Source organism: Camelus bactrianus, chromosome 1 (genome assembly GCF_048773025.1).
Source record: "Camelus bactrianus isolate YW-2024 breed Bactrian camel chromosome 1, ASM4877302v1, whole genome shotgun sequence".
Classification (NCBI taxonomy): domain Eukaryota; kingdom Metazoa; phylum Chordata; class Mammalia; order Artiodactyla; family Camelidae; genus Camelus; species Camelus bactrianus.
The window spans coordinates 147,495,373-147,639,551 of record NC_133539.1 but is presented as its reverse complement, the minus strand read 5'-3'; positions in this window follow the sequence as shown (position 1 = coordinate 147,639,551).

Genomic DNA, 144,179 nt, shown 5'->3' with positions numbered 1-144,179 from the left:
GAGGCACTGAAAGGCAGAGACAGAGAGAAGGAACACTGGAGCTGGTAATGAGTGGAACTCACGCACATTTTCACAAGTCAGTCTACATGTCAGAACCTGGTCCCAAAGTCCATCCACCTTCCAGGGGAGGGTGTGGGGATCACACAATGGCGTGGGAACAGAAGGCAAAAAATAGGAAACCATTGTGGGGCAGCCCACCACAGAGGCCGAGATGAGACACTGGACCTGTATGTCAACATGACAGAATGACCTAGGTGGCTGTATGCCAGAGCGGACGATGCCAGAGTTGTATTTAATTTCAGTCTCACGACTGGGAGCTGGGAAGCATGTAGCAAGGAAAGTGACTTTCTCCAGACCCCAGGGCAGACCCCGGCCGGTGTGGCATATTCTCTGCGCTCCGCCAGCCCTCTGTGGGGTCCTTCCTTTGCTGAGTCTGTGCAAGAGCTCCCTGTGATGCCAGCCCATGGGGGTGACAGATGCAGTAGGTGTTTCTAGGTCTAGAGACAGGATGGCTTCACTAGGAATCAGGGGCCAGAATGATCCCCACTGTGCCGATGGGGGTTTGGGGAGACCCTGAGAGGCACATGGCTTGTCCAGGGTGACAGCACTGCTGAGTGGGGGGAGCCAGGTCTGACCCCACGTGTCTTCAGAGCTGCGGCACTGGCTGCATCCAGGCCTCCCCAGGGCTATAGGGGAGGCTGAATTGGTATCACTGTGTGTGAACATGGCAAAAAGTGAGAAATGAGAGATCGGCAGCCCAGAAAGGCCCTTGGGGAGCTTTGTGTCAGGAGGAAGCTTGGATAAGTGGACCCCAGTAAGTGACCTCAATTCCCTGGCAATAGAGCCCAACAGAACTTGGAACTGAAGTCACCAGGCACCCACTCTGTACAGAAGTCCCTACTCAGCTCACCTGGTTGGAGACAGAGGCATGTTCTGCTGCATCCCATTATCCCGAGGCCGCAGCTCCCGGAAAACCCGCAGCGAGGGGCTGTACCAACGCTACTGGCGCTGGGTCAGGTCTCACTCAAGGTTCCTCTGGCCTTTTGGCGAGAGACACCCAAAGGTAAAACAGGGAGGCCCAGGGCAGACCTGCCCAGGCCGGTCCACCACTCAGATCCCACCCAGGTAGAACCATGGCCCTTTCCTGGCTGGTGGAGGTGGAGCAGTCATGTTGGGGATGGGTTTCTGCCTCAAGCAAGAGCAGGTCAGAGGCCTAGGGGGCCGGTCACATCCCCAGCCCAGGTCAAAGCTGGCTGGCTGGGATGTGGAGAGCCGGGGAACGGTCCTGCTGCCCGAGGTGGAGCCCACGCTCTCTGGGTATGTCTTTTCCCTCCTGGGTGTCTGAGCTGAACAAGGTCCCAGTCTGACCTGGCAGCAGAGGGTCGAGTGGACAGAATCAGGAGTGTTCCTGGCCGGGCAGGGCTCTGAGACTTCCAGGCCGAGTCAGCCGCTGGTCACTGTCATTGCAGAGCCAGATACCACATACTGAACAGAAGCTGATGAATAAGAACACCAACGCTCCCTCCCCAAGTGAAGGGCTGGTGTGCCACTATTCTGAGGGCCAGCACAGGCACCAGGTGGGTCTGGATATTGAGGGGTACCCACCACCATGGCCCAGAAATCAGTGGGGCAGGCCTCCGACCCATACATCACCCAGGGCTCTCCCCAGGGACCTGTCCAGGGCTGACGGGTAGCTCAGCACACCCGGCTCTGACCTGGAGCACCGTGCCCACCTCGCTGCAAGTCAGGTGGAGGACCAGGGGCCGCCGAAGCAGAGCCCAAAGGTCAGAAAGGCAGGTGTGTTGCATGTGTGTAGGTGAGGGAGGGGCAAGGGCTGGGCCACACAGGGAGGTGTCCCCAGAGGCTACTGTTGGGACCAGAGCAAAGAATGGCCTCAGACCACCTGTCTGGAAAAATTCTGTCACAGAACACATCCTGTGGGCACTTTCTGGGTGGGAGCTGTCTGGAAAGCTCTGGGAAGGTTTCTGTCCTTGAAGAGGCACATGGAAAGGGAGGCAGGTGGGTCAATTTTTCCTCTCTCACAGCATGAGCACTTCCACAAGACTTAAAACTCTCTCCACATCCAATAGTTACACAGGAGGCAGGGGCAGAGGAAGATGTCAGAGACCAAAAAAGGATGATCTGGATCCAGCAGTAGACCCCGAGCTCCCTCCTGCATCTCCTGCAGCTCCTCCTGAACCTGCATCTGCAGCTGGACTGCTGGGCAATGGAGAACCAGTTCAGGCATCACCACCCCCTGGGGCAGAGCCCCCTCTGCACCCACCCACAACTTCTTCTCCAAAATGTTCTCCAAATTCCCACCGTCAGTCCCCTCCCCCTCCCAAACTTGACTTCCCTTCCGCTGGAGATGTTTTTGTTTGGTTTTCTTTAGTTTCCTTTGTTTCTTTCTCATCATTTATGGCATCCTTTATTTTTCTTTTTAGAGTTTCATGTAATAAAATATAGACATTTCCTCTTTTAAATTGTGCAATTCAGGAGCATTAGGGGCATTCAAAATGTTGTGCGACCATCACTACCATCTAGTTTCACACTATTTCTTTCCTCAAAGTGAAACCATGGATCCAGAGCGTGCACTCCCCTCCCTCCTCACCCAGCCCCTGACAACCCCAAGTCCTCTTTCTCTCTGTGTGTCTTTACCTCTCCTGGGTGTTCCCTGTCAATGAAACTTTAAAAAAAAAAAGGTGTTTTTTTTTGTCCCTGCCCACATGTTTTAAGCTGGGGCTGGTGATTTTTTTTTGTTTTCACTTGAAACAGCATTTTTATTATTTTAAGGGGATATCCAGAGATATCACATTAAAGATGTGATGTACAAAATGAAGCCGTTTTAGTAACTCTGTGCATAATCTCAGGGTAGACACTGCTGTTCCCCCCTGAGACACCACAGCCAGAAGACATAAGGGAGATGCTTAGCTCTTCCTGTGGCAAAAACAAAACCAAACAAATAAAAAAAATTAGCAAAAGCCCAGAAAAACAGCTGGAAAGACAAACCACAACCTGGAAAAAGCATTCTTCATAACCCAAGGTTGGCGAAGGGTTTCCCACCCCTGTAGTCCAAAAATCTTTCCAAACCCAGTGTTCTAAACAGAAATAGAACAGAAATGGGCAGTTCCAATGAGAGGCAATGCAGGTGGCCAGTGTGTGTTAGAGAGGCTTGACCACTCAGGTGAGAACTCAGGCAGACGGAAACACTGCAGAGACAGCACCGGTCACCATCACACTGGTGGGTCTTTAGTCAGGTGACAACCAGCCCTGGCGACAATGTAAGCAGGCAGAGGTTCCAGCTGATCCCCTGGAGGGAAGAGTGAAGGGACGCTCCTCTTCAGGAGAACAGGGTGCAGGACGCATCAAAGGGCCACAGATGCATCTCTTCCCCAGAACTTCTGATCCTTACATTTCATCCCACTAAAATCCTTACACACCTATTCAAAGATGCCTTTTCAAGGGTGTTCATCACAGCACTGGCTGAAACAGTCGGAATTAAGGCAACACTAATGTTGATGGAGAGGGGATGGGGTCCATTCGTTCTGGTTGATGTGAATGAATGAATGCTGTGCAGTTGGAAAAGTGGGTGCCTGGTCTCAATCCAATGTCAAGGGAGGCCTCAGGGTGGAAGTATGCAGACCCACTGTCTGCATCCAGGGTCCCATCTGCACTACCACATATGTGTGAAATCAATATAGTTGTAAATTGATCTGATTGTGAGTGTGTGAGAGGCAGAGATGGAAATAGACATACTGAGAGACACAGAGACTGAGACCTAAGCAACAAATCATTCATGACAGTCACCTCTGTGGGTGGGAATTACAAATCTCTTCTCTTTTAGGCAATATTTCAATTTTTTGTAATGTGTCTGTATTACTCTACTAATTCTAAAAGGATTAAAATCCTATGTTAATGTGACCCATTCATTATTCATCTATGGAGTAATTAAAGTACACTAATCCTGTTTTTGAAAGAATTTAAAGCCTTTTCAGGACTCAGCTCCATGTCAGCTCCGTGGCAGCAGAGGTTCTCCAGGAGGTCGTGTCTTTTCTGAATCAGCGTCCAATAGAGGTGAGGAAGAAGTATCAAACTTGGGCACTGAAGACTACAATAGATGAGAGATTCTGTTGAGAGAAATTAAGACCTACATTCACAGAAAATAATCCCATATTCATGGAGCAGAAGGCTTCATTCTACTAAGATGACAATAGTCCACAAATAGATCTAAGGATTCAAAGAATGCCTACCCAAATCCCAGGTTCTGTTTTGCAGGAACTGACAATCAATCTAAAATTCACGTGGAAAATCCAGGGGCTCAGAATACATGAGTGAATCTTGAAAAAGAACAAAGCGAGGAATGGAAAGTCAGATGGAACCCACGGTTAATACAAAAGCACTTTAAGCTGAAGATACCTGAGATTCAATAGATGTAGAAGAAAACCTGTCATGGAAGCCAATTCTCTCCTCTCCCTTTGCCCTATTAAGTTAGGTTGATAAAAAGCCTTTAACTTTCACCATTTAACATGGTAGTTACTTTTCTGGTTGGCTCCTGCATGTGTATAAATAAACCTTTTCTCTCGTTCGTCTCCTCTTTACTTCTGTGGGCCCTTTGGAAGGGATTCTGAATGATGGGGACCTGCTCTTTTCACACCTTCTTTAGTGACATCTTTTGTCCATGGTGAAGTGCTTAAAAAAAGAAAAGACTCATTGGTTTTGGGTCAGATTTGGAACATATATAAATTTGGAGACCCCCTGAAGGAACAAGGGGGTTCAATACTGCTGGCAGAATTTACTGGTTGTCTTGCCCAAATGCCTAACAAGATGCTATTTGCAAGGATTTTTTTTTTTTTTAAAGATACTTATCCTAAAACAAAAACCCTATCTCAACCTCTTGGATGATCAAATAGAAGAAATTAGAATCATGTCTGGCCTAAGAAAACTTCCTTAACAAAACAGAAGGACAGAATCAGATTCAGAGCAAAAATTAAAATCCATTTATACCATCAACCCTTCCATTCTTTGGACACTTTCCTTATGTAATCTGCCAGATGGCGTCCTGAAGAAGGCCCTTTGCCCGGAACTCGTGCTCATTTTCAGAGCTCGGCCAAGCGGGAAGTTGGTCCCCAGGGCCTGAGAGGGTCTATTTGTGAAATCTCTGCTGAGACCCACCGGACTGAAGGGAACTGTGTGCTCTGAGGGAGAGAGAGCACACTGAGCATCTGTGGAGGCATCTCTGAAATCATCCCAAAGGCACACAGCTCTAACTCTGGACACGGGGATTTTTGATTGGCATCTTATTTTGAAATCTCCTCCTGGATAGAAAGAGGCAGATTGAAGATGTTGCAATTGGATGGGCACGTCGGCCTCTCGAAATTGTCCATGAGGAAGACACGCAATTCTCTGCAGAAATAGGAACACCCATCCCTGCTCTGCTGACTTCATCTACCGAGAAACAGAGATGCGGCTCTAGGGGGAATTCAACACCCACCAACTCTTCTTACCAACGTTAACGTCCCCACTTTATTCTCCTGTCAGGTCTCTGCAGAAAAACTGTGAATCAGCCCCAAATATCACATACCCATCACCCTGAACCACTCTGTGTCTGTGTGCAACTTGAGCATTAATGCCTGTGACCGTTACTGTCACATCGTATCCCCCTTTCAGCCTGTCTCCCGCCATCATCCCAGCCCAACCTCGGTGTCTCTCTCCAGGTCAGCAGCACTCTTCCCATTGGCTTCCCATCAGCTTACCTTGCCCTGCTTCCATTGTTTATTCCCTATATGTTACCCACAATGGTCTTATTAAAGTATGAATCAGATCAAGTTGTTCCGCTTTGCAAAATACTCTCGTGATCTTCCATTGTATTCAGAGGGATATCCAGAGTCCCTACCAAGGCCCTGTGTGATCTGGTCCCTCACCCGTCTCTGAAGCCTCTGTTCTCACCGTTCTGCTCCAGCCCATCTTCACTGCCCAGATGATCCCCACCAGGACAGCTGTGTTTGTAACTCCAAGTCTTGTACTTACACTTCTGCTGGCCTGGGAGGATTTTCTTGTCTGTTACCTACGTGGCTTATTCTTTTGCTTCATTCAGGACATTGTTCAAATTATTTTACCCTCAGAGAGGACTTATCTGACCACATTATTTAAAATAGCACGCACATATTTCCTATTCAATCATTTTCTCTCCTAATATGCTTTATCTTTCTTTGTGGCAATTATTAGTACCTGGCAGTACATCATATATTTATTTGCTTACTTGTTTATTGTCTATTTTTCTTACTATACCTATATTCATGGAACCACAAATAACTGTTTAACCAGTAACTTTCAAACTGCCTTTAAATGAATTCTTTCATAAAATGAGAATTTCAGTAGCTTCCACGGGTTGCTTAGGGGAAAAAAGAGAAAGGATTCAGGTTGAACTAGGTAATTAAGGACCTGGGAGTTGGTTATTTATTTAATACATAGTAGTTTGTATCTGTTAATCCCAAACTCCTAATCTAGCAAAAGACCGAGCTGATTACTATTATTAAAAGACTTTAATTTTTTCTTTTTAAACTTGGGTTGTTTGAGATCTCTTTTCTTCTTTGTTCTTTTTCTTTTTTTTGAAGATTTTTTCTTATTTTTTTTTTACATTGAGGTACTGAGAATTGAACTCAGCATGTACTCTACCCCTTGAACTATACCATCCCCTCCAAAGACAGTTATTTTTATACTTTGACAATACCATATTGAATTAAGATTTTTTGTTCCATTTTCCCTTCATAGAGTTTATAACTGAGGGAGAGAGTCAGAGGAAGCCCTGGGCCATCCCTTCCTTCTCAGCAGGTTACTACACAGCAGAGGAGCTTGGCTGTCACCAGGTCCAGCTCACCTTTCTGCTCTGAGGGCCGACTCAGGCCACTTCTCTAAACAGAGGCGTGTTAGAAGCAGCAGAAAGCCAACTAGCGAGCAGCAATGACAAAACTGACCCACCTGCAGTTGGACATAATCTGCTCTGAAATGAACATCTTAAAACTCTTTTTCCTATTAGTGGATGGTTTTCAAAAATATTCCCAAGGAGATGAATCTCAATCTATTTTTCTGGATTTTTTGGGCCTTCTATGACTTTAACTGCAGGCTTGATTGTCTGCAGAACGTCTTCAGGGAAGCCAGGAAGAACACGTGAACAGATCCTGCAGGCCACGGCTGAGGCCTCTGGTCAAAGCATCCTTGTGCAGAGCCTACGTTCATGGGACCATTTTCATGACTGCTGTAATTAGTTCTCATCCAACTGTCCCACTGAAAATGTTTCCAGATGGAAGGTGGTCTGACACAGTTGAGCAGTGGGGATGTGGGGTGCAGATGGCAGACAGACTGGAAGGAGAGAAGGGAAATGTTTCCTCAGGCTTCAGTTTGGAAGACTTATGATATTTATATGAACATTAAACTAGGTCAGGCTGAAGCGCCTTTTGCTCTAAGATGGGGTGATGTACGCGTATCCCTACAACTTCTAAAAAATATGTTGAAGCTGGACGTGACAGCCTTGGGGACACACAGCTTAGAGTGACACCTTCGTTCCAAGATGCCTATGATCTCAGGCTCACAAAGAGGAAAGGAATACACATATTTTGCCTGTGTAGTTCTATGTGAAATTATTTTGACCCTTGCCGGATGGTGTAAGATCAGAAATCATGTAGTCTTTCTTGCATCGCAAAGACAACAATCCTTGATGAGTCAGCAGACTGTTTCCGATGGCCCAAGGTCTGCGCCAGACATTAGCTGTCTAGAAAATACCACACAGCCCCCTATCCCTCAAGGAGATCACAGTGTATCGTGGAAGAGACAAATTTAAATAGATTTTCAAAACAATGTGGTAAGAGTCACTTGGCATCATGTATATTGTATGTTCAGAGGGGCTCTTGCACTGCCTGGGGAAGGGTTCTAGAAGGTAGGGAAGGTGTCAGAGAGGAAATGCTTTCTGCACTGACATCTGAAGGATTCCAGCAAATCTCTAGACCAGGAGAGTGCGTGCTGGGCACGGGATTCTCGCCAGCTTGCGTGTCTAGTGCAGAGGTCTGGTCGTGTCTAAGAGCACTTTGCACTTAGGGAAGGAAGGTCAGTGAGGTTAAAGGCTGTGAGGAACTAATGGAAGCTGAGGCTGAAAAAAAGCAGCAACTAGCTGATGAGAAGGTGTAACTTTAAATCAGGGAGCATGGACTTCCTCACATATGCAGCGGGGAATTCTTTGGGGTTTTAAGGAGGAGAGTGACACAAATTTGTCATTAAAAGTGAGCAAAGTGGATTGTTCACTCTAAAGAACAGCACTGGGGATACTAGCAAGGGGTGTGAGTTAATGCAGTGGGGAGCGAGGGGCAGGGACTTAGCTGGGGGACATTAAGGAATAGAATTGTAATACTGACGGGAGTGAGGGAGTGGAAAAGTAAAGGAAAACTCCCAGATATATAGCACGGAAAACAGATGGGATAGTGATGCCATTGTTTGAAGATGTAAACCTAGTTCTGAGCAAGTGTAAATTCAAACATACAGAGCTTGAGATTTTTATGGGCTAATCAATGGGAATGTCTACTTTTCAATTACAAGTATATTTCTGGGACTGAAAACATTTGACGGTTAATCAGTGGACAGAGAGCAGTTGAAGCCACAGGAATAAATGCCACCCACTGACAGTTTATCAAAGAGAAGGGAAGGAGGGCACTTCTGGTTCAGAAAATATGGCAGACCAGAAACTTGAAGACCCACTCACTGAAGACACATAAAAACGTAGGACACAATGCCGAGAATCTTTTCTTTTCTTTTCTTTTCTTTTTTTTACAGGCACATTTATTGTGGTATGATTCCTTTAAAGTAAATTACACATATTTCACATGTACTATTTGATGAATTTGATAGATGTCTACACCCAGAAAACCATCACCACAATCAAGATATCTATCATTCCCATCACTCCCCAAGAGGGACACTTTTTGAATTCCCGTATTTATCCCTTCCCATCCCCTTCTCTCCCTGGTAACCGTAAGATTTTTTCTCTATGTCTGTGGGTCTGTTTCTCTTTTGTAGTTAAGTTCATTTATGTCTTTTTTTAGATTCCACGTATAAGTGATATTATATGGCATTTTTCACTTTTTCTGGCTTACTTCACTTAGAATGACTATCTTTACGTCCATCCATGTTGCTACAAATGGCATTATTTTGTTCTTTTTAATAGCTGAGTAGTATTCCTTTGTATAAATATACTACTAATTCTTTATCCAGTCAGCTGTCGATGGACACTTGGGTTGTTGCCATGTCCTATCTATTATAAATAGTGCTGCTGTGAGCATTGAGGTGCATGTGACTTTTTGAATTAGAGTTTTCTCTTGATATATGCCTGGGAGTGGGAGGGCTGGATCATGAGTTAAGTCCATTTTCAGTTTTTAAAGCAACGTCCACACTGTCCTCTCTAGTGACAATGCAGCCCGTTTTATTAAAGCAGAGCCATGCTCAGAAAGTAACGTGTATTTCTAGGGGCCAGACATGAAGTGCAGTGAGTGTGGCCTGTTGAAGAATCAGAGGGCAGTCTGGCAGGGCTGGAGGAGAGTGACAGGGAGAGTGTGGTACAGGCAGCATTCAGACCATGTGGGGACCTGATAGGCTGGGACAAGGAGCCTGGACTTCCAGTCATCCCTTGGTAACCATGGGGCACTGGTTCCAGGACTCCCCCAGACGTCAACATCCATGGATGCTGACACCTCTTGTATAAAATGGCATAGGACTTGCATGGAACTTATGTGCTCCCTCCCATGTACATTTTCTATATATATATACAAACTTTTGTTTTATGGAGTTATAGTCATTTTACAATGTTGCATCAAATTCCAGTGTAGAGCACAGTTTTTCAGTTATACATGAATATTCACGTACATTCGTTGTCATATTCTCTTTTGCTGTGTCCTCCTGTGTACTTTAAGTCATCTCTAGATTATTCATTGTATCTAATACAACATGAATGCTATGTAAGTAGTTGCCAGTGTATGGCAAATTGAAGTGTTGCTTTTTGAAACTTTCTGTTTTTTCCCGAACATTTTCAATCCACAGTTAGTTGAATCTGCTGGATAGGGAGCCTCTAGATATGGAGAACCCCCAAGCTCTTCCTTTCCACCTAAATTTCCACTGCAAGCACTGAAGGGTTCCAAATATAGAAGAGCGCCATCTACCTGCTATAAACGCTGAAGAACTCCTTCAGCGTATGTAGAGCAGGAGAGAAGGTTTAGGGCCAACTAGTGGGAAAGGAGGGCCTGCCTGGAGAGGAAGGAGGAAGGACCGCAGTGGAAGCCAGCTTGTACCCTGACTGGAGCTAGTTGATAGCAGTGAGGGACGCTGAGGAACTGGGGACAAGCCACTTGGGGGGCGATCCTGGCCGCCTGGTGCAGGGTTCACATAGCTGGGACCCAGTTTGCAAGATCAAAATAACAAGGGAGGAGAGGACCTGCCTCAGCCCCGGGATCCTGACAATGGCCACAGCGCCGTGACCCCAGCTAATGCGGCTCCCCTAGTAAGCCAGAAAAAGGAAACTCTGAGCCAAGATATTGCAAATTCCACCACAGCCACACGGATAACTAGATCTCTAAGCTGACAAAATGTAACCACCAGAAACAGGAATCTTTCCTTTTCTCTTCCTTTGGACCTTTGGACAAAGAGCCACATATCTCTGACGGGAACCACCTTTAATCCGATAGAGACCTCACTTATTCAGGAATAAGCATAGATAAAAAGAGTGGGGTGATGGTTTAAAGTGGAAGTCAAAGCGGAAGCCCAACTGAGAAATGGTGAAAACATGCATGTCATTGAATCCGAGTTATGGCGAAAAGATGGAGGAAGGTTAAGGAAATCTTTATTCACCAGACATGACTAGGCAGTCATAAAAAGACAGCACTTTAAATCAATAAAACATTTTTTGTTGATGAAAAACAATGCCATATTTTAAAACATGGCTTGGGCCATCAATAACACGCTGAGAGTTGTTGATGAGGAGAACATAAAGCTGCATATAGACATGTAAGGGTTCCAAGCTCACTGCTCAAAAAAACTTAGCTACTCATGTGTCCAGTGATTTGAAAATCCCTATAAGTAAATTACTCAAAAGTGGGAAAGACATAGGATTAAATAGTGGTAGTGAGCAATGAAATCCAAGAAGTTTATACCTATAATTTCATTGTTAATGTAACAAACTGAAAGTAACTGTCTAAGAAATAGTAACTGGAGGAGAAACACACACACACACACACACACACACACACACACACACACACAATCTGGAACAGCAGAGAGGTAAAATATGCTAAATTTATCATTATTGAGGAACAGGATCTAATAGATTATTTCATTTTTGAGACTGTTATAGAAATACTGGTCCAATTACATATAAAGTTATGAAATTAGAGATGATTTATAAAAATTTAGAGAGAATTTTCATTAAAAGGCAATATAGCTTCCAAATCATTGAAGAGAAAATTAACAATAAAAAAGTAATCAATCCAGCTAATATGGAGTAACAGAGACAACATATACCATCCTAAAATAAACCACAAATTGGATGCAATATATGAAGCAATGATTTTTAAACCACGTGAAAAATATCCTCCACAAGGACCCTGTCCTGACACCTCCATAATAAGGCTGCTAGGCCTCCTACTGACATCACCAAGAATGTCCTACAGGAGGCGACATTTCCTTCCTCTGCTCCTACTGCAGAGCCAGTCCTGCGCAGTCCTTTTCCAGGTTTTGGCAGGCAGCTCCCAGAAGTGCTCTTCTGGGCCTTGGTCCCTTTTAGCCACCAGCAAAGGGATAAAGGATGAGTAGTAAGCCTCCTTACTCATTGAAGACCTAGGAAACTATCTGATTTCTGAGCAGCCCTTCACTCATGTCTGCTGTCTGTTACTCCCCGCCCGGCTTCCCGAGTCCCCGGCTTGGGCAGTCTGCACGCTGGCCACAGCCCATCAGAATCTGTTCCCCCGCCAAGAGGCCATGCGTGATCGTGAGCAGGGCTCCAGGACTCTGGAACAGCATGGCTTGGACTGCGTATTGGCCCTGGGCTCGTGAGCTCCATGCCCTTGGTTGAGTCATTTAACATCTCTAAGCTACAGTTTCCTCATCAGTAAAATGAAGACATAATCAATATGGAAAAAAAAAATCAGAATCTGTTGGGGAATAAATTTCTGGTGATTGAATATTATTTTAATTTTGAATTATACAGCAAAGGACATCACACAATTTTTACTACTTCAGAATTCTAAAGGACAGCTTCTACAAAACTAATGCATGCACGTACACACAAACACATGTGCAGACACACTGGCTCTGCTTCACATACATCCCCACGAGCACACACACATGGACTCATGTACCACACACGCACATACCATACAAAAAACCACACACGTCCTCAGGCTCAAACACACACATAACATACACACAACCACATACATCCCCAGGCGCGAGCGCACACACACACACACAGTCACAGTCATGTACCACACACATCCCCAGGTGCGCGCGTGCACACACACACATCATACACACCTTTGGCGTTATTCTAAATCAATTTACAATTGAGGGTCTCAGTGTCCATTGTTTTATCCGCTCAGAAGATCCTGACTTCGGAGCGTGAAGCAGGAGCCCCTCCTCTCTGGAGATGGTCTTTGCCACTTACAGTCTCAGCAGAGCCAACATAACTGCTCTGGACCTTTGGAAGTGCAGGGCCAGAACATACCTGGGAGCTCACATCCTATATATCTAAACATTTTAAGTGCAGTAGGTTCTAAAGTCCTGCCTTTACAAATATACATTCATTATAAGGGGGAAGGCCAGGTTCAAATTTAGAATTCCCAGATTCAGGAGAGTCCTGCAAAGAAAGTGAGTGTGTGGGGAGAGCTGATTCCAAGTCTCTGATCACTAGCCTGACCCTTTTCTTCCAAATGCTGGGTCCATCCCTTGTCACAAGGGGCCTTGGATGTGCAAAGGGGGACACTCAGAATTCACGTCTGTGCTCGGCTTATACCCTCCATGCAAACAGCTGCCCTTTGGCCTCTCTATGAGTCCTGGGAATCTGAAATCTGGGGAGAGCCGGTGCATGACCTAGAAATGGGTCAGGGTCTGCAGAGGCAAGGCATTCGGGATCCTGGGTTTCCAGATCACGGGATGGAGCCAATGACCGTGTCCCCTTGGCCCTGCTGACTCCACCCCATGGAGGGCGTGGCCAGAGGAAGTGTCAGGGCCAGGGGGACCTTCTGTAGTGCAGGACCCAGGGCAGCGGGCCCCCTTGCCGGGGACTAAGGGCAGAATCCCTAAGGCAAGGCCTGAGGAGACTGTAAGGTATCTTCATTCCCATTAATTAAAAAAACAAAAGCTCACCACAGATGTGAGTGGGAAGGGTTTTGTTATAACAAGGGAGGGCACTTGCCAATTTCTGGCCATAGAGGGCTGGTGGGTTTGCCAGGATGATGAGGAACTGAGAGGCCGTTAGCCTCCCCTGGGTCTAAACACCGCCTGAATTCCTCCAGGTGACACTGAATTGCAGTGAGACATGGAACCCTCTCAAGTTGTTAAAATATTCATGGTGAGCCATGCAACTCTCTCCTCATTCTTGGCTATGAAAACAGGATAAACACAGGCGGGAAACTCATCTGCCTGTTGGTTGGTTCACTGTCCATCTGGTGCCCCTTCTTGTAGGAGCCTTTATCATATCACCCAGGGATGACCCGGCTCAGGATTACAGCTGATTTTCAGCAGGTGGCATCACTTGCTGGTGACACGAAGGAGGCATGTGAACCACCTCCCAAACACTGAGGCTCCTCCTGGGAGGAGCCTGCAGGCCCCCAGTCCAGCCTCTGCACCATGATGCTCCTTAGTGCCACTCCCTGCTTGCTGTCCTGGCCTCTAGCTCTGGACAGAACATCACTGGGTTGTCGATAAATGTCACCCATGCACCACGTCTAAGCTTGGTGTCCAGATGTGACCATGGTTCTTATTTTCTTCCCATCGATTGATTGTTTGATCTTCGTGTAATCGTGTTGGCAGGAAGGCCAGTACCGCCCTCTTGAGGCCTCTCCAAGCTGCCTCTGCCTATAACTGCCCTAGCACCCCAGGGGATAGGTTCTGAATCCTGGCAATCAGACACGAGGATGAGAGCTGGAGAGACAGGAGTCCACTCCTGCTGTGGTTTCTGCTGAGGCTCGATGTGGCCATAAAAATGGATCCCACAGGCCCTGACATCAATTGACTCGCTGCAGAGATGCTCCCTCACTGCCCCATTCACCTCACAGACCGAGGGCTTTTTGCTTGTTCCAGAAGGCCCCACCCCGGAGGGGGCACTGGGTCCAGTGGAGTGCCCAGCCTGGTTCCCCGCCAGCCCTTAGGGCCTTGGTGGGGACAGGAACATCAAGTACCCTCCCCTTAGGGGCCCGTTTGTCCATTCCAGCCAACAGACCGGGGTCATAAGCACTTTAACTCACCTGAGGGTGTTTGCCTCACTTCAGGGGTAGTGAGGAACGGGCTTCTTCACACCCCAAGTGCCCCAGGTCTGGATTCAGACAGCCTGGCTCTCCCCTCAGTCCTGCAGGTCCCCGCCACACCTGCTGCTGGTCACTGAGTCTGTGCTGTGTTCTCTTCCAGGACAAGAGGTGCACTCTGCCCCCACCCCACCCCCACCAGCGTTGGCAGTGGTGGCCGACAGGCAGGTGAGCTGGGGTCCGAGACCATGCCCGGAAATCAGTGCCCCAGAGGCCGCTGGTGACTAGAGGGACCACGGGGCAGAAGGCATCATGGGATGGGAGGAGGAGGAGGAAGCTTCAGGATAAGGAGATGAAAGGGGGAACGGATAGCACTGTGAGGACCTCGACCATGAAAGGGAAGAGAAAAGACAGTGACAGCTAGAGTGGTGTTGGCGTTAAAAGCTGCGGGCGTTTTTATTTAATTTTATTAATTACCATTATATATAGTGACAGATTTCTTATTTTATTAAAGATTATGTGCCATGTCATATAACAGGATATAGTATGTTATTATTTATTAAATAATACAGAATAGTAGATATACTAGCATATTTTGTTCTGTTTATTTATTAGCAGATATTATATAATATATATGTAGGTGTTTATATACATAGTATATAATTCATGCATCTATATAATATATAACACATAACACATAATGTAAGATTATGATTAATATATTTTATAACAAGATTACATAACAATAATGATGTAATATTACCCATTGTATGTCTTGGTTCATGACACATTCTCACCTTAGGTGCCTGTCAGAGGTATTTATGTATTAAAATTAATATTATAAGAAACAGTTGTGAACGTATCACCCAGCATCAGAACAGGACTATTGACAGTGACATACTGTGTCCTCTTTCCCTATCCTGCTCTTGGCCTCTTCTCACAGGAAGTAACCAGCATCCTGAATCCTGGTTTACCCTTGTCTTGTGTTACTTTCACACACACAACATTTAAGATCAGTTAAAACAAATGAGCTGCAGGTACATGCAGCGAAGTGGATGAATCATACACTCAATTTTAAATGAATAAAGTAAGCCCTAGAAGGTAGCCTATAGTGTGCTATGCTTTTAAATGTGTATATATATGTCAACTAAACTCACCAAATTATGAACAACTACAGCTAGAGTCCAGGTGGGTGAGGGACAGAGAAAAGGTGAGGTGAGCAGATCTGCTGCAGGTGAGCGAGTTCCTTTCCAGTAACATGCCATTCTCTCTGAAGCAGGAGGCAAGGCCATCCGCTGGGAGTCAGGGAAGAGACAGAGGGAAGGATAGAGGTGTGCAGAGAGCAGAGAATGTTGACACCACTGAGTGATAAGTGGGGAAATGTGCTCACTAGAGAAACCCTGGAGGATTACCTGGCAGTGGCAACATGGTGGGCATTGATTTGTAGTCTTAGAAATCTGTGCTGGGAGAGCCTTCTGCTTGCAGGCTCAGAACAAATAGAGCTGGGTGAACCGAGATGGAAGTCGGCCTGGTGAGGAACTGAAAAGATCAAGGGTCAAGGGAGTTTTGTTTGTCATAAAGAGAGTGCTGACTGTGGATGCAGAGCTAGAAGGTGGGGAAATGGAAGTAAGAGGAACGTGGACAGGCAGGAAAGCAGAGGAGTCAGCCCATGATGCCCCAGTGAGGGTGAAGGAGGGCCAGGGAGGCCAGTGGTGAAGTAGCTGGATGGCTAGATGTGGGCACTTAAAGGAGAGAGCATGGATCTGGGGTGGAGTCAGGCCCGGGTATGAGCCCATGGGTAGGGTGAATGGGGGGTGGCTGGCTCAGGCTGATGGAGAAGACCCTAAAATGACCATACTGGGTGGTGGAGGGAGAATCAGCTTTGACGTCTTGATGGTAGGAGGCGAGGCAATACAGAGGTGGTGGTCCAGGTGCTCCTGACTGAGGCAGATGAGCACGGAGGACAGGGTGGCAGGCACTGCTAGGAAAGGATCTGGGTTTTCCAGGTGCTCCCAAGAGAGGAGGAGCAATGATCTGAAGGTGGAAAGTGAGCACAAGGAGGTCAACCCAGGCTCCTGATCAAACGGGGGTTGTGAGGGGGCAAAGCTTCAACTCCAGAGATGGTTGCCCAGGAAGCAGGGACCAAGGGTGAAATGATGGGACACTCAGAGAAGAGAGGGAGGAGAGTCTTCTGGGTATAGGGGGAAGAGAGGCCCCAGGACAAAGGTGCACAGGGGCACAGTGATGAGGATGTACTGGCTCCACGGTGACACTGGCGGGATGGCTGGATCTTTGTCCTGAGGGCTTAGGTTGGGGGACTACTGGCCTCATGAGGATCCCCCTTTCTGAAGTCTGGACAGAGGCTCCCGCTCCTGAGAGCTGTGTGGCCACCACTGTTCCCGGAGGAACTCTGCCTCCATCATCTCCTATCAGGCTTTCCTGCCCAGACCCCAACTACCAGTGAGGGAGCCTGGGCCTCGCAGCTGTTTCCCATGGAGGGACACAGGCTCCTGGGAGAAGCAGGCTGATCTTAGTTTGCTCCGTAACCCAGGGCCTAGCAAAGCGCCAGCCCATGAGTGGGCCATAAAGGGGCTTGAATACTTACTAAATTAACCCAAAGCAGTAGAATATCAGAGCTGGAGGAAATGACAACTGAGCTCACAGAGTTCACTGCCCACACCCCCATTCTACAGATTAGGAAATAGAGACCAAGCGGTGAAGCAAACTTGGCCAAGGACACACAGCTCTTAAATGCTGCCCTGTGTCGGGCATGCCAAGTGATGAGCTGCAGTGAAGGGGCTGAAAGGGGGCTCTGGGGCCAGACAGCTTGGGTTCAAGTCCCAGCTCTGCCATTTATTAGCCGTGTGATTAGTGAATATCCTTACCTTTAAAGTGGAACTCACAGTGGTGCCAACTCATTGGATTGTCGTGAACACAGCGTTCCTGGAACAGCAGGACAGAGTTCTGTAAGTGTTTGCTATTACTTTGGTTACTATTATTATCACCAAGTGAACCCTGAAGTGAAGAACAAAGGCAGCAAGAATTTTTATTTTAAAGGATTTTAAAATCCTCTGATGAATGTTTCATTTCATCTATTCAAGTCTGCATTTGACCCTTATTAACAACTACACAATGGATGACTTTTGAGGCAATCTTGCTTCATGTCTTTAATTCTCACTAACGACAGAGGCTATTAAACAGGCAGCAGTTTCTTTTCCAGGAAGAGGGACAAAAAGTTAAAAATAACTCAGTGCCTCTTGGTCCCCAGTGAGTTGGTTGTGACCTGTCAACCCAGCTTTGGGGAAGTGCCCGCTCCCTCAGGGCTCACTGCGCTGCCCCGCTGCCTCCAGGGGGCGCTGTACCCCCACACGATTCCAGTCTCTTTGTTCCTATCTTTGCTTCAGATCCCTCAAGGACTGCCCATGCCCCATGGCCCCATCTGCCCCGCCAGCCTCGCCTGCTGGACTCCAAGACACCATCCTGGGTCTCAACCATCCTCTATTCCTACGCCCGCCCCACTACTCTTCACTTTGTCCTTCAAGTGAGGGCTCCTGTGGCTCGCCACCCAGCAGGGGTCTCCCGTCCTCCACCTCGGGTAACTGCATCGTCCTGCACGGTGCCTCAGGAACCCGTGTGGAGGCAGGAAGAATACAGAACAGGTGCTCAGAGGGGCTGCCTTTCCCACTACAGGGGCCCTGGAGAGCTTTCTCCCAGCTGGTTATTCACAGGTGCTGAAGCTGTGGAATCTCGATCTCACCAATATAAAGGGCATTATCATTAATTACAAAATCAATCATTTCTTCAGGAGCAAAAGGAGAAAAGACTTTGTGTTCCCCGCCTCCACCTTTTTTTCTCCACCTTCAGAAGTTTCTCATCTATGGGCAAGGGTAGAAAACAACACACAGAATATTATTTTTCAATTTTTTTCCCAATCTGAAGATTGCTTTCCCAGAACTGATGAAGGCTAAAATGGTTTGGCTTTCCTGAACTGAGGATTCAGAGGCGTGGGGGTGGGAGGGGAGATAACTCAGCAATATTGAACCTAACAGAGACATTAAAAGGTTCTATTCTAAACAGAAAGGAAGTAGGATGCTATAGAAACAGGAAAACCATAGCTGGAAATGCAATAACGTGTTACAAGAGAATAAACATGAAGATGTGAAAAAGAAAAAGGACATCAAAATAAAAAAAGGTGGGAATGGTAGAGGGGAGCAAGAAAATATAATTTTTTTTCTTTCTTTTTTTTCTAAATTACTCTTAGGATGTGTTGGAGCCTACGTGATTATCAGTCTAAAGGAAATAGATATAGTAATGGGTTGATAGAGTTGAAAAATAAGGTAACCAGTAATCAAAAGCGTACAATAGAGTCACAAAAAAAAAAAAAACCCAAAAGAAACAAACTCAAAATGGCTTAAAGACTTAAACATTAGACAGGACACTATAAACTTCTTACAAGAAAACATAGGCAAAACATTATTTGACATATATCACAGCAATGTTTTCCTAGGGTAATCTACCCTAGCGACAGAATTGAAAGCCAAAATAAACAAATGAGACCTAATTAAACGTATAAGCTTTTGCACAGCAATAGAAACCATAAGCAAAACTAAAAGACAACCTATGGAATGGGAGGAAATATTCGCAAAAATGAGAATGACCATGGCTTAATTTCTAGACTATATAAATATTTCATACAACTTAATAAGAAAAAAATAAACAACCAAATCCAAAAATGGGCAGAACAACTAAACAAGCAATTCTCCAATGAAGACACACAAATGGCCAATAGGCATATTAAAAAAATGCTCAATGTTGCTCTATTATGAGAGAAATGCAAAGCAAAACTAGAGTAAGTTATCATCTAACACCAGTCAGAATGGCCAGTATTCAAAAATCCACAAACCATAAATGCCGGAGAGGCTGTGGAAAAAAGGGAACCCTCCTTCATTGTTGATGGGAATGTAGTTTGGTGCAGCCACTGTGGAAAACAGTATGGAGATTCCTCAAAAGACAAAAAAATAAATAAATAAATAAAAAAGACTTATCACTTGATCCAGCAATTCCACTCCTGGTCATATATCCAGAGGGAACCTTAATTCCAAAAGATACCTGCACCACAATGTTCAATGCAGCACTGTTTGCAATGGCCAAGACATAGAAGCAACATAAACATCCACTGACAGATGACTGGATAAAGATGTGGTATTTAGATATAACAGAATATTTCTCAGTCGTAACAAGAAGGAAATAATGCCACTTACAGCAACATAGATGGACCTGGAGATTATCACACTAAGTGAAATAAGTCAGACAAAGACAAGTATCTTGTGATATCACTTATATGTGGAATTTTCAAAAATGATACAAATGAAATTATTTATCAAACAAAAACAGACTCACAGACTTAGAAAACAAACAGGAGTTTGGGATTAACAGATACAAATTACTATATGTAAAACAGACAAACAACAAGGATTCACTGTAGAACACAGGGAACAATATTCAGTATCTTGAAACCTATAATGGAAAAGAACCTGAAAAAGAATAGACTATGTATATGTACAACTGAATCACTATGCTTTATACCTGAAACTAACAAAACAGCTGTATATCTGAAACTCACAAAACATTGTAAATCAACCACATTTCAATTAAAAATTAAAAAAGAATGATAAGTTCTAAATACCTTTATTCAAAGAAAATCTTCAACCCTTACCTCTTACAAAAATTAAAATGGGAATCTTGAGCAGGACCAAATTATACTGGATGGGCAGTTACATGTCTTCTGCAGCATGTGGCCCATGCTACACACACATCGTGTTTTCCTACAGGAAAGAATGGCCCTGGCTGCACAGGGAGCGAGTCCTGCTGGGACAAGGCCTCTGTGGCAGTGGCCTCTTTGTCACGCTCCATCTCACCAGGAGGCCAGGATTTTCAGAGGGGAGGGGACATAGAGCTCATAAAATTCAAATCGATATCCCGAGAAAAACTATGGGAACAGCAAATTTACCTGCAGTGTGGGAAACATGAGCAGGGCCCCTAAGCAGACCAACAAGCCCAAAGCAAGATGGCCGGATGTTCAGATCGGAACCAGAACAATGACCACCTGTCTCCAGTTAAATGACCACCACCTCACCTGCAATGAACTACTCATACTCAATGTCGGGGATGTTTCTCTTGAGACTTGGGAGATCAAAGAAGTCGGACCAGAGAATCTGGACCTGGTTGATGTTGGGGCTCCTCCATTGGTAGAGGTGGCCCCAAGGGGGGAGCACCAGTACCGACTCCTCCATCTTCAGCAGGGTTTTCAGAAGGAAGGCAATGTGGATGCAGACATTCCTATGGTGGCTAAAGCCCTCTGGAGGGTTGATATCACACAGAAGTTACCTGGCAGGGAGCAAAGGAGATTGGGTCTTCAGGGCCAGGCCTCTGCACAGGAATCCCAGCTTAGATATAACAGATAGAACAGGAATCCCTGCACAGCACATGGCCTAGACTCCAGACACGTTCAGCAGCTTCTGGTTTTTAAAGTGGAGGCACTGCCCACCCATCTCCATGTGGCCAATTACTTCGAGTCCAGGAGCAGCTGCGGAAGATATCTTGGCATCCGTCTAACACTGCTAAGCACCTGACTAGCACCTGAGCACCCGTTCTCCAGGGGCTTTCAAACTTCTTGGTCTACAGAACCATATACACTCTTAACAATTACTGAGAACTCCAAAAGTCTGCTATTTATGTGAGCTAAATCTATCAAAATATTGTGTGTTAGAAGTTAAATAAGAACTTAAAAAAGTGTATGAATTCACTTAAAAATATTAACAACCTACTACATGTTACGATTAATACTCCTAAACAAAAAATAAGTCTATTTTTCAAAACAAAAATCATTAGTGGGAAGAATAGCAGTGATTTTAATTTCTGCAAATCTCTTTTGGACTGTTGAGAGCTGAATTCTCCTATCTGCCTCTGCATTCCTGTTTTGTGATATCACAGGCCAGGTTTTCCCTGGAAAACCCCACAAGAACTCAGAAGAGCAAGAGTGTGCAAAAGACATTTGACATCCCGGGGTTTCTACGAAAATAGTCTTGCACCTCAGGGGCCTCGGACACACTTTGATAACTGCTGCCTTACCCTAGGCGAAACTCTTCTACACAAGAGCCAGGCAAGGGTCCTAGCTTCTGTAATGAGTTACAGCCACCACATCCCTCCCTTCTCAGTGTGTTTCCCACAACCTCCATTACTGCAGATGAGGATGTAATCCTCATCTGGGGCCTCTAGTCCTAGAAGACTGCTAACTTCGAGAGGGAGGGTCCCATCTACCAACCCTACACCGCGCACAGTCTATTTTGAGTCAAGCCCTAGATAACTGCTAATCAGCACTGACCCTTGTGACTTATTCCTGAGTTTTACTGAAGGAATCAACATCTGGATGGAGCTCAAATTTCCCTGCAGATAAACAAGGCTGATAAACCACCCCATTCCAACATCTGATTCTGGGGCTCTTCAAAACCTGGGTAAGGCCCCTCTTCATCTAAGAGGGGTCCTCTGCCTGCCCTTCCCGGGGGGTTCGGGAGGCCGTGGCCACCCAGTGTGATCCAGACTCGCGGCCCCAGACCCAGGGCCTGAGGGGGAGGAAAGCCTGAGGCTGTGCCCCAGCCCTGTCCCCCCCACACCAACCCGCTCCCCGGCACCACAGCCCCTCACCGGCCACCACCACAACCCCGATCCCACCGTGGTTCATGTCCACCCGCCCCGCCGACGGCACAGCCATAAGTTTACCATCTGTGGGATGCCGCCCCAGACAGGATGTCGGCGGCCGACTGACCAGGCCAAAACTAGTCTCCCGGCCAAGCAAGCCGCCATCCCCAGCAGCAAGCACCGCCATGGTCCCTGGCAGCTACACACTTCCAGAGCCCGCTCCCTGCCCCAGAAGCTCATGCCGGCCCCCCGCGGAGCATGGCGCCTGTAGCCATGGCAACGCCGCTGGGCCCTCCCTTAGCTCTTGAGTCGTGCATCCTCCCGAGGCTAGATGTGCGAGGGCAGAACTTGAGGAGCCAATGGGAGCCGGGGCACGGCCAGGACTGGGGTCGGTGGGAGGCTTATGGGGCAGCTGAGCGAGACTGTGATGGGTGGGGCCGCACGGAAGTTCTCACTTGCACGTGGCGCCGGCCGAAGTCTGGGGCATTGCTGCCAACAGTGGTCGTGTCAGCGGGGCGGGTGCACCCTCACCCGTCCGTATGCGGGGCTCAGCCTGGGCTCCGTGGCCTCCACTTGCACTGGACGTGGACCCGGGCTGCGGGTGGGCAAGATAGAGGACTGAGCCCAGGCACGCAGGGCTGGCCAGGTTAGGGCACCTGAAGTGCAGATCTGCCAGGCCCGCTGCCGGCCTTGAATTCGCGCTGCTGGGCAGTTTCGAAGAAGACAGGGTCTGTCCCAACAGGGGAGGTAGGGCAGGGGTGCCAGATGCCGGGTTGGGTGCGGTCTCTCAGGAGAGCCATGGTGAGAGGGCGCAGAGTGGCCCCTGTGTTGGCGGGGCTAGGAGTTTGGGGTATAGGGTGGGGATGGTGTGTGCCATGCTCTGTGGTCTCCCCAAGAACCCTCACTCCAGAGCAAGGGGCTCTGCTCCCAGCACCCTTCACTGCACTCCCTGCCTTCCCCAGCACCACTGCCCCTGCCCCCAGAGTGTCCCATGACCTTTCCCCACACCGGGTATGTCTCTGTTAGAGGTACTGAGCTCCTGGTGGCTCCAGCCCGAGGGTGAGGGGCTGTATCTGACCAGTTAGGACGCCTGAATCCTTTACATGAAACCTCAGACCATGATTCAGGCATGCATAGAGGGCCCTCTAACAGGATTCCCTGCATGGCCCTCACCACCACGCACCCACAGCGCAGCTGCCACACCGGGCCAAGCCTGCCAGAGAACCGCTGGTCCCTCTCCTCCTGTCCCTGATCAAGAGTGCACCGCCCACACTGCTGGGTATTTAGGGGGCCTTAGAAGAGCAGCTGGCATTTTCACGGGCAAATACTTGCTCTTTGGGGAAGATTTGAGTGCAAAGGGATGTAGGGTATGCTTTTTCTGTTGCCCTGGAACTGGTGACTGGGATACAAATGTAAGTCAAAGCAGTTTTTAGAGAGAGCCGCAAAACATCTCACAACCAAAGATCACTGTTCCCCAGCAAAGGCAACACCACCTGGCAGGTGGGGGGCCTGGCCTCTCTTTCTGGAGGTTGCGGATTGCATCCTCCAGCTGGGACAGAGCCAAAAACAGCTCTGAACACACTGGGAGTCGCTTCTCACAAGACCTGTGGTCTCCATTGCAGGTCCGGCTCCAGAGCCCAGAGCCAGTATGGTGACTCTGCTCCCGCTGTCCATTCTGGGAGGTCTAGGTGTCCTCCACGGCCCTTCCACCATTGTTTCTTTTGGAAACAGCCTCCGGATGAAATGGGTCTGAGAATAGGAGTGCTGGATGCCAGCAGCCACTGCCCAGTTTGTGGCCCCAGGGAGGGGCATCTCCTATCCTTGGGCTCTGATCTCTCCTCTTCTCTCCCCATATCCTCACCCCTCTTCTCCTTCATTTCTTGACTGATCCCTGGATAATGGTCCTTACCAGGAATGACCTGGGAGAAGTTTTATGAGTCCTTAAGGAAAAAAAACAAGAAATCTATAGACGTATTACTGAAAGCAACTTCCGTCTTTCCCAGGAAAGTCTTCTTTCCAATGTTTAAGGCTAGTTGACAGGGTGTCAAGTGGCCTGACCAGTCACATCTGAGCAATTGTTAACTCTCCCTCCAGCCACCAGCAGCATCCGTCTGTGGCAACTTAGCCACAAGAACGCAATAAAGCTCTTTCCCCATGCCAGTGACAGCGTGGCTTTGGAGGCAGTGGAGGCCGAGAGAAAGGGCCCCGCCCTGAGGCTTGGGGGATCTCCAGCCACAGCCAGAGGAACTGGAGGTTTTCAGAGCTGGCCCAGCAGGGAAACCAGGCAAGGCCGCCTGACCCAAGTCTTTCTTGCCCAGAGAGCCCCATGAACTGCCCTGGGCCCCACTCCCCAGTCGGCCTCCCTGCAAAAAGTTACCACGGGATCCACACCTGAGAAGGGAGGAGGACGGCCCTTTGGCCTGGGGTCCCAGCAGATGTGTCCTGTGAGATCCATGGCCACATATCTTCCTTGTCTCCCCAGGTCTCTGATGGGTCCATGCTGGACATTCTGGTGGTCAGGGACACTGGAACAACTCTAAACTCTGAAGAAGGACAGAGAGACCCTTCTGGAAACAAGGATTCCAGGGAGATGCCTTGCCCAGAACGGGGGACTGTGTGCTGAGTAGACCCCTGGGAGGCACTGTGGAGCTGTGGGGTCCTCTTCAGAGAAGGGAGCAGTTGTGATTCCCAGTGAGGGGCCCTGCTTTGTTCAGTCATGTCCTCGTGTGAGACTCACTTACAAACACCTCCCAGTCCATCTAGGGGTGGACCCATGGGTGGGGGCAGAGGAGGAGAATGAAGGGGGCAGCCTTAGGACCCCTGACCCACACAGGGAGCCAAGGGTCAGTGGGAACATCTTGGGAATCAGACGCAGGAGAGGAAGACGGGCACTAAGAACATACCAAGTCATGCAATAAAGTGACCCGTGACCACAAGACACAGGCGGCCTTCCACCAAAGCAGGGAGATAGAAATTTAGACCCAGGCTCTGAGAAACTTGAGTGGGGCTGGAGGGCCACAGGAGCCCTGAGGAGCAGCTCTCCTAGGGGCAAAGACATTCCAATACACACATTTCTCATGGATGCTTTTTGGGGTGCAGAGTGAGTTACCAGAATCCTGAACTTAGTATGGAATCCCATCCCCTTGTTCATCAAGGTTCCTGGCAATAAATTGCTGTCATTTGTCCCTGGACATGCACAGGGGAGCTGACTGTTGTGGGGGTCACTGCAGGACTGGAAGCTTCTGGTGTGGGCTCTGTGACCACAGAAACCCAGGGGGATTTCTTAACGGGAGCAGCTGGAGATCATGCCTGCCAGGACCACCCTCATGGGATGGTCAAGGAGCCCATGGTACCAGGCCACCAAGTGACCAATTTGTAAGGCTGCCTGGGGTTTCCTGGGAGCGTGTAGATTCCTCTGGTCAGCACGTGGGCCCAGGACAGCAAGACGGTCTGCCCAAAGAGGGGCCTGCCCTTCTGATGATGGCTCCTAACACCTGCAGGGAAACTGCTCCCAGGTCTCCTGGAGGTCCATAGTGAGAGTGGCCTGCCTGCCACGTGGGGTCACCTTCCCCTGATGCAGAGGCACACGTCTCCCCCTTGAGGCCCAGGGGACACCTGGCTCAGGTTCCACCTGTGTGCCCTGGACAAGCAGAGCCCCAGAGCTCTGGCACAGCCTGGGGTGTGGTCGTGTTGGGGCAGGGAAGGCCCAGGGAAGGGGCTCATTCAGGGTCAGGGTCCACTCTGCAGGGATGCTGTACCTGGCAGCGATGTGGTGCTTCAGAACTCCCCTGGGTTGGGTTTCCAAGCTGTGGGATGGAAGGGTCTCTCCTTCCTGCGGTGCAGTGGGGGGAACTAGATCCATCATGAATGTCAGCCCTGAAAATGGAGGCTGCGCTACATCCATTCCTGGAAAGAAAAATCAGGCCCCTCCATCCCAGGTGACTCAGAAAGTCATTCAGTCCCCAGTTTAGGCTTTGAATTAGAGCTGAGTGGCTCAGGAGGCCAGATCCCCGTCCGTGGCTCCAGGAGTAGGCTTTCTTCTGGGAGACAGGATCCTCACAAACACCTGTGTCTTTGTGGGACACTCCCCTCTGACCAGCTGGGAGGCAGGGTGCAGTTGTGGGAAATCTTGTTTCCATGAGCAGAGGGCCACCAAGTGGTGGGGGCACAGGAGACAGTGAGAATGAGTCCCGTAGCCTTTCTGGAATCAAAAAACTGGCAAAGGTGAAAAACTGCATAATTTGTTTTATTGAACAGGCTGCTTATGTACGTTTGGAGGGCCAGGATCAAGGACTGCATCCCTCCAGGACAATAGCCTCAAGAGAAGAACAGACAGACCAGGAGGAGATCTGGGGTTTCTCCCAGGAATGAGGCAGAACTGGGATTTCTGCACATTTGCAAGGAGTCCCTGCCCACTGAGCACAGGGTTACCATCCACGTGACCCCTGTCGTGTTTGGCTTGGGCTCTGGGTCTGGCCTGACCTTGTATTCTTCCAGCTGAGTTCCAGAAGCTCAGAGGGTGGGCTTAGAGGGGCTGCGTTTGGAACCCGGTGAGGAGTTGGAGGGTCCTTTATCCTGAGTCCCCTCAGCCTAATCACTGTAGCTGAGGCCCAACACCCCTCAGGCCCCCAGGGTGGCCATGGAGGGAGAGCAAGCCTGGAAGGAGACCTGGGGGTCCCACTGCTGTGTCCCTCCCTTGTCTGTGTTCCCTTTCACCCCGGAAGGTGTGATTGTCTCATGTCACGGCAATATATTCTCTGTCAGGTGGGGTCCCCACCCCCGCTCAGCCTTCTCTCTGCATGGATGCTGAAGGACCAGGCCCACCTAAGTTCTGAGCTTGAGCAGTAAGGTGGAAACAAAGAAACCAATGGAAACAAAGAAACAAGTGATTGTGGCAAAGCTCCCCACCACAGAGAAGCTGCCCTGAGTGGAAGGGAGGGTGTGGGCATGCCCATTTGCTTCCTGTCTCCCAGTGCTCTTAGCTTTCTTATTGCAGACCTGCATGGTTATAACAAAATGATCTGCCAAACTGAAAATATTTACTCTCTGGCTTTTACGGAAATGGCTGGCCAGTCTCTGGTTCCCATACCGGGCAAGTGACTGGAGTACCTTTCCAGTATGGAAACATCTGGGCAGGCCCAGGTTTCACATGTCTTTAAGAGTAGTTACGGGGTTTTGCTTCTAAAATTTTTTTGACGGCTGTATACTTCTGAGCTGAGGTTTTGCTGTGTAAATCTGAGCTGGGATTTTCTCACACTGTTTCTCACTTCTTATACCGGACATCCCTAAATTCCAAGGGGAACTGGATATTAAGGAAGCCATGGAGTTTAGGAAAAGGATACAGATCTCATTTCCTTTTAAGCATCGGTGTACCTCCATCCTAGGCCGTATCGGTTATGTGTTATTGCTATGGGAAATAAATAGTAACCAAATTTATAGAAAACAGTGGGTCTTTAGGTATACAAGTTCATCTTTTCAACATTTTTTGTAATGTTTTCAGTTTAAGATGACCATTCCTGAGAAACCATTCTAACAGGCATCCTGTTAGAATGAAGTAGCATTTTCCCTGAGCCATACTTAATTTTTATTTCATAGACAGCAGGAAGGGCAATCACACATCACACATTTGTGGACCTCAAAGATAAAATGTGACTTTCTGGGAGCACACTCACCCCATCTCCCCCTGCTCTTTTCACTGTCCCATTCTCCCTGAAGGCTCTTTCGTATCATCTGCTCATGACTCCAGTAACTCTTTCTTCCTCCTCGTTCCTCAGCTGGTGAGTTTACTTTTTTACTTCTCTTCTGAAGCCAACAGAAGAGAACTTTCACCAGCAACTCCCAGCACATCTGCTCGCTTTCAGATGTCTGTGACCTCACTCTCACTGCCCCACCTCTTATTACAGGTGACATCAAAAGCCAGTTTCTCCAAAAGTCCCCGGGGCCCTGTTCCTCCTATCTTCTCCAGGCTATCACTCCCAAAACTATCCTCTCTCTCACTACCTCATCTATTTTGTTCTTCTGCTTGTTGGCTCCTATCAGTATATAAACGTCCATCCTCTTAAAATAAACAAACAGCACTCCTTGACCCTAATTCACCCCCACTAATTGCCACCCCATGTCTTTGCAGAAAATCTTTAAGGAGTTGTTTAAATTCACTGTCTGCATCTTCTCTTGAGCCATCCCTTTTTACACCCACTCTGGCTTTTCCCCTGATCCCTCGCTCTATGGAAACTGCTCTGTCAAGGCCATCAGTGACCCCACGTTGCTAAATATAGTGGTCAGTTTTCAGTCCTCATCATGCGTGGCCCCTCGGCAGCATTTGTCCCAGCTCTTCCATCACTCCTCCCCCATGTTTCTGCTTTACTTGGCCTCCAGCCCATCGCTCTGTCTGCTTTCTGCTTTTGGTCCACTGGCTGGTCCTTTGCCAATGTCTCCTCTTTCTTCCAAACATTTACTGTGGGTGTACCCCAGAGTTGGGTCCTGGGTCTCTCCTCTCTCTCTCTGCTATATCTTAGGTGGAAGAAACCAGCCTTGAAAATTGACATGCCATCAATTTGTCGATTTGTCAAAAACTCCCTGATTTGTCCTTTCCATTTGGACCCTTCTCCCTAAGACACATACTCTTTTTCTTTCATTCATCTTGCTTTCACATTCATACATATGTTCTACTATGTAAGTTACTTTTCCAAATTTTGAACCAGTCCATATATATCATGTAAAATGCTCAAATCTCTATTATTTCCACTAAGATGCTTATTCTACCTTAAAATATTTCTGCATTTCTGTATTTATGTGAATAAAGCAAATAGTATTTCTACAAGCCTCATAGTTAAACAGTGTGTTTGTTTGGGGCTCTTATGTAACATGAAATAATGATACATCAAGATAGTCTTTTTTCATTTATTTTTATGTAACACCAAGATGAGGTTTTTGCACTGAGGACTGGTTTTATTGAAATTTTACCCACGTTATGGACAGTCAGTTTATGTGAAAGCCCTCATTTCTCCCCTTTTCTGATATATTTTCCATTTGGCTATGTATAACATATACCTTGGAATGATATAAAATTCCAAAATCATTCACATAATACAATTAATATATATAAATTATAGTTTTTAAATGTTAAAAAGAAAAAAAAAACCAGACTCCTCTACCTATTAGGCATTTCTGTGGCAATATCTAATAGACCCCTTAACCATGACATTGAAGAACTGAGCTGATTCCAGCCTCTTTCCACCTGCTCAGACTCACCTTGTCCCATCCCCTGTGGATGGAGAGGACATCCCTCCCATTGTCCAGGTCCAGATGTTCAAACCATGTTCTTTCTCTCTCTTTCTCTTACACACACACACAGCAAATCCAGCTTGTTAGAAAATTCTGGCTACTCTGTCTTAATTAACCATCTGCTCCCTGCTCCCTGCCCTCATAAGAGCCACCTTCAGCCCCTTCTTGGACACCAAATAGCCTCTTTCTTCCATCTTTGCTTTTATACAATCTCTCATCCATACAGAGTCAGAGGGAGCCTTTAAAAGCATACATTGAGGTGGTGAGTGTAGCTCAGTGGTATAGCGCATGCTTAGCATGCATGAGATCCAGGGTTCAATCCCCAGCACCTTCATTAAAATAAATAAATTACCATCCCCCCAAAAAAAAACAAAACCAAAGCATAAATTGGACATGACCCATCCCATCAAAACTCACTAAAAGGTTCACCATTTCATTAAGAGCCAAAGTTGTCACAAAGGCTTCCAGGACCTGGAGTGCTGTGCCCCTCTGCCCACACTCTCTCCCTCAATTTGGGGGCCTCTGGCCCCTGCTCTTCCTTCTTCTTCTGGAACTATTCTGCTTCAAGTTCATTACTCCGTGAGATCTGCCAGGACTGCCTTATTCCCTCCTGCCTGCCTCCCACCCCACCACCATCACCTGAGTTTGCACATATCACTCTTTTTTTCCCAAGCTCTTGTTACCTCCAACATGCTGCCTGTTTCCTCTACTAAAACTCTGAGCCCCCAGTGATGGGGAGTCTTGTCTATTTTGTTGACTAATAAAGCCCAAGAGCCTTGGGAACGGGTTTAGTTACTAGATTCCCATACATAGTAGGAGCTTATACAGATTTGCTGAATGAATGCAGAGGCCCGGGTTCAATCCGATGGAGCACTTCTGTGTCCTGCTCAAAGAATAACTCTCCTTTCCTCCTGAGATGGGGTGACCACTTCCTTGCTGATCAAAGGCAAGATCTTTTAGCTTTATGCTGTTAACCTTAGGCGGGGGACTGGGGAATCTTCATATATATTTTAAAATTTGATTCACTTTGCAGTTTGTCTTCGGTCTATGTATCCTTTTGAGAAACGGTTTATGAGTGATCATTCTTCCATCAGATTGAACAGGGTCCAGGGGGGAGGACCAAGCCTGTTCCATCGGCCATCCTGTGTGTCATGTCCTGTGACCCAGTGGATGCTCAGCACGTAAATGAACAGAGAGGAGTGAGTGAAGAGATGGGAGCATCTCCTTATTGTGGTGGTTGCTCTCTGCCCGATGCCTTGATATTTGGTGAAGGGCTTACAAGTGCAGAGGGGTGAAGACAGGGCCTCTGTGATCTTCCTAAGTGCCCTGGCCTTACCCATTCCCCCAGCCCCCTCTGGGCAGCCAAGCCGAGGAGCTGGGCCACCGGGGGTTGTGCTGATCACTTCACCCCAAGTCCGGGGGTAGGAGCGTCTAGCACACATGGTTGTAGACACTGGAGTCAGGTCCTTGGAGGAATTCCTCACTGAATGATGTTTTGGACCTTTTATTTTTCTCTATAGCCTCCAGCTGAAGAAGCAGATTGCCTTAGATACATGAAAGTTGAGGACGCCTACTATCCCCATGAAGCCCAGTTGGGGCTGTGAGTCTGCTGTTTGTACAGCCGGTGGGCTCGTGTTGCTTCGGGCATTCCTGTGCCTGAATTCCTGCAGTACACTCGGTGGTAAGGATGGGGGTGCCTGGCAGGGAGGGAAGCGGGTCGGGAGTCTGCACAGCTGGGGATACGTTAACCTGGGGTGAGCGGGAGCCAGCTGATGCATGGCATCTCGGTGCAGGGAACTCTCCACACTCAGAGGGGTTCCCACTCCCACAGAGGCCCTTTGATCAGGGTGCTGGGCTGTCAGCACAGCAGGGTCCCTTTGAGGATCATGGTGCCTTCAGGCAATGGGAATTGAGGGGTCCAGTGGCACTTAAATTAACTGCATCTGAAGCCAACCCCCATCTCTTTCAGCCTGTTTCCTAGTCTGCAAAACTGGAATGATGTTAACCATCCCGCAGGGTCGTTGATGGGCTGGGACACACTAGACAGTCAGGAGCTGGAATTCCTCTATCCCCTGATTGTTTTCCTTCCTTCTCACTATTTGCTCTCAGTCTCTCTGCCTCTCTCTCTCTCATTCACTTGTAACTTCCTCTCCTACTCTGTTTCATTTGATTTCCACCCTCCTCCCAATTCCCAGATGAGTGAACTTGATTTCTGTGTGTCAGTTCCAAATTCCCAGGAAACATGCTCTGTCTCCCTCTGGATCTGTTGTCCAACCCATCAGTTACAGCTAGAGGAGCGATTCCCTCTGGGACCAGCGGAAGGGCTCTGCCCAGCACCCAGCCACCACTGTGGGAGCACATAGGTCTCCGAGGAGGAGGTACTGGCTGTGACTTGGTTTCACTAAGTGTGAATTTATGTCTCCTCTTGCCTCACCTTCATCCTCCTAAACAAAGATGAAAAACACTCCCAGGATTTGTGTCATGGAACACTCAGGATGGGGGCTCAGGAGGCTGGATTCCCTGCTGCATTTTAGGGGCTACAGTGACTCCCAAACGAGAGCCTGCAAAGGGAACAGCACTGGCCCCACCCGGCACTTAGGGTGCTGAGTCTGCGTGACATTGAGCCAGGCTTCTGACCACAGCTCAGTGGTCTGGTCCGACCGGTTAGCCTTTGAAACCAACCAGCTTTGGATTCCTCAATCCCTCCCTGAGATTTTACCTGAACCACCAGCTTCTGTATCTCTGAAGACAGATGATGTGGACCCTTCACGTAAGCCGTTCACACAGCCCTGTGCGGGAATTTTTGCTGCTCGGTCTGCCCCACGAGCTGACCGAGGTTGGTATTTTACTGATCTTAGAAATAGTCTGGTTTCCCGATGCACTGTTTCACTGAACAAGCAACAGAAGCCACCTCTGGCTGATAAAAGCAAAACAGGGACTTAATGAAAAGATACTGGGAGAGTACATGGAGTGGCCTGGACCAAAGCTGACCCGGGGGCCGTGGGAGGTTTTGGGGAGCCCCAGGCACCAGGCCGGGCAGGGTACTGCTGGGTCCCCTGCTGCCCGAGCAGGGACTCCCCTCCTCCTGACCCTCCACCTCACTCACTGCAGGTTCATGTCCCAGCAGGGCCAGGTCACACTGAATCCACCAGCACACACCTCAATGGGGGAGTTGGCCCCGTCTCAGCTGAGGGCGTGCCTGGTGTGGAGAGATGCCCAGTTAAAGGAAGGCGGTTCTCCTACTGTTCCGAGTTAATGTGCAAGTCAGTGCCCGTCACTCAGGAGAGCCAGGCTGGTTGGAACTCATTGTGGTGACTAGGCCGTCTGAGTTCACTTATTGCTTTTTATGTTCGAAGGCCCTGGAGGGAGCAAAACTGGAGGTTCTAGTACTTATTTTATATTTCCCATGTACCAGGTATGGTAAGCGAGCCACTTCAGACAAGGCCCAGAACAACCACGTAAATAAGCCATGGAGCAAATCATGCAGTCAGGCCTCTGCAGCCCTGAAACCCATGTCCCCATCAGCTCCGTAGTTACCAGTGGAAATTGTAGGGATTTATGGGACTGTGTGCTCCTGTGGGGGCTGGGATGTGTGTGTTTAAATCCACAGCTTCAGAAACTCGGCTAAAACCACAGCCACTGATTGTCTGCATGGAGGGAGAGGAGGGGAGGCTTCCAGCTTCTGGTCCAGCTTGTGAGGAGCTCAGAAATTGCTCCTTCTTTCCTGAAAACAACACCAGAGCTGAGGGAGCTGCAAACCCACAGCTCTTCTTAGATCCACCAGAAAACTGAGGGGAAAAGCTACTCCTAACCCAGAAAGGCAGCCAGGCAGGCTTGGAGAGTCACATCTCCCAGGGCAGAACACACTGCTGTAAGACCCGCTGGGGCAGGCAGATTTCAAAGCTCCCTGTGACCATCAGGAGGCTCAGCGTGGGGAAGTCTGAGTGTGACAACTCCAGGAGGCCAGTCAGAGGGGCCCTCTGCTCTTTTACATGCATTTTACCTCCAGGACCATGCACTGTTCTCAGAGTGAAGATCAGAGAAGAACCCCTCATGCTTCCTGCCAGTAAAGGAGAAAATATCTCTATTGAAATACACCCAGAACATTCTGTTCCATTGTGGGGGGTTGTGTTTGTTTTTTAATGAGAAATTATTTTACCAGAGCCTAACCAACCTAGGGGAAGGGAAATATCTTCTGTGTCACCCAAATTGGGGTGGGGGGAAAGAGACACACTTGTGGAGGTCACAGCTCAGGGCACAGGCTCAATGAGAACTAATCACAGGAGTATAGATGCTCTGCTCTGTCCCGCTACCCCAACACCTTACCTCCATGTCATTAGGGCCCCTGTGTGATAACAGGAATAAAACTAAAAGAAGTAAATGTCTCAGTAGTGCTAGGGAAAACCCAAAGACTGTGGGGAGATGAAAACAAGGACACAGGTGGCTTTAGCCTCTCACACCAATAGCTGCAGCAAACTACACACAGCCCAGCCCCAGTAGATTAACAGAAAACCTCACAGAAGAAACTATAAATTTTGGTTCTCTTACCCAGTGCATTCCATGGTGCATCCCCGCCTAGAATTGAGTGGAAGCAAATCCATCTCAGAAGAGACCTAACTGAAAAGGGATGGCTTTCCAGACTCTGACTGGCAGAGAAAGCACCAGCCTGGGTGAGAGCAAGGTGAGGGCTGGGGTAGGGGGTAGGCTGCCCCCTTCCCCAAATAAACTTCCTGAGGCCAGCACCATGGGAGGGAGGGCCATGGGGTGGAAGCAGCCAGACTTCTTCCTGAGAACTGATGGGATGCCTCCAAGGGACCATTCAGGTGCCCAAACTTGGCCTTGAGGCTGGGAGCCAGTCTGTCTGCCTCAGAGACAGGACTGAGGTGGGTGAACAGCAGGTCTTACTTGGCCGGGGCCATTTCACTTCCCCAAAGCCCTGTGTAAAACATGAAGCATGGAAGGCCAGGGGAGCACAGCTCTGCCCTCAAGACCATTTTCAAGTTCTCTCTTCCCAGAGTGTTATGGAAACGACCGGCCAGTCAAGAAACAAGCACCACTCGAAGGGTTGGAGCACTCAGATGTATTACGCCAGCGGGCTCAGAGGGGTTTCTGCTCCGAAGCTCTGAGCACCTCCAAGACGTGCGCATGAGGTCTTATAGGGTAAAGTGCAAGCTTGGGGTATTCGGCCAATAGGCATGGAATAGCTTTAGCAGCATTATCATCACAAAAGTGGAGGCGGGGAGGCAGCAAACCACCATTCCAAAGCCAGATATGTATCTTCGAAAACCCAGCTGGCTAGCAAAACAAAAAACATGAACAACAAACCAACACTAATTAACTTAGATTTACAAGTTAGTCCAGCAGAACTCAGATCAGTATACTGATACATAGATTTGTGACTTATCTTTTTAGACCAGCCCGGCTTTTCCTTCACACTAGTAGATCTTTTGCATTCTGATTGGATCACCAAACTTGCATCAAAATGCTTGATCTTAGTTTAGACTTCAAACAATTTATGGTTGAAAATGCAGATTCACAGGACTAAGTTTGCCAAAGAAACATACTTTTCAATATCTGAATTAAGTGTCAAAGTTTTTTCTTTTAGTGTTTTTATCTAATTTGATAAAACTCTTTCATTTTTTTAGAATTTAAAGCAAAAGTTTAACAGTTTCAAATCTGTGCTACTTAAATTAAGCAAATTCACTAATTCTTGTGTCAACTTAGCGTTATTAACATCATTTCCTAAGGATATTGCATAAATTGAACACCAACTTTAAATTCGGTCAAAACAACAAACTGTTCAACTATTTCTGATTATTTTTGCAGCCAATTTTTACAACACTCTGCATTGTAAATAAAATATTCTGTATATTGTTTCATGTTAGAGAAAAATGTAAAATCTTTATTATCAATTCATATTATTGTGGGTTCGTCACCAGTCGTGGGTTCTGGCCAGCAGAAGCCCAACCGAGACGGAATTAATTACTCAAGACTGTGGGAAAGTCAAGTGAGCAAGAGGGAGTTGGGAACCTGGAGCCTCTCAAATCTCCCATATTTGTTGAGTACAGTCAAAGGAGGAATGCAGGAATTTAGGAAAGGATAGGTTCGGATCACAATGAACACAAAGGCTTTGTTTATAGTTGGTGTTTGGCTCAAGGTCAGAAGAGTCTTTTTGGTGAATCATGTTTGTGTTGAGCCTTTCAGCTTATCTGGGCGGAACGTATGAGAATCAGCTGTTTAACAATTTGGACTCAGGCGGCCGTGCCTGTCTTAGGTTGCCCCCCTCAGGGTACCTTTCCGGTCATTGGCTAACCAGCCTTCTCACCTCTGAGTCTACAGCTTTTTACCATTCCAGCCCAAGGCTGTTTTGGGGATAGAAGACTAACAGCAGGCACGCCCAGCGTTTATAGCCAGGGGCCTTTCTCATTGCTAAAACCTCAAGGCAGTTACTAAGCACATCTCCTTTAAGGAGATAAGCGGCTGGGATCTGTTACAATTTGTTAACCCATCATGGGCTCCCACAATTATGAGAACTTTCAATTTCAACATAAATGTCTGTACCTGTGTAACTAGGTCGTAGGTACAATTTTTCTTTCTTTGGTACTTCAAGCCATGCTTGTTTACCTGTACTGAGATACCAGTGAAAAAACATAAGCACTACCATTTTTGTCTTTGATTATTGAATATTGAAAAAAATACTTTCTTGATCAGTGTTAATACAGTAAATCTTTGTGAACTTCTTCCTCTTCTCAACTGAGCAAGATACACAAGATTCTTAAATGTATTGTTTTCTATTTTTCCAATAGTTTTGCAAGCTGGTTAGGATTCTTATTATTTTCATGTACATACTTATCAGTTTTAACAACTTAATACATGCTACTTTTCATAGCTTTAGAATGCTGAGCACAAACATTTTTTCATTCTATTTTTTTAGGGGGAGGTAATTAGGTTTATTTGTATGTTTGTTTGTTTTTGATGATGGCACTGGGGATTGAATCCAGGACCTTGTGCATGCTAGACACACACTTTATCGCTGAGTTATACTCGCCCCCTCACAAATCTACGCTATGTATATCATATATTGGAGCAGAGCCATAAGAGGAATATCAGTTTCTTTTTTAAAAAATCCAATAAGTGTAGCTTTTTAACCTAACATGGCTGGAGCTCTCTATTGAGACAGAGACTAATATTTTAATATATAGCTGAAATTCTTTGGCCGTGTAAAAGATGAAAAATTATCCATGCTACAATTTTGATTTTTTTAAGGTATATATTGACATTTATTCTTAAGTTTGGAAGTTCTTTCAAACAAAATGTGTCTAAAGTTGTACTTTGGTAGTGTCTCTTGTATCACATGGCTTATCTAAAGCTAAAAGAAAAGTAATTTCTCATATTTTGAATCTACTGATTTTTGATAATGTTAGACATGTCTTCCATATGATGGAGAGTTGTTTCGTGGCTTAATTGAAGGCCTTCTACTTTTTCTATAATATCTGTTTTAGTATTCCTCATAATTTTCTAATAAAATATCTATAATTGAAATAATTTATTTACCATCTCTCTACTTAAATGTGGTTTCTTCCCTCTTCCCTTCCTTCCATCCTTCCTTTCTTTCTTTCATATCTCTCTCCCTCCCTCTCTTTCTTTTTGCAAGAATCCACACCATTTTATAGCTCACTAGATTAAAAAGCCCAGATCCTTTATAAATCTTTTAAAAATGTTTGTTGGACATTTAATTCTGATCTCAGGTGAATAAGTTTGTTGCTTCTCTTTTGAATTAGGAAACTTCTTATGAAAATTTACTATGTATTTCCTGAAAATGTCTCTTAATACTGTCTACTTTTTTTGTTTAAAATATTTTTATATAAGTAATAGTTTCTAAATTTTGCTTTACCAGAGATAATTGTGATTATTATTCATGTTAACATTGGTTCATTGTTTTCTTCTAGTCTCACTTCACTGTGCCGGTGGCAGCGCTATCACAGCATCTGCTCACTTTATGTCTTTGTGTTACATTTTAGCAATTCTTGCAATATTTCAAAATTTTTCATTATTATTATACTTGTTGTGGTAATCTGTGATCAGTAATCCTTGATGTTACTATGGCAATTGTTTTGGGGTGCCAAAAACCACACCCATTTAAGATGGCAAGCATAATTGGTAAATGCTGTGTGTTCTGGCTGCTCCACAAATTGTTCATTCTCCCATCTGTCTCCCTCTCTTCAGACCTCCCTATTCCTTAATACACAACAATATTGTAATCAGGGTAATTAATAACCCTACAGTGGTCCCAGTGTTCGAGTGAAAGTAAGAGTTGCATATTTCTCACTTTAAATCAAAAGCTAGAAACAATTAAGTGCAGTGAGGAAGATATGCTGAAGCTGAGATAGACTGAAAACTAGGCCTCTTGTGCAAATGAGCCAAATTGTGAGCAAAGGAAATTTCTTGAAGGAAATTTACAGTGCTACTCCAGTGAATACACAAATAAGAAGAAAGTGAAACAGGCTAATTGTTGATACGGAGAAGGCTTTATTGTTCTAGATAAAAAATCTAAGCCACAGCATTCCCTTAATCCAAAACCTAATCTAGAGCAAGGCCCTAATTCTCTTTAATTCTTTGAAAGCTGAGAGAGGTGAGGAAGCTGCAGAAGAAAAGTCTGAAGCTAGCAGAGGTTCGCTGATGAGGTTTAAGGAAAGACACAATCTCCTTAACAAAAAAGTACAAGGAGAAACAATAAAGGCTGATGGAGAAAGTGCAGCAAGTCAGCCTCAAGACCTCAATAAGAGAATACATTTTGGGGTTCACACTAAATGACAGATTTTCAGTGTTGATGGAACAGCCTTATATTGGAAGATGCCATCTAGGACATTCATTCGGGTCTAACATTGCTGGTGACTTTAAGTTGAAGCCAGTACTTATCCAGCATTCTGAAAACCATCAGGCCCTGAAGAATTATGTTCAGTCTGCTCTCCTGTGTTCTATGAATGGAACAACAAAGCCTAGATGAGAACACATCTATTGACAACATGGCTTATTGAATATTTTAAGCTCACAGTTGAGACCTCAGAAAAAAACAAAAAGATTCCTTTCAAAATATTTTTGCTCATTGGCAATGCAAATGATTACCCAAAAGCTCTGATGGAGATTAATGTTATGTGCCTACTAAAAAAACTTATGTTCTGCAGCCCATGGATAGAGTGACTACAACTCTCAAGTCTTATTATTTAAGATATGTTTTGCAAGGCTACAGCTGCCATAGGTAGAATTTCCTCTGATAAATCTGTGCCAAGTAAAGTGAAAACCTTCTGGAAATTATTCCCCATTCTAGATGACATTAAGAACATTTGTGACTTGCGGGAAGAAGTCAAAGTATCAACATTAACAGGAGTTTGAAAGACATTGATTCCAATCCTCCTGGATGACTTTTTGAGGAGTTCAAACCTTCAGTGGAGGAATGAACTACAGATGTGGTGGAAATAGCAAGAGAATGAGAATCAGAATTGGAGCATGGAGATGTGAATGAATTAGCTGCAATCTCAGGATAAAATGTGAATGAGTGAAGAGATGCTCCTTATGGATGAACAAAGACAGTTATTCTTGAGATGAAATCTACTCTTGGTGAAGATGTTATGAAGATTGTTGAAATGACCAAAAAGGATTTAGAATATTACATAAACTTGATAAAGTGGCAGTAGGGTTTGAGAGAATTGAGTCCAGAATTGAAAGAAGTTTTACTGTGGATAGAGTGCTATCAAACAGCATTACACATTAGAGGGAAAACACTTGTAAAAGGAAGAACCAATTGATGCAGCAAGCTTCACTGCTTAATTTTTAGAAATTACCACTGCCACCCCAGCTTCCAGCAAACACCGCCCTGGTCAGTCAGCCGCCACCAACATGGAGGCAAGATCCTCCACCAGCAGAAAGATTACAGCTCACTGTCAGCTCAGTGGGTGATTAGCATTTTTTAACAATAAAGTATTTTTTGATCAAGGTATGTATAATTTTTGACATAAAGTTATTGTGCACTTAATAGGCTATATTATATTGTAACTATAACTTTATATGTACTAGGAAACCCCAAAACTCCTGTGACTTGCATTGTTGCAACATTGACTTCATTGTAGTAGACTGGAATTGAGCCTGCAGTGTTTCCAAGGTATGCCTGTACTTGCATTGTCTTTGTGGCATGCCTCATAGTCATGCCAAATTAAAAAGAAAAAAAATTCAAACACTGTTTATGGATAAAGGCTATTTAGGAATCAAATATTTGGACACATGTATTATATTTGAAATCATGGCTCATCCCCCATTATTCTCCAAGTATTCTGCAGGAGTACTTGGGGAGTAGGGGGCATGTCTATATTCTAAAGCTGATTTCATCATTTCAGTGAAAGACCAAATGACAACAAAAGAGGGGAGTAATTTTGTTTAAGCACTCTCTCACAAGTTAAAATTTAAGAACATCTCATCTATAGAGATCTATAGATATCTCATCAGGCATACAACAGATGTTTAAATTAGGAAGTTTAATTTCAGCTGACATGGACTGTGGAAAGAGGTTAATGGAGTTCAAGTATTTAATATTCTGAGTTTGGGTAAGAATGAAAATGTTTTTTTATGCACACCTCAACTGCTTTGTGATTTTTAAAGCTAGGGCTCTCTCAACTAGTTATAGTACCAGCCTTTCTCTCACTCTTTCTTTCTTTCTTGCTTTTCCTTTTGCCTTCTTTTCTTTCTTTCACTGTTCTCCTTTGAGCAAGCCAAGCGTAAGTTCTCCATGTTTCTGATTTCCACAAAATAAATGAGTGTAAATACATATTGAATTCTCAGCCATGATCTGTGAATAGAGGGGGATGTGTAAAGACCTATTTTAAAAATCAGAGGAGCAACTCTATGAATAAAAAAAGGAATTGAAACTTGTCAATTAGAGAATTTGTCTACTAGATTGTTTCCAAATGCATTCTGTAGTAGTCACTAGAGATGGCCCTTGAAGAAAGGTTTCTGTGATTAAGTTTGAAGAAACACTGTGTACCATAATAGTGGCCTATTGATGATTTGTAAAGCACAATGGTATGTTAAAGATTCTGAGACATCTTACAAGAAAGAAACTTGTAAAAGCTTATTTATCTTTTGTCTCTTAAAATTCTTGGACAGTGGAATTCTTTTATATTTTTCATACTTGTATGAGAAATGCTGCCCTCTAGAGGCATAATTTTTTTGTTCTTTTGGTTGGGGGAGAAAATTTTCTTATATCTTATATGTCTAACATGAGAAAAAGGACAAATCTCATGGACTAAATTCCATAAATTTAATGTAATTGTATGTTTTTCATTTTTTAAAGTTGTATTTTAAAAAATCTGAGACAAGAAAAACATATAAAACAACGGTGAGAAGAGAAAACAGTAAGACCTACTGGTAATGTCTAAGTAAGAGCTGGTTAATATTTTCAAATCAGAAGTTCTTAGAAAAAATAAATAGAGCTCTATCTCTCATGTCCAAATGCCTTTAGATGATTCTCCCAATTTTCGAGAAATACATTATTTTTCTAAACATATTTTCCTTTTCTGCAATTTTACCTAAATGGTTTTTTATAAGGCTAATACTACACAGATGACAAAATTGGAGAGACGGTACTCACACAAACTTCACACTTTTATTTTATTTTACAAACACATAGAGGTTACATACCACAGTGTTATAATAGCACAGAATAGAGGTAGAAATTGACAAAACAGAACATTGTCTAGGAAAGGATCCATATAAAATGCAGTTTTGCATGTAACACATTTGGCAATTGAAATGGTGAGGAATGGCAGATTATGCAATATATTTTGGGATAAATGATTAGGAAAAGCCCATAAAAATGAAAATATTAATTTAAAACAAGTACAATTTCTAAAATAAAAGAATTACAAGACAAAAGAGAGCAAGATGATGAACACATGACTGTAAAGAAATGGAAATAGTGTAAGCATAAAAATATGCTCAGTTGCAGTCACCAGAGACACTGCAAATTAACCCAACCAGATACCAGCATCCTATCAAATTAGCAAAGAAAAAAATTTAAAGTGATAATCAACGCTCAGAAAGTTGAAAATAAACAGGTAATTTAATCTCTGCTGCAGGGACTACAGGTACAGCTTTACAGGAGGACAATCTATTAATATACAAATAAACATATACTACAAACTGGTGATTCCATTTCTCAGTGTCTACCCTAGAGAAATAGGTTTTATCTTTTACAAATTGCACTGCAGCAATTTGTAAGGGAAAAATTGAAAAATCTAAATATATATCACCAAGAAATACATATATATATATATATACACATATATAAACTTGGATATATATCCCTACACTGTGGAATATTTTGCAATGATTCAAAGGAGACATACATGCATAATATATATAGAGAGAGACAAGGAAACACAATCAAGACATTAAGTGGGAAAAAATAAGTTCAAGAACATATATTCTTCCAATAACTCATGTAAAAGTGGAAAAGAAAATTATTCCTACATATTCCACATAGACCCATATATACACACACACATACAGACATATACAGACAGACGTACATAATCGTGTTGGAAAAGCACTGGTAGAAAAACTGACAAGCAATCATTATCTGCAGGAAAGAATCCGTGACTGGTAGAAGGCAGTCAAGGAAAAAATCAATATATACATTTATTATTTTTTCTGCAACATTTAATTAGGAATATTTGCAAATACATAGAAAGGTTAGAAGAAATGTAAGTGAACATCCATAAACCCACCTAGATTCTACAGTAGTCTACTATATTTATCTTATATCTATTCACCATCTGTTTTTAATGCATTTCATGTTGCAGATGTCCATACACTTTACCCTTGAACACTCCATGCATATTAACTAAAATTGAGAAAGCAAATTATATTCAGTGAAATGCACAAACCTCCAATGTACCATTACTTGAGTTCAGCCTATATGACCCAAGCCACTATCAAGATAGAGAACATTACTATCACCCTATGAATGTCTCTCATGTCCCTACCCAGTCAACACCCACACCCACCATCCTAGAGGCAGACATAATTTTGAGTTTTTTTCAAGCACAGATACGTATTGCTTGTTTTATAATTTCATAAAAATGAAACTATATAGTAATGTTCTCATAAATAAAATACTGAAACGCTAGTTTACATATTGTTTATGGCCACTTTCAAGCTACTAATAGCAGAGTCGAGGAGCTGCAACAGTCTATGGCTAGCAAGGCCTAAAATATTATCTGGTCCTTTAAAGGAAAAGTTTGCAGCCTCCCGTTCAAAATCACTTATATAGGCTTTTTCATTCCAAACTGATACCTGAAACTATCTTATGCAACTTTTCCCTTATAGAGGAAACTAAGACCAAGAGATTTTAAATGACTTATCTAAGCTTAGGTAGAAATGTAGAACTCAAATTTAGGTCTGTATTCTGAGTCCTAGTCTGATCATCTTCTCAATATACCAGTAAATGTCTACACTTATCAAGTAAAAATATATATGCCCACAGGCTCACTTTGACTCTCATGCCCTAACTGTAAACTTCAAAATGAGTTAGAAGTTTAGAGGAACAGAATCATGGTAAGCTAAGGGAAATTTCACCTTTATGAACAAGTTTTTCCACAAAGAAGACTTTCATAGTGTGGAGCTAAACCAATGAATCCACAGTACTCTCAACTTACAAACAGGTGGATCACAGGTGGCAACTGATTAAGTGACAATTTTTTCATCAAAAAAATAGCAAGTGCTTATTATGTGCTGGATGCTGTAGGGATATAAAGTCCTGCTGTGAGAACATCCAGTGAGTAGGAGCAGTGCACAGAAAAAACTATCATTCCATTGTACAAAGTTTTAGGTGTTAGAGGTGATAAATGTGGTATTATTTTCATCTGGGCATGCCAGAGAAGGCTTAGGATGGAGCTGGAACTGAAGAGTTTATGACGTAGAGGATGAAGGGTGTGGGGGAGGGAATGAACAGGGCACCCCAGACCAGCGGGCCTCAGATACACATATCTGGCTGTGTCAGGAGGTATACCAGGAATATGGTGTAAAATAGCAGGTTATGAGGTTGGAAACGTAGTTCTAAGCCAATATGTAATACACTCAGAATGCCAGGCTATCTGGAACTTACGTAAACATTCTGAAAGCAGCGGGAATCCAAATAGTTTTGGGGTACAGGGAAGTAGCATGTGCAAAACTACAGTCTTAGAAATAATGAGAAATACTGGTTTAGGTTTGTCAGCCGTGGGAGGCTGGAGAGGGGATGCAAAGAGGTGAGCTTCCCAACTGGAAAAAAATGCACAAGGAGCTGACATAATGCGTGAGGAGCTAACATGGAGCAAAACAGCAGCTTATTGCATTACAAGCGGGTGAAGCGCGTCCTCGGGCGTATGTACTTGTCCTTTTATTATGCCCGCGCATGCGTATTGTTCATAATAATTTCTCATGCTATTGGCACATGCATACATTTACTTCCCACCTCACACACATGTAAGTTATTGTGAACTTTGACCTTGGTCCCATGGCCTACTCACTTAAGACTATCGACAAGGTCACAACAATTCCAAATGATTCTTGGATATTTCTAGAGGGGCCCCAGTATTTAAGAGACCATGCTCCCCTGTCAAAAAACACTGCACTGCTTTTAAACAGCAGATAAAAGCTAAAAGCCAAGGGTCTATTTAAACTTGGAACAATTTTGAAAGAAAGTTACAAAAAATCTTCATCTGGTGCTTAAGTTTTACAATCAGAGAATTCACATGAAAAGGCACTGCCAGGTCCTGATAAAGAGGGGCAGAACTGATAGGAATGTTAAGGGCTATGCAATTTGCAACAGGTGGTTAGCATTGCAGAGCTAGGAAAGACAAGCACCCGAGGCTCCCTGTGAATGTGCACCTTCACAAGGCATTGGAGGATGAGGCCAGATGGAAGAGTGGTGAGCAGGTCAGAGAAAATTCATTCCTGAACTGACCGTGGTAGGGTGTGCATCATAGAGGTATTCAGGAGGTGTTACGGGAAATAGAACTGGCATGATCTGGCCAGGTTTAGAGCCCAGTTGACAGCAGTGATAGTGACAGTCTTCAAAAACTACAAATACAGGAGCAGCTCAGAACTTCAGTGAAGGAAGGGGAAAGAGCCCCGCTTAATCAGTTGACGTATAAGGTACATGAGTTATCTAAGCCTCACTCTCAGGTTTACGGGATATGCAAGAAGCAACTGCAAACTGACATGATAACCAAGAAGTAAAATTTGTCAATAATCTTTGCAATTGTTTTAAGATGAAGATGAAGAGAAGACAAGGCCCAAAAGAGCACCTGGGAAATACATATTCAGGAAACAAGAGAACCAGGAAAGGAATGGCTAGAGAAGTGTGGAGTGGGGGTAAGGGCCGCTTTTTATGGGCCACATACTGCCAGCCGGTCAGAAACCATCAAAAAAAGTACCTCATTCTGTACACAAGGGCCAGTTCTTTACCATGGTATTAGCAAAATACTAAGAGGAAATCATAAATAAGAGCCAGCTCCACAAATGTCTCAACAACAAAGTTTAAACAGGTATGGGGAGGCTGTTAGGTTAGAGAACTCTTTCCAAACTTATTATTAGCTAACAGCACCATATAGGGAGAGGATGAGACTTAAATTAACCTCCACTGAGTCTGAGGGCAGGTAAGTTAAAAAATAATCAGAAGCCTCTATGAAGTTCTCATAAGAGCCGTATAAGCAGCTGAATAGGGCAATAAAGCCAGACACAGCAGAGCTGGGTAATAGCTCTGGTTCTGTTATCCTAATCAGGTGCACCACCCAGGAGTGTTAAGCTCAGCTGAGTCTCCCATGAGAAAGTAAAGGGGAGGCTTCTTCTGAACACTGAACTATGAAAACCCATTCGTGCTCTACTCAAAAGAAAAAAAGAAAGGAAAATGCCCAAACACTGGGTGAACCTTAGTGCTATTAAATGCCAATACCATCAAAGACATTAAAAATAATGTAGAAGACTAATTACAGCTAATTAGACTGGGGACACTTCATAATACTGCTCACTTATCCAAACAATTTTTATTACGTCCCTATTAAGTGCCAGGCCCCAGACTATATGTTAGGAAATTGTGAATAAGAAGTTTATGTCTAGTAAACAAGCAACAATAATACTATATGAAGTGACAAATGCTATGGTGGAAAAAGGTATCAGAGGGTACATTGAAGCACTTGACCCAGTCTTAAGGAGGTCAAAGAGGAGTTCAAAAACATTTCCCAGAGATCAGGCTCTGAAACCTGATGTCTGAGTAGCCAGGCCAAGTTGAAGGAAGGAGATGCTAAGAAGCTAGGAAACCAGCCCAGAAGGGGTGGGAGAGAACTAAGTAGAACAGTAAGGCGACAGGAGAGAAATATACCAAAGTGATTGCAAAAAGTTTGTAGGTCATGCTAAGAGCCCCAGGGGAGAGTAAAGATTTACATGAAGAGGTGACTATAAAACATCCAGTTGAAAATTTCTGGCAGGTAGTTAGAAGAATATAAAAAAGCCTTAGGGACTAGAGTTGCAGATTTGAATCCCAACATAGAGACAGTAACTAAAGCCACAAGAACACCAAAGTTTTAGCAGGAACTGTGGACAGTCTCCACACTGAGAGGTGATGGAGAGGCCCAGGGAGACTCCCAACGCATCAACTTGTAAGAAGGTGGCAGAGGGAAAAAATCATTCCCATTACACGTTAAGTGATACGACTAAGAATCTAGCTGAATATACATATATATTTTTTTTTCTTCTCCTTGACTTTTTATTTGGTCAATTAAGCTTTTCTAAAATTATACTGTTACAATTTGTCAATTTCTAGTGATCATCATAATGTTTCAGTCATACATATACACAAATATATTCATTTTCACATTTTTTATTATAGATTACTACAAGATATTGAGTATATTTCCCTGTGCTATACAGAAGAAATGTGTTTTTTAATCTATTTTTTATATAGTAGTTGTTTGCATATCTCAAACTATCAATTTATCCCTCCCCATCCCCTTTCCCCCAGTATCCATAAGATTGTTTACTATGTCTGCAAGTCTCTTTCTGTCTTGTAGATGAGTTAATAAATGTCTTTTTTCTTTTTTTAGATTCCACACATGAGTGATAGTATATGGTATTTTTCTTTCTCAGTCTGACTGCCTTTATTTAGACTGATGATCTCCAAGTCCATCCATGTTGCTGCAAATGATATTATTTTATTCTTTTATAGGGCTGAGTAGTGTTTCATTATATAAATATACCACAGCTTGTTTATCCAGTTATCTTTTGATGGACATTTTAGGTTGGTTATAGTAAATAGTGCTGCTATGAACATTGGGGTCCATGTGACTTTTTGAATTAGAGTTCCCTCCAGATGTATGTACAGGAGTGGTATTCCTGGATCATATGTTAGGTCTGTTTTTAGTTTTTTAAGGAATCTCCATACTGCTTTTCATAATAGCTGCAACAAACTACATTCCCACCAGCACTCTAGGAGAGTTCTCTTTTTTCCACACTCTCTCCAGCATTTATCATTTGTGGACTTTTGGGTGATGACCATTCTGACTGGTGAGGTGATATCTCATTGTAGTTTTAATTTGCATTTCTCTGATAATTAGCGATACTGAGTATTTTTTCATGTGCCTATTGGCCATTTGTTTGACTTCATGGGAGAATTACTTGTTTAGGTCTTCTGCCCATTTTTGGATAGGAATTCTTTTTTTTGTTATAATGTATCTGCTGACTTTTATAATATTCTGGGAATTAAGCAGTTGTCAGTTTCATCATTTGCAAATATTTTCTCCCACTCTATATGTTGTCGTTTTGTTTTGTGTATTGTTTTCTTTTCTGTGCAAAGATTATAAGTTCAATTAGGTCTCATTTGTTTATTTTTGCTTTTATTTCTATTGCCTGGGTTTACTGCCCTAGGAGAACATTGCTAAGATTTATTTCAGAGAATGTTTTGCCTATGTTTTCTTCTAGGAGATTTTTTTTTAATTGAAATAAAGTTAGTTTACAATGTTGTGACAATTTCTGGTATACAGCATATTGCTTCTGTCTAGCTGTATATTTAAAAAATTTATTTATACATTAAAAATTGCACATAGAAAAATGTTAACAGTGATTATTCAAAGTGATTAAAGATTACAGGTTTTACTTCAAAATAAATGTAATAAATGCATAATTAGAAAATAATAAATTTATTTTTGAAAGTTAAAATGTTTTTTCTTCTATTACAAACACAATGTTAAATGGTCCTTAAACAAACATGAAGACAAGTCATGGTAAAGTTGTTACTAAAGATAGGGTTTTTAAACTTCTTTGAATGCAACTAATTTAATTCTGTAAATCTTTATTCAAAAATCAACTTCAAAGAAATTAAATTATTTCAAGAGTGAAGGGAGGAGCTCTTTAACATAGTAAAGCACATACTACAGTTATTGCAAAGGTACTGGAAGGCCACAGAGACACACACACACACTCTCTCCCTCCCTTCCACTAGCAGTAAAGGAAGTGCTGCCCCCTGCTGGAGGACGGCTCAGTAAGCCTATGCGGCTGCCACTGCCAAGCCCACGACTGACCTTCATTTCCAGCCTGAGCACAGGGTAAGGCAAGTCCTGTTACTTTCCCAACAGCACACATTTATGTAAAGTATCTCCAATATGTCACCTCACAGGACAAAGAGCATCCTAGAAAACTGGGAGAATACACACATTTGCCTTCTCCTCTACAGTCAGACACCCAAGATAGGATGGAGTCTGATATCCGAGGCAGACAGCATTATCTGAGGTATGACCTAGAAAGGGAAAAAGTGACTGAAAAAAAAAATGGCACTTCATGGACCTACAATAAAACAGATGCACATGAACAAAGTGGAGATTTTAATAGTTTTGATCCAGAAATCTGACCTTGCTTGGAACCAGTAACTTGAGTTTTCAGTTAATATTAACATAAAGTGTCTATTGACAGATAACCTTAAGATAATGACAAGTGGTCGTCGTCACTAAATGACACCATGTCACGACATAATTTGAAGAGTAAAGAAAAGTTCTGTCCATAGAGGGAATTGAAAGGCCAAGGATTCTATTACTGAGTGAGTGAATTTTGATAGATCAGATCTGTGGGTTCAATGTTCACATCTATGAAATGAAGGCACAAGATTAGTTTAGTAACTTTCAAGCTTTTTTTTTTTTACCTGTGGGTCATAGTAAGATGTACATTTTACAGCAGGGTATCTGAATACACAAAACACAGGCAAGTTTCATGAAACAACATTATCTCTTAAACTTAGGAAGAATAATGTTCATGGAAAGAGAGACAAATGAGATTAAAGCAATTGAACTTTTAAGCAGGAGGGAGATGATTAAAAGAACAGGTTTCTGGAGGAGATATGGGGTAGACAAAATCAAAAGGACTGATATCAGTCTTGGGAATGATAGGGATCACCCTTTTCTTCACAGACAGGAAGGAAGGAAAGAGGAATCAAGAAACAAAAGCCTTCTAGATTGAGAGGTAGCAAATTGACAGAAGCCTAGATCTGAAATCTTCAATTATCTCGATGAGGAGAGTAAAACACTTACTGAGCAGTGTAAGCTCTAGTTGTTAAATAAACATTTTATTTTATGTAGGACTGTTCAATTTTGATTCTTATTTTGTTTTATCACAGTGGAAATTTAATAACTTTCAATATTGATATCTTTTAGTAACTTACTTTATCAGAGTTAAAATTTGATTAGGGTTTGACATTCTTAAAGTATTAGTGATGTCTTAGACACGTTACAGAGAGAGATTTAAATGAAGAAGCCAACTTAGTAATGTGTATTTTCTGTGACCAGTATTGGTAAATATTGTTTTCTCCTTAATAATTTGACATTTTCATAAGGAAAATAATCTCAAGTATAATGTCTGTAGACTAATTCTAAGGAAAAAAGCTATATTATTATTGTAACGAATGTCATCTTCCTTGTGGAATTAAAAAAGTTTTTTAACTGACTCAAAATATTTTTAATACATAGTATATATTAGAATTTACATTTAATTTAGCATAATTTTGAGATCATGTATTCTACTTCTGTTAATATAATCTGTATTTTAAAACATTATCTTCTATTTTTGTTTATTTCAAATATTTCACTCCAACTCTTTTTATTTCTTAAAGTAAAAATAAAAATGGGCAATGATTTGGTTTGACAAAGTAATTCTTAAGTGTTTAGCAACAATAAAGTTTATTTAACCTCTCAGTGTAGATTGGTTTTACTCTGTAACAGCAAATACTGAAGAACTTAGACTAGGTCTGAATAAAGCTGGTGGTGAAACTAGGATTTCTTCAATACCATAATACAGGCAGTTCTCTTGTAAAGCAATATATGTGTCTCTGGAAAAAAATTAAAGTTCTGCAAAATTATACCCTAAAAATATGGACAAGCAACTCAGAACTATGCAGCCTTGTAATCTCTGTACTAGCAAAACTGGTAACAGTTCTCATAAAATGCTAGTATAGCTGAACATTTGCACCCAATATCAGTTAGTCTTCTTTGAAATGTAGTTCCATGAGGGCATTCAATTCTGTTAAAGATAAATTGTCAAAATTAAAAATTCTGATCCAGGATATAGACTTTCTTCTTTAGATACTCCCCTCTTATTTTTCTTTTAAGTAAACATGTGAAAATATTTTCATGGCTTATTTGTATTCACAGCTCAGCCAGATAGTCTAACATTGTAGAAATCCTAGCAGTTCTTGAAGCCATTAACTGGCCTCTGTTCACCCTCTTCCACAGGATGGTCATGTGTTTTCCTTAAGGTCATCATATATTGCTAAGACTCTGTGAGAAAGCTCATCCCTCAAGGGTTTAAAACATTACTCTGCTGGAAATAATTCTTTCTGGACCAATGTGACTCACATTATACTGACCTCATCACTTAATGATGAATAATTGAACTAATTCTCCACGCAGAAGTGTGTTATGTAGAAAAAATTAGACAGTAGTCTCTAGCTGTCCCATTGTTATGTCATGATTCATGTAGTGGAATGTATTTGTGCACATTCATGTTTATATATACATAGTACCATGTAGTAAAGGAAAAGGGCTTTGGAGTTTGGCTGACTTGGCCAATGGAATCAAATTTAGGTGACTGAGTTTTGGTTATGTGAAGTAAATTCTAATTATCTGGTAGGATTCTTTTGGAGATTGAGATAATTTACATAAAACATCTAGCACAGTGATTGGCATATTGCAGAAACTCAACAAGTGCTATTTCATTTTCTAGTGATGAATCTTAAGGCTAAAAATACTGTGACTAGTTACCCCTGTACATAGCAAAAGTCAGATTCATTATGTAATTCTTATGAGAAATTCCTATACAGGCATACATACCTGTAGGTGCATAGATAAATGCAGATTCTCCTACAGATTTAAGGTTTATTCTTCCCTTAATTGATTAATGTTTCACTAGTTCATATCCTTTTCTATTCAGATATTGAGGCTGATAATGATAAAAAAAAAATTGGTAGGGAAGCTCTTTCCTTGACGTAACTTCCTATACTAATTAGACTAGGATGCTGTACTAAGGTTGTGTCAGCAGTTTAATTCATGCCTGTTTGCACTTTTCCAGTAGACTATAAAATGTTTCCCTAGCTGCCTGATAATAGTCAGACATTGGCAAATTCATTGCTTCCTTTTTTAAAAAAAATGGCATCTCCCCCAGTCAAAATAAAATATAGCAGGTTGCTTGTTTTATGTGACTGCATTATGTTGATTGTGTGAGTTTTCCTTTAGAGTAATTTATAAATGAATATGAAATTCATTAATATGAAGTTAACACCTTTCTATTTCTTTTTCAGTAAAACTTCTACATGTTAAGATGGTCAGTATTTTATTCTTTTATTTATAGGTAAAATTATAGCAACAAAATTTATTTTCTTTTCCCCAGCTTTCCAACTTTTAGTGTAAAATGGGAAGAATATCTTCCGTATTTCTATAACAGGTTTGTTTACAGTATCTGCAGTTATTTACCTCACAGCACCGTTTGCAGTAACATTGCAGATTCTGAATGCTCTAGATTTTAAGATGTGCTGTATGAGTTTGTAGTGGTTGTAATTTTGTTGTTTTATGCTTTGAATCTTTAAGAATTAGATCTCACAGGATTTGACATCACAATTTTTCATTGGCTTTCGTTAAGTTTTTGAGCTGTTATGTATAATAAAAGTTATAATAAGCTATATAAATTTACATGTGTTAAGTGATTAATTTTGAAATCATATTACATACAATAACATTTTTTAGAGTCAATCAATATGTTTGATCAAATTTAAGATGCTTGAGATACACATTTATTTTAACTATTAGAAAGGAAAAATGCTACTCTTTAAATTATGGCATCTCATCAATTTCTGAGAAGCTGAGACATGAAAACAGATATGTGCCTTTAGACTCAATGAAATATTTCAGGTGTGTATTTAGACTTGAGGGCTTTTCTTTGGCGAGGAGCAGATTTTGTGTTGCTGGTTGTTGAAAACCCTGCTCAAGCCTATGTATCTGCACAGCTATGCTGGTTTTACTTGTTCATTCATTTGTTCCCTCATTTATTATTTACTGAATGTCCTTCAGGTGCAAAGCTATGTCATGTTTCAAGTCACACAAGATTTCTTCTCTTGGTACTTCCTTTATATATCTGGAATATAACACTAAACTAAGTAATTGTTTGATGGCACAGCATAGTACTTATGTCTCCAGCTAGATTCCAAACTATCATAAAGATTGCTCTTTTTCACATGTTTTGTATCTGCTTCATGTCCTAGGACATAATTTGTAATTCATTGTAACTTCTTGATTAATTGCACTTTGTTTATAATGATAAGAAAAAAGTGTATTCTGTACACCTGACAAGTGTGTCTGTATGATTATGCATTAATATAATCAGAAGTTTTGAATTTTAGAAAAATGGAATAAAAAATTTTAACTGTAAAATGAGATACCAAAGATTTCTGCAAATAGCAAATGACTTTTCTGGATTTCTTTGACATTACAAGAAATCTAGAAAAGCCCAGTGGTCTGGCAGCTGGCAGCTGTGGCTTATTACACAGCTGCACAAGTGAATTACTGTTTTGAACACTGTGGAATCATGGAATGAAGAGGTGTCTAGGTGTTCTATTGCTTGGGTAGACTGCCCTACAAGGACATTGCTAAGATTTATGTCAGAGAATGTTTTGCCTATGTTTTCTTCTAGGAGATTTACAGTGTCTTGCCTTATATTTAATTCTTTAAGCCATTTTGAGTTTATTTTTGTGTATGGCGTGTGGGAGTTGTTCTAACTTCTTTGATTTACATGCTGCTGTCTGGTGTTCCCAACACCATTTGCTGAAGAGACTGTCTTTAATCACTGTATTTTCTTGCCTATCTTTGTCAAAGACTAATTGACTGTAGGTCTGTGGGTTTATTTTTGGGCTTTCTAGTCTGTTCCATTGATCCATATGCCTGTGTTTATGTCAATAACATTCTGTTCTGATGACTGTAGTTCTGTAGTGTTGTCTGAAGTCTGGGAGGGTTATTTCTCCAGCTTCATTCTTTTTCTTCATTATTGCTTTGGCAATTCTGGGTCTTTTGTGGTTCCATATAAATTTAAGATTATTTGTTCAAATTCTATAAAAAAAAAAAAAAAGTCCTGTGTAATCTGATAGAGATCACATTAAATCTGTAGATTGCTTTGGGCAGTATGACCATTTCAACAATATTGATTCTTCCAATCCAGGAGCATGGGGTATCTTTCCATTTTTTAGAAACTTCTTTAATTTCCTTCATCAATGTTTTATAGTTCCCCGTTGAATTTTATTAAGTGTGTTTTCTGCATCTATTGAGATTATGATGTGGTTTTAGTCCTTTCTCTTGTTGTTGTGAATTATTACTTTGATTTGTATGTGTTAAACCACACTTGTGTCCCAGGGATGAACCCAACTTGATCATAATGTATGATCTTTTTTATGTGCTGTTGCATTCTATTTGGTAGTATTTCCTTGAGGATTTTTTGCATCTATGTTCTTCTGTGATATTGGTCTTTAATTCTCTTTCTTGGTGGTGTCTTTGCCTGTTTTTGGTATCAGAATGATGGTGGCTGCATAGAATGAGTTAAGGAGTATTCCCTCATGCTTGTTTTCTTTCTATCAACTTTATAATGTTCTGGAAAGCACAAGAAGAAAATATGGTAAAGTGGCATAAGGCTGTGACTATGGTAAGTCCACCTAACGAGTAGTTTTCCCAACAACATAAATTCTTTTGTAACAAAAAGGGAGGGAAAATGACTGCTTTAAGTTGTAAGATGTGAAAGGCTATTCTACCACACACATTTCTTGTCAGTCACACAGAAGTTGTCAAATAATTATCCTCTGCAACTCAGAAAAAGGTAATACTGTGAGAACACACTGTTCACAGAACCCCCCGTCCACTTCAGCATAGGCATCAATTTTTCTGCCCTGCTCAATGAGGACACACAGCCGTGGCTACAGGAAAGTGTCCTGATGCCCAAGCACCATCACATCCCATGACAGGAGCAATTCCCTTCCCCTGGGGGGGGCAGACAAACTCAGAAAGCCCCCAAAGCCTGGGCGGATGGCCTTAGTAATGTTCGTTTTTCAAGGCTCCGAGCCCCAACCTATGTTGTTTGCATTCAAAAAGAGGCCATATTAACAGATACACACCATTATATATAAAATAGATAAGCACAAGGACCTACTGTATATCACAAGGAACTATATTAAATTTCTTGTAATAACCTACAGTGGAAAAGTAACTGAAAAAGAAAAAATATATATATATATACTGAATCACCCTGCTGTACACCTGAAACTAACACAACATTGTAAATCAAATATACATCAATAAAATGTTTTGAAAATGCAGCTCCAAAGAGCAATACAGTCATGGTTTGAGCTGCCAGGCCCAGTGAAGGAATTTTGAGAGGTGAATGTTTTAAAAATTAATTCCTAATTCCCTGAGATAACTATTTCCAGGATGGTGCAATTTTACCTTTAAAAAGGGAAAGAAAAAAAAAAACAAAATACAAAAAACTCAGACATCACCATCCTGGAATTAACCAGCACACAATTAAATTTTGGAAAAGAAAACACAAAACAGTAATGCAGTCATTCATCAAATTCAGAAAGTAAAACCAAAAATACTAGCTCCTTACTGCTTGATTTCAAACAGAAGTCTGGTATAGGTTACAGCATGAAAATGTAATTCTAATAATTAAACAAAACTTCATAAAATGAACAGGACTGGCAAAAGTATGATTCTGATAATTCAACTCAGGGGATGTCCAAATATAATGCAAACAACTCATGCAGTTTTAAATTTTCCAGAAGCACCCCCAACATTTTTAAATAAGTAAAAAAAAAAAAAAAAGGAATTGATTTTAGCAATATATTTATATTTAATCCAATAGAGCCAAAATATTATCATTGCTGCATATAATCAACAGAAAAATACATGAGATATTTCACATGCTTTTATTCATACTAGACCTTCAAAATCTGAGTCTATTTTACATGTACCGCGCATCTCAACTTCAGCTGGCTATGTATCAAGCAAGCAATAGTTACATGTGGCTAGCGGCTGCCACTTTGTTTTTCTGTGCTTTGTTTTGGTTTTATTGTTTGTTTTGTTTTGTTTGTTTGGGAGGGTAATTAGGTTTTTATTGATTTATATTTAATGGAGGTACTGGGGAGTGAACCCAGGACTTCGTGCATGCTGAGCACATGTTCTATCACATAGCTATACCCTCCCCCCTAGCAGCTGCCACTCTGGACAGGGCAGGTCTCAATGGATAATTTGCACTTATTTGTAAGTCCAAGTCTTCTCAAAAAAGAATCCCAATGGCAACCACTTAAATGGATGCCTTCAGAAAATATAATTTCAAATAAAATTTTTAAGTTTTTCCACTTCACCAAGGATGCTCTCTACTGTGATAATCAAGCAGATGGCTTCCCTATCCCTCATGGAGTCCCTGAAAGCAACTGGTAATGGGAGCAGAATGGGAGACTTCTGAACTCTGTGCCTTTGAGGATCCCTTTGGAGAAAAGAGACATTTTACTTCTGTTCCAGTCTCTTCACCTCCCCAGAAAAGTGTCTTCACTTCATCACCATGTCCTTTCTTTCCTCGAATCCACCTCTCATTCCACTGCTGTCGGTTTTAGCCTCCCCAAACAGAAAACCAGTGGTACTCCCCCATTTTTAACAAATCACCAAGCCTCAGTGTGTCCTTCTACAAAAATACCCCACTACTTTTCCTCACCCTGACTGGCTTCTCCACACCCAGTCTCTTGTAGTCTACATGTGAACTAAGATTTAAGAATTACCCCACCTCCCAGCCCCAACACATACACCCTCACTGCTGTTCATGGCCTGTTCCCACTTTCTCAGACAGTGGCCTTCATCACCCCCACACCTGTGGTCCTGGTTGTTCATGGACCTGGGAATCTACCTTTGTGGGACTGTGGAATTCTGTTCATGCTAGTTCCATTCCAGGCCATCTGGTTCTAGACACATGTCCCAGGAAACCATTTCCAGTGATTCTGGAATCCCTGACCCCACCTTTCCTTGGAGCACATGCTCATCAACAGCACCCCACCAACCCTAACCTCAGCAGGTCCACAGTGGAATCTGCACTCGGTTCCTCTCCACTCCCCACAAGCATGACTCACTCTGCTCTTCTACACATTCAGGGAAGAGGTAAGGTCCTTCCTATAGTTACATTGTGTCTCCTACCACCATTCATCCCTACCTTCCTCCAGGGTGTTTCCAAATTTGGAATAAATGACACATGTAAAAATCATCTGAACTTTGGAGAAGCTAGTGTGTGAATCAACCTATCTATCTTGCTATGGTGGCTTCAGAGATCTTTTAAAAGAACTAGATTAAACTGCATCCTGATTTTTCTTTATTGTACGTGAAAGTGTAAATAAGAAGACAATGGAAGACCTTCCTAATGTCTAATATAAACCAGGCTATAGCAAGTTGCCCGTTTTTATTAGGTTTTGAAGATTTTTATGGATTTTATTTATTTTTTAAGTGAAAGGTCTTTATTTTAGAAAACAAATCAATATGATTAAATTTAAGTTTGACAGAATCTACTGTTAATGACAAATTAATAGCAAGTAATTCATGCCAAGAACTTGAGCTACACATTTCCATCTTGCGTCTGCCAGGTACCAGTGATCAGTACAGAGACCGAGCTTGGTTTGATATTTATACTTGTAGCTGTGCTTCTTTAACTTTTTCTCAATGGAGGCAGCTAGCCCACCAAAATAATGTTTTCGATTTCTTTAAATTTTAAAGACAGAAGAAAAACTCATTATGTTATTTGTCAGATCTTGTAAACTCTTGTAATTCTAGTACCCTCAGAGACCATAGTGATGGCTTCATAAGCAGTACATACAAGTGAATATTTTGATGATGCTGATTGGTAGACATATATCTCAAAACGTTTTGAGAAACTATTTCTTTGTGCTGTGGATGTATTTGAGGTCCCCCCTGGCCTTGGTGCTGTGTTCTTCCACTTGGAGTGAGACACTCGCTCTCCTGTCACAGCTAAGATGGCTGATCAGAGAACATGGAGTGAGCATCAGCTAGCCTGAAGTCCCTAACACTTCCCTTCCATGTCAGATTTCCATGAGAATGAAGCCCACAGGGAAAAACAAAGAGTGGAAGATAGTAAATTTGGTTTGGGGTCATTGCCAGTTTTTCTCAAAATCAGTGCAAGTTTCCTCCTAACCCACTGTGATTTCATTTTGACAGTGACAGTGGGTTCATCTGTATGTGCTCTCTGAGCATTTTTGCTAGTTTAATGACAACTTTTTTTTTTACTTTTTAAAATTGAGTTATAATTAGTTTACAATGCCTCAATTTCTGGTGCACAGCACAAATCTTCAGTGATACATAAATATACATTTATTAATTTTCATATTCTTTTTAAAAAATTGACTACCACAAGATATTGAATATAATTCCCTGTGCTATACAGTAAAACTTATTTATCTATTTTATATATGTCACTCAGTATCTGCAAATCTCAAATTCCCAGTTTATCCTTTCAAAATCCCCTCTCCCCTGGCAACCACAAGTTTGTATTATATGTCTGTGAGTCTGTTTTTGTTTTACATATAAGTTCATTTGTCTTATTTTTTAGAGCCCACATATAAGTGTTATGTGGTATATTTCTTTTTCTGGGTTAATTCACTTAGAATGACATTCTCCAGGGACATCCACGTGGCTACAAATGGCAATATGTTCTCAATTTTCATGGCCGAGTAGTATTCCATTGTATAAATATACCACAACTTCTTTATCCAGTCATCTGTCAATGAACATTTAGGTTGCTTCCATGTCTTGGCTATTGTAAATAGTGCTGCTATGAACATTAGGGTGCAGGTGTCTTTCGGAATTAGGGATTCTTCTGTATATATGCCCAGGAGTGGGGACACTGCATCATATGTTAAGTCTACTTTTGGTCTTTTCAGGAATCTTCGTACTGTTTTCCACAATGGCTACACCAAACAACATTCCCACCAACAGTGTAGGGGGGTCTCTTTTCAACAACACGCTTTCCAGCATTTGTCATTTATAGAATTTTGAATGATGGTCATTCTGACTGGTGTGAGGTGAAGCCTCATTGTAGTTTTAATTTGCATTTCTCTGATAATTAGAGGTATTGAGCATTTTCTCATGTGCCTTTGGCCATTTGTATGTCTTCATGGGAGAATTGTTTGTTTAGGTGTTTTGCCCATTTTTGGATTGGGTTTTTTTCTTTTCCTTATTAAGTCATATGAGATGTTTATATATTCTGGAGATTAAGCATTGTCAGTTTCATCTTTTGCACATATTTTCTCCTAATCTGTAGGTTGCCATTTTGTTTTGCCTATGGTTTCCTTTGTTGTGCAAAAGCTTTTAAGTTTAATTAGGTCCCATTTGTTTATTTCTACTTTTATATCTATTTCTTTGGTAGACTGCCCTGGGGAACATTGCTGAGATGTATGTGAGATTATGTTCTGCTTGTGTTTTCTTCTAAGAGGTTTATTGTGACTTGTCTTATGTTTAAGTCTTTAATCCATTTCGAGTTTATTTTTGTTTATGGTGAGAGGGAGTATTTTAACTTCATTGATTTACATGCTGCTGTCCAATTTTCCCAACACCATTTGCTGAAGAGACTGTCTTTTTTCCATTGTATGTTCTTGCCTCCTTTGTTGAAGATTAATTGACCAAAACATTGTGGGTTCATTGCTGGGCAATTTTGTTCCATTGGTCCATATGTCTGTTTTGTATCAATACCATGCTGTTTTGATTAATGTAGCTCTGTAGTATGGTCTGAAGTCTGGGAGGGTTGTTCCTCCAGCTCATTCTTTTCCTTCAGTTATGTTTTGGCAATTCTGGGTCTTTTGTGATTCCATATAAGTTTTATAATAATTTGTTCCACTCTGTGAAATATGCCTTTAGTAATTTGATAGGGATTGCATTAAATCTGTAGATTGCCTTGGGAAATGTGACCATTTTAACAATACTAATTCTTCCAATCCAGGAGCATGGGATATCTTTCCATTTTTTAAAGTCTCCTTTAATTTCCTTGTAGTTATCCATGTATAAGTCTTCTGCTTCCTTGGTTAGATTTACTCCTAGATATTTTATTACTTTACATGTAATTTTAAAAGGGATTGTTTCTTTATTTCTTTTTTCTGTTGATTCATCATTAGTGTAAAGAAATGCAACTGATTTTTGTACATTAATCTTGTATTGCTTTGTACATTAATCTTGTGATCTTGTATCCTTGTATTTTGCCAAATTCTTTCATTAGTTCGTGTAGTTTTTGCCTGGGCCTTTTAGGGTTTTCTATATATAGTATCATGTCATCTGCATATAGTGACAATTTTTTAGCTTCTTTTCCAATTTGGATCTCTTGTATTTCTTTTTCTTTCCTGATTGCAGTGGCTAGGACTTCCAAGATTATGTTGAATAAAAATGGTGAGAGTGGAGAACCTTGCCTTTTGCCAGATTTTAGTAGGAAGGTTTTCCGCTTTTCACCATTGAGTTCTATGCTGGCTGTAGGTTTGTCATAAACAGCTTTAATTATGTTGAGATATGTCCCGTCTATACCTACTTTGGTGAGGATTTTTATCATAATGGGCATTGAATCTTATCAAATGCTTTTTCTGCATCTATTAAGATGATCATGTGGGTTTTGTCCTTTCTCTTGTTGTTGGGGTATATTATTGATTGATTTGCATATGTTGAACCATCCTTGTGGACCTGGGATAAACCCGACTTGATCATGCTGTATGAACTTTTCTATGTGCTGTTGGATTCTGTTTGCTAATATTATGTTGAGAATATTTGTATCTATGTTTCCTCAGTGATATTGATCTGTGAGTTTCTTTTTTAGTAGTGTCTTTGTCTGGTTTTGGTATCAGGGTGATGGTGACTTCATAGAATGAGTTTGTGAGTACCCCCTCCTTTTCAAACTTCTGGAAGATTTTGAGAAAGGCCGGTATGAGTTCTTCATTGTATGTATGATAGAATTCCCCAGGGAAGCCATGCAGTCCTTGACATTTGTTCATTGGGAGTTTTTTTTTTTTTTATGCTTATTCAATTTCATTTCTAGTGATTGGTTTGTTCTGGTGGTCAATTTCTTCTTGATTCAGTCATGTGGACTGTGTGTTTCCAGAAACTTGTCCATTTCTTCAAGGTTATTCATTTATTTTCCATAAAGTTGTTCACAGTATTCTCATATAATATTTTGAATTTCTGTGGTATTGGTTGTAATTTCTCTTTTCCTTTCTTATTTTGATTGTGCTCTGACTTTTCTCTTCTTTGTGAGCTAGGCCCGAGGTTTGTCAATTTTATTTACTGTTTCAAAAAAAAAAAAACAGCTCTTTGTTTGATTGACTTTTTCTATTGTTTTTTAAATCTCTATTTTATTTATTTCCTCCTTGATCTTTACTGTTTTCTTCCTTCTGCTGACTTTAGGTTTTGTTTGCTCTTCTTTCTCTAATTCTTTTAGTTGGTTAGTTGTTTATTTCAGAGTTTTCATCTTTTTTGAGGAAGACCTTTATTGCAATGAACTTTCTTCTTAGGAATGTTTTCGCTGCATCCTATAGATTTTGTGTGGTTTTGATTTTTGTCATTTGTCTCAAAGCAGTTTTTAATTTCTTCTTTGATTTTATCATTGACCCATTGGTTTCTTAGTATCATGTTGTTTAATTATCATGCTGTCATTTCTTTCTCCTTTGTTTTTCTGTAGTTGATTTCTACTTTCATGCATTGTGTTCAGAAAAAAATGCTTAAAATAATTACTATCGTCTTAAAATTGTTGTCTTCTTTTGTGCCCAAGTACATGATCCACCCTAGAAAATGTTCCATGTGCACTTATGAAGAATGTATATTGTATTTTTTTTAGAATGTAATGTTCTGAAATATCAACCATGTCTAATTTGTATATTGTATCATTTAATTTCTGTTGCGTTATTAAATTTGCATCTGGAAGGTCTTCCAGTGAGGATAATGGGATGCTTTAATTTCCTACCATTATTTTATTCCCAGCAATTTCTCTTTTTATATCTGTTAGTATTTGCTTTATGTATTTAGTTGCTCCTACATTGGGTGTAGTTATGTTAATGGATGTAATATCTTCATCTTGTATTGCTCCTTAAATCATAAAACGTTCTTCATCTTTCTTTATGGTCTTTGTTTTAAAGTTCATGTTGCATGAAATCAGTATTGCTACCCCTGCTTTCTTTTCATTTCTATTTGTGTGTAATATCTTGTTCAATTTTCTCACTCACAGTCTATTTTTGTCCTTTTCCCAAAGGTGGATCTCTTGTATGTGGCATATTGTAGGTTCTTGTTTTATTATCCAGTCTGTCATTCTAGGTCTTTTCATTGGAACATTTAACCTATTGAAATTTAAAGTAATTTCTGATAAACTTTAGTTTATTGCGATTTTGAACTTAATTTTGCAGGTGATTTGGCATTTTTTCCCTTGTTCCTTTCTTTTTCTTATTGTGTGTTGTTTTTTCTTAAGTTTTCCTTCCTATTATCTTGGTTAATTTTTAGTTTTTGTGACTCTCTTGTAAGTTTTTCCCTTATGGTTACCCAATTTTGTACATATATTAACCCATTACTGTATCTGTTTGTTTTAAACATATAGAAATATAAGCTCAAACCCATCCTACCGAGAATGATTTAGATGTCTTCTTTTACTATTCCATGTTTATTCTGTTGTAATTCATGGTATTTATCACCTTTCCAATTATGGTTTTCTCCTTTCAAAAGCAACCTACTTCTTTTTGATTTAGAGTATACCATTCAATATTTCTTTTAGCATAGATTTAGTGTTGCTAAATTCTTTTATTTTTGCTTGTCTGTGAAGATATTTATTTCTCTTTCTATTCTAAAGAATAGACTTGCTGGATAAATTATCCTAGGCTGAATCTTTTTTGTTTGTTTGTTTTTCATTCAGGACTTTGAATATATCTTGCCACTACCTTCTGGCTTGTAGTGTTTGTGTTTCTGTAGAGAAATCAGCTGAAAGCCTTATGAGGTTTCCTTTGTAACTAACACTGTTTTTCTCCTTATGCATTTAGAATCATTTCTTTATCTTTAACCCAGGCCATGCTGATTATTATATATCTCAGTGTGTGTCTGTTTGGTTTCTTCTTGTTTGGGTCCCTTTGTACTTCCTGTATTGGTATATCTGATTGCTTCTTTATGTTTCAGAAGTTCTTAATTAAGATTTCTTCAAATACCTTTTCATTCCCTTTTGATTTTTCTTCTCCTTCTGAGACCCCTGTTATGCATAGGTTTTGGCAAGTTTTATATTATCCCATAGGATAATTGTTTTCATTGAATTTTGTTCTTTCATTGGTTTTTGTTTTCCTCTCTTCTGTTCTGATTAGTTGATTTCTGTTGTCCTGTATTCTAAACCACTTATTAATTCCTCTGCATTAAGTAGCCTACTTTTTTTTTTTTTACAACTTTTAACTCAGGTCTTATCTCAGCAAATGTGTTTTCCTATTTTAATTCACACTTCTTTATAAAGTTTCAATTTCCTATTTGACATAGTCTTTGCCTCTATACACAATCACCTTTTGTGTCTTTAGTACTTTTATCTCTCCTTCTTTGAAATCATGATTTAATAGATTACCAAGGTCTATTTCATTGATCTCTCTTTCAGGGGATTTTACCTGCTCTTTTAAATGGGAGTTGTTCCTCTACTTCTTTATTTTACTTACATCTGTCCTGCACTATTGATTATGGAGCATCAGTTATCTTTTCTGTTTCTAAAGGTTTTCTTTTTGCTTATTTACCTAAAACAGATGCAGAAATAAAGCTAAAAAATAAATTTAAAAGAAAAGAATAAGATTTGAAAACAGATTATGAACAATAAAAGAAGTCAAAGAGAAATAAAAATTGAGTTGAGACAAATTTTAAAAGCCTTAAAATTAGAAAATAATATCTGAAAACTGATTATAATAAATAAGAGAACAAAACAAAGAGATAAACAGCAAATTGTGAGAAATTAAAAATCTTAAAAAAGAAAAAAATTTGAGAACAGAGTCTAATCAATAATAGAAGATTAAAGCAAAGAGAAATAAAAATGAAATTGAGACAAACTAAAAACAACTTAAAATATTTTAATGTCCAATTTTAAAAAGGGTAAACAGAAACATAAAAAATCTTTTAAAAGTAAAAATTTAAAAATTAATAGAAAAAAGTGAAAATATGTGGATGTGTTCTTGTGGGCACTATGTGCTCTTAATAATTTTGTCGATAGCTCTGTCTGAAGTATGGGTGGTTACTATGTCTTCCTGTCTTTTGCCTGTTATCCTTTTTGTTGGGGATTTGGCCTGTGATCTGGTAGTAAGAGTCTTCCCTGACTATTAAATGAGATCTCCTTTTTATTTTGTGGTTGTTGCTGCTCCTGTTCTCACCCTGCTACATGAACTCCAGTCACTGGTTCCAGAGGCCCTCCAGTTGTGCTCCTGATGTGTGCTTCTCCTAGTGCCATGTGTCATGTCTCCTCCAAATGCTTCATTGTGGTGGTGCACTTGTGCATGATAGGTGGTTGGGTCACTCTGTTTTTCAGTGCCTCTCTCAACTTCACTTCAGTTCCATGCTCTCTAGGTGGACTTGGATAAAATTGTCATACCAGCCATCACCCCTGCTCTGTGCCAGAACTCTGCTCCTTGTTCATTTGTCTTAGAAGCATTAGTTCACAGAGGTACTGCAGCAGAACTTTCCTATTTTCCTGGGGCTGCAAACAAATCTGACTCCCTTCTATGAGGTTGCAGAGCCCCTAGGTAGGGATTGAGATTTCAACCCTGCCTCCACCTAGGTGCACATTAGAGTATATGGTGGGTGTGGTGGAGTCCCACCCCTCTTCTCCAGAAAATGCACCAGAAATGATGCCACAAGACTTCAAAGACAAAAGCTATGGCACCCCTCCCCCCAGGGCACACCAGCAGTGTTGCTTTGCCTTTATTTTTTCATATTATATGTGGGACTCATGATGTTTTGCTCTGTATACCTTCCCAGCCATGGCACACAGCACATTGAAATCTCCTGAGGTTGTCTCTCTACAGTTGGCCCAAGTCCTACATCAGGCTCAGGCAGTCTGTTTCATCGCACACCTGCTGGTTCGTGTCTAAGCTTGGGGATCATGAGGACCCTTTTTGCCCACTTAACTTTGTTCTGTCAGTCAAGGGCTATTCTACACAATTTCAAGCCTCAGAGGTTCCCCCTCCATCCAGCTGACATCTTCATTGGAGTGGGAGAGACCCAACAAATGAGCACTATACCACCTTTGCTGCTCCCTCCCCATGGGACTAGACTGCACTATTTCCCTTTTTCTTCCTTTTATTTTCCTTTTCTCCTACCAGATTAATGGCATGTTTTGTCTTTTGATGAAGGTGAAGTTCTGTCAAAGTTCATCAGACTTTCTGATTGGATATGTGGGTAAGTGGATGTCAGTCTTGGTGCATTTGTGGGAGAGGGTGAGCTAAGAGTGTTGTTCTACTCTACCACCTTGGTCCTTCTTGATTTTTTTTCTTTTTTTAAGTGTACAGTAGTCTAGTGTCTGTATAAGTGTCAATAGTAGTGGGATTTTGTTCAGTAAGCCTGAAATCTCTACTTTGAAATAAATTACTGGGTTTATAAAAAAGAACTAAGTTAACAGCTGCAAGCCAGCATCATCCATTCAAGGGTGTTTTAAAGAAGGATGGAGGGGAGGAAGGGGAGAGGGGGAAGAGACACAAAGGGTGAGAGAGTGGAGAAGGGGGAAGTCCTACCTGCTAAAAAGTGGATGCTTGCTGCCTTTCAACAAAGGTCAGTTCAGGGGCACCCTACTTTATGCAGGAAGGGCTAGCTGTCTGGACTCTGATCTACAGACACTGCTCTCAGTTTCTACTCTGGAGTTGAGCTGGTGCTGCTGGAGGAGAGGGTGGAGTCAGGGCAATGGTGGTTGGATGGAAGCCTCTGATGTGAACAAGGAGCTGTGAGTTCAGACTTGCTGCTTAAGCCCCTAAAGGACAATGAGCAAGTGAGTCCTTCTAGAGAGACAAGGAGGGAGATGGCCCTGTGGTGCTCCCACTGACTCTCCAAGCATCCAACTTGGAATTCTGCCTCAGGCTGAAATCTTTGATCAAGAAACAACACAGGTTGCTTTTATTTCCTAATTTAATAAAAGCCTTTTGTTCACATCCATGGGAAGCATAATAACAAATCTGAGCTACTTTAAGAAGAAGGAAAATCCTCACTGAGCACCTACCCTGCACCAGACATGGTATAAGGAACTTCATGGCTGTGATCTCAGTGACATCTGACAAGTCACTAAGAACTGGGATGAAAGGACATGATCAGAAACCAGAAGACAAAGGCAAGCTGAAGGCAAATATCATACAGACAATTCCACAAGAATGAATAGCAGAAGCAGAAAGTGGAGCTTGTGTGGGACCACATGGGCAAATTCCTAGGTTTGAATTCCAACGAACTAGGCAGGGAGGTAATCCTGGACTTAAAGCATAAAGATCATTGGTTTCACAGTTTCTCTGCATGACCAATTATTTTTGTTTGTTTGTTTCTTTTTGCTGTCCTAGATTTTCCGAAATGGCAATTTTTATACTTCTTCATCAACCATTCCCTTGACTGCTTCTCTTTCAATTCATATGCATAAAATACTTCACCACAGGACCAGATAACAAATCAGTTAATAACAGGAAGGATAAGCCTTCAGAACTTGCCAAGCAAAATGAGAGATTGGTATGCACAATGGTAAATATGTAAGATGATGAATAATTGAAATTTAAATGAGTGGCTCAGAGTAGTGCTCAAAAAATTCAAAGAGGAAAGGAAGGCAGGTGGAAGTGGTCCTGTTTGTGTGTGTTTGTGTGTGTGAGCATGCATGCTGGGAAAGGAATTGGGTAATGGATGAAGACATCATGCAAGATGGTTGAAGTGTCAGTAACAGTCTTTGGAATATGAGTTGAGAAAGGGAAATAAAAAGTTGAATTTGGAAATGATGCTTGAGGCCAGAATGTAAAAGGCCTTGAAGGTCAAACTAAGATGTGCTATCATATTTTATAAGTCTTGTCTTTCACACCAATATGTGTTGACCCTCTTAGAAATGGTGAATTAGAGAGGAGATGAAGGGTTCCTTTAAAGAAGAAATCTAGGCAAACAACAGCACACTGAGGCAATGGTACCCAGCAGTTGCATTCCACAAGATTAAGTACATTAGCATTTCTAAAGAAAAATAATAATTTATAGTAGAGTATGTTTCCTACTACCTACAGAGTTAGAAAATAGCTCAGTAACATTAAATTTGAAATACTCAAAGGGTGAGCTAGACAGACACCAAGTAATCTTTCGTGTGGTTCAGTGTGTGTTTCAAAATATTTCAGTTTTTCCTGACAGTGGCCACTTTTATTAGGTATTTACCTAGAAGCAGATTTGCTGGAATAGATTTATCTATATGTTCAGGTTAAAGTGGATACTGACAGATATTTGCTTCTCAGGTGATTGTACCAATTTACATGCTCATCAGCAATGTAGCATTCTTTATGTGCTCCTGAAAGTTAGGAAGTTCTGAGCCTCAATTCAGTTCTACAAAGGGTAAAATTTTAAGCAATCTCCTTTGTAGTTCTCATGCATACCACATTTTTAGAGTTATTATCAGTGGTATAATAAATAAATTGTCTGTCCTTTATTTCTGGTACAATACACAGAACTTCAAAACTCTTGGAATTTCTTGAGTGAGAAGACCGTCTATTATGCTAATGAGGTGACTCATGGTAGTGGGCCCCAAGTTAACTTCAGCATGAGCACTAATCCCAGAAAGACCAGCCACATAATTAGAGGGTTGAAAATTAGGGACATGCTGGACTCTGGGAAGATGGGAGTAGATGGTGCTGGAGATGGAGATTAGTCATGTGTCCAATGATTTAATAAATTATAAAGCCCAAGTAAAACCTCTGGACTTCAAACTCAGTGATGCTTTCTGGTTTGTGAATACCCTGAATCCACTTGCAGCCAGTGTCTGAGTTTGGCATATACTAAGTCTGTGTAATTTATTTTTTGAACAACTTAATGCACTGATTCTAACCTAAGTCTTACATCCAACTCTTGTATCATTCTGGAAGTATAAAGTCTACGAGCTTGTTTCTCTCATGGTGAAGCTTGACATTTCTGTCCATGTAGGGAGATTCAGGAAAGGTATGAATAAACAGTGGGAATATTATGGTGTGGAAAAAGGTATCATCATAGGAAATGAAATCCTCTAACGCAACAATTTTCAGTTCAAAGCAAGCCAAAACAAATTGACTAATCCACTTGTGACCTAGGCAGTGAGCATTGCTCTCTCCAGTAAGATTTGGCCTCTCCAGTAAGATTAACAAGAGGACAGATGACTGGATAAAAAGTTGTATATTTATACAATGGAATAATGCACATCCATAAAAAAATAATAATATAATGCCATTTAAAGCAACATGAATGGACCTGGGAAATATCATTCTAAGTGAACTCAGAAAGAGAAAGAAAAATGCCATATGATATCACTTATATGTAGTATCTAAAAAATAGATGAAATTATTTAAAAAAAAAAGACTCACAGACATAGAAAACAAACTTATGTGTTCCAGAGGGAGAAGAGAGTGGGAAGGGCTAAATTGAGAGCTTGAGATTTGCAGATAATAATATATATATAATATATAAAAAACAATTCCATATTGTATAACAGAGAATTATATTCAATATCTTATGGTAACTTATGATGAAAAGGAATATAAAAAAGAATATATGTATGTAAATGTATGACTGAAACATTATCCTGTACACCAGAAATTGACATAACATTGTAAATTGACTATACTTCAATAAATAAATATAAATAAATATATATAGATATATTTTAATTATGCATTAAAATTCAACCATAAACTTTTATTCTCTAAAAGAAAGAGGAGAAGTGAGTGGAGAAGCAATTTGAAATGTATTTTGTATTTCATTATCTCATAATATAAGGATGATTCTAGTCTATAATTAATAAATAACTTGTAAGACTTAAACCCAGCAGAGAAAATACTTAAATATTTACTTTTGGGAAATTAGATTTTGCCCAAGAGGAAAAAAATCTAAAACTGATATTAGACATCCACCAATAGACATTCAAAAGAAGTGCAGTGTCTTCCAGTATTAGACTGACATGTTCACCTTTATTTCCTAGAATTATACGGATTGTGGGGGAATGGATTTAAGATAAAACTATGTTGGACTTTGGATGTCTGGCTAAGACATTTTAGTTTTAATTTTTGTTCACAGTGGAGAGTGGAGAAGTTTTGAAAGGCAGCTATGCTAACCACTATACCACCAATGGCTTCGAATGGAGAAGTTTTGATCAGTAGAGGGAAGAGAAGGAATTAGTACCACAGAAAAAGGCATTATCAAGGAAGGTAGAACAAAGATAACTGATATTGACTGTACATGGCTACCAGACTTTCCATTAGTTAATCCTTTTATTGAAAATTCATAGGATTACACTTATATTTACTTCTTCCCTGCAGAATGTGCTGTCAGTTTCTTTTAAAAATAAGAAATGTCATGTTAATTTTCAGACAGGTATACAATATCTGTCTGAATAGATCATGGAAACATTGTTTGAGAATTCTGGCCAATTATTAGTAATTTCATTATCAAATCTAAGAAAGAGGAGTCAGGAGCAGCCAAGATGGTGGAGTAGAAAGACATTAGTAGCTCACCCTTTCCCACAAATACACCAAGAGAAACACCCCAGGACCCACCCATTCACTCAGAACACCTACTGAACATTGACAGAACATCACCTTCTTCAAAATACAAAATTCACCACAAATCTGGTAGGAAAAAAGTAGAAGGAAAATAGCGTGGGATGGATTCCACAGTGTGGGAGTGACAAATAAGGATTCACACTCTTAAACTGGGGGGAACGGAGGACTCCAAGTCTTGTATCTGTGCAAAGTAGCCCTTGACCCACAAAACAATAAGTAAAATGAACACTAAATTTCCCTGTGACCTCAGCCCAAGACACAAACCAGCAGGGGGTGGGCTGGGGATGGCTGCCAAAGCCACATGGTGGACTGGGGCCAACTGCACAGAGGCAACCTCAGGGGGCTGGAGTATGCTATGAACTATGTCTGGGAGGATATAGAGAACAGAACAACCTGAGTTCTCCATAAAATTAAAAAAAGAATACAATACTGCTGGTGTGCATTGTAGGGAGGAGCACAATGCAGCTGGGCCATAGCCTTTGTCTACACAGGCCTGTGGCACCATTGCTGATGTGTTCTTAGAAGAGAGGCAGGGCTCCAGCACAACCACCATATCCCTTAGTGTTCAGCTCCCAGGCAGAGGTGGAATTGAAACACGAATTCATACCCAGAGGGTGCACAACTTCACAGGCTGGACTGAAATTTGTTTACAACACCAAGCAAAGGGGACCATTTTGCTATGCAGGTGCCTTTGTGGACCCACACCTCTAAGACAAATGGGCAAGGACTAGAGTTCTGGCACAGAGTGAGGGTGAGTGCTGGTGTGGCCATTTTCTGTGAGCCCACCTACCCTGAGTGGATGCAGCACTGAGAGTAGTTCTGACCAAGTAGCATGGCCTGTGGGCCTCTGGAAGAGTGAGCAGAATTTGCAAAGTGGGGTGATTGAAGGGGCAGCATTTGGCACTTTGCATGGTGCTGATCTGCTAGCATGAATACAGTCACTGAGTGCTGGAAGCCCTACTGGTGTAGGCATCTAAGGCAGTTGAGCAGAGTTTGTGTATCAGGGCAAGTGCAAGTGCAGTGTTTGCTTCTGGTGATGTCACTGACCTGATAGTGCATCACAAACCAAGTGTGTGACACTGACATTCCTGTAACTAAAGCTAGGACAAGGGCAGAGTCAAGAAAAAGTACTTAAACTGCTCCCAACCCCACCTACTATGCACCAGAGCTCAGAATCAGGTCTGGAAGCCTCACTCCCAACAAAAAGGAAACAGACCCAGTCCCTGACAGAGCTGTGACAACCACAGAACAAAAATGAGACCACACTAAAAAACCAGAGAAGGCTCTGGTCACTACAACACCAGCCACATCCCTAATCAAAAGGATAACAGATAACACACATAGAAGAAAAACGTGGCTACCATCCATACTAAAAACAGACATAGCGAAAAAATTATTAGGTGCGCACAGTCTACACAGGAACACATCCTCTTCAAAACAAAAATCCCTTGAAGGCCAGAGAAGATAACTGATACTTCATAATCCATAGTGCCAGAGAGATATAAGTAAAATGAAGAAGGAGGGGAATGATTCTCAATTAAAAGAACAATAGAAATCCCCAGAAAGAACAGTCAATGAAATACATATCAATAGTCTACTAGATCATTACTTCAAAACTGGAGTGATGAAAGCACTGAAAGAAATAAAAGAGACTATAAATAGAGAGAGAGAACATTATGAAAAGGAAATTGAAACTATAAAGAGGAGATAATTAAAAACATAATACTCAATGGCTATGAAAAGAGCCAAGCGATAGAGAGTCAAAAACAGACTAGACAATGCAGAAGAATGAATAAGTGACTTAGAAGATATGATAAGAGAATTCACCCAATCAGGACAGCAGACAGAAAAGCAAGAGAAAAAAAGAAGAAAAAAAAAAAAAAACAATGAAAGCAGTATAAGGGATCTATGGGATAATATATTACATTCCAATCTATGCATAATAGGGGTCACAGAAGGAGAATAAAAAGCAAAAGGGATTGAAAAGGTATTTGAAGAAATCATGACTGAAAATATCCCAAACCTAAAGAAGCAATCAAATATCCAAGTATAGGAAGCACAGAGAGTACTCAAGAAGAAGAACCCAAATAGACCTACACCAAGACATATTAAAATTAAGATGGTGAAGTTTAAAGATAAAGAAATTATACTAAAGGCAGCAAGAGAAAAATGAATTGTTAGTTATAAGGAAAACCCCATAAGGCAATCTGTTGGTTTCTCTTCACCAACACTGCCAGCCAGAAGGGGGTGGCAATATATATTAAAACTTCTGAATGAGAGAAAGCTGCAACCTAGGAAAATTTATGCAGTAAGGCTGTACTTTAGAATAGAAAGAGAAAGAATTTCACAGATAAGCAAAAACTAAAAGAATTCAGCAATACTAAACCTATGCTAAAGGAAATAATGAAAGGTTTACTCTAAATAGAAAATAAGCAGAGGACAAGGGCAAAGATGGTGGAGTAGAAGGACACTTGTAGCTCACCCTCTCCCACAAATACACCAAGACTGATATCCATGAACCCACCCATCCAATCAAAACAATTGCTGAACTTTGACAGAACATTGCCTTCTTCAAAAGACAAAATACATTGCAAATTGAGTAGGAGAAAAGAAAAAAAAAAAGGAAGAGAAAGTAAAATAGTGGGGAACCGGTCCTGCAGGGAGAGAGTGACAAAAGAGAAATAGCATTCATTTCCTAGGTCTCCTTCACTCCAAAGGAGAGGTCAGTGGGAGGGAGGGGGAACTTCCAAGGTTTGGATCTGGATGGAATGGCCTTTGACTGACAGAACTAAGTTAAGTGGGCACAAAGGATCCCTGTAATCCCCAGGCATAGACATCAACCAGCAGGGTTGGGACAGGACAGGCTGCCCGAGCCAGGAAAAGGACATGGGCCAACTCTACAGAGGCAAGCTTGCGGGACTTCAGTGAGCTATGTCCCATAGCTAGGGGGATATACAGATCAGAAAAGCCTGGGTCCCTCATAAAATACACAGACACACACACACACACACACACACACACACACACACACACACACACAAAGCAACACTGCACACACACACACACAAAGCAACACAGCAGTGCCCTAGGGAGAGGGGCACTGTAGCATTTGTCTCTGCAGACCCATGGCACCATTATTGGTGTATCCTTGGGAGAAGAGAGGCAGGGCTTAATGACAACCACCATATTCTCCAGTGTGCAGCTCCCACATGAAAGTGGGGTTGAAACCTGAAGCTATACCTAGGGTTCGGCAACCTCATAGGTGAGAGTGAGATTTGTTTACAGCCCCAGACAGAGGGAAACTTTCTGCAAATGTGCCTCTGTGGACTCATGCTTCTAAGAGAAATGAATAAAAAGCAGAGATTTGGCACAGAGCAGGGGCAAGGGCTAGTGAGGCCATTTTCCCTGATCCAGGGACATGACTGGTGGGCCTCTAGAACCAGTGAGTGGAATTCAGGCAGCAGGGTGAGGATAGGGTCGGTGACAACAACAGAATAAAAAGGAGGCCCCACTAAATAGCCAGGGCATGCTCTTGCCACCAGAACGCTGGCCACACCCCCAACCAAAGTAATAACAGGCAAAAGGGAATGAAGGAAGACTTGGCAACTACCCGTAAGTAAGAAAGAACTCTCAACAAAATTATAAGGGCACACAGTCTATTGAGAAATATATCCATATTTTCTTTAATTTTTACTTTAATTTTTTTATATTTTATTCATTAACAAAATTTTTCTTTAAAATATTTTTATTAATTTTTAAAATTGATTTCGATTTGATTTTTATTTGTTTTGTTCTTCTGTTATTGATTATACAGTTTTCAATTTTTTTTATTTTGCATTTCTTTTTCATAGATTTATTTCTGCATCCACTTCAGATAAGTAAATGAATAAATAAAACCTTTCAGGGCCAGAGTAGATAACTGATACTTCATAATCCATAGTTCCAAAGAAAGATGAGCAAGATAAAAACCAAATAATCACTCCCAATTAAAAGAACAAGAGAAATTCCCTGAAAGAATAATCAATAAAACAGACTTTGATAGTCTGCTACATCATTATTTCAAAAAATGACTGATCACAGTACTGAAGGAACTAAAACAAATTGTGCATAGAGATAGAGAATATGTCAAAAAAAATAAATTAACACTATAAAAAAGAGCCACATAAAATTGGAAAACCCATTTATTGAAATGAGAGCTAGTGGGCTAGATAATACAGAGGAACAAATAAGTGACTTAGAAGACAGGAAAACAAAATCACCTAATCAGAACAGCAGAGAGAGAGAAAAAAACAATGTAAACGATATAAGTGACCTATGGTATAATATAAAGTGTGTCAATCTATGCATAATTGGGGTCCCAGAAGGAGAAGAAAGAGCAAAAGGGATTGAAAAGGCATTTAAAGAAAAAATAACTGAAAACTCCCCAAACCTAAAGAAGTAATCAGATATCCAAGTACAGGAAGCACAGAGGGTCCAAAACAAGAAGAAACCAAACATAACCACACCAAGACATATTATAATCAGGATGACCAGTTTTCTACTGAAAGGGAAAAAAAAGTAATTGGAAAGGTGATAACTACAATGAATAACAATAGGATAAACATGAAATTGTAAGAGAGACGTCTAAATCATTAAGAATGGGAGAGGGAAGCAAGTAAATTAAGAGTATTTTTCTTTTTTTCTTTTTCTTTTTCTTTTTGGCAGGATGGTTTGAACTTATATCACTATCTGTTTAAAACAAACAGACATAGTAATGGGTTAGTATATGTAAAAACCAGAGTAACCACATGACCAAAACTTACAACGGAGACACACACAAAATAAAACAGAGATAATACAAGGAAAATTATCAAACCACAAAAAGAAAAAAGAAAGAAACAAAGAGGAAATAACAAATCAACTGCAAAACCAAGTTCAAAATGGCAATAAATAGAAGTCTATCAATGATTACTGTAAATGTCAATGGAATAAATGCTCCAATAAAAAGACAGAGTGGTATATTGGAAAATAAAACAACAGCATACCATATGCTGTATACAAGAGACACACTTTAGGGAGAAGAAGAGACTTAGAGTGAGAATGAGAGGATTGAAAATGATATTCCATGCAAATGGAAAAAAAAAGAAAAAAAGGTAGGAGTAGCAATACTGATTATAGACAAAATAACTTAAAAACTAAAGCCATAAATAAAGATAAACAGGGCACTATATAATGATTGAAGGCAAAATGCAAGATGAGGATAGTATACATGTTAACATACAAGAACAAAACATAAGAGAACCTAAATACATAAAGTGAATACTAACAAATATAAAGAGAGAAATCTATGGGAACACAATCATGGTAGGAGATTATAACACCCCATTCACATCACTTGACAGGTTCTTCTGACAGAAAGATAAAGGCAACACAGCAACTAAATGATACAATGGAACAATTAGACTTGGTTGATATTTTCAGAATATTACATCCCCCCAAATTACAATATACATTCTTTCCAGTGCACATGGAACACTTTCTAGGATGGACCATGCACTTGGGCACAAAATAAGACTCAACAATTTTAAGAAGATAGTAATTATTTTAAGCATTTTGTTCTGAACACAATGCCATGAAACTAGAAATCAACTACAGCAAAACAAAGGAGAAAAAAACAACAGCATGATGATTAAACAACATGATACTAAGAAACCAATAAGTCAATGATAAAATCAAAGAAGAAATTAAAAAATACTTTGAGACAAATGACAAAAATCACAACCACACAAAATCTATGGGATGCAGCAAAAGCAGTCCTAAGAAGAAAGTTCATTGCAATAAAGGCCTTCTTCAAAAAAGATAAACAATCTGAAATAAGCAACCTAACCAACCAACTAAAAGAATTAGAAAAAGAAGAGCAAACAAAACCTAAAGTCAGCAGAAGGAAGAAAACAATAAAAATCAGGGAGGAAATAAATAAAATAGAGATTTAAAAAATAGAAAAAGTCAATCAAACGAAGAGATGGTTTTTTGAAAGTGTAAATAAAATTGACAAACCTCAGGCTTAGCTCACAAAGAAGAGAAAAGACAGAGCACAAATTATCAAAATAAGAAAGGAAAATGGAGAAATTACAACCAATACCACAGAAATTCAAAATATCATATGAGAATACTGTGAACAACTTTATGGAAAATAAATGAATAACCTTGAAGAAATGGACAAGTTTCTGGAAACATACAGTCCACATGACTGAATCAAGAAGAAATTGACCACTAGAACAAACCGATCACTAGAAATGAAATTGAATAAGTATTAAAAAAAAAACAGAATATTTACATAAACTCAGAATATTTACATAATCTAAAATTAATAGATGCTTAAAAATAGTGGGTGAAATTTTGATGAAGAACAGAATATTTACATAATCTCAAGTTACTGGTTAGTCAGAAAGGAAAAAAGAACTTTATAGGGAAGAAACCTAGTAGACACCACCTAATGCAGTGATGAACTTAACATCACCCATAAGTGGAAAAACTGACATCTTGTGCCATCTAAAGTAACACTTTGGGAAGAACATAGCATCACTGATGCCTGTTGTGCTCCTGCTAACAATACATGACATGGAACTAGTCATGAGGCAATACCAAAAACTATAAAATGGACACTATAAAATTAATGACATGTGTTCTTCAAAAATCATAAGATCATGAAAGAAAAGAAATGTTGAAAATTGTTCCATACTAAAGGAGAATAAAAGTACAAATCAAATGAATACTATTTTTCAATATCTGAGCACAGATATTAGATATTATAGATATAATATTAGACATTATAACTCCTATAAGAACAAAAAGTCATGATTAAAATTTTAAAGGAAGATATGCAAAAGTCTCATCCAATAGAAAATAATAAGAAAGAACTTACTTTAAAAAAAAAGGAATGGAAAACCTGAAGTTGAAAAGTATAACTGAATTTAAAAATTTGCCAGAAAAATGATAATGTCAAGAGAATGACAGAGAAGACATTTGGAGAAAATCTTTTCAAAAGGCACATATGATAAAGGACTGTTATCTTCAATATACACAAAACACTTAAAACTCAACAGTGAAACAAAAATACCTGATTAAATGTAGCCAAAAGTCATTAACAGACATCTCAACAAAGAAAATACACAGAAGGCAAATAAACATATCAAAAAATGTTCCGCATCATATGTCATTAGGCAAATGGAAACAAACCTGTTAGAACACCCGAAATTCAGGACACTGACAGCACCAAATCCTGGTGAGGATGTGGATCTATAGCAATTCTTATTCACTGCTGATGGGAATGCAAGATGGTAGGGAATCTGTGGAAGACAGTTTGGCATCTTCTTAAAAAGCTAAACACTCAAGCACAATATAATCCAGCAGTTGCACTCCTTGGTATTTACCAGAAGGAGTTGAAAACTTATGTCCACACAAAAAACAATATATAGATGTTTAGAGCAGCTTTATCCATCATATCCAAATCTTGGAAGCAACCAAGATGCTCTTCATTAGGTAATGGGTAAACAAACTGTGGTACAGCTGGACAACAGAACAATATTCTATGCTAAAAACAGATGAGCCATCAAGGTATGAAAAGACATGGAAGAAATTTGAATGCTTTTTTTTTTTTTGAATGGCTATTACTAAGTGAAAGAAGCCAATTGGAAAAGGCTACATATTGTATGATTTCAACTATGTGATATCTTAGAAAAGGCAAAACCATATGGACAGTAAAAAGACTGATGGTTGCCAGGGATTTTGGATGGGAGAGCTGAATCGGCAAGCAATGAAGATTTTGAAGCTGGTGAAAATACACCATTTGATACTATAATAATGCATGTATGTCATTACACATTTGTCCAATTCCACAGAATGCACACCAAGAGTGAAACTTAATAAAAACCATGAGCTTCAGGTGATAAAGATGTGTCATTATTGGTTCATCAACAGTAACAGATAGAAAAGTCCCCCACCAGAGTGGCCTAATAGGGAAGTTTGTGCAAGTATGGGGACAGAGCATATGGACAATCTCTGTACCTTCCTCTCAGTTTTGATGTGAATGTAAAACTGCTCTTGGAAAACATCTATTTAAAGTTTTACTAGTCATAACCACAGAGAATATATGCTTTGCAGGAAAAGCAGTCCTAGGAGGGAAGCTCATAGTAATACAGGACTTCCTCAAAAAAGAAGAACAATCTCAAATAAACATTCTAACCTACTAGCTAAAAGAATCAGAAAAACGAAGAGCAAACAAAAGCAAGTCAGCAGAAGAAAGAAAATAAGAAAGATCATGGAGGAAATAAATAAAGATTAAAAAACAATGGAAAAAATCAATATACCAAGAGCTGGTTTTCTGAAAGAGTAAACAAAATTGACACATCTCTGGCCAAGCTCATGAAGAAGAGAAAAGAGGGAGCAGAAATAAACAAAATAAGAGAGGAAAATGGAGAAATTACAAATACCAAAAAATACAAAATGTCATATGAGAATACTATGAACAAATATGAGGAAATAAAATGGATAACCTAGAAGAAATGGACAAGTTTCTGGAAACATAGTGTCCACCAAGACTGAATGAAGAAGAAATTGACCACTTGAACAAAACAATCAGGAGAAATCAAATTGAATTAGAAATAAAGGCTTACCTAGAAACAAAAGTCCAGGAACAGAAGGCTTCACTGAGGAATTTGACCAAACATACAGAGAACTCATAACAGTCCTTCTTGAACACTTGCAGTAGACTGAAAAAGAGAGAGTACCTCCAAACTCATTCTATGAAACCACCATTAGCCTGATACCAAAAACAAAGGTACTACCAAAAAACAACATTATGTACTAATATCACTGGTGATCATAGATGCAAAACTCCTCAACAAAATATTAGCAGAGTCCAACCGCACATAAAAGAGATCATACACCATGATCAATTTGGATTCATCCCAGGAACACAAGGATGCTGCAACATACATGAATCAATCAATGTAATGCATCTCAACAAGAGAAAGAAAAAAAAACACACACACAATCATCTCAATAGATGCAGAAAAATCATTTGATAAAATTCAACACTAATTTATGATAAAACACATTACCAAAGTGGTTATAGAGGGAACACATCTCAACATAATAAAAGCTTTTTCAAAACTTTTTAAAATTGTTATAGTCATTTTACAATGTTGTGTCACATTCCAGTTTAGAGCACAATTTTTCAGTTGTACATGAACATACATATATTCATTGTCACATTGTTTTTTGCTGTGAGCTTCCACAAGATCTTGTATATATTTTCCTGTGCTATATAGTATAATCTTCATAAAGGACAAGGTTGTCACTCTCACCACTTGTATTCAATATAGTCTTGGAAGCCCTAGCCACAGCAATCAGGTAAGAAGAAAGAAATAAAAGGGATCCAAATAGGAAAAGGAAGAGGTAAAATTGTAACTATATGCAGATGACATGATACTGTATACAGAAAAATTTGAAAGTTTCACACAAAACTTCTAAAACTAATAAAAGAATTTGGCAAGGTAACAGATACAACGTTAATGGACAAGAATTGGTTGCATTTCTTTATACTAATAATGAATAATCAGGAAAAGAATTTAAAGAAACACTCCCTTTTAAAATAGCACTCAAAGCAATAAAATATCTAATAATTAATTTAATCAAGGAGGTGAAAATTTTATAAATGAAGGACAATGAAACATTGATTAAGGAGATTAAAGAAAACCTGAAAAAATGGAAAGATATCCCATGCACCTGGATTGGAAGAAAAATATTGTTAAAATGCTCATACTGCCCAAGGCAATTTACAGATTTAATGCAACCTGTATTAAATTAACTATGACATTCTGCACAGAAATAGAACAAATAATATTAAATTTTATATGGAATCACAAAAGACACAAAATTGCCAAAGCATAGCTGAAGAAAAAGAATAAGGCTGGAGAAATAACCCTCCCAGGTTTCAGAAAAGACTACAAGCTACACTAATCAAAACAGCATAGTATTAGTACAAAAACAGAAATATGGATCAATGGAACAGGATAGAAAGCCTAGAAATAAACCCAGAAAACTTTGGTCAATTAATCTTCAACAAAGGTGGCAAGAACATACAATGGAATAAACAGAGTCTCTTCAGCAAATGGTGTTGGAGAAACTGGAGAGCAGCATGTAAATCAATGAAGTTAGAATACTCCCTTACACCATACACAAAAATAAATGCAAAATGGATTAAAGACTAAAACATAAGACAAGACGCAATACACATCCTAGAAGTAATCATAGGCAAAACATTATCTCGCATGCATCTCAACAATGTTCTACTAGGGCAGTCTACCCAAACAATAGAAATAAAAGCAAAACTAAGCAAGTGGGATATAATTAAACTTACAAGCTTTTGCACAGCAAAGAAAACCATAAACAAAACAAATCGGCAACTTATGGAATGGGAGAAAATATTTGCAAAAGATGAATCTGGCAATGGCTTGGTCTCCAGAATATATAAACAGCTCATATGACTTAATAAGGAAAACAAACAACTCAATCCCAAAATGAGCAGAAGACCTAAACAAGCAATTCTCCAATGAAGACATATAAATGCCCAATAGGCTCATGAAAAAATGCTTAAAATAACTAATTATCAGAGAAATGTAAATCAAAACTACAATGAGATATTATCTCACACTAGTCAGAATGGCCATCATTCTAAAGTCTACAAATGAAAAATGCTGGAAGGGGTGTGGAGAAAAGGGCACCCTAATACACTGTTGGTGTCAATGCAGTTTGGTGCAGCCATTGTGGAAAACAGAATGGAGATTCCTAAAAAGACTAAAAATACAAATAACTTATGATGCAACAATCCCACTCCTGGGCAATTGTACAAAGGGAATGCTAAATCAAAAATACGTCTACACATCCTACAGCCAGCATAGTACTCAATGGTGAAAAACTCAAAATCTTCCCACGAAAATCTGGAACAAGACACGATTACCCACTATCACCACTCCTATTCAACATAGTCTTGAAAGTCCTAGCCACAGCAATCAGGCAAGAGAGAGAAATAAAATGGATCCAAATTGGAAAAGAAGAGGTAAAATTGTCTCTATAGGCAGATGACATGATATTATATATAGAAAACCCAAAAACTACTAGAAATAATCGCAGAAATCAGCAAGGTAGCAGGTTACAAGATTAGGATTCAAAAATAAATTTCATTTCTTTACACTAATGATGAATCAACAGAAAAAGAATGTAAATAATAAATCCCCTTTAAAATAGCCCCAAAGTAATAAAATACCTAGGAGTAAATCTAACCAAGGCAGTGAAAGACTTCTACACAGAAAACTATAAAAAGCTGATGAAGGAAATTAAAGAAGACTTTAAAAAAATGGAAAGATATCCCATGCTCCTGGATTGGAAGAATCAATATTGTTGAAATGGTCATATGCCCAAGGCAATCTACAGATTTAAGGTGATCCTTATCAATTTACCCAGGACATATTTCACAGAAGTAGAACAAATCATAATAAAATTTACATAACCATGTTTAATAAAAGCTATTTTTGACAAACCTACAGCCAGCACAATACTCAATGGTGAAAAACTGAAAACCTTCCCACAAATATCTGGATTGCAGTTGGACCAAAAAAAAAATTATTAAGAAGAACATGATTAGAACAGCTGGTACAATTTGAATATGAACTGTAGCATACATAATAATACTGAATAAGTATTAAGTATCCTGATTTTGATAAATATATTGTGATTGCATAAGAGAAAACCTATATCTTAAAAAATAGTCACTGAATTTGAGACACGATTTCTATAAATTATACTCAGATCATTCAGAAATAGATATGCCCAGGAGTGGATCATGTGGTAAGTCTATTTTTAGTTTTTTCAGACATATCCATACTGTTTTCCATAATGGCTGCACCAAGCATATGATCTAGCAATCCCACTCCTGGATATATATAAAGAGGGAACTCTAAATTGAAAAGATATATGCACCCCAATGTCCATAGCAGCACAATATACAATAGCCAAGATGTGGAAACATCCTAAATGTCCATTGATATATGACACTATAAAGAAGCGGTGTTATATTTATACAATGGAATACTATTCAGCCATAAAAAAGAATACTATCATAACATGAATGGATATAGAGATCATCATTCTTAAGTGAAGGAAGCCAGAAAGAGAAAGAATATATATGGTATCACTTATATGTGAAATCTAAGAAATGAAAGAAAAGGAACACAGTAATGAACTCATCTACAAAGTAGAAACAGACTTGCAAGCAAAGTAAATATTCTTATGGTTACTGGGGGAAAGCGAGTAGGAAGGGATAAATTTGGGAGTTTGTGATTTGCAAATGTGGGCCACAATATATAAAAACTGGATTAAAAAAACAAATTTCTTCTGTATAGCACAGGGACCTTTATCTCCTTCTGCTTCTTTTCCAATTTGGATCTCTTTTATTTCTTTTTCTTGCCTGAGTGCAGTGGCTAGGCCTTCCAAGATTATGTTGAATACAAATGGGGAGAGTGGACAACTTTGCCTTTTCCCAGATTTTAGTAGGAAGGTTTTCAGCATTTCACTATTGAGTTCTAGGCTGGCTGTAGGTTTGTCATAAATAGCTTTTATCATGTTGAGATATGCTCCCAATAAGCCCACTTTGGTGAGAATTTTTATCATAAATTGGCATTGAATTTTATCAAATGCTTTTTCTGCATCTATTAAATTCAAATAAGAAATTATATGGAACCACAAAAGACCTAGAATTGCCAAAGCATTGCTGAAGAAAAAGAAAAGAGGCTGGAGGAATAACTCTCCGAGACTTCAGGCAATACTACAGAGCTACACTAATCAAGATAGTATGGTATTGGTACAAAAACAGACATATGGAACATTGGAACAGAATAGAGAGCCCTGAAACGAACCCACAAAATTTTGGTCTACTAATCTTCAACAAAGGAGGCAAGAATATTCAGTGGAATCAAGAGAGTCTCTTCAGCAAATGGGGTTGTTAAAACTGGACAGCAGCATGTAAAGCAATGAAGCTAGAACACTCCCTTACATCATACAAAAAAATAAACTCAAAATGAATCAAAGACTTAAACATATGACACGATACAATAAACCTCCTAGAGGAAAATATAGGCAAAACATTATCTGACATACATCTCAAAAATATTCTCCTAGAACAGTCAACCCAAGCAATAGACATAAATGAAAAATAAACAAATGGGACCTAATAAAATTTACAAGCTTCTGCACAGCAAAATAAACCATAAGTAAAACAAAATGACAACCTAGTGAATGGGAAAAAATTTTTGCAAGTGAAATTGACAAATGCTTGATCTCCAGAATATATCAGCATCTCACACAATTTAATAAGAATAAAAACAAACAACACAATCCAAAATGGATAGGAGACCCAAATAAGCAATTCTCCAAGGAAGGCATGCAAATGGTCAGTAGGCACATGAAAAAAAGCTCAATATCACAAATTATCAGAGAAATGCAAATCAAAACTAAAATGAGGTATCACCCCAAACAAGTCGGAATGGCCATCATTCAAAAGTTCACAAATGACAAATGCTGGAAAGGCTGTGGATAAAAGGGAACCCTCCTACACTGCTGGAGAGAATGCAGTTTGGTGCAGCCACTGTGGAAAACAGTATGGAGATTCCTAAAAAGATTAGGATTAGACAACATATGACCCAGGGTACCACACTTGGGCATATATACAGAAGGAACCCTACTTCAAAATGACACTTGCACCCCAATGTTCATAGCAGAACTATTTACAATAGCCAAGACACAGGAAGAGCATAAACGTCCAACAACAGATGACTGGATAAAGCAGATGTGGTATATTTATAAAATGGAAAACTATTCAGACATAAAATCTGACAAAATAATACCAATTGAAGCAACATGGATGTTACTGGAGAATACTGTTCTGAGCGGATTAAGCCAGAAAGAAAAAGAAAAATACAATATGAGATCACTTATATGTGTAAATATATATATATATAACAGAGACAGACTCATAGACATAGAATAAAAACTTCTGATCAAAGGGGAATGGGGGTGGGAAAGGACTGGGATATCAAAATATAGAAAATATACACAAGACTGTACTGTGTAGCACAGGGAAATATATACAAGATTTTTTGTTGGCTAAAAAAGAAGAGAAATGTCAATGAATGTATATATGCATATGCATAAGAGAAAAATGGTGCTCTACACTGGAATTTGAGACAAAATTGTAAAATGATTATGAATCAATAAACAGTTAAAAACAAAAAGAAAATTTAGTGGATGAGATAATAGCATGGCTAAAGACAGGAATTTGCAGACTAGATAATGAAGAGGGACTTAAAAGTGTTTGAGAAGACATGAGAACACAAAACTGTCAGTAAAAAGATGACATACAAATTCAAGTGTAAACCAATGCAAACATTGCTGTTGAAACATGGGAAAAGACAAAGAATGCAAGGTTAGGACATATAGGATTCCCAGATGAAAAAGAAAGATTATAAAAGAATAAGAAAAAAACAAAAAAAGGGCTGGAAATGTATTCGAAAAATATCAGACTGGAATTTGCTGAAAGCCAAGAAACAATCATCTATACGAAATCAGGAAGCAAACAGCTTCCAAAGAAGGCGGAATCCCAATAGACTTACAAGCAGCTGTATTATCATTGAAATCATCAAAGTTCATGTTCAACCCAATGATTTTAAATACACCTAGAGTAAAGCAACTTAGTCACAACAGAATCTCCAGAGGGGTTTCAGCTGATATCCCGACAGAAATATTGAAGGACAGGAAGGAGTGCCAAGAAATAGACCAAATCCTGAATGAGAAAAAGCTGCAAACTAGCGTAGCCTATGCCACAAGACCGCCCTTTAAAATAATGGCAGAAGTAGAGAAATTCACAGACCAGCAAAACTTAAAACAATTCAGCAGTTCTAACCTTATCCTAAATGAAAGATTGAGATTTCTACCCTGAATAGAAAAGAAGCAAGACGAAATCGAAATAAGAAAACCGTCATTGGAAATGTAAGAAGAGCTATGACTTGCAGAGAATAAACAAAAAGAAGGCAAGGAGGACATCAAAACCCTAAAGATGGGATAGGGTAGCAGGAAAACATTGGTGAGTTTCAGCACTATACTAAGTGAATCAGCTTATATGACCCTCTGTTTGAAGCAAATGGAGAGATGCATGGCCTAATGTGTTTGTAAAACAAAGAACAAGCAAACACACAATCAAACAAACAAACACCAAAACAGTACGGTTGGATGATATATATCCAAAGAACCATGATAATTCAAAAGAAAATACTCAAAGGGATGTCAAAGAGCTTTCAGCACGCATCGACACAGTATTGCTGCTTTCATGTACACAACAGACTTGTATTCAGAAAACAGATGCGTGCAATAATATTCAAAAATATTGATTCATAAGAGGAAATCGTGACCTAAACCAAATGCCTATTTTGAATAAAATCGATTCGTATTCCATGATATAGATTTACTAGTCTTCCAATAGGAAGAATGAATGGCCTATTCGACCCTACATAGAGAATAAATGGCATATGCCTTTAACAAAGACAAGTAGCTCTACAAAACTGCACTAAGAACAAAAGAGACAGACAGTAAATTGCACATTGTGATTGGATTAATTTCTAGGAATTTCAGCCCCCATGAATCAAATGGATCCATTTTCTGGGAGTGTGGGTGTTTCAGCCGAAAAGCAACAGACGGATATGTATTCTGGGTGAAAGGCTATTACACAAACATAAGATTCCTATAGTGGGGTCTTTTTGTACTTTTAACTGTGAGAAAAGTTAAAGATGTGTGGAACCATAAAATTAACATGAACACACTTCCCTATTTTGTACTGTGTATAGAGTTCTGAACTAAAGGAAAGAGGGTAGGAAATAAAGGACCATGGGACGCTATTGGAGAGAATCACTTTTATCTTAGGAATCTCTCGTCTGATGCAGCCCCTCCCCCAACACTGGAAAGATGCAGCAAATATTGGGGATGGCAGTTACCGGTTGCATTCCAGATGGAATATTGGTGTGTTCAACCAGGCTTGTTGTGGCTGGTGGATCCAAGTTAACTGGACAGAGCTCTGTGGGTGGATCAGTGTCATGAAGGGACTGCCACCCTCTGTGGAGCTTGGCTTAGGTCTAATTTTCGGAAAGATTTGTAAGTTCGAGATACTGCTGCTTCCCAATGGACTGAGATCACGGGTCAGTTTCAAGAAACTGAAAAGACAGACTGTGGAAGATCTGCCTGTCATCAGCATACTGGTGAGGCTGTGAGGTAATTTCAGATTTGCCCAGTGCTGTAGAAGTCGACTTTATTGAAGACACGAAGAGAAGCTGGCAGAAAACCTGGCTGCACAGATTGAGGAGAGATGCGAACACATTGATGAGAGTTGTTCTGCTACAATGGAGAATACTGGCATGGAGACTTCTTTAGAGAATACCAGGCTTGAAAGACTCACGAGTCATGTTGAGCCTCACTGATACCAGCAGAAACATGTGGAGGGTCAACGTTTACTTGAGGAAGGTACTCAATTCTCTGCTCCAAGAAGTGGTCCAAGATTCCTGACGTCTAAAAGAGAAGAAATGGCAGGGATGATAAAACCGTTCATGTTCTTGGAAGGGTTTGTGAGAATCCACACGTCCCAAGGGGCATTTAAAAATCACACAGACCACAGAGCATGAGGCCCTGGTAAGCTTTCCCCGGGGTTGGGCCTAGATATCAAGAAATTGCTCTTTCCTCCCCTCCACTCAGGCATCCATTTCAAAGGATCAGCACTTGAGCTGCAATGAAGCCAGTAGGAGAAAAGCAAGCCACTCCTATGTACAGTGTTCCTCCAACTTCACACTTTGTGCACAACACTTAAATCCTCAAAGATCAAATACTGTCGGTTATAATAGATAGGAATAGAATAGATAGCTCACACAAAGAAATGATGAACTTAGCCTAGTTTCAGCAAATGCTGGGGTTACATCTAACTTGGTGTGAAGGGAGTGTGGTAAGTGAGGGGAATCTCTGACTGAACTTGATATATATTAGGCCTCAGTTTTTCTAGACAGTATAGGTAACAGTTATAAGTCAGTTAGTGAAGTGAACTGTAAAAGTCGCCATAGACATGTAAGGACACATGATATGTGGACCATCTTTTCACTTCATTGAAGCCCCAGGTGCAGTATATCATGTTGTTGCATAATTTGTTGGGTTAAACTACTTTACCCAACATGATCAACCGATTGTTCCCATGGTTGATAGAAGAGCACCTGGTTCTCAAAAGCAGAGCAAAACTGCAGCAGTTTTCTCATAGCTATAATGCCTCTAGGAGTTTTGGAACCAAGAATACATATAAATATGGTGTTTTAGTTTAATTGGGTTTCCCTAGAGAGAAATGTTTCCCCTTGAAATGACCACATTGGCCAGTATGTGTCATTGGGCGGAAAGTGCCGCACATGCAGAAGGGAAACCCAGGATGGGGGTTATTTCATGGTTCCAATAGTTATTCCATGGTTCCTGTTGGTGTTGTAGGTATCAACAGTAAAGATTTGACCTGTCCCCTTCATCATTTTGGACTGCTACTGTACATTCTATCTGTCTATTTTTCCTTTAGACCTGACAAAATTGTAAAAGAACTTCACAAGTCTGGCTTGTAATTAGATTTAGTATGTTTCAAAATCTAACTTCATTTTCATATAAATCCCAAAATATGTAAATCAATTCTATTAACCTTTTGAAAGACTGCAACTGAGGTATTAACACAATGTCAAAACTGTAGTCTTCGAAAAAACCCTCCCACCATGGCTGTATAGAAAACAGAGATAAGCAAGAATCACATTTCTGTGAGTTATATATGGAATGTGTTGATTTCTTGATGCCCAGTTGGCAGGGTACCAGTGCCAACTATGCTCACTCGTTCCCATGTACACAGCAAGATAAACATCCACTCACAAAGCCCTTGGTTCAGGACACATGCTGAAGAGTGGTCCCTTAGTTCCAAGAGAGAATGAGGCATCAGAAAACCTGGGAGGAGGAGAAGGCAAAGTAGAGAATGGAAATCAGTGCAGTACCTGACGTCTGGTGATGGAGCAGCAAAGGTGAAACTCTGTTTTACTTGGACACACAATCTCAAGCAGAAAGGACACATGGGATTGAAAGCGATGTGCTGAGTGTTAGAAGCATGCCCAGCAAATACTTGGCTGACAGAACTCAAAGAAATCAGCACAAAATATCCCCACAATTGATTCTGAGACCAAGATCCGAGCTGCCAAATTTGAGCTAGCATTGGCTGCGGAAAATGAGGTATAGGGCTATCCATAATGTCACACGCTGTGTCTCAGGGATCCGGAGTGTGTTGTGGATTGTGGTTTGCCCTACCAAGAGAGGAAACTGACCTTGGACCCCAATGTGAAAGCAACGACCCTGTGCGCAAAGTTGAGTTTATCGAAATGTCCTATGGCCACATTCACTGCATCTGCAGGCCAAGGGAACAATTTGATATTTTGCCAATAGAGCACAAGTGGGGCTCATTTAGAGAAATCATGCATCTGGTCTGAGGGATCCAGGGGTCCTTGGGGTTGAAATCAGATTGCAAAGTGTTAGGATCAGCTAATTTCCTAGCTTGGACTGGGATTAAGTTTTGGTATGAGGCAGAGGATGCGGGACATCGCTGTGTTTGCCTTCGTGGTCCCAAGCCACAAGGATGAGAGAACAAAGATTAGTTGTCTAGGTCCGCAGCGTGAGAAGATGAAGCATTTCATTCACCATTACCTCCCAAATGCAGATGCTACATTTTGGATAGTACTGAAATTGTATGGCACCGAGGACAACTTGGTGGGGTTGTGGGATAATGGCAGCAGGCCCTGATGCATGACATCCTTAGATATGTTTCCACAGGTTTTTCTGTAGACAGAGAAGCTCTGGGAAGAACTGGTAAAATTGGGACATTCCCACAGAACTAGAAAGGACAAGTGCACTAACAATATTCTGTTTTGAAAACACTCCAAAATGACATACAACGGCCTACAGAGCTGAAAACATTTAGATGCTCCATTTCCACAAGAGGAAGGGTCCTGTGCACTTTCAGAAAAGTGACATAAGCATAATAAAAAGGAGATTATTCTAAATGACGCGCGTATGGTGTGTTCATCACAACAAAGGTATCACCAGTAAATAGAGGTATACCAGACAACACACACAGGAAAACGAAATGGCTTCGATGTCAAGGAAAATTTGTCTTCAGGGAAATATCATGGGATTGGGTACACCAAATAGACTAAAAGCTTCACTTAACCAAGCCTTACAAGTCTGCATTAGATACCTGATAGTACTTGACTAATAGAGATAAAGATATAGTAAAAGAAACAGGAAGTAACAATTTCAGTTCCAAAGAGATTGAAGGCCAAAAATAAAGCTTTCAAACAACTAGATTTTGAAACATTACTAGAGAAATTATTGTAAATGGAAGTGAGAGAAACAATAAAGAACAACAGTGTCTCAGAATCACAAAAGGCAGAATATCAGAAAAGGGGAAGAGAACCTCTAAGATGAGCCAAATAAAATAAGTAAACTCAATGTATAAGATAATAGCAGGTTAAAAGTCAGTCCTGAGCAGTCTAGATAATGCAGAGCGACTCGTGAATGTCTGTGATCAAAGGGGAACAGAAATCCCTCTGTCAGAAGATGACACAGAAAAGCTAGTGTAAACCAATGCAAATATTGCTGTTGAATCCTGGGGTAAGACAAAGCATGAAAGACTAGGATTCATAAGAGTCTCAGAAGGAAAAGCTGGGTATAAAAAAAGAAAAAACCTCAGAAAAGATATTTGGAGAAAAATCTGACTGAAATTTGCTGAAAGCCAAGAAACAATCATCTATATGAAACCAGGAGCAAACAGCATCCAAATTATGTGGAATCCCTATAGACCTACAAGCAGCTGTATTATTCAAATCATCAAATTTCATGATCAACCCAGTGATTTTAAATGCACCTAGAGGAAATCAACTTAGTTACAACAGAAAGACCAGAGGGGTTTCAGCTTATACCTCGACAGAAATATTGCAGGACAGGAAGGAGTGCCAGGACATAGACCAAAACCTGAATGAGGAAAATCTGCATTCTAGGGTAGCCTATGCCACAAGACTGCCATTTCTGATAATGGCAGATCTAGAAAATTTCATAGACCGGGAAAACGTAAAACAATTCAGCAGCTCGAACCTTATCATTAAGCAAAGATTGAGAATTTTACCCTTAATAGAAAAGTAGCAAAATGAAATTGAAATAAGAAAACCATCATTGGAAATGCAAGAAGAGCAAAGAGTTGCAGAGAATAAACAAGAAGAAGGGAAGGAGGACATTAAAACCCTAAAGATGGGAGAGGGAAGTAGGTAAACATAGGTGATTTTCAGCACTATATAAAGTTAATCAGCTTATATGACTCTCTGCTGCAAACGGAGAGATGCATGGCCTAATGTGTTTGCAAAACAAAGAACAAGCAAACAAACAAAAAATCAAACAAACAAACACCAAATAGTATGGTTGGCTGACATATACCCAAAGAAACCATGATAATTCAAAAGAAAATACTCAAACGGGTGTGAAGAATCATTCAGCACGCATCGATACATTATCGCTGCTGGCATGTACTCAAAACACTTGTATTCAGAAAACAGATGCGTGCATTAATATTCAAAAATGTTGATTCATTAGAGCATATCGTGTCCTAAACCACATGCCTATTTTGAATAACATTGTTTCGTATTCCATTATATAGATTTACTAGACTTCCAACAGAATGAATGAATGGCCTATTCAAACCTACGTAAGAATAAATGGCATACGCCTATAACAAAGAAAAGTAGCTATACAAAACTGTACTAAGAACAAAAGAGACAAACATTAAAGTGTACATTAGGATGGGCTTCATTTCTAGGAATTTCAGCCCCCATGAATCAAATGAATCCATGATCTGAGAGTGTGGGTGTTTCAGCCAAAAAGCAAGAGACAGATATGTATTCTGGGTGAATGGCTATTACACAAACTTAAGATTCCTATAGTGGGGTCTTTGTGAACTGTTAACTTTTAGAAAGGTTAAAGACGGGTGAAATAATATACTTACAATGGACACACTTCCCTCCGTTTGTACTGTGTTTAGAGATCTGAACTAAAGGAAAGAGGGTAGGAAAAACGGGACCATGGGATGCTAATGGAGAGAATCACATTTACCTTAGGAAACTCTCTTCTGATGCAGTCCCTCCCGCAACACTGACAAGATGCAACAACCTTTGGGGATGGCAGTTACCTGTTGGATTCCAGGTGGAATGTCAGTGTGTTCCGCGAGTCTTGGTGTAGCTGTTGGATCCAAGTTAACTGGGCAGAGCTCTGTGGGTGGATCAGTGTCATGGAGGGGCTGCCGCCCTATGTGGAGCTTGGCTTAGGTCTATTTTTCAGGAAGCTGTGTAATTTCGAGATACTGATGCTGCCCAATGACCTGAGATCACGGGTCAGTTTCTAGAAACTGAAACGGCAGACAGTGAAGATCTGCCTGTCATCAGCTTACTGGTGAGGCTCCGAGGGACTTTCAGACTTGCCCAGTCCTGCAGAAGTCGACTTTATGGGAGACACGAAGAAAAGCTGGCAGAAGGATTAGTGCACGGATTGAGGAGAGATGTGAACACATTGATGAGTGTTCTTCTGCTACAATGGAGAATACTGGCATGGAGACTTCTGTAGAGAATACCAGGCTTGAAAGACATTCATGAGACATATTGAGCCTCGCTGATACTGGCAGAAACCTGTGGAGGATCAACGTGCACTTGTGGAAGATACTCAATTCTCTGCTACAAGAACTGGTCCAAGAATCCTGACGTCTAATAGAGAAGAGATGGCAGAGTTGATAAAACGCCTCTTGTTCTTTTAAGAGGTCATGAGAATCCATACATCCCAAGGGGCATTTACAAATCACTCAGACCTCAGAGCATGAATCCCTGGTAAGCCTTTTCCCAGGGTTGGGCCTAGCTATCAAGCACTTGCTCTTCCCTCCCCTACACTCAGGCATCCACTTCAAAGGATCAGCACCTGAGTTGCTTTGAAGCCAGTAGGAGTATAGCAAGCCCCTCCTAGAATCAGTGTTCCTACAACTTTACTCTCTGTGCACAACACTGTACACCTCAATGTTCAAATACTCCCGACTAAAATAGATAGGAATTGAATATTAACTCACACAAAGAAATGATGACCTTCCCCTAGATTCAGCAAATGTTGGGTTACATCTTCTTTTTGGTGAAGTGAGTGTGGTAAGTGAGGGGAATCTTTGACTGAACTTGTATATGTATGTGTCCTCAGTTTTTCAATACAGTTTATGTATTATTATAAGTCAGTTTGTGAACTGAAGTGTAAAATTCGCCATAGACATGTAAGGACACATGATATGTGGACGGTCTTTTCCTTCATTGAAGCCCCTGGTGCAGTATATCACGTGGGTGCAGACATGGTTGTGTTTAATTACTTTACCCAACATGATCGGAAGCTTAAGCATTCTCATCGTTGATAATAGGGGACCTGGTTCTCAATAGCCTATCAAAGCTGCAGCAGTTTTCTCATAGCTATAATGCCTCTAGGTTCTTTTGGATCCAAGCCTATATATAAATATGTGGTTTGGGTCACCTTCTGTCTTCCTACAGAGAAATGTTACCACTTGAAATGACAACATTGGCCAGTGTGAGTCACTGGGAGGAAAGGGCAATACATGCAAATGGGAAACATTTTGTGGGGGTTATTTCATGGGACCAAAATTTATTTCATGCTTCCTGTTTGTGTTGGAGGCATCAAAATTTAACCATTGACCTGTCACCTTCATTATTTTGGACTGCTTTTTTCATTCTATCTGTCTTCTTTTCCCTTAGAGCTGAAAAAATGATACCTTAACTTGACAAGTCTGACTTGTAGGCAGATTTAGTATGTTTCAAAATCTATCTTTATACTCATGTAATTCCCCAAGTATGTAAATCAATTCTACTAAATTTTTGAAAGACCACAATTGAGGTATCAACACATTGTCAAAACTGGAGTCTTCGGACAAACCCTCCCACCATGGCCATATAGCAGAAAGAGATAACAAGAATAACATTTCTGTGAGTTATATATGGAAAGTGTTGATTTATCGATGCCCAGTTGTCAGGGTACCAGTGCAACATACGCTCACTCGCTCCCATCTACACAGCAAGATAAACATCCACTCACCCAGTCCATGGTCCAGGACACTTGCCAAAGAGTGATCTCTTACATCCAAAGACAGAATGAGGCCTCAGAATACATGGAAGTGGGAGAAGTCAAATTAGACAATGGAAATCAGTGCAGGACCTGATCTCTGTTGATGGAGAAGCAAAGGTGAAACCCTGTTTTACTTGGAAGCACACTCTCAAGCGAACAGAATGCATGGGATTGAAAGTGATGTGCTGAGTGCTAGAAGAGTGCACAGCAGATGCTTGGCTGACAGAACTCAAAGAAATCAGCAAAAAACATCGCCACAATTGATTCTGAGACCAAGATCGGTGCTGCCAAATGTGGGTTCACAGTGGCTGCGAACAATGAGGAATAGGGAAATGGATGATGGCACACGCTGAACCTCAGGGATCTGGAGTGTGTTGTGGATTGTTGTTGGCCCTATCCAGAATGGAAACTAACTTGGGACCCCAATGAATATGCTACAATCCTGGTGCATGAGGTTGAGTTTCTCGAAATGTCCCATGGCCACATACACTGCATCTGCAAGCCTAGGGACCAATTTGGTGTTTTGCCAATAGAGCACATGTGGGGCTTAATCAGAGGTATCATGCATATGGTCTGAGTGATCCAGGGGGCCTTGTGGTTGAAATCATTTTCCAAAGGCTTAGGATCTGCTACATTTATAGCCTGGACTGGGATTACGTTTGGTATGAGGCAGATTATGCAGGAAAGCTCTGTGTTTGCCTTCGTGGTCCCTAGCCACAAAGATGAGAGAACAAAGAACACTGGTCTAGGTACACAGCATGAGAAGATGAAGAATTTCCTTCATCATTATCTCCCAAAAGCAGATGCTACATTTTGAATGGCACTGAAAGGTTACGGCACCGAGGACACCTAGCTGGGGCTGCGTGAAAATGGCAGCAGGCCCTGATGCATGACATCCTTAGATATGTTTCCACAGTTTTTTCTGTAGATAGAGAATCTCTGGAAAGAACTCGTTACATTGGGAAATTCCCATGGAAATAGAAAGGACAAGCTCACTGTCACGATGTTGTTTTTGAAACACAAAAAAATGACATTAAAGAGCCTGCAAAGCTCAAAACCTTTACATGCTTCATTTCCACAGGAGGAAGTGTCCTGTGCACTTTCAGATCAGTGACATAAGTGTAGTAAAAATGACGTTATACTAAACGAGAAGAGTATGTTTTGTTCATCACAACAAAGGCATCACCAGGAAATAGAGATATACATGACAACACACACAGGAAAACGACATGGCATCAATGTGTAGGAAAAATTGTCCTCACACAAATATCATGGAATTGCGTACAGAACAGACTAAACTTACACTTAAAAAGCCCTATAATTCTACATTATATATCTGATATTACTTGACCAATAGGGATAAAGTAGTATAGTAAAAGAAACAGGAAGTACCATTTTCAGTTCCAAAGGGATTGAAGGCCCAAAGAAAAGCTTTCAAACAACTAGACCGTGAAACACTATCAGAGCAGGTATTGAAAATGGAGGGGAGAGAAACACTGAAGAAGAAGAGTGTCTCAGAATCACAAAAGGCAGATCTCTAGAAAAGGGGAAGAGAACCTCTAAGGACGAGAAAATAAAATCAGAAATCTCAATGGATGAGATATTACCAGGGCTAAATTCTGTCCTAATCAGACTAGATAATGCAGAGGGACTCGTGGATGACTGTGAAAACAGGGGAACTGAAATCCCTCTATCAGAAGATGACATAGAAATGCAAGGCATAACCAATGCATATACTGCTGTTGAATCCTGGGGTAAGACAAAGCATGAAAAAATAAGTTTCATAAGAGTCCCAGAGGGAACAGCATCATATAAAACAAAAGACAGAAAAGATATTTGGAGAATAATCAGACTGAAATTTGCTGAAAGCTAAGAAACAATCATCCATACAGAAAAAGGAAGCAAATAGTGTCCAAATTATGTGGAATCCCCATAGACTTACAAGCAGCTGTATTATCATTCTAATCATCAAAGTTCATGATCAACCCAGTGATTTTCATTGCACCTAGAGGAAAGCAACTAAGTCACAGCAGAACCGTAAGAGTGGTTCCAGCTTATATCTCGACAGAAATTTTGCAGGACATGAACGACTGCCAGGACTTGGACGAAATCCTGAAAGATAAAAATCTGCAATCTAAGGTAGCCTATGCCACAAGACCACCATTTCTAATAACGGCAGAACTAGAGAATTTCACAGACTGGAAAATCTTAAAAGAATTCAGCATTTCGATACTTATCTTAAAGAAATATTGTGAATTCTACCCTGTAGAGGAAAGAAGCAAGAATAAATGGAAATAAGAAAACCATCATTGGAAATGCAAGAAGAGCAATAAGTTGCAGAGAATTAACTAGAAGAAGGCAAGGAGGACATCAATAACCTAAAGATGGGAGAGGGAAGCAGGAAACATAGGGGATATTCAGCAAAATACTAAGTAAATCAACATATATGACTCTCTGTTTGAAGCAAACAGAGAGATGCATGACCGAATGTGTTTGCAAAGCAAAGAAAAAGCAAACAAACAAATAATCAAACAAACAACAAACACCAAAAGAGTACGGTTGGCTGATATATGTCCACAGGGTCATGATAATTCAAAAGAAAATATGCAAAGTGATGTCAAGGATCATTCAGCACGCATCGACGAAATATCGCTGCTTGCATGTACTCAACACACTTGTATTCAGAAAACAGATGCGTGGATTAATATTCATAAATATTGATTCATAAGAGCACATCGTGACCTAACCCAAATGCATATTTTGAATAAAATTGATTCATAGTCCGTGATACAGCCATACAAGTCTTCCAAAAGGATGAATGAATGGCATATTCAACCCTACGAAGAGAATAAATGGCATACACTTATAACAAAGAAAAGTAGCTCTACAAAACTGTAGTAACAGTAAGAGAGACAGACAGTAAATTGCAGTTTGGGATTGGTTTCATTTCTAGGAATTTCAGGCCCCATGAAACAAATGGATCCATGTTCTGAGATTGTGGGTCTTTCAGCGGAAAATCAACAGAAAGATATGTATTATGGGTGAATGGATATTACACAAACATATTTTTCCTATAGTGGGCCTTTTTGTACTGTTTACTGTTAGAAAGTTTAAAGACGGGTGAAACCATAAACTTGTCATGGACAAACTTCCCTTCATTTGTATTGTGTTTAGAGTTCTGAACTAAAGGAAACAGGGTAGGAAATAAAGGACAATGGGACGCTAATGTAGAGAATCACATTTACTTTAGGAACCTCTCATCTGATGCAGCCCCTCCAACAACACTGTTAAGATGCAGCAACCATTGTGGATGGCAGTTACCGGTTTGAATCCAGGTGGAATTGTTGTGTGTTCCACGAGGCTTGTTGAGGCTGGTGGATCCAAGGTAACTGGGCAGAGCTCTGTGGGTGAATCAGTGTCTTGGAGGGGCTGCAGCCCTCTGTGGAGCTTGGCTTAGGTGTATTCTTCAGGAAGATGTGTTATTTCGATATACTGATGCTGCCCAATGGCCTGAGATCACGGGTCATTTCCTAGAAACTAAAAGGCAGGCAGTGGAAGATCTGCTTGTCATCAGCTTACTGGTGAGGCTCTGATGTACTTTCAGACTTACCCAGTCCTGTAGAAGTCGACTTTATGGGAGACACGAAGAGAAGCTGGCAGAAAGGCTGGCTGCACGGATTGAGGAGAGATGTGAACACATTGATGAGAGTTGTTCTGCTACAATTGAGTATACTCTCATGGAGACTACTTTAGAGAATACCAGGTTCGAAAGTCATTCATAAGACATATTGAGACTCGCTGATACTAGCATAAAACTGTGGAGAGTCAACGTGTATTTGAGGAATGTACTAAATTCTCTGCTCTAAGAAGTGGCCCAAGGCTCCTGACGTCTAAAAGAGAAGAGATGGCAAAGATGATAAAACTGTTCATGTTCCTGGAAGAGGTCATGAGAATCCACACATCCCAAGGGGCATTTACAAATCTCAAAGACCACAGAGCATGAAGCCCTGATAAACGTTTTCCCAAGTTTGGGCTTAGCTATCAAGCAATTGCTCTTCCCTCCCCTCCACTCAGGCATCCATTTCAAAGGATCAGACCCTGAGCTGCAATGCAGCCAGAAGGAGAATAGCAAGCCCCTCCTAGAACCAGAGTTCCTCCAACTTCACACTCTGTGCACAACACTGAACTCCTCAAAGGTCAAATACTCTCTAACAAAATATATAGGGTTTCAATATATAGCTCACACAAAGAAATGATTATCTACCCCTTGATTTAGCAAGTGCTGGGGTTACGTCTTATTTGGGTGAAGAGAGTTTGGTAAGCGAGGGGATTATTTGACTGAACTTGAATACGTATTTCTCCTCAGCTTTTCAAGACAGTATAGGTAAGTATTATAAGTCAGTTAGTGAACAGAAGTGTAAAAGTCGCCATATACATATAAGGACAGAAGTTATGTGGACCGTCTTTTCCCTTCGTTCAAGTCCCGGGTGCAGTATATCAGGGGGTGCCCACTTAGTTGGCTTAAATTGCTTTACCCAACACGGTCAGATGATTTACCTTTCTCATCGTTGATAAAAGAGAACCTGTTTCTCAATAGTCTAGCAAAGCTGCAGCAGTTTTCTCATAGCTATAATGCCTCTAGGTGTTTTGGAACCAAACCTATATTTAAATAAGTGGTTTGGGTTGCCTTGTGTCTTCCTAGAGAGAAATGTTACCCATTGAAATGACAACATTGGCCAGTATGAGTCACTGGGAGAAAGGGCACCACATGCAAAATGGAAACACTGGGTTGGGGTTATTTCATGGTTCTAATATTTATTTCATGGTTCCTGTTTGTATTGCAGACATCAACAGTAAACAGTTGACATGAAACCTTCATCATTTTGGACTGCTATTTTACATTCTATCTGTCTATGTTTCCCTTAGAGCTGACAAAATGTTACCTGAATTTGACAAGTCTGGCTTGTAGGTAGATTTAGTATGTTTCAAAAACTAACTTCATTTTCATATAAATCCCCAATTTGTACATCAATTCTATTAACATTTTGAAAGACCGCAACTGAGGTATCAACACAATGTCAAAACTGGATTCTTTGGAGAATCCCTCCCACCATGGCTTTATAGAAAAAGAGATAAACAAGAATCACATTTCTGTGTGTTATATATGGAAAGTGTTGATTTATTCATAGCCAATTGGCAGAGTACCTGTGCAAACAACGCCCACTCGCTCCCATGTACACAGCAAGATAAACATCCACTCACACACCCCGTGGTCCAGTACACTTGACAAAGAGTGGTCTCTTACTTCCAAAGACAGAATGAGGCCTCAGAAAAACTGGAAAGTGAAAAAGGCTTTGTAGAGAATGGAAATCAGTGCAGGACCTGACCTTTGCTGATGGAGCAGCAAAGGTGAAACCCTGTTTTAGTTGGACGCACACTCTCAAGCAGACAGGATGCATGGGATTGAAAGAGATGCGCTGAGTGTTAGTAGAGTGCACAGCAGATGCTTGGCTGACAGAACTCAAAGAAATCAGCACAAAATATCCCCACAATTGATTCTGAGACCAACATCAGTGCTGCCAAATTTGGGCTCGGTTTGGCTACGAACAATGAGGGATAGGGCTATGGGTGATGGCACACGCTGAGTATCAGGGAACTGGAGTGTGTTGTGGATTGTGGTTGGCCTTATCCAGAGAGGAAACAGACCTGGGACCTCAATGAAAAAGCAACAAACCAGGTGCATGAGGTTGAGATTCTCGAAAGGTCCCATGGCCACATCCACTGCATCTGCAGGCCCAGGGTCCAATTTGGAATTTTGCCAATAGAGCATGTGTGGTGTCTAACTAGAGACATCAAGCATCAGGTCTGAGGGATCCAGGGGGCCTTGGTGTAGAAATCAGTTTCCAAAGCCTCAGGATCTGCTACACTGATAGACTGGACTGGGATTACGGTTTGTTATGAGGCAAAGGATGCGGGACAGCACTGTGGTTGCCTTCATGGTCCAAAGCCACAAGGATGAGAGAACAAAGAACAGTGGTCTAGGTTCACAACGTGAGAAGATGAAGCATTTCATTCACCATTATCTACCAAATGTTAATGCTACATTTTGAATGGTACTGACAGTGTACTTCAGGGAGGATATCTAGCTGGGGCACTGTGATAATGACTGCAGGTCCTGATGCATGACATCTTTAGATATGTTTCCACAGGTTTTTCTGTAGACAGAGAAGCTCTGGAACGAACTCATAACATTGGTACATTCCCATAGAAATAGAAAGGACAAGCTCACAGTCATGATGCTGTTTTTGAAACACTCCAAAATGACATTCAACAGCTTGCAGAGCTGAAAAGCCTTACATGCTTCATTTCCACAAGAGAAACAGTCCTGTGAACTTTCAGTACAGTGACATAAGTGTAGTAAATTGAGGTTATACGAAACGAAAAGGGTATGCTGTGTTCATCACAGCAAAGGCATCACCAGCATTTAGATATATACAAGACAACACACATAGGAAAATGACATGGCATCAATGTGTAGGAAAAATTGTCCTCACACAAATATCATGGAACTTTGTACACACAAGAGACTTAAACTTTCACTTAAAAAGCCCTACAAGTCTACATTAGATACTTGAAATTAACTGACCAGTAGAGATAAAGAAGTATAGTAAAAGAAACAGGAAGTAACATTTTTAGTTCCAAAGAGGTTGAAGGCTCAAAAAAAAGCTTTCAAACAACTAGACTGTGAAACACTATCAGACATTTATTTAAAATGGAGGTGATAGAAACACTGAAGAACAACAGTGTCTCAGAATCACAAAAGTCAGAATTCCAGAAAAGGGGAAGAGACCCTCTAAAGACGAGCAAAATAAAATCAGCAAACTCAATGGATGAGATAATAGCAGGGCTAAAGTCAGTCCTAAGCAGACTAGATAATGCAGAGGGACTCGTGAATGACTGTGAACACAGGGGAACTGAAATCCCTCGATCAGAAAATGACATAGAAATGCAAAGGAAAACCAACGCAAACATTGCTGTTGAATCCTGGGTTAAGACAAAGCATGAAAGAATAGGATTCATAAAAGTTCCAGAGTTAAAAGCAAGAAAAGGTTATTCAGTCTGAAAAGATATTTGGAAAAAAATCAGACAGAAAATTGCTGAAAATGAAGAAGCAATCATCTATACAAAAAAAGTAAGCAAACAGCATCCAAATTATGTGGAATCCCAATAGACCTACAAGCAGCTGTATTATCATTCAAATCAACAAAGTTCATGATCAACACAGTGATTACCAATGCACCTAGAAGGAAGCAACTAAGTCACAACAGAACCTCCAGAGGGGTTTCCGCTTATATCTCGGGAGAAATATTGCAGGATAAGAAGGAGTGCCAGGACTTAGATGAAATCGTGAATGAGAAACAGCTGCAATCTAGGGTAGCTTATGCAACAAGACCGCCATTTCTAATAACGGCAGAGCTAGAGAATTTCAGATACCTGGAAACTTTAAAGAATTCGGCAGTTTGAAACTTTTCCTAAAAGAAAGATTCAGAATACTACCCTGAATAGAAAAGAAGCTAGACGAAATGGAAATAAGAAAACCATCATTGGAAATGCAAGAAGAGCCATGAGTTGCAGACAATTAACAAGAAGAAGGCAAGGAGGACATCAAAACCCTAAAGATGGGAGAGGGAAGCAGGAAAACATAGGGGATTTTCAGCCCTATAATAAGTGAATCATCTTATATGACTCTCTGTTTAAAGCAAACAGAGAGATGCAAGGCAGAATGTGTTTGCAAATCTAAGAACAAGCAATCAAACAAACAAACAAACACCAAAAGAGTATGGTTGGCTGATAATATCCACAGAAACCGTGATAATTCAAAAGATAATATGCAAAGTGATATCAAGGATCATTCAGCACGCATCGACCCAGTATCAGTGCTTGCATGTACTCAACATACCTGTATTCAGAAAACAGATGCGTGCATTAATATTCATAAATATTGATTCATAAGAGCACATAGTGACCTAACCCAAATGCCTATATTGAATATAATGGATTCATACTCCGTGATATATTCTTAAAAGTCTTCCAAGATGAAGATTGAATGGCATATTCCACACTACGAAGAGATTAAATGGCATACGTCTATAACAAAGAAAATCAGCTCTACAAAACTGTTCTAAGAGTAAGACAGACAGACAGTGAAGTGTACTTTGGGAATGTTTTCATTTCTTGGATATTCAGCCCCCATGAAATAAATGGATCCATGTTCTGAGACTGTGGGTCTTTCAGCAGAAAATCAACAGACAGATATATATTATGGGTGAATGGATATTACACAAACATATGTTTCCTTTAGTAGGTCTTTTTGTACTGTTAACTGTTAGAAAGTTTTAAGATGGATGAAACCATAAACTTATCATGGACACACTTCCCTCCATTTGTACTGTGTTTAGAGAACTGAACTAAAGGAAAGAGGGTAGGAAAAAAAGGATCATGGGACGCTAATGGAGAGAATCACTTTTACCTTAAGTACCTGTCGTCTGATGCAGCCCCTTCACCAACACTGTAAAAATGCAGCAACAATTGAGGATGACAGTTACTGGTTAGATTCCAGGTGGAATGTTGGTTTGTTCTATGAGGCTTGTTATGAGCTGGTGGATCCAAGGTAACTTGGCAGAGCTCGGTAGGTGGATCAGTGTCATGGTGGGGTTGCCACACTCTGTGGAGCTTGGCTTAAGTCTATTGTTTAGGAAGCATTGTAAGTTCGAGATACTGTTGCTGCCCAGTGGCCTGAGATCATGGGTCAGTTTCTAGAAATTGAAAAGTCAGACAGTGGAAGATCTGCCTGTCATCAGCTTACTGGTGAGGCTCTGAGGTACTTTTAGACATGCCCAGTCCTGTAGAAGTCGACTTTATGGGAGACACGAAGAGAAGCTGGCAGAAAATTTGGCTGCACGGATTGAAGAGAGATGCGAACACATTGATGATGGTTGTTCTCCTACAATTGAGAATACTGGCATGGAGACTTCTGCAGAGAATCCAAGGCAAGAAAGACAATCACGAGATATATTGAGCCTCGCTGATAATGGCAGAAACCTGTGGAACACCTACGTGCACTTGAGGAAGGTACTCAATTCTCTGCTCCAAGAACGGGTCCAAGATTCCTGACGTCTAAAAGAGAAGAGAAGGCAGAGATGGTAAAATCGCTCATGTTGGTGGAATAAGTCGTGAGAATCCACATGTCCGAAGGGGAATTTACAAACCATTCAGACCACAATGCACCAAGCCCAGGTAAGCCTTTTCCCAGGGTTGGGCCTAGCTATGAAGCACTTTCTCTTCCCTCCCCTCCACTCAGGCATCCATTTCAAAGGATCACCACATGAGCTGCAATGAAGCCAGTAGGAGAAGAGCAAGCCCCTCCCAGAATCAGAGTTCCTCCACATTCACACTCTGTGCACAACAGTGAACTCCTCAAAGGTCAAATACTCTCGAATAAAATAGGTAGGAATTGAATAATTAGCTCACAGGAAGGAATGATGACCTTCCCCTACATTCAGCAAATGCTTGGGTTATGTCTTCTTTGGGGTGATGGAGTGTGGTAAGTGAGGGGAATCTTTGACTGAACTTGAAATGTATTAGGCCTCAGATTTTCAAGACCGTATAGGTAAATATTATAAGTCATTTAGTGAACTGAACTGTAAAATTCGCCATAGACATTAAAGGACACACGTTATGTGAACGGTTTTTTCCCATCAGTCAAGCACTATATCATGGGGGTGCAGACTTGGTTTTGATAATTGCTTTACCCAACATGATCGGACAATTAAGCATTCTCACCACTGATAGAAGAACACCTAGCTCCCAATAGCCTAGCAAAGCTGCAACAGTTTTCTCATAGCTATAATGCCTCTAGGTTCTTTTGGAACCAAGCATGCATGTATATATTTTGTTTGGTTTGTCTTGTGTTTTACTAGAGAGGAATGTTACCCCTTGAAATGCCAACTTTGGGCAGTATGTGTCATTGGGAGGAAAGGGCACCACATGCAACAGGGAAACCCAGGTTTGGGGTTATATCATTTTTTCAATAGTTATTTCATGTTTCCTCCTAGTGTTGGAGGTATCAACAGTAAAGAGTTGACATGTCCCCTTAATCATTTTGGACTGCTATTTTACATTCTATCTGTATATTTTTTCCTTAGGGATGACAAAATTTTACAAGAATTTCACAAGTCTGGCTTCAAGGTAGATTTTGTATGTTTCAAAAACTAACTTCATTTTCACATAAATCCCAAAATATGTAAATCAATTCTATTAACCTTTGAAAGACTGCCACTGAGTTATCAACACAATGTCAAAATTGGAGTCTTCGGACATACCCTCCCACCATGTCTGCATAGAAAAAAGAGCTAAACAAGGATCACATTTATGTGAGTTATCTCTGGAAAATTTTGATTTATCGATGCCCAGTTGGCAGGGTACCAGTGCAAACTACGCTCGTTCGCTCCCATGTACACAGCAAGGTAAACATCCACTCACAAAGCCCTTGGCTCAGGACACAAGCCTCAGCTTGGTCTCTTACTTCCAAAGACAGATTGAGGCCTCAGAAAACCTGGAAGGAGGAGAAGGCAAAGTAGAGAATGGAAATCAGTGCAGGACCTGACCTCTGGTAATGGAGCAGCAAAGGTGAAATTCTGTTTTCCTTGGATGCACACTCTCAAGTGGACAGGATACATGGGATGGAAAGTGATGTGCTGAGTGTTAGAAGAGTGCACAGCAGATGCTTAGCTGACAGAACTCAAATAAATCAGCACAAAATATTCCCAGAATTGATTCTGAGACCAAGACCTGAGCTGCCAAATTTGAGCTGGCAGAGGCTGCAGAAAATGAGGGATAGGGCTATGGATGATGGCACACGCTGAGTCTCAGGGATCTGGAGTGCGTTGTGGATTTTGTTGGGTCCTATCAAGAGAGCAAACCGACCTGTGACACCAATGAGAATGCAACCAGACTGGGGCACGAGGTTTAGTTTATCAAAATGTCCCATGGCCACATCCACTGCAGCTGCAGTACCAGGGACCAATTTGGCATATTGCCAATAGAGCACGTGTAGGGCTCAATCAGAGATATCATGCATCTGGTCTGAGTGATCCAGGGGGTCTGGGGTTTGAAATAAGTATCAAAAGCTTTAAGATCTGCTACATTCATAGCCTGCACTGGGATTATTGTTTGGTTTGAGGCAGAGGAGGTGAAACAGCCCTGACGTTGCCTTCATGGTCCCTTGCCACAAGGATGAGAGAACAAAGAAGACTGATCAAAGCCTACAGCATGAGAAGATGAAGCATTTCCTTCCTAATTATCTCCCAAATGCAGATGCTACATTTTAGAAGTCACTGACATGGTACGGCACTGAGGACACATAGGTGGGGCTGTGGGATCATTACAGCAGACCCTGATGCATGACATCCTTAGATATCTTTCCAATGTGTTTCTGTAGACAGAGAAGCTCTGGGAAGAACTAGTAATATTGGGACATTCCCATGGCAATATAAAGCATAAGCGCACTGTCGTTATGCTGTTTTGGAAACACTCCAAAATGACATAGAGCAGCCTGCAAAGCTGAAAACCTTTAGAAGCCTCGTTTCCACAAGAGGAAGTGACCCGTATACTTTCAGAACTGTGATTTAAGCGTAATAAAACTGAGGTTATACTGATGGAAAAAAATAAGTGGTGTTCAAAACATCAAAGGCAACACCAGCAATTAGAGATATACCAGACAACACACACAGCAAAAGGACATGGCATCAAAGTCTATAAAAAATTGTTCTTACAGAATTATCATGGTTTTGTGTACAGAGAAGTGTCTAAACATTTCACTTAATAAAGCCCAATAAGTCTACATTTGATACCTGAGAGTACCTGTCCAATAGAGATAAAGAAGTAGAGTAAAAGAAACAGGAAGTACAATTTTCAGTTTCAAAGAGATTGAAGGCCCAAAAAATAAGCTTTCAGAGAACTAGACTGCAAAACGCCACCAGAGTAGGTGTTGGAAACTGAGGTGAGGAAAACACTGAAGAAAAACAGTGTCTCAGAATCACAAAAGGCAAAATACCAGAAAAGGGGAAGAGAAACTCTCAAAACTAGCCAAATAATATCAGAAAACTCAATTGATGATATAGAACCAGGGCTAAACTCAGTCCTAAACAGACTAGATACTGCATAGGGACTCCTGAATGACTGTGAAGACAGGGAAACTGAAATCCCTCAATCAGAGAATGACAAAGAGATGCAAGTAAAAACAAATGCAAACATTGCTGGTGAATCCCGTGGTAAGCCAAACATGAAAGAGTAGGATTCATGAGAGTCCCAGATGTAAAAACAAGTGTTAAAAAAAAAAAGTCTCAAAACTTATTTGTAGAAAAATTAGACAGAACCTTGCTGAAAGCCAAGAAACAATCATCTATAAGATTCACGTTTTAAAAAGCATCCAAAGGAGGTGGAATCCCAATACACCTACAAGCAGCTGTATAATTCAAATCAACAAAGTTCATGATCAACCCACTGATTTAAAATGCACCTAGAGGAAAGCAACTTAATCACAACAGAAATTCCAGATGGGTTTCAGCTGATATCTGGACAGAAATATTGCAGGACAGGAAGGAGTGCCAGGACTTAGACCAAATCCTGAATGAGTAAAAACTGCAATCTAGGGTAGCCTATGGCACAAGACTACCATTTCTAATAACTGCAGAGCTAGAGAATTTCACAGACCAGCAAAACTTAAAAGACTACAGCAGTTCAAAACTTATATTAAAATAAGGAATGAGAATTCTAAACAGAAGAGAAAAGTAGCAAGATGAATTGGATATAAGAATATCATTATTGGAAATGCAATTAGAGCAATGAATTTCAAAGAATAAACAAGAAGAAGGCAAGGAGGACATCAAAATCCTAAAGATGGGAGAGAGAAACAGGAAAACATAGGTGATTTTCAGCACTATACTAAGTTAATCAGCATATATGACTCTATTTGAAGCAAACGGAGAAATGCATGGCCTAATGAGTTTGCAAAACAAAGAACAAGCAAACAAACAATCAAACAAGGAAACAAACATCAAAAGAGTACGGTTGGCAGACATTTATCCAAAGGAACCATGATAAATCAAATCAAAATACTCAAAGTAATGTCAAGGATCATTCATTACGCATCGAACAAGTGTTGTGGCATGAATGTACTCAAAAGACTTGTATTCAGAAAACAGATGCGTGCATTAATATTCATAAATTTTGATTCATAATAGCACATTGTGACCTAACCCAAATCTCTATTTTGATTAAAATGGATTCCTAGTCCGTGGTATAGATTTAGAAGTCTTTCAACATGATGAATGAATGGCATATACTACCCTACATACAGAAGAAATGGCATAAGCATAAAACAAAGGAAAATAGCTCTGCAGAACTGTACTAAGAGCAAAAGAGTCAGACAGTAAAGTGCACATTGGGATTGTTTCATTGCTAGGAATTTCAGCCCCCATGAAAAAAATGGATACATGTTCTGAGAGTGTGGGAGTTTCAGCAGAAAAGCAACAGATGAATATGTATTCTGGGTGAATGGATATTACAAAAACATAAGATTCCTTTAGTGGGTCTTTTTGTACTGTTAACAGTTAGAAAGTTTAAAGACGTGTGAAACCATAAACTACAAATGGACACACTTCCATCCATTTGTACTGTGTATAGGGATGACAACAAAAGGAACGAAGGAAGAAAAAAGGACCATGGGATGCTACTGGAGAGATTCACATTTACCTTAGGAACCTCTCGTCTGATGCAGCCCCTCCCAAACACTGACAAGTTGCAGCAACCATTGGGGATGGCAGGTACCTGTTCGAATCCAGGTGGAATGTTGGTGTGTACCGTGCAGCTTGTTGTGGCTGGTGGGCCCAAGGTAACTGGGCAGAATTCTGTGGGTGGATCAGAGTGATGTAGGGGCTGCCGCCCTCTGTGGAGGTTGTCTTAGGTCTTTAGTTCGGGAAGCTGGGTAAGTTCGAGATACTGCTGCTGCCCAAAGGCCTGAGTTCATGGGTCAGTTTCCAGAAACTGAAAGGGCTGACAGTGGAACATCTGCCAGTCATCAGCATACTGGTTAGGTTCCAAGGAACTTTCAGACATGCCCAGTCCTGTAGAATTCGACTTTATGGGAGACACCAAGAGAAGCATGCAGAAAAGCTGGCTGCAAGTATTGAGGAGAGATGTGAACACATTGATGAGAGTTGTTCTGCTACAATGAAGGACACAGGCATGGATACTTCTGTAGAGAATACCAGGCTCAAAAGACATTCATGAGACATACTGAGCCTCGTTGATACTGGCAGAACTTATGGAGGATCAACATGCACTTGAGGAAGTTACTTAGTTCTCTGCTCCAGGAATGGATAAAAGATTCCTGACGTCTAAAGAGAAGAGATGGCAGAGATGATAAAATCGCTCATGTTGGTGGAATAATTTGTGAGAATCCCCATGTCCCAAGGGGCATTTACAAACCATTCAGACCAAAATGCACCAAGCCCAGGTAAGAATTTTCCCAGGTATGGGCCTAGTTATCAAGCAGTTGCTCTACCCTCCCCTCCACTCAGTAATCCATTTTAAAGGATCAGCACCTGAGCTGAAATGAACCCGTATGAGAAGAGCAAGCCCCTCCTAGAATCAGAGTTCCTACAACTTCACACTCTGTGAACAACAGTGAAATTCTCAAAGGTCAACTACTCTCGTCTAAAATAGCTAGGATTTGAATATTTAGCTAACTCAAAGAAATGATGACCTTCCCCTAGATTCAGCAAATGCTCTGGTTATGTCTTTTTGGGGTGAAGGGAGTGTGGTAAGTGAGGGGAATCTTTGACTGAACTTGAATAGGTATTATGCCTCAGTTTTTCCAGACAGTATAGGTAAATATTATGTCAGTTAGTGAACTGAACTGTAAAAGTCGCCAAGGACATTAAAGGACAAAATTTATGTGTACCGTCTTTTCCCTTCAGCCAAGCTTCGGGTGCACTATATCATGGGATGCAGACAATGTTATGTTAAATTGCATTACCCAACATGATCAGACGATTAATCTTTGTCATCACTGATAGAAGAACAACTGGTTCTCAATAGCCTGGCATAGCTACAGCAGGAATCTCATAGATATAATGCCTCTAGGTGCTTTTGAAATGAAGCCCAAATGTACATATTTTGTTTGGTTTTTCTTGTGTTTTCCTCTAGAAGAATGATACCCCTTGAAATGAAAACATTGCCCAGTATGTGCCATTGGGAAGAAAGGGCACCACATGCACAAAGGAATCCCAGGTTGGGGGTTATTTCTTGGTTCAATAGTTATTTCATTATTTCTGTCAGTGTTGGAGGATTCAACATTAAAGGGATGACATGCCCCTTCAATATTTTGGACTGCTATTTTACATTCTATCTGTCTATTTTTTCCTTAGAGCTGACAAAATGTAACAAAAATTGACAAGTCTGGTTTCTAGGCAGATTTAGTATGTTTTGAAAACTAACTTCATATTCATATAAATTCCAAACATGTAAATCAATTCTTCTAACCTTTTTAAAGACTGCAACTGAGTTATCAACACAATGTCAAAACTGGTGTATTTGAACAAACCCTTCCACCATGGCTGTATAGAAAATAGAGCTAAGTAAATATCATATTTCTGTGAATTATATCTGGAAAGTGTTGATCTATCACTGCCCAGTTGGCAGAGAACAAGTGTAACATGTGCTCACTCGCTCCTATGTACACAGCAATGTAAACATCCACTCAACAAACCCTTGGCAAAGGACACTTGCAGAAGAGTGGTCTGTTAATTCCAAAGACAGCATGAGGCCTCAGAAACCTGGAAGGAGGAGAAGGCAGTGTAGAGAATGGAAACCACTACAGGATCTGACCTCCGGTAAAGGAGCAGCAAAGGTGAAACTCTGCTTTACTTGGATGCACACTCTCTAGCAGACAGCACACATGGGATTGAGGGTGATGCGTGGAGTGTTAGAAGAGTGCACAGCAGATGCTTGGCTGACAGGACTCAAAGAAATCAGCACAAAATATCCCACAATTGATTCTGAGACCAAGACCCGAGCTGCCAAATTTGAGCTAGCAGAGGCAGCAGAAAATGAGGAATAAGGCTACGGATGATGTCACACGCTGAGTCTCAGGGATCTGGATTGCGTTGTGGGTTGTGGTGGGTCCTATCAAGAGAGCAAACTGACCTGTGACCCCAGTGAGAAAGCAACCACACTAGCGTGCGAGTTTGAGTTTATCGATATGTCCCATGGCGACATCCACTGCATCTGCAGGACGAGGGACCAATTTGGAATTTGCCAAGAGAGCACATGTGGGGCTCAATCAGAGATACTGTGCATCAGGCCAGATGGATCCAGGGGGCCTCGTGTTTGAAATCAGAATTAAAAGCATTAGGATCTGCTACATTCATAACCTGGAGTGGGATTACGGTTTGGTTTGAGGCAGAGGATGCAGAACAGCTCAGTTCTTCCCTTCGTGCACACATGACACAAAGATGAGAGAACAAGGAAGAGTGGTCAAAGTCCACAGGGTGAGAAGATGAAGAATTTCATTGAGCATTTTCCCAAATGCAGATGCTACATTTTCGATGGCACTGAAATGTTACTGCACCGAGAACACATACGTCAGTCTGTGGGATCATTTCAGCAGGCCATGTTGTATGACATCCATAGATATGTTTCCACTGTTGTTTCTGTAGACAGAGAAGATCTGGGAAGAACTGGTAATATTGGGACATTCCCATGGCAATAGAAAGCACAAGCTCACTGTCAGTTTCCTGTTTTGGAAACACTCCAAAATGACATACAGCAAAATGCAGAGCTGAAAATCTTTAGAAGCTTCATTTCCACAAGAGGAAGTATCCTGTGCACTACCAGAATTCTGAGATAAGCGTAATAAAACTGAGGATATAATAATCGAAATATTATAGTGTGTTCATCACAAGAAAGGAAACACCAGCAATTAGAGATATACCAGACAACACACACAGGAACAGGACTTGGCATCAATGTCTAGGAAAAATTGTCCTCACAGAAATATAATGGAATTGTGTACACACAAGAGTCTATAATATTCACTTAACAAAGCCCTATAAGTCTAAAATAGATACCTGATAGTACTTGAAAAGTAGAGATAAAGATGCATAGGAAAAGAAACAGGAAGTACCATTTTCAGTTCCAAAGTGATTGAAGGCCCAAAAAATAAGCTTCCAAACAACTAGAATGCAAAATGCTACCAGAGCAAGTATTGAAAGCGGAGGTGAGGAAAACACTGAGTAACAACAGTGTCTCAGAATCACATAAGACAGAATGCCAGAAAAGGTGAAGAGAAACTCTAAAGACAAGCCAAATACTATCAGTAAACTCAATGGATGTGATAATAACAGGGCTAAAGTCAGTCCTAAGCAGACTAGATAATGCAGAGGGACTCTTGAATGATTGTGTAAACAGGGGAACTGAAATCCCCCGATCAGAGGAAGACATAGAAAAGCAAGTGTAAACCAATGCAAACATTGCTGTTGAATCCCGGGGTAACACAAAGCATGAAAGTTTATGGTTCAAAAGAGTCCCAGATGGGAATGCAAGAGATAAAAAAAAAAAAGTCTGAAAAATTATTTTTAGAAAAATCAGAGTGAAACTTTCTGAAATCCAAGAAAGAATCATCTATACGATTTCAGGAGTACACAGGGTCCAAAGAGGTGGAATCCCAATAGACCTACAAGCAGCTGTAGAATTCAAATAAACAAAGTTCATGATCATCCCAGGGATCTAAAATGCACCTCGAGGAAAACAACTTAGTCACAACAGAACCTCCAGAGGGGTTTCAGCTCGTATCTCTGCAGAAATATTGCAGGACAGGGAGGAGTGTCAGGACATAGACCATACCCTGAATGAGAAAAAGCTGCAATCTAGGGTAGCCAATGCCAAATGACCGCCATTTCTAAGAACGGAAGAGCTAGGGAATTTCACTGACCGGCAAATCTTAAAAGAATTCAGCAGTTTGAAACTGATCCTAAAACACAAGTTGAGAATCCTTCCCTGAAGAGAAAAGTAGCAAGATGAAATGGAAATAAGAAAACCATTATTGGAAATGCAAGAAGAGCATGAGTTGCAAAGAAGAAACAAGAAGAAGGCAAGGAGGACTTCAAAATCCTAAAGATGGGAGTGGGTAGCAGGAAATCATAGGTGATTTTAAGCACTATCTTAAGTGAATCAGCTTATATGACTGTCTGAAGCAAAAGGAGAGATGCATGGCCTAATGTGTTTGCAAAACAAACAAACAATCAAACAAACAAACAAACACCAAAAGGTTACACTTGGATGACATATAAAAAAGAAACATGTTTATTCAATACAAAATACTCAAAGTAATGTCAAGGATCATTCAACACGCATCAACCCAGTATGGAGGCTAGCATGTACTCAACACACTTGTATTCAGAAAACAGATGCGTGCATTAATATTCATAAATATTGATTCAAAAGTGCATATCGTGACCCAAACCAAATGACGGTTTTGAAAAATATTCAGTCATACAACGTTATATAGACTTACAAGTCTTCCAACAGGATGTACGAATGCCATATTCTACCTGATGTAGTGAAGAAACGGCATAAGACTATAGCAAAGACAAGCAGCTCTGCAAAACTATACTAAGAGCAAAAGAGACAGACAGGAAACAGCACATAGGGATTGGATTCACTTCTAGGAATTTCACCCCCATGAAACAAATGGATCCTTATTCTGAGAGTGTGGGTGTTTCAGCAGAAAGCAACAGACGGATATGTATTCTGGGTGAATGGATATTACACAAACATGAGTTTCCTTTAGTGGCTCTCTGTGTACTGCGAAGTGTTAGAAAATTTCAAGACGTGAGAAACCATAAACTAAAAATGGACACACTTCCATCCGTTTCTACAGTGTATTCAGATCTGGAACAAAGGAAAGAGGGAAGATAAAAGGACCATGGGACGCTAGTGGATTGAATCACATTTAACTAAGGAACCTCTAGTATAATGCAGCTCCTACCCCAACGTTGAGAAAATGCAGCAAACATTGGGGATGGCTGTTACCGGATGGAATTCCAGAAGGAATGTTGGTGTGTACCGCGAGGCTTGTTGTGGCTGGTGCATCCAAGGTAACTGGGCAGAATTCTGAGGGTGGATCAGTGTGATGGAAGGGCTGTCGCCCTCTGTGGAAATTGGCTTTTGTCTTTTGCTGAGGAATCTGTGTAAGTTCGAGTTACTGCTGCTACCCAATGACCTGAGTTCATGGGTAAGTTTCCAAAATCTGAAAGGGCAGACACTGGAATATCTGCCTGTCATCAGCTTACTGGTGAAGCTCCGAGGTACATTCAGATTTGCCCAGTCCTGTTGAAGTCGACTTTATGGGAGACAAGAAGAGAACCTGGCAGAAAAGCTGGCTGCACAGTTTGAGCAGAGATGCGAACATATGGATGAGAGTTGTTCTGCTACAATGGAGAATACTGGCATGGAGACATCTCTAGAGAATAGCAGGCTCGAAAGTCTTTCATGAGACCTACTGGACATCGGTGATGCTGGTAGAAATATACGGACTTTCAATGTGCACTAGAGAAAGTTACTCAATTCCCTGCTCCAAGAACAGGTCCAAGATTCCTGACGTCTAAAAGAGAAGAGATGGCAGAGATGAAAAAAGCGCTCGTGTTCTTGGAAGAGGTCGTTAGAATCCACACGTCCCATTGGGCATTTACAAACAATTCAGACCAAAGTGCACCAAGACCAGGTAAGACTTTTCCCATTATCGCCCTAGCTATCAAGACCCTGCTCTACCCTCCACTCCACTCATGCATCCATTTTAAAGATCAGCACCTGAAGTGAAATGAAGCCAGTAGGAGAAGAGAAATCCCCTCCAAGAATAAGAGTTCCCCCAACTTCACACTCTGTGAACAACTGTGAACTCCTTAAAGGTCAAAATCTCTCGACTATAATAGATAGGAATTGAATACTCAGCTCACACAAAGAAATGATGACCTTCCCCTGGATTCAGCAAATGCTGGGATTATGTCTTCTTTGGGGTGAAGGGAGTGTGGTAAGTGAGGGGAATCTTTGACTGAACTTGAATATGTATTAGGCCTCAGTTTTTCAAGATAGAATTGTCAAATATTATAAGTCAGATAGTGAACTTAACTCTAAAATCATGAAAGACATTAAAGATACTGGTTATGTGGAGCGACTTTCCCTTCAGTCAAGCCTCGGGTGCACGATATCATGGGGGTGCACACTTGGTTGTGTGAAATTGCTTTACCCAATATGTTAGGATGATTAAGCATTCTCATCAATGATAGGAGAACACCTAGTTCACAATTGCCTAGCATCGCTGCATCAGGTTTCTCATAGAAAAATTCCTCTACGTGCTTTTGGAATCAAGCATAAATGTATATATTTTGTTTGGTTTTTCTTGTATGTTCCTAAAGAGAAATGTTACACCTTGAAATGCCAACAATGGCCAGTATGTGTCATTGTGAGTATAGGGAACAACATGCACAATGGAAACCCAGGTTCTCGGTTATTTCATGGTTCCAATAGGTGTTTCACGGTTCATGTTGGTGTTGGAGGTTTCAAAAGTAAAGAGTTGACATATTCCCTTCAAAATATTGGACAGCGATTTTACTTTCTAACTGTATGTATTTTTCTTAGAGGTGACATAATGTTACAAAATTGGCAAGGCTGGCATTTCGGTGGATTTAGTATGTTTCAAAAACTAAATTCATTTTCCTATAAATACCAAAAAATGTAAATCAATTCTGTTAACCTTCTTAAAAACTGCAACTGAGTTATCAACACAATGTCAAAACTGGAGTCTACGGACAAACCCTCCCACCATGGCTGTATAGAAAATAGATCAAAACAATCTTCACATTTCTGTGAATTATATCTGGAAAGTGTTGATTTATCAATGCTCAGTTGGCAGAGAACCAGTGTAACCTGTGCTCCCTCCCTCCCATGTACATAGCAATGTATACATCCACTCACCCAGCCCTTGGCACAGGAAAGATGCCGAAGAGTGGTCTGTTATTCCAAAGACAGGACGAGGCCTCAGAAAACCTGGAAGTAGAAGAAGACAAAGTAGAGAATGGAAACCAGTGCAGGATCTGACCTCTGGTAATGGAGCATCAAAGGTGAAACTCGGTCTAACTTGGATGCACACTCTCAAGCGGGGAGCACACATGGGATTGAAGTTGATGTGCGGAGTGTTAGAAGAGTGCACAGCAGATGCTTGGCTGACAGAACTAAAAGAAACCACAGAAAATATCCCAACAATTTAATCTGAGACTAAGATCCAAGCTGCCAAATTTGAGCTAGCAGAGGCAGCGGAAAAAGAGGGATAGGGCTACGGATGATGGCACACGCAGATCTCAGGGATCTAGAGTGCATTGTAAGATATGTTGAGTCCTATAAAGAGAGCAAACAGAACTGTGACCTCAGTGAGAAAGCAACCACACTGGCGTGTGTGGTTGAGTTTATCGATATGTCCTATGGCCACATCCACTGCATCTGCAGTACCAGGGACCAGTTTGGCATTTTGCCAGCAGAGCACATGTGGGGCTAAATCAGAGATATCATGCACCTTGTCTGAGCGTTTCAGGGTGCATCAGGTTTGAAATCAGTATTAAAAGTTTTGGATATGCTACATTCGTAACCTGGACTGGAATTATGGTCTGCTTTGAGGCAGAGGATGCGGAACAGCTCTGTGGTTGCCTTTGTGAACACATGACACAAGGATGAGAGAACAAGGAAGAGTGGTCAAAGTCCACAGCGTGAGAAGTTGAAGCATTTCCTTCAGCATTATCTCCCAAATGCAGACGCTGCATTTTGGATGGCATTGACATGGTAATGCACCGAGGACACATAGGTCGGTCTGCGGGATCATTCCAGCAGGCCCTGAAGTATGACATCCATACATATGTTTCCACTGGTGTTTCTGTAGACAGAGAAGCTCTGAGAAGAACTGGTAACATTGGGATATTCCCATGGCAAAAGAAAGTACAAGCGCACTGTCTGTTGGCTGTGTTGGAAACAGTCCAAAATGACATACAGAAAAATGCAGAGCTGAAAAACTTTAGAAGCTTCATTTCCAATAGGAGAAGGGCCCTGTGCACTTTCAGAATTGTGAGATTAGCATAATAAAAGTGAGGTTATACTAATTCAAATAGTATGGTGGTTTCATCACAACAAATGCAACACCAGCAATTAGAGATATAACAGACAATACACGCAGGAACAGGACATGGCATCAATGTCTAGGGAAAATTGTCCTCACAGAAATATCATGGAATTGCGTACACCAAAGAGTCTAAAGTTTTCACTTAACCAAGCCTTATAAATCTATATTAGATACCTGATAGTACTTGACCCTCAGAGGAAAAGAAGTATAGTAAAAGAAACAGGAAGTACCATTTAAGTTCCAAAGAGATTGAAGGCCCAAACAATAAGCTTTTAGCAACTAGACGGAAAAATGCTACCAGAGCAAGCATTGAAATCGGAGGTGAGGAAACCACTGTAGAACAACAGTGTCTCAGAATCACAAAAGGCAGAATACCAGAAAAGGGGAAGAGAAACTATAAAGAAGAACAAATAATATCAGGAAACTCAATGGATGAGATAATAACTGGGCTAAAGTCAGTCCTAAGCAGACTAGATAATGCAGAGGGACTCGTGAATGACCGTGAAGACAGGTGAACAGAAATCCCTCGATCAGAAGAAGACATAGAAAAGCAAGTGCAAACCAACGTAAACATCGCTGTTGAATCTTGGGGTAAGACAAAGCATGAAAGAATAGGATCCATAAGAGTCCCAAATGGAAAAGCAAGAAATAAAATAAAAAATTCTGAAAAGCTATTTGAAGAAAAATCACAAAGAAACATGCTGAAAGCTAAGAAACTATCATCTATACGAATTCAGGCAGTACACAGTGTCCAAAGTAGGTGGAATCCCAATAGACCTACTTGCAGCTGTATAATTCAAATCAACAAAGATCATGATCATCCCACTGATTTAAAATGCATGTAGAGGAAAGCAATTTAGTCACAACAGAACCTGCAGAGGGGTTTCAGCTCATATCTCGGCAGAAATACTGCAGAACAGGGAGGAGTGCAAGGACATAGGCCATATCCTGAATGAGAAAAAGCTGTGATCATGGGTAGCCTATGCCACATGACTGCCATTTATAATAACGGCAGAGCTAGGGATATTCACAGACCAGCAAAGCCTAAAAGAATTCAGCAGTTCGAAACTTATCCTAAAAGAAAGATTGAGAATTCTACCCTGAATAGAAAAGTAGCAAGATGAAACGGAAATAAGAAAAATCATTATTGGAAATGCAAGAAGAGCGTGAGTTGCAAACAAGAAACAAGAAGCAGGCAAGGAGGGCATCCAAGCCATAAGATGGGAGAGGGTAGCAGGAAATCATAGGTGATTCTAAGCACTATCTTAAGTGATTCACTTATATGACTTTCTGATTGAAGCAAACGGAGTGATGCATGTCCTAATGTGTTTGCACAACCAAAAACAAGCAAACAAACAAACAATCAAACAAACAAACAGACACCAAAAGGGTACGGTTGGCTGACATATACCAAAGAAACCATGAGTATTCAAAACAAAATACTCAAATTGATGTCAAGGATCATTCAGCACGCATCAACCCAGTATCGCGGCTTAAATGTACTCAACACACTTGTATTCAGAACACAGACGTGTGCATTAATATTCATAAATATTGATTCAAAAGAGCATATCGTGACCTAACCCAAATGCCGATTTTGAATAAGATTTGGTCATAGCCTGTGATAAAGACTTACAATTCTTCCAACAGCAAGAATGAATGCCATATTCTACCCTACGTAGAGAAGAAATGGCATAAGCCTACAACAAAGACAAGTAGCTCTGCAAAACTGTATTAAGAGCAAACGACACAGACACGAAAGTGCACGTTGGGATTGGTTTCATTTCTAGGAATTTCAGCCCCCATGAAACAAATGGATCCATTTTCTGAGAGCGTGGGTGTTTCAGCAGAAAGCAACAGACGGATATGTATTCTGGGTGAATGGATATTACACAAACATGAGTTTCCTTTAGTGGGTCTCTGTGCACTGTGAACTGTTAGAAAGTTTCAAGACGTGAGAAACCATAAACTAAAAATGGACACACTTCCCTCCGTTTGTACTGTATATACAGATCTGAACCAAAGGAAAGAGGGAAGAAAAAAGGACCATGGCCCGCTATTGGATAGAATCAAATTTACCTTAGGAACCTCTCGTCTGATGCAGCCACTCCTCCAACACTGTCAATATTCAGCAACCATTGGGGATGGCAGTTACCGGTTGGATTCCAGGTGGAATCTTGGTGTGTACCGCGAGGCTTGTTGTGGCTGGTGGATCCAAGGTAACTGGGCAGAATTCTGTGGGTGGATCAGTGTGATGGAGGGGCTGCTACCCTTTGTGGAGATTGGCTTAGGTCTTTTGTCCGGGAAGCTGTGTAAGTTCGAGATACTGCTGCTGCCCAAAGACCTAAGTTCACGGGTAAGTTTCCAGAACCTGAAAGGGCAGAGAGTGGAAGATCTGCCTGTCGTCAGCTTACTGGTGAGGCTCCGAGGTACTTTCAGACTTGCCCAGTCCTGTTGAAGTCGACCTTATGGGAGACACGAAGAGAAGCTGGCAGAAAAGCTGGCTGCACGGATTGAGGAGAGATGCGAACATATTGATGAGAGTTGTTCCGCTACAATGGAGAATACCGGCATGGAGACATCTCTAGAGAATACCAGGCTCGAAAGACATTCATGAGACATATTGAGCTTCGCTGATACTGGCAGAAACATTCGGAGTGTCAACGTGCACTTGAGAAAGTTACTCAATTCTCTGCTCCAAGAACGGGTCCAAGATTCCTGACGTCTAAAAGAGAAGAGATGGCAGAGATGATAAAAGCGCTCATGTTCTTGGAAGAGGTCATGAGAATCCACAGGCCCCAGGGGGCATTTACATCCATTCAGAACAAAATGCACCAAGCCCAGGTAAGCCTTTTCCCAGGTTTGGGCCTTGATATCAAGCACTTGCTCTTCCCTCCCCTCCACTCAGGCATCCATTTTAAAGGATCAGAAACTGAGCTGCAATGAAGCCAGTAGGAGAAGAGCAAGCCCCTCCTAGAATCAGAGTTCCTCCGTCTTCACACTCTGTGAACAACAGTGAACTCCTTAAAGGTCAAATACTCTCGACTAAAATAGTTAGGAATTGAATATTTAGCTCACACAAAGAAATGATGACCTTCCCCTAGATTCAACAAATGCTGGCTTTATGTCTTGTCTGGGGTGAAGGGAGTGTGGTAAGTGAGAGGAATCTTTGACTGAACTTGAATATGTACTAGGCCTCAGTTTTTCAAGACAATATAGGTAAATATTATGTCAGATAGCGACCTGAACTGTAAAAGTCGTGAAAGAATTTAAAGACACAGGTATTGTGGACCGTCTTTCTCTTCAGTCAAGCACCGGGTGCACGATATATAGCGGGTGCAGACTTGGTTGTGTTAAATTGCTTTACCGAACATGATCAGATGATTAAGCGTTATCATCACTGATAGAAGAACACCTGCTTTTCAATAGCCTAGCATAGCTGCATCAGGGTTCTCATAACTAAAATTCCTGTATGTGCTTTTGGAATCAAGCCTAAATGTATATATTTTCTTTGGTTTTTCTTGTACTTTCCTAGAGAGGAATGTTACCCCTTGAAATGCCAACATTGGCCAGTATGTGTCATTGGGACTATAGGGCAACCCATGCACAAGGGAAACCCAGATTCTCAGTTATTTCATTGTTTCAATTGTTTCTTCATTGTTCCTGTTGGTGTTGGAGGCTTCAACAGTAAAGGGTTGACATGTCTCCTTCAACATTTTGGACTGTGATTTTAGTTTCTATCTGTCTATATTTTTCTTGGAGCTGACATAATGTTACAAAAATTGACAAGTCTGACTTCTAGGTAAATTTAGTATGTTTCAAACACTAACTTCATTTTCATATAAATCCCAAAACATGTAAATCAATTCTATTAACCTTCTTAAAACCTGCAACTGTGTTATCAACACAATGTCAAAATTGGAGTCTTCGGACAATCCCTCCAACCATGCCTTTATAGGAAACAGAGCTAAACAAACATCACATTTCTGTGAATTATATCTGGAAAGTGTTGATTTATCGATGCCCAGTTGGCAGAGAACCAGTGCAACTTGCGCTCACTCCCTCCCATGTACAAAGCAATGTAAACTTCCACTCACCCAGCCCTTGGCACAGGACACATTCCGAAGAGTGGTCTGTTACTTCCAAAGACAGGATGCAGCCTCAGAAAACCTGGAAGCAGGAGAAGGCAAAGTAGAGAATGGAAATCTGTGCAGGATCTGACCTCTGCTGATGGAGCAGCAAAGGTGAAACTCTGTTTTACTTGGACGCACACTCTCAAGTGGACAGCGCACATGGGATTGTAGGTAATGTGCTGAGTGTTAGAAGGGTGCACAGCAGATGCTTGGCTGACATAACTCATAGAAATCAGCACAACATATCCCCAAAATTGATTCTGAGACCAAGATCCGATCTCCCAAATTTAAGCTAGCAGAGGCAGCGGAAAATGAGGTATAGAGCTACAGATAATGGCACACGCTGAGTCTCAGGGATCTGGAGTGCGTTGTGGGTTGTGGTGGGTTCTATCAAGAGAGCAAACCGACCTGTAACCCCAGTAAGAAAGCAACCACATTGGCGTGTGAGGTTGAGTTTTTCGATATGTGCCATGGCCACATCCACTGCATCTTGCAGGCCCAGGATCAATTTGGCATTTTGCCAATAGAGCACGTGTGGGGCTCAATCAGAGATGTCGTGCATCTGGTCTGAGGGATTCAGTGTCCCTTGGGCTTGAAATCAGAATTAAAAGCTTTAGGATTTGCTACAGTCATAACCTGGACAGGGATTACGGATTGGTTTGAGGAAGAGAATTCGGTACAGCTTTGTGGTTGCATTCGTGCACCCATGACCCAAGGATGAGTGATCAAGGAAGAGTAGTCAAAGTCCACAACGTGAGAAGCTGAAGCATTTCCTTCAGCATTATCTCCCAAATGCAGATGCTACATTTTGGATGGCACTGAAATGGTACTGCCCAGAGGACACAAAGATCGGTCTGCGGGATCATTCCAGCAGGCCCTGATGTTTGACATCCATACATATGTTTCCACTGGTGTTTCTGTAGACAGAGAAGCTCTGGGAAAAACTGGTAACATTCGGACATTCCCATGGCAATAGAAAGCACAAGTGCACTCTCAGTTTGCTGTTTTGGAAAGACTCCAATATGACATAAAGCAGAATGCCGAGCTGAAAACCTTTAAGCTTCATTTCCAGAAGAGGAAGTGTACTCTACACTTTCAGAATTGTGAGGTAAGTGCAATAAAACGAAGTTTTACTAATTGAAATAATATGGTGTGTTCATCACAACAAAGGCAACACCAGCAATTAGAAGTATACCAGACAACACACACAGGAACAGGACATGGCATCAATGCCTTGGGAAAATTGTCCTCACAGAAATATCATGGAACTTTGTACACCCAATGGTCTAAAATTTTCACTTAACAAAGCCCTATAAATCTATATTAGATACCTGATATTACTTGACCAGTAGAGATAAAGAAGTATAGTAAAAAGGAACAGGAAGTACCATTTTCAGTTCCAAAGACTTTGAAGGCCCAAAAAATAAGCTTTCAACCCTCTAGACTGCAAAATGCTACCAGAGCTAGTATTGAAAACTGAGGTGAGGAAAACATGAAGTACAACAGTGTCTCAGAATCACAAAAGGCAATATACCAGGAAAGGGGAAGAGAAACTCTAAAAACGATCCAAATAATATCAGAAAACTCAAGGATGTGATAATACCAGGGCTAAAGTCAGTCCAAAGCAGACTTGATAATGCAGACGGACTCGTGAAAGACTGTGAAGACAGGGGAACAGAAATCCCTCGATCAGAAGAAGACATACAAAAAGAAGTGCAAACCAATGCAAACACTGCTGTTGAAGCCTGGGTGTAAGACAAAGCATGAAAGAGTATGATTCGTAAGAGTCCCAGATGGAAAAGCAAGATTAACAAAAAAAGTCTGAAAAGATATTTGTAGAAAAATCAGACTGAAACTTGCTGAAAAACAAGAAAGAATCATCTATACGAATTCAGGAACTACACAGCTTCCAAAGGAGGTGGAATCCCAATACACGTACTTGCAGCTGTACAATTCAAATCAACAAAGATCATGATCATCCCAGTGATTTAAAATGCATGTAGAGGAAAGCAATTTAGTCACAAAAGAACCTCCAGAGGGGTTTCAGCTCATATCTCGGCAGAAGTATTGCAGAACAGGGAGGAGTGCCAGGACATAGACCATATCCCGAATGAGAAAAAGCTGCAATATATGGGTAGCCTATTCTACAAGACTGCTATTCCTATTAAAGACCGAGCTAGATAATTTCACAGACCAGCAAATCCTAAAAGAATTCAGCAGTTAGGAACTTATCCTAAAAGAAAGATTGAGAATTCCACCCTGAATCGAAAAGTAGCACGTAGAAATGTAAATAAGAAAGACATTTTTGGAAATGCAAGAAGAGCAGTGAGTTGCAAAGAATAAACAAGAAGGCAATTAGGAAATCAAAATCCTGAAGATGGGAGTGGGGAGCAGGAAATCATAGGTGATTTTCAACACTATACTAAGTAAATCATCTTACATGACTCTCTGAAGCAAACGGAGAGATGCATGGCCTAAGGTGTTTGCAAAACCAACAACAAGCAAACAAACAATCAAACAAATAAACACTAAAAGTGTACGGTTGGCTGACATCTATCCAAAGGAAACATGATAATTCAAAATAAATTACTCAACGTGATGTCAAGGATCATTCAGCCTGCATTGACCCAGTATCGCAGCTTAAATGTACTCAACACGCTTGTATTCAGAACACAGATGCGTGCATTAATATTCATAAATATTGATTCAAAAGAGCATATCGTGACCTAGCCCAAATGCCGATTTTGAATAAGATGCAGTCATAGTCCATGATATAGTATTACAAGTCTTCCAACAGGATCAATGAATGGCATATTCAACCCTACGTAGAAAATAAATGGCATACACCTATAACAAAGACAAGTAGCTCTGCAAAACTGTACTAAGAGCAAAAGAGACAGACAGAAAAGTGCACATTGGGATTGGTTTCACTTCTAGGAATTTCAGCCCCCATGAAACAAATGGATCCATTTTCTGAGAGTGTGTGTATTTCAGCAGAAAAGCAACAGACGGATATGTATTCTGGGTGAATGGATATTACACAAACAAAAGATTCTTATAGTGGGTCTTTGTGTAATGTTAACTGTTAGAAAGTTTAAAGACGTGTGAAATCATAAACTAAAAATGGACACACTTCCCTCCGTTTGTACTGTGTATACAGATCTGTACAAAAGGATAAAGGGAAGAAAAAATGAATCATGGGACGCTAATGGAGAGAATCACATTTACCTTTGGAACCTCTCGTCTGATGCAGCCCCTCCTTCAACACTGACAAGATGCAGCAACCATTGGGGATGGCAGTTACCGGTTGGATTCCAGGTGGAATCTCGGTGTGCCCCACCAGGATTCTTGTGGCTGGTGGATCCAAGGTAACTGGGCAGAATTCTGTGGGTGGATCAGTGTGATGGAGGGGCTGCCGCCCTTTGTGGAGATTGGCTTAGGTCTTTTGTTCGGGAAGCTGTGTAAGTTCGAGATACTGCTGCTGCCCAAAGACCTAAGTTCACGGGTAAGTTTCCAGAACCTGAAAGGGCAGAGAGTGGAAGATCTGCCTGTCGTCAGCTTACTGGTGAGGCTCCGAGGTACTTTCAGACTTGCCCTGTCCTTTAGAATTTGACTTTATAGGAGATATGTAGGAAGCCGGCAGAATAGCTGGGTGCATGAATTGAGGTGAGATGCGAACATATTGATGAGAGTTGTTCTGCTACAATGGAGAATACTGGCATGGAGACTTCTGTTGAGAATACCAGGCTCGAAAGGCATTCATGAGACATACTGTACCTCGCTGAAACTGGCAGAAACATATGGAGTGTCAACGTGCACTTGAGAAAGTTATTCAATTCTCTGCTCCAAGAACGGGTCCAAGATTCCTGACATGTAATAGAGAAGAGATGGCAGAGATGATAAAAGCGCTCATGTTCTTGGAAGAGGTCGTGAGAATCCACACGTCCCAAGGGGCATTTATAAACCACTCAGACGACCAAGCACGAAGCACAGGTAAGCCTTTTCCCAGGGTTGGCCCTTGGTATCAAGCACTTGCTCTTCCCTCCCCTCCCCTCATGTATCCATTTCAAAGAATCAGCACTTGAGTTGCAATGAAGCCAGTAGGAGCTGAGCAAGCCCCTCCTAGTATCAGAGTTCCTCCTCCTTCACATTCTGTGCACAACAGTGGACTCCTCCATTGTCAACTACTCTCGACTAAAATAGATTGGTATTGAATTCTTCGCTCACACCTTGAAATGATGATCTTCCCCTAGATTCATCAAATGCTGGGCTTATGTCTACTTTGGTGTGAAGGGAGTTTTGTAAGTGAGTGAATTTTTTGCCTGAATTTGGATATTTATTTATCCTCATTTATTCAAAACAGTATTTGTAACTATTATAAATCTGTTATTGAAATGAAGTGTAATTGTTGGGATAGATATGTAATGACACTTTTTTTGTGGACCATCTTTTCCCTTTTGTCAAGTCCCAAGAGCCGGATATAATGTGATTGCTGTATTTTTGGGGTTAAATTGCTTTTCTCAACATAATTAGTCGATTAAACATTCTCATCTTTGATAGAAGAGCACATGATTCTCAATAGCCTAGCAAAGCTGCAGCAGAGTTTTCATATCTTTAATATCTCTAAGTGCTATTGGAACCAAGCCTATGTAAAAATACATTGTTTGGGTTTCTTTGTGGTTTCCTAAATAATAATTTTTCCCCTTGAATCGCCAACATTGACCAGTATGTGTCATTATTAGGAAAGGGCACCACATGCACAATGGAAACCTAGGTTTGTGGTTGTTAATGGTTCTAAGAATTATTTCATTGTTTCTGTTACTGCTGGAGGCACCAAGAGAAAACTGTTGACCTGCCTCCTTCGTGACTCTTGGCTGCTAATTTATATTTTCTGTGCATTTTTCTAATTTGGATATTTCAAGCTGGTACCTAAATTTGGCAACACTGTCTTATAGTTAGATTTAGTATGTTTCTAAAACTGTCTTTATTTTGATACATTTCCCATGTATGTAATTCAATTCTGTTTATTATTTGAAAGTCTGCAACTGAGGTATGAACACATTGTCAGACCTGGAGTTTCCGGACACATCCTCCCACAATTGATATACAGAAAAATAGCTAAACAAGAATCAAGTGTCTGTGAGTTATGACTAAATTGTGCTAATTTATCCATGCCAATGTGGAAGAGTACCAGTGCAAACTTCGCTCACTCTCTCCCATGTATACAGCAAGATAAACATACTCTCTCCCAGCCCTTGGCTCAGGTACCCTGCTGAAAAATGCCCAAACATCTCTTACTTCAAAAGTCAGAAAGAATTCTCACATAACCTGGAAAGAGTAGAAGGCAAATTAGAGAATGGTAATCAGTGCAGGACCTGACCTTTGGTGAGGGAGCAGTAAAGGGGAAACTGTGTTTTACTGGAATGCACACTCTAAAATGGACAGGTCATTTGAGATGGAAGAAAATGTGCTGAGGGTTAAAAGAGTGCATAGTGGACGTTTGGCTGACATATCTGAAAGCAATAATCACAAAATTTCTCTGCAATTCATTCCCAGACCAATACTCCACCTGTTAATTTTGAGCTAGGAGTGCCTGTGGAATCTGTGTGTTAGGGCTGTGGCTGATGTCACAAATTTATTCCCAGGGATTTGGAGATTGTTTTGGGCTGTGGTTGGTACTATCTAGAGAACAGATCTGCCTGGGTCCTCTCTTAATATTAAATCTGCTGGCATATGTGTTGTGGATTAGCTTAGTAACCCAGGGCCTTAGTCACAGTCTTTCCACATCCATGGTATAATTGCTCACTTTCTCCATAAAGGAGAAATGGGTCTCATTCAGAGCCATCTTCATCTAGTTTCTAGAATCCAGGGCAATTTATTGTTGAAATCAGATTCTATAGCCCAAGGATCTGCAACTTTCATAGGCAGGATTGAAATTTCTTATTGTCCAAAGCAGAGGTTTTTGAAATGCCCCATTCTTGCCTTTGAGTTCCAATGCCTTATTGCAAGAGTTCTTGGAGCAGAGATCTGCTGAACAATAGGTGAATTTGAAGCCTTTCCATCAGCCTTGACTACCACATGCTAATGCAACAATAGTTGTGGTGCTGACCCAGTACTACACTAAGGACCCAACTGTGGCACTGCACGCTTCAACAGGTTCTAATGTGTGACATCAATAGATTTGTTTCCACTTTTGTTTTTGTTTGCAGAGAACCTGAGGGAACCCATTATAAAATTTTGACTTTTCCGTGGCAATAGTAAGGACGAATGCACTTTCATGAGAGTGTATTGGAACCATTCCCTATCCACATATCCAGCCGGCAGCCCAGAAACCATTTGGAAGCCTGTATTCCAGCAAAAATTACTAGTCCTAGCACTGTCAGAGCTATGATAAGCATTTAACCAAAATGACACTGCTAACTTTACTAGAATAGGTTGTATTCACCACAACAAAAACCATAATAGCAATCATAGATATAACAGGCAACAGACACAGAAGGAATGCATGGCATCATTACATACCAATAACAATCCTCACAGCATTAATAATAAATGTGCACAGAAATGATTTCACCTACAAAAGCTGTTCAAGTCTATAATAGATAAATGATAATCCTTAACCCATAGCGATAGAGAGATATAATAAAGTTAAAAGAACCATTCCAAATTTTCAAAAGACAGGAGTCTCCTGAAAGAACATCCAATGTATTAGACCACCAAAATTTACTAGAACATGACTTGAAAAGGGAGGACATAAAAACACTGAAGGAAATCTTGAGTCTATGAATACAAATGCAGGCTAGTATAAATGGAAAGAGAAACACTTTAGATGAGCCAAATAGTATCAGAAAACTCAATGGTGAGAATAGCTAAGCTAAAGACAGTCCAAATCGGACTAGATAATGCAGAGGAACAAATAAGTGACTTCGAAAGCAGGATAAACGCAATCACTCAGTCAGAACACGACATAGAAAAGCAAGTGAAAACCAATGTAAGCAATGCAACTGAAACCTGGGATAAGAGAAAACATACCAGTCTATGACTCATAGGGATCCCACATGGAAAAGAAGAAAGACAAATGGTTTGAAGAGATATTTGAAGAAATCAGACTGAAATTTTCTTAAACCAAAGATAGAACCAGCTATCTCAACACAGGAAGCACAGAGGGTCCAAGCATAATGAACCCGAGTAGGCCTACAACAATATATATCCTAATTTAAATGGCCAAAGTTGATAATAAAGAAATGATTCTAAATGCACCAAAATAGAAACAAGTGCATTGCAAGAGAACTTTCTAATGTCTTCAGCTGATTTCTCAATAGATAGATTGGTAATTTTTTCTTCCCTCTTTCATTTTGTGTTGATCTCTATTCCAAGAACTGATGAAAGGCAGATTCCTTCAGTCTAAACAAGATGAGTTGGCAGAGATTCTAAAAGTGTTCAAGTTCTTGGAAGAGGTCATCATAATCAACACATCTCAAGGGGCTTTTTCAGACAATACAAGAGACCATGCACCAAGCCCTGTTTATACTTTTCCCAGGAGTGGGCCAATGTATTAAGACTTGCTGTTCCTTCACACTAAGCCAGCCATGCAGGTATACCCTCAGTCTGCTACTGCACTCGAATTAGAGCCAGGTCCAATTTTACCAACACTGTAGGGAGAAACTGAGCCTGCTACTGCAGGAGACACAGCACTGTGTCCCATTTCACCAATCTTTCAAGGAGGCTCTGAGCCTAATCCTGCAGGAGACTCAGAGCCAAATCACATTCCACCAGCTTTGTAGGAAGACCCCCAAGCCTTCACTTGCAATGGATCCAGGAATGTGTCCAATTCCACTAGCATTGTAGGGAGACTTTGAGCCTATTCCTGCAGGAGAACCAGATCTCTGTCATATTACATCATCCCTCCAGGAAGATGCAGGGCCTCCACCTGCAGGAGACTCAGGAATGGGTCCAATTTCACCAGTCCTGCAGGGAGACTCTGAGCCAATTCCTGCAGGAGACCCAGGACTGGGTCCCATTCCATCAACTCTGCACTAAGACCTTGAAGTGGGTCCAATTCCACTAGCCTTGCTGGGTGACCTACAAGCCTGATCCTGCAGGAAAATTAGAGATATGTCATATTCCAGAAGCCCTGCAGGAAGACTGAAAACCTGCTCCTGCAGGAGACCCAGGAATAGGTCCAAATCCACCAGCCTTGCTGGGAGAGCACAAACCTGATCCTGCAGATGATACAGAGCGAGGTACAATTCCAACAGCCCTGCAGGGATATCCTGAGGCCACTTCAGCAGGAAACACATGACTGGGTCACATTCCAATATCCCAGAAGGGAGACTGTGAGCCTACTACTCCAGGAAACCCAGGACTTCGTCCCATTCCACCAAACCTGCAGTCAAACACTGAGACTGCATCTGCAGAAAACACAGAGCGGGTCACATAACACCAGCCCTGTAGTGAGACTACAAACCTGCTCCTGGGGGAGAACAACCCCTTCCCAGAGAACATGAGCCAGCTCCTGCAGAAGAACAAGAGTTGTGTGATATTCTACCAGCTCTGTAGGTAATCCCTAGGCTTGCTCCTGCAGGAGACAGACATCCCAGTCCAATTTCATCAGTCTTTCCAGGGAGAACCCCAGCTTCCTCCTGTAGGAGAGCCAGAACTAGATCTCATTCCACCAACCCTGCATGGAAACACTGAGCTTGCTCCTGCAGGATACCCACAGCCAAGTCATATTCCACAAACCCTGCAGGGAGACACTGAGCCTGCAATTGCAAGAGACCGAGGACTGGGATGAATTCCACCAGCTCTGCAGGGAATCCCTCAACTGCTCCCATAGGAGACTAAGAGCCATCAGTTCTGGTGGGGTCCCTAAGCCTGCATCTGCAAAAAATGCTACAGAGTGGAGTCACATTCCACCAGCCTTGCAAAGAGAACAGAACCTGCTGCTGCAGGAGACAAAGAACTAGGTCCCATTCCACCAAACTTGCAGGGATACCCTGAGCCTTGGACCAAGGAATGGGACAAATTCTGCTAAACTTCTAGGGAGACCATGAGCCTCTCCTGCAAGAGAACCAGAGATGGGTCATATTACAGTATTCTTCCAGGAAATGCAGGAACAGGCCCAATCCCTCCAGACTGAAGGTAGAGTCCAAATCTGTTCTGGCAGGTGACCCAGAGATGGGTCCCATTCCACCAGCCCTGCAGGGAGACTCTGAGCCTACTTCTACAGGAGACCCAGGAATGGGTCCCATTAAACCAACCCTGAAGGGAAACACAGAACCTACAGTTGCAGGAACCACAGAGCCAGGTCACATTCCATCAGCACTGTAGTGACCCCTGAGCTGGGTCCAATTACACTATCCTTGCAAGGAGATCCTGTGCCTATTCCTGAAGCAGAACCAGTGATGGGGTCATGTTCCAACAGCCCTGCAGGAAGACCTGGAGCCTGCTTCTGCAGAAGACCCAGGACAGGGTCTGATTCCACCACCCCAGCAGGGAGAAAACTAGCCTGCTCCTGCAAGTGACCAAGGTCTGAGTCATATTCCACTAGCCCTGTAGAAAGAACATAAGACTGCTGTTACAGGAAACTCAGAGCCATGTGCCATTCCAGCAACACTGCAAGGAAACTCTGAGCCTGCCCCTGCAGGGAACAGAAACCCAGTCACATTCCACAAGCCCTGCAGGGATCCCTGAGCCTGCACATGCAGGAGACCCAGGCCTGGGGCCAATTCTACCAGCCCTGTGGAAAGACCCTGAATCAGCTCTGGCAGGAGACTAAGAGCCATGTCACATTCCACCAGCCCTACAGGTAATTTATCAGCCTGCTCCTGCAGAAGACCCACAGCCAGGTCACATTCTATGAGCAATGCAGGGAAACTTAGAACCTACAACTTCAAAAGACCCAAGAATTGGACCAATTCCAATGGCACTGCAGGGAGACCATGAGCTGTGTCCAATTCCACTAGCCCTGCAGGAAGGCCCCGAGCCTACTCCTGCAGGAGAACCTGAGATTGGTCATATTGCAACAGCTCTAAAATGACCCAGAGCCTGCTCCTCCAGGAAACCCAGGACTATGTCCCATCCACCAGCCCTGCAGGGAAACCCTGAGACTGTTCCTTCAGGAGAACCACAACTGGCTTACATTTCACCAGCAATGCAGGGAGACTTAGAGCCTGCACCTTCAAGACACCCAAGAATTGGACCAATTCCAACAGCACTGCAGGGAGACCATTAGCCAGGTCCAATTCCACTAGCCCTGCATAGAGACCCCGAGCATGCTCCTGTTGGAGACCCAGCACTGGGTCTCATTCCACAAGGCTTGCAGGGAGAAACTCTGCCTGTTTCTGCAGGAGACCAACAGCTGAGTCACATTTCACCAGCCCTGAAGGAAGACCCCAATCCTGCACCTGCAAGGGACCAAGGACTGGAACAAAATTGACTAGCCCTGTAGAGGTACCCTGAGCCTGCTTCTGCAAGAGAATCAGAGTTGGGTCATATTCCAACAACCCAGCAGGGACAGTCTGAGCCTGCTCCTGCAGGTGATACAGAGTAGGGTGAAATTGCAAAACCTTGCAGGGACACCATGAATCTGCTGCTGCAGGAGAAAAAGGATGGGGTCTCATTCCACAAGCCTTACAAAGAGACCCTGAGCCTGGTCTTGCATGAGATCCTGAGCTGGATCCTGCAGGAGACACAGGACTGGGTCCCATTCTACCAACCCTGCAGGGGAACCCGAACCTGCACCTGCAAAAAACACAGAACCGTGTCACATCCCACCAGCTCTGCAGGGAGACTGTAAGACTAGCCCTACAGGAGACCTAGAGCCAGGTTACATTACCAGTCCTGCAGGGAGACCCTGAGCCTGATCTTGTAGCTCCTCCTGCACCTACACACACACTTCTATGAGACCCAGAGCCAATTCAGGCATCACCACCCCTAAGGGCTGAGATGCCTCTGCAAACACCAACACTGTCATCTAATTCTCAGAATCAACCCACTCCCAGACCCGAACTTTACTTCCCTTCTCGTGGCATCATTTTTGTTTGTTTTTTCTGTAATTTCCTTGTTTACTTTCATGTCATTTAGAGTATCATCTATTTTTATGTTTTAAGTTTACAATAATAAAATTTAGATATTTTTCCATTTTAAATTGTGCAATTCAGGAGCATTAAGTGCATTCACAATGCTGTGTAAGCATCATCACTGTCTAGTTTCAGACTGTTTCTTTCCTCATAATAAAACCCTGTATCCAAAGCACACATTCTTTTTTCTCCCTCCCCCAGCCCCTGACAAGCCCTAATCCTCTTTCTTTCTGTGTGTCTTTCCCTACCCTGTATGTTCCCTATCAATGAAATCATACAAAAGGTGGCTGTTTGTGTCTGCTCTCATATTTTAAAAAGGGAGTGTTGTTTTAGGTTTTTTTTTTTTACTTGAAGTAGCATTTTGGTTATTTGAAAGGGAAACCCAGGTGGATTAAACATGAGATGTACAAAATGAAAATTTTTAGTAACTATGTGCATAATCTCGAGATAGGCACTGCTATTCTATGTGTGAAACCAGAGCCAGAAGGGAGATGCTTAGCTCTTCCTGTGGCAAAACATAACCTACAAAATAAAAAATAAAAATATTCAAAAGCCATGAAAGTCAAACCACAAACTGGAAAAATCATTTTTCATAACCTAAAGTCAGAGAAAGTTTTCACATACCTGTGGTCCAAAAACTTCTTGAAACACTGTGTTCTAAACAGAAACAGAACAAACACATGCAATTCCAACAAGAGGAAATGCAGGTGGCCAGTGTATATTAGAGGTGCTTGAACTCTCAAGTGAGGATGCACACAGATGTACACACTTTGGAGACAGCATTGGTCACCATCACACTGGCAGGGCTTTAGCCTGGTGACAACCAGCTCTGGTGACAACATGAGGAGGCAGAGGCCACAGTACATCCCCTGGAGGGAAGAGTGAGCAGACACTCCTCTCTGGGAGAAGAGTATGCAGGATGAATTACAGTTCCACAAGTTCACCTCTTTCCGAGTAGTGCTGATGCTTAGTGTTGATCATACTAAAATTCTTGCACAATTTTTCAAAGATGTCTTTTCAAGGATGTTCATCACAGTTCTGGTTTAACTGGTAGGAGATTGGAAGCAACACTAATGTTCATGGAGAGGGGGTGGGATTCATCAGTTCTGGTTCACATGGAGGAATGATTGTTGTGCAGCTGGAAAAATGACTGCTAGGTCTTTACCTGATGTCAAGGAAGCCCTCAGTTTGGATGCTTGTTAATCCATCATCTACATCCCAGATGCCATCTATGACCACATATGTGTCAAAACATCATAGATGTAAATGAATCTTGTGGTGTGTGAGAGACAGAGGCAGAGAGAATAAGAGAGATAGAGACTGAGAGATGTTCACCAAGCCATTCATGACGGTCACTTCTGGGGGTGGGATTTGCAAATCTCTGCACTTTTCCTTTAGGCAACATTTCAAGTGTTCATAATGTATCTATATTGCTTTACTAATTCTAAGGTATTTAAAGCATATGTTACTTGAGATTCATTCATATTGAATCCACAGCATAAAGTTTATTATTTTGAAGTATTTGTTACAAGTACAATCAGCATTTATGAGAGTAAAATGATAAATTCTAAAGACTTAAGAATCAGATAAAGAACAGAACCTTTTGGTGACTCAGACACAGCCAGCTAGTTGGCAGCAAATGGCAGGGTGGGACAGGTTTCTCTAGAAGGTTGTGTATGTTCTGAATCAGCATCCAATAGAGGCAAGGAAAAATTACAAGACATGTATGCTGGAAACTACAACAGCTTGTTGAGAGTAATTAAGAAAGACCTAGCCCTATTTTAAAATTTGAAGGAGCCAAAGTGACAGAGTAGACAGACTCACAGCTTGACCTGTCCCACAAATACACAAAGAATTACATCTACAAAAACATTGAATTGCACAGAAACCTCCTGAACTATGGCACAGTGTCTCTCATTTTGAAATACAGGAAGATTCTCACAAAATATGGTAAGGAATAAAAAGAAAAAACACAAATTCAGTGCAGGACTGATCCTGCAGGGAAAAAGTAGCATAGGAAGAAAGGCACCCTCACACTGGGACACAACCTCTCTAGCTGGGAGATCAGCTAGGAAAGAAGCAGAGCTTCCAAGGTTTGGAGGAGACAGTGGCAACTGCATGGCAGGCAGAACTGGGGAATACTGACACAGAGGGTCCCTGTGATGACCAGCCCTAGACATGAACTAGCAGGGATGAGCCAGGACTGGCTACTGGAGTCAGTGAAGAGCCCAGGCAGAGGGCTGGGTCACACTGCAGAGAGGTAGCATCAGGAAACTAGAGGGCAGTGTGAGCTCTGGCTGTGTGTGTGTGTGTGTGTGTGGAACAGAACAGACTGAAACTCTCATAAAAAAGCACCAATGTTGGTATAATGGGGGAGGAATGATGCATGGCTGTGCCAAAATCACTTTCTCCACTTGGCTCCATTGTTGGTGTGTTCTCATGAGAAGAGAAATGGGGCTTGGTCATAGCCAACACTGCTGCACAAAGGCAGAGCTGAATGTTGAATCCATATCCTGTGCCATTGCAACTTCACAGGCGGGACTGAGATTTGTTTACAGCCCCAGGCAGAGAGGGTGGATTTGCTCTCTCTGGTCACTTTGTGGATCCACACCTCTGGGACTTACAGGCAGTTAGTGGAGTTCTGACTCAAGAAGGGTGGCCAGTGAGGGTATTTAGAACAGGGTGGTGTATGGTTCCATATGTGGATGCGGGATTGGGGTTTGAGCTGAACCTGTAGTGGACCACAAATTCATGTGTGTGACTACACACTTGCTAAGGCAGGTCCAAGGGACTGACACTGCTGGATCTGCACTGATGTTTCCTGGGGCTCAGAACCTGAGGGGCACCAGAGTAGGTGGCTGACATTCCCATAGCTAAGGCAGGGATAAAGCCAACATCAACAAATAGTACTTTGTAAGTCTGCATAACAAGTGACAGACAACACCACAGAGGGAAATCCCCAGTGGACACCTCCTGCCTATTTTTCTTCAAAACTGAAGTGCTCCCACCCTGCCTACTACACACCACAGCTCAGAAACGGGTCTAGAAGAAATACATAGAGCCAGAGAAATATAAGTAAATAAAGAAGCTGAGGAACCACTTTCAATTAAAAGAACTAGAGAAATCCCCTGAAAGAACAATCAGTAAAATTGACTGATAGTCTACAAGACTTCAAAAAGGGAATGATCTACGCACTGAAAGAAATAAAAGAGACTATCAAAAGAGACAGAAAACTTTGAAAAGAAAATTTAAACTATAAAGAAGAGCTAGTTAAAAATAGAAAATTCAACTACAGGCAATCAAAAGCAGACTAGATAATGCAGAGGAATGAATAAATGAGTTAGGAGACAAGATAAAAGAAATAACCCAATACAGCAGACAGAAAAGCCAATAAAAACCAATTAAAGCAAGATAATATAAAGTGTGCCAGCCTATGCATAATAGTGGGTCCCAGAAGGAGAAGAAAGAGAAAAGGGGATTGAAAAGATAGTTAAAGAAATTATGACTGAAACTTTCCAAACCTTAAGAAGGAAAGAATTATCCAAGTACAGGAGGCACAGAGGGTCCCAAACAAGAAGAAACCAAACAGACCTACACAAAGACATATTATAATTAAAATGGTTAAAGTTAAAGATAAAGAAAATATTCTAAAGGCAGTGAGAGAAAAACAAAATGTTAGTTACAAGGGAGCCCCATAAGCATTCAGCAGGTTTCTCTACGTAAAAACTTCTGGCCAGAAGGGAGTGGCAAGTTATATTTAAAGTCCTGAATGAGAAAAGGCTGCAAACTATGATATTCTATCTAGAAAGACTCTCCTTTAGAACAGAAAGAGAGAGAAAGAATTTCACAGACAATCAAAACTAAAAGAATTCAGCAGTACTAAATCTATGCTAAAAAAAAAAAAAATTGAAAGTTCTAATCTAAATAAAACATAAACAGGGAGCTATAGAAATTAGGAAACCATAATTGGAAATGCAATAAATACAGTGAATTGCAAGGGAAAACATGAAGATATAAATAAGTCAGCAAGTCAATAAAGACAGCAAGAAAGAAAGAGAGAATAGCAAAATCATAAAAGGTGAAAGAGGAGAGCAAGAGAATATAGATTTTGTTCCCTTTCTTTTTTTTTTTTCTTTCTTTTTGTCTTCTTTCTTTTTAGGATGCACTTGAGCCTACATGACTATCAACTAAAACCAAACAGATGAAGTAAGAGGTTACCATACTTGAAAGACAAGATAACCACAAATCAGAAGTATATAAAGAGTCATAAAACCCAAAAAGAAACCAAGCTTATAGAAAAGAAATATCAAATGACAAAAATAAAAATAATTAAAAGAAAGAAACAAATAAGAAATACCAAATCAACTGGAAAACAAATTTCAAAATGGCAATAAAACCACATCTATAAAATAACTACTATAAATGTCAATGGACTAAGTGTTACAATCAAAAGAAAAAGTGAAGGAGGAGGAAAGATGGTGGAGTAAAAAAGATGCTCAGAGCTCACCGTCTCCCAAAAATTAACCAAGAGTGACATCCACAGACACACCCACCACCCAGAACACCTGCTGAACTTTGACAGAATATTGCCTTCTTCAAAAGATAAAATTTTCCACAAATCTGGTAGGAGAAAAGGAGAAAAGAAGAAAAAGGAAAATAGTTCAGGACCATTCCAATGAGGAGGGAGCTGCAAAGGAGTAATAGCATTAATACACTGGGTCTACCCAACTCCAATGGCGAGTTCAGCAAGATGGAGAGGGAACATCTGCGGCTCAGATCTGTACAGAATAGCCTTTGACTGACAGAACTAAGTTAATTGGGCACAAAGAGCCCCAATGATCCCCAGCCCTAGACTTGAACCAACAGGGGTGGGATGGGACAGGATGTCTGAGTCGAGCAGAGGACTCGGGCTGACTGTACAGAGGAAACATTGGAGGACTGCAATGTTCTGTGTGCCATGGCTGGGAGAGTATACAGATTAGAACAGCCTGGGTCCCCCATAAAATCAAAAAAAAAAAAAAAGACAAAGCAACACTGCTGGTGTGCCCTGGGGGGAAGGGGATCTGTAGCCTTTGTGTCCACAGACCCACAGTGCCATTATTGGAGACTTCTTGGGAGAAGAGAGTCAAGGCTCAGCCATAGCCACCATATTTTCTGGTTCATGGATCCCAGGCGAAGGAGGGTTCAAAACCTGAATCCCTACCTAGGGGCTCCACAACCTCATAGGTGGCACTGAGATTTGTTTACAGTCCCAAGCAGAGGGGACCATTACACACCGATGCCTCTCTGAATTGGCTCTTCTAAGACAAATGGACAAGAAGCAGTGTTCTGGAACAGAGCAGGGGTGAGAGCTAGTGCAGCTGTTTTCTCTGAGTCCACCTATGAAGCATGGACCTAATGCGGCAGGGGAGCTACCTGCCAACAACCTTGCATGAGTGTGGTGCTGGGACCAGGCATCTGGTGGGGGTGCAGACCACCCACTTACTGATGCTGGGACACAGACCAGGAGCACGACTGGAGGGCCTCTGGAACCAGCAAGTGGAGTTTTCACAGCAGGATATGGGCAGGAGTGTGACAACCACAGGAAAAAAAGGAGCTCCTGCTCAATAGCCAGGGCAGACTCGGGCCACCAGAACACCAGCCACACGACCAACAAAGGGGATAACAGGCAAAAGGCATGGAAGGAAGACTTGGCAACCACCCATAATTAAAAACAACCTTATGACAAAATTATTAAGAGTGCATATTCTTGGAGAAAGGCCAAGTTAGTGGAGTAGAAGGATAATTGTATCTTATCCTCTCCAATAAATACACCAAGATTGACATTCACAGACACACCCATCCACTCAGAACATCTGCTGAACTTTGATAAAACATTGCCATCTTCAAAAGACAAAATGTGCCACCAATCTGGTAGGAGAAACGGAAAAAAGAAGGAAGAAAATGCAAAATGGCTTGGGTTTGGTCCTTTGAAGAGGGAGCAGCAAAGGAGGGATAGTGCTGGTTGACTGGGTCTCCCCTTTCCAACGGAGAGGTCAGCAGGATGGACAGGGAACCTCTGAGGCTCAGATGTGTACAGAACCGCCCTTGACTGACAGAATTAAGTTACATGGGCACAAAGTGTTTCAACAACCCCCAAACCTAGAAGTGAATCAGGGATGGGAAGGGACAGGCTGCTGGATCCAGGCAGACTCTGGTTGACTGTACAGAGGTAAACCTGGGGGACGACAGTGTGCTGTGGACAAATGCTTGGATTGTATACAGAGCAGAACAGCCTGGGACCCCCATAAAATAAGAAAAAAAATAAAGCAAAGCAACATTGCTGGCTTGCCTGAGGGAAGGGGAATTTTGTCCTTTGTCTCTGCTGACCCACAGCAACATAACTGGTGATTTCTCACAAAAAGAGAGATGAGGCTCAGCCACAGCCATCATACCCACCCAGGCAGAGGTGGGGTTGAAACCTGAATATGTACCTGGCAGTTCTGCAGCCTCATAGGTGGGACTCAGACTTGTTTACATCCCCAGACATATAGGAAGGTTCTGTACTGGTGCGTCTATGAACTCGCACCTCTAAGAGAAATGAACAAGGAGCAGAGTTCTGGCAAAGAGCAGGGACTAGGGCTGGTGTGGCCATTTGCCTCAAGCCCACCTACAGAGTGTGGAACAGATGTGGAGTGGGGAGTAGCACTGAACAGGGGAGCAACCAACCCAACTACTGTGCAGGACTGCTGCACCTGGACATGGCATTGGGAAGGGGCACACCCTGCCCACCTAACATGCAGGAGAGCAGCACCAAGATGCAGCATTGGGAGGAGATGTGACATGTCTACCTACAGGCACTGGGAGCAGCACAGACCAAGGGTGTGACCAGAGGGTCTCTGGAACCAATGAGCTGAGTTCATGAAGCAAGGCAGGGGCAGGAGCCATGACAACCACAAAACAAATAGGAGTCCCCATTCAATAGCCAGGGTAGGCTCTGGTTAACAGGTTAATGGCCACATCTGTAACCAAAGGGATAACAGACAAAAGGCACAGAAGTAAGACTTGGCAACCACACTTATTTAAGAAAGACCTCTTGATAAAATTATTAAGGGCACACAATCTCCACGGGAACATCCTCACTTCTTTTTCTGTTCCATTTTCTTTTACTTTTTAAATGTTACTTCTTAAATATTTTTTATATATATATTTATAATCCCTTTTAAAATTTTCTTTTAAAATACTTATATTATCTTTCAATTTGTCCAATTTCATTTTTATCTTTGTTTTGTTCTTCTGTTTTGATTATACTCTGTTCTCAAATATTTTTCTTCCTTTAATATTTTAAAAATTCATCCCAACTCAATTGTTATCTTGTTTCAATATGTTCCTCTGTTATTGATTATACTGCTTTTAAAACTAATTTCTTTGTGCTTAGTTTTATTTCTGCAACCACTTTATATAAATAAATAAACTTCTAAAGGACCACAGTAGATAATTGATACTCCATAAGCCATAGTGCCAGAGAGATATAAGCAAGATGAAGAAGCAGAGCCACCTCTCTCAATTAAAAGAACAAGAAAAATCCCCTGAAAGAACAATCAATGAAATAGATATTGATAGTCTACTAGATGATTTCAAGAAAGGAGTGATCAAAGTACTGAAGAAACTAAGAGATTGTCTATAGAGACAGAGAATATGTCAAAAAACGAAATTGAAACTCTAAAGAGGAGCCAGCGAAAATTGGAAAACTCATTTGCTGGGATGAGAGTTGAGCTAAAGGCTGTAAAATGTAGGCTAGATAATTGAGAGGAATGAATATGTGACTTAGAAGACAGGACAACAGAACAGCTGAGAGAAAACAAATAAAAACCAATGAAAGCAATATAAGAGACCTATGGGATAACATAAAGCATGCCAACCTACTCATAATGGGGGTCCCAGAAGAAGAAGAAAGAACAAAGGGGATTGAAAAGGTATTTGAAGAAATCATGACTGAAAACTTCCCAAACCTAAAGGAGGAATCAGATATCCAAATACAGGAAGCACAGAGCGTCCCAAACAAGGAGGACCCAAACAGACCCATACCAAGACATATTACAATTAGGATGACCAGGGTTGAGAATAGGAAATGATTCTAAAGGCAGCAAGAGAAAAACAAAGAATGAGATACAAGGGAACCCCCATAAGATTTTCAGCTGATTTCTCTACACAAACAGTACAGGCCAGAAGGGAGGGGCAAGGAATATTCAAAGTCCTGAATGAAAAAATGATGCAGCCTACGATACTTTATCCAGCAAGGCTATCCTTTAGAATAGAAGGAGAGATAAAGAACTTCACAGACAAGCAAAAACTAAAAGAATTTAGCAACACTAAACCTATGCTAAAGGAAATATTGAAAGACCTACTCTAAATAGAAAAGAAGCAGGAGGCTACAAAAAGGAGAAAACCATAATTGGAAAGGTGATTGCTACAATGAATTACAACAGAATAAACATGAAATCATAAAAGAGGACATCTAAATCATTAAGGGTGGGGGAGGCGAGCAAGAAAATATACAGGTTTCTCTATCTCTCTCTCTGTCTGTCTGTCTCTCTCTCTTTTTTGTTCTTGGTAGGATGAGTTTGAGCTTATATTACTGTTTGTTTAAAACAAACAGATATAGTAATGGGTTAATATATGTACAAAGTAGGGTAACCACAAGCCAAAAAGTTACAATAGAGTCACAAAACTAAAAAGACACAGAGATAATAAAAAGGAAAATTATCAAACCACAAAAAGAAAAAGAAAGGAACAAAGAGGAAATACAAAATCAACTGCAAAACAAAGTTCAAAATGTAATAAACACATATCTATCAATAATTATTATAAATGTCAATGGACTAAATGCTTTAATCAAAGGACATAGAGTGCAGAGTGGATAATAAAGCAAGTATCTACAATACGCTGTATACAAGAGACCCACGTTAGGGAGAAGGACACACATAGTTTGAAAGTGAGAGGATTGAAAAAGATATCCCACAAAAATGGAAATGACAAGAAAGCAGGAATATCAACAGTGATTTCAAATAAAATAGACTTTAAAACAAAGATTATAAAGAAAGATTAAGAAAGACATTTTATAATGATTAAAGGAGTAATAGATGAATATATTACACTCATTAACATATATGAACCCAACATAGGAGCACCTAAATACATAACAGATAAAAAGAAAATACTAACAGATAAAAAGGGAAAATTTGATCAGAATACAATCATGGTAGAAGACTTTAACTATCCATTAACATCACTGGACAGATCTTCCATACATAAAATTAATAAGACAACATAGAAATTAAGTGATAAAATAGAATAATTTGTCTTGGTTAATAATTTCAGAACATTATATTTCCCTAAAATAGAATATACATTCTTCTCAAGTGCACATACCACATTTTATAGGATAGATCATATACTTTGGCACAAGTATTTGGCACAAAGGAAGCATTAACAATTTGAAGACGATAGAAAATATTTGAAGCAACTTTTTCTGACTACAATACCATAAAACTAGAAATTAACTACAGAAAAATAAAGGAGAAATAAATGACAGCATGGAGATTAAACAACATACTACTTTAAAAAAAATGGGTGGATGATAAAATCAAAGAAGAAATAAAAAAACACAGTGAGACAAATGATGATGAAAACACAACCACACAGAACATATGGGATCCAGAAAAGGCAGTGCTTAGGGGGAAGTTTATAGCGAGAGAATCAGGTCTACCTCAAAAAAGAGGAACAACTGCAATAAAAAATCAAACTTACCTAAAAGAATTAGAAAAAGAAGAGCAAAAAATAACAAAAGTAAGCAGAAGGAAGGAAATAATAAAGATCAGGGAGGAAATAAATAAAATAGAGATATTAGAAACATTTGAAAAAATCAAGCGAAGAGATGGTTCCTTGAAACAGTAAACACAATTGACAAAATTATGCTCTATGCTGGAAATTGACACAACAATGCAAACTGACTATAACTCAATAAAATAAAAATTAAAAAAAATATATTAACAAAAGAAAAAAGAAAAGGTAGTTTCTAGTCACCAGACTGGAGGAGGGGACTGCACCCAATGTGGGGTCACACCCCATGGGAAAGCCTGGGGTCAGGATGGGAAGAGCAGGGTGCTGTGGACAGGATCTGTCACAGGGTTTCTGCAGGAGGGGAGGGTGAGGCATGTGAGCAGGCTGAGGACTGGCCATTTGAGTAAGTTCATGGGCTCTGGGGTGGAGGGGCTCCCCCAAGTGTCTGGACTTGACTCTGGGTGAGTTGGGCAGGTGGACAGTGGCTCAGTGTGAGTCCAAGTCCAGTGGAGGGGGTAGTGCGTTAGATCTAGAAGGACTCCTTCTGGGGTGGGAAGGCCCATAATGGAGGCAGGAGGCCAAGCCCAGGTGACTGAGAACAGGGTGTGTCCTGCATAGGCCTGCAGGGCAGACGAAAGCATCCAGTCTACAGAAGGTGGAAACATGGTCCATACAAGGGCTCAGCTCAGATGTCACCCCCTCAGAGGAGCCATCCTTGCCTGCACAGTCTACAGGGACAGCCTCCTCCACGCACATCTGCAAAGCAGACACCTGCTCCATCTCCAGCATAGCATTCAGGAACCGGGCCCCTGCTCCACGCCCAGCCATGGTTCCGCTGCCCTGAGGAAAAGCCCTCACAGGAGCCATCAAGCCCTGCACGACCTGGGCCCCACCTCTCTGTCTCTTCTGCCACCATTGTCTCCACCTGGACCTCTTCTCCTCCACTCCTGCACTCCCCCAGCCCTGTGTGCTCTCCAGAGCACGTGTCCCTCCTAACATGCTGTGTATGCTCACTGTGTCTCATCCACTGCATGCCTCCCACCCAGGTCAGTATCCAGTGCACAGTAGGGCTCAGTAAGTAGAGAATGAATGACTCTTACCATCACTGCTGGGAAGACCTTTGTCTGTGGCCTACAGTGATCACACATCCGTCACATATTCGCTGAGGTCCTACTGTGTGTTGGGCGGGTTCCATATACCGGGCACAGCAGGGAGTGAAGCAGGCAGGTCTCCATTCTCATGCAGCAGACAGCCTGGTGGGGGACACAGAGAAAATTAAGTAAAATATACAGAATGTCCGGAGGTGATATGTTCCATGGAGAAAAATAAGGTCAGGGAGGACATTTGAGCACATTCCTGGAGGTGTTCAAGAAGCAGGCGGAGAGAGATCCTGGCTGAAAGAGCAGCCAGCGCAAAGGCCCTGAGGCCACAGTGGGATGCGCGTGGAGGGTCTTAGTTATCCGTGTGAGTTCTTAGTCCTGCCTTGAGTACGTATGTTGCTTTTATTTGTAAACCTTGATTTCACCTTTAAAGCAAATTAAACTGCATCATCTGCATAATTTAGCCAATTCTGTTTCAGGTGTTGTGGGCACAATGGCGGGCTAGTTACTTGGGTTGGTAAAGAATTACCAGCGTCTGAGAAGGGTCTAGGAAAGTTTAATAGGGACACTGCTATAGGCAACATCAGGCCACACAGGCAAGAGGTGCCTACACGAGCGCCAAGGTTGAGTGTGTGGGGTCTGTTATTGGGGGGGTGCTGTTCACACAAGGAGGAGGGGGCTGCATGATCAATTCATGCACAGGTACCTGGTTGGTTGTGAGATCTGTCAGGGGCTTCTCTGAACAACAGGCTTTACCACTTTAATAAGGGCAGGATGTGAGGCCTCTCTTCCTTGGGCAATGAGTTTTCATAGGGTAAACACTCAGCAAGAGAAGATGTTTTATAGCTTGTGGAAATGCAGGTGTGCAAAGGGTCCTGCAGTGGGGAGTGGGAGGTAAGGTGCCACTGGGCTCTAGGCACACAGAGAGCCCAGGGGTGAGGGTGTATGACTCTAAAGAGTGCCACCTGGCTTCACACCAGGGACTTTATGTGAAAACAGGTGAATCTAGGTTGTCAGCACGTGTCTACTCAGTGACCTCCCTAAGCCTAGCTCTGTCAGGCACCAGGTGGCTGTGAAATGAACATGAAGATCCCCACCCTGAGGACCCCAATGAATGAACATCTTGACATCCTAAAGCCCCTTCCCCTGCACCAACACCCCACCTCATCTGGGTCTCAGGCTCTGACCCTGATATCAGTGGCACATTTGTTCCCTATATCCAGCTCCTCTGGACGTCTCTGTGATGAGGTGTTCCATGTCAGTGAGCCCCAAACTGAGCTCTGCCTTTACCCCATGAATGCTTCCTCCCTGTGAAGCCCCTTGTGAAGGAGCCACCACTAGCAGGATCCTTCAGCCCTGAGTCTCTGCCTTCCCCACCCCTCCGATTTCCCCCAGCCCATGATCCCCTCTGGAGGTCCCTATTATCCTCTCCCTCCCACTTCAGTCTTGGGCTGCACACCAATTCCCTCTTCACAATCTCCCACAAGAGAGGTCCAGGTCCACTTGGGGACACTGAGGTGACACAGGCTGGTGTTGCTGGGAATGAAGAGCAGGATCCTGGAGCAGAGGAGAGGCAAGGGCTCCCAATCCACCTGAACACATGCTAAAGTGGGGGCAAGACACCCATAAAGGTTGAGGCAGGCATCACACTGCAGCCCCGCCCTCTGCTCCCCCAGGTTGCCCTGTGTTTCCTGCTTTGGCCTGGGGGACTTCCCCCCTCACTCTCTGTTAGAGGGGTGCCCATTCATTCATTCACAACCTCATTCAACATGTACATGGGTCCTGCTCAGTGCCAGGCCTCAGCTGAATGACAGCTCATCCTTGGGGACACAGCTCAGATCTCACCTCCTCCATGAAGCACTTCTGGATTCCCACCCCTCCTGAAGTTCCTCTGGCCTCAGTTGGGACCACTAGGGCTGAGACCACACTCTGATTACCTCCCAAGTCTGTGATCTCTGTGAAAGCCCTGGGCCCAATGTGGAAAGAGACTCAGAAAAATGGGGCCAAAAGGGGCTAAGAAAAATGTTACTAGTTCTCTATTACAGAGAAGGGCACTGAGCAGAGGGAGGGAAGTGTCCAACCAAAGCTACAGAGGAGGGTCTCAGTGAGCCCTCCCTTGGCCCTGTTACTAGTTCTCTGTTACAGATGAGGACACTGAGCCACAGAGAGGGAGCAGAGCCCTGCTATATTCTTGGCCCCACGGCCTGTGTCCTTTATGAGTAGCTCCATGCTGCCAGCAGGGGTGTGGGCCTGGAATGGAGGTTGAAAGCAGCCTGACCCCCAGGACCCCTTCATACACAAAGTCAGTCTCAGGAAACACCCCTCAAGACCTACTCTACACCCCTGGGATTGGGACCTGATTGCTGTTCCTGGAAGCTGGCTGGGCTTCCCTGTGAATTGGCCCAGGAGATGCTTGGGACAGCCACAGGGCCCCTGAGGCTCCCTGTCCCCAGATGAGCAGCTCTGGTCCCCTTGACTGTCCCTGGCAGAGGCCTGATGAAATGAGGTGTTGGTCGGGCAGCCAGATGTGGAGATGAGGAAATGGGAGCAACATGCAGGTACATTCAGAGTTTCAGGTATTCACTCAACAATCATTGATTCACGCTTTGCAGTGTGGCTGGCCTGGGGCCAGGCCTGTGTGTCCAGTAGTGAATACAGTCAACCCCTTGAGACTTCTGGGAAAGCAGTGCTCGGAGAAACGGGCCCTCAGTGCCCCCCTCCTGCTCCCCATGAACAATCACACTGAGATGAGGCTGCAGCCATGGGTCCCAGTGGAGGGTGAAGGGAGGAGGGAAACCCAGAGTGGGCACTGACCATGAGCCTGGACACTGGAACCAGATGGCCTGGGCTCTGTAATCTGGGGTGGTCACCTCCCCTGTTCTCTCTGTGCCTCAGTTACTTCTGCAGAAATGGGTGATAACGCCTGTCCCTGCCCCACAGATTTTCATGGGGAGTCAGTGAGCTTCCCTTATGCGTGTAGGACAGTGCTTGGCTATGGGTCAGAATCCTGCTCAACTCACAATAGTCTGTCCCACTTTAAAGATGAGAAAGCCAAGGCTAAGGGGGTTATGAGACCAGCCTGTGCTAGCCCCCTTCTCATGCTCTGCTGTCCAGGTCTCCTGCTTTTACATCATCCCTCTGCCCCCATATCCACCCAGCAAAGTAGGTGCTGAGAATCTGAGCAAATCAGAATATGAACGGAGGCACACTCTGTCCCCAACTTGGGATCTTGGGGCGGTGGGCAGGATGGGGATATCCGGCACCCCCAGACTGTCCAGGAGGCCCAGCATGACTTTCACCTCCTTTCCACTCAACACGGAGTAGGTGTGTGTCCAAGGGCCAGAGGGCGATGGAGTAACCCAGGGTGGGTGGATGCTAGGTAGGTGTGGGAGGCACAGAGTGGCCCCTGGAAGACAGTGTCCAGGCAGCCAAGGTGTGGGGAGTGATGGTGCCCAGAAGGGGCAGAGGAGAGTCCAGCCTGGACACCACCCCCTGCTGGACCCTGATCTGGGGTGAGAATTGGGACAAGCCAGGACACTGCTAGGACTCCTCATCCAGCAAAGAGGTGAGGAAA